At 40.5% G+C, this 120,704-nt stretch overlaps 3 protein-coding genes across 4 annotated transcripts; 2 read left to right on the top strand and 1 right to left on the bottom strand.

The window, feature by feature from the left end:
* Positions 1-4,399: 4,399 nt before the first annotated feature.
* On the top strand, positions 4,400-27,979 carry CRTAM (cytotoxic and regulatory T cell molecule). Its single transcript, XM_058544487.1, has 10 exons — positions 4,400-4,495; positions 10,067-10,213; positions 12,461-12,613; positions 14,259-14,402; positions 15,346-15,507; positions 19,711-19,794; positions 21,961-22,044; positions 23,851-23,997; positions 25,561-25,647; positions 27,340-27,979. The coding sequence occupies exons 1-10, from the start codon at positions 4,450-4,452 to the stop codon at positions 27,468-27,470; spliced, it is 1,185 nt and encodes a 394-aa protein (XP_058400470.1). The 5' UTR covers positions 4,400-4,449; the 3' UTR covers positions 27,471-27,979.
* Positions 27,980-44,050: 16,071 nt separating this feature from the next.
* Positions 44,051-99,815, top strand: JHY (junctional cadherin complex regulator). 2 transcript variants are annotated; one of them, XM_058544979.1, is made up of 9 exons: positions 44,051-44,103; positions 46,792-47,220; positions 59,680-60,199; positions 75,563-75,676; positions 84,423-85,084; positions 88,876-89,170; positions 96,644-96,724; positions 97,507-97,635; positions 99,286-99,815. In XM_058544979.1, exons 2-9 carry the CDS (start codon positions 46,880-46,882, stop codon positions 99,481-99,483), a joined length of 2,340 nt encoding a protein of 779 aa, XP_058400962.1. In that variant the 5' UTR covers positions 44,051-44,103; positions 46,792-46,879; the 3' UTR covers positions 99,484-99,815. The 2 variants fall into 2 exon arrangements, with proteins under 2 accessions (XP_058400962.1, XP_058400963.1); XM_058544980.1 differs by lacking the exon at positions 75,563-75,676.
* Positions 99,816-114,280: 14,465 nt separating this feature from the next.
* On the bottom strand, positions 114,281-117,990 carry BSX (brain specific homeobox). Its single transcript, XM_058544485.1, has 3 exons — positions 117,729-117,990; positions 115,565-115,761; positions 114,281-114,520 (listed from the first exon to the last, which is right to left on the bottom strand). Exons 1-3 carry the CDS (start codon positions 117,988-117,990, stop codon positions 114,281-114,283), a joined length of 699 nt encoding a protein of 232 aa, XP_058400468.1.
* Positions 117,991-120,704: the final 2,714 nt, after the last annotated feature.

Here is a 120,704-nt window from a genome sequence, read left to right as displayed (position 1 = left end):
GAAGCTGAACTGAGATGCAGTAGGCAGATCCTGATCCCGAGGGGAGCACTGGAGCTGGATCGTTTCCCTTCAGAGTTGCTCCACCTTGAGGCAAGGGGACAGGAACTTTAAACCTCCTCATGGCTGCCCCATGGAAGAGGCGTGACCTTGGGTAAAATGGTTCCCTCCCACTGGAGGCAATTCCCAGAGAAGGACCCAGCTGACATGTCACATCCTTCCAGCCACTTAGGGATCAAGGGAGAATCTGGGCAGCACGCCACAGCGTACACCCCAAGTGCCAACTAAGGACTAGCATTTAATTTAACTACTCCTACCAACCTTGAACTTTTTCTCTAAATTAGATTATCATGAAAAGTAAATATGGGAACATACCAGGTTCTCTTGATTTAAAGTTATCTCACAACTGATTCAATTTAATAAACAATTATTAAGAACTCTACTATGGTCAACAACCCAGAAATCCATCTACAGGTGAATGGGTAAACAAACTGTGGTATATTCATATAATGAATTGCTACTCAACAACAGAAAGGAATGAGCTCTCCATAGATGCCACCTCAGAGATGAACCTCAAAATAATTATGCCGAGTGAAAGAAGCTGGACAAAGAAAGCACATACTGTGTGATTCCAGTTATATAAAATTCCATAAAATTCAAACAAATCGATAGTGACAGAAAGCAGATCAGTGGTTGCTTCAAGAGGCAGGAGGAAACTTTTGGGAGTGATGGATATGTTCACTCTCTTGATTGTGATGATTTCATGGGTGTGTGCATATGTCAAAATTTATCAGATTGTACACTTCAAATATGTACAGTTCACTATGTCAATTATACCTCAATAAAGCTATTTTAAAAACTACTATGAAAGGGTCTGTGCCAAGCCCCAGGAACACTAATGTAAATGAGAACCAAACTCTGCTTTTAGTGAGCTCAAGAGTCTAGCAAGGGAGACAGGTGCATATTCAACTAAATATAATGCAACTCAGAATAAAAACTAGCATGGTAAAAAGAAAGAAACTATGGGCGCAAAGAAAAGTGGAAATTGACTTTTTTCTGGGCAAACGGAGGACAATAACAGCTAATGCATATAGTATTTACTATGTGCCAGGCACTAAGTACATTAACTTCTTTAACTCTCAAAACAACCATAGGAGTGGGTGCCATCATTATATCCATTTCACAGGTGAGGAAACTGAGGCTTTGGTTCCGGACTCCATGTTCTTAATCACTAGGTCCTTCTCCTCTCTGAGAAGTGCCACATTTGATTTGGGCCTTGGAAGATGAACAGAATCTCCCCAGGAAGAAAAGGCCATGTTTGGCAGAGAGGGCAGTGGGAACTAGGACACAGTAAAACTACAGCTATGAAAATGTGTGCTTGAAACATAACAAGAATTTTCTATGGGTATGTTTTGGGGAGTGGTGAAAAAGGGGGCTGAAAAGGTAGATTGGGGCGAGGGTGTGAATGGCCTTAAATGATTTGCTAAAGAGTCTGGACCATAACCTTCTGGCAAAAGGAAACCACTGAAAATTTTTGAGCAGAAGAATAACATCGAATTTGTGTTTTAGAAAGAGAATGGAAAGGAAAGAGAAAATCCACCTGTCTGCAGTTAAATGAACACCTGGCCAATGTTATGTGCATCCATTCTCAGGTATTGCACTAAACCCACATTCAATCAATAGATTTGAGATAGACTACACTGTAAATTTAGGTTTCAATCTCAGAATATTTTATTCTCTGGTCACCTGAGTCCTGTATTCATTCTGTTTTCACCTATGTTTCTGTACATTTTTCCCCAATAGGGAAAATGACAGAAAACCACAGCTGGAAAAGAGAGAAGCCAAGTGACCCTTCTCCAGGCCCCTACCTGAATCGAGTTCAGAACTGGTCCAAGTTTTTTTCCACTGGCTTAAAATGACAAGTCCCATGATGACACTTTTACTTTTGTTTCTTGTAAAAGTGATTTTTGACCTCCTCATACATTCAAGTTAGATGGTGAGCTCAAGATCTGGAAAATCAACCAATACCTAAGTCCAAACATGTTGCTGGCTCCATCAGGTGTGATGTCACATCCGATACTAATGGAAGTAAAGCTCTTTCCTCCTGTGCTTTGACAGGAAGTGTTAGAAAATCCTATAAGGAATAGCACTCTTCTAGGTGAAAATGTGAGAAATTATTAACTAGCCGTGGGCAATTCACACCTTCCGTGGGAGGCCCAAAGAGACACCTTAAATGTACTTTCCTTGGGTTTTTTTTTTTTTTTTTTTTTTTTGTGAGGAAGATCATCCCTGAGCTAACATCCATGCCAGTCCTCCTCTTTTTGCTGAGGAAGACTGGCCCTGGACTAACATCTGTTCCCATCTTCCTCCACTTTATATGGGACACCGCCACAGCATGGCCTGACAAGCAGTGCATCGGTGCGTGCCTGGGGTTCCGAACTCCGGCTGCCGGCAGTGGAGCGAGCGCACTTAACCACTACACCACAGGGCCTGCCCCCCTTCCTTGGGCTTTTTTAAGGGGTAGGAGACAGGGTACAAAAATAAAGCGACGTGGGTCAGCCCGGTGGCTTAGCGGTTAAGTGCTCACACTCCGCTACTGGCAGCCTGGGTTCGGATCTCAGGCGCGCACCAACACACCGCTTCTCTGGCCATGCTGAGGCTGCGTCCCACATACAGCAACTAGAAGGATGTGCAACTATGACATACAACTATATACTGGGGCTTTGGGGAAAAAAAGGAGGAGGATTGGCAATAGATGTTAGCTCAGAGCTGGTCTTCCTCAGTGAAAAGAGGAGGATTAGCATGGATGTTAGCTCAGGGCTGATCTTCACACACAAAAAAATAAATAAAATAAAATAAAATAAATAAATAAAAATAAAGCGTTGCCCTAAAGCAAAGACACAACATTAGCAGGAAAATCAACCATGGAATTTCCTGGAGGGACTCTTATGGGGGGCAAAAAAAAATCAGACCAAAGACTCAAGTCTTGGTTTGTGTTCTCAGTTCTGCCACTGACTCACTGTGTCACCTCAGGCAAACTCCTTAATTCTCTATTTTAAAAAATGGTACAATGCAAACTCCTCATTCGCTGCTTCCATAAGTAAGTCAATATATTTCAATATAGTCAACAGCATTTATGGAGAACCTTCTATGAACCCTAACCACACCAGCTGGTAGCAGAGTCAGGGCAAGCTCCCACATTTTTTGATTTCTATTCCAGAACATTCTCACTATCAGTGTTGCTCAAACTTGCCTTAGGATATCTGGAGAGCTTGTTAAACATGCAGGTAGCTCCTCATTCAAGTGAGATTCTGATTTAATCAATCTGGGGTTGACCCTAGCAATCTGCATTTTTTAGCTGGAGGCCCAAGACATTCGTATCTTCGTACAATTTGAGAAACATTACATTATATCCTGTTAAACTCTACAAGAAAGCTCTATTTTCTCTCCTCTTTTCATTCTCTTTCTACGTGTTAAAATAGGTAAAATATTTAAAAGACGTTTGATGGATAAAATTTTCCCTACCCAAACTTCAAAACATTTATAGAATATTAACTCATTTCAATTATAACCAGTAAATATTATTTCCTTTACAATGTTCCAAACACTGCAGACTAGCTTCTATTTTCTAAACATAAGTCTATTAGTATTTTGCTGTGTATCCCTAGAAAAAAAAAACGAAATAAAGTCTATCTATCTCAATTGTCCAATTAATGAGAATTAAATACCAAAATAGTTCGATTGCCTATTGTTACCCCCACTAGATTATATTCTCCAAAAAACAAGGAGTTTATCTTTCATATTTGATCATACCTTAGAGCAATGCAGACTAGATGGCTGGATAGGCAAAGAGACGGATGAATGGATGGATGGATGGACAGATGGGTGAATGGGTGGATGGGTGGATGGATGTGTGAATGGATGGGTAGGTAGATATACAGATCTTTTAAATGAGAAAATATACGAATGAATAAATTCTTCCCCTGATAACCATTATAAATTGTTGCCAGAGTTACAAATATAAAATATTCACAGGGGTTCAGCAAAAATTGTCTAATTATAATTGTCTAATAAACTAGAAAAGTAAAAATAAGGTGATATTACTACACAGGGACATTTTATCATTTCTCCCACCTCTCCTCCCCGTCCCCCAAAAAGCCTTGTAACTAGTTGACTTACCACTACTACCCACGGGTAATAGAATGATTTGTGCCACCAACACATCACTCACACCTCTCCACAATCGAGATGACACATGTGGTCCCCTAAATGTTCCACCAGGAAGTATTTTGGGGGCAGCCAACTAAGAGGGGGCTTCCAGAGCCGACGCAGGAGTTGAGACATGTGAGGTCACAAAGCTATTGCCTCTCCCCCTTCAAAAGAAACCACTCTGCTCCATTTATTTCAGAACCTAGAGGAAGTCGACAAAGTGTGACAGCAGCACAGCACAATATGTGGTGGAGAGTTTGCAGCTTGCTGGCTTGGTTCCCCTTACAAGGTAAGGACTAAGAGCTAATGTTTTTTGATGCTCAGTTGACCTAATGTTTCAGTCAGTCAACTGCGTTCCTGGAGGACTTACTACAGCAAACAACCAGGTAAATTTGCTAATACTTTCCAAGCCTCGCCAGAGTCACACCTCTGAGGGATGTTACTGCATTTATTTGATCTCTTGTTCAATTGCTAAAGAAAGGATCGTGGTAGCATGTGTCTCTATGGGATCGTTGTTATGGCAAAAGGTAAGAAGCTTATTACCCTCTGTCTTTTAAGGGTGTACCAGTTGAAAGAGCGTCAGTTTTGAATTTAAAAACTTTCTTGCTGTATAAGCCTTAGCCAAATAATTTAATTTCTCTGAAACTCAGTTTTGGCATCTTGAAATGAAGATGACAACAATGTTTAATCTACGAAACTCCCTGGATTATTATAAGGATCAAATTTCAAATGTGAAAGCACTTTGAAAATGGCAAAGTGCTATACAACTCTTAATTAGTTCAGAGACAATAATGAGCCCAAGGAAAACTTTGTGCTTATTTTTTGAGTCAATTATATTTGACATTTTATTATACTTTTCAAATGTGATTTTTAATGCTTAATTCTAATGTAGTATTATGAAAATTAAAGAAAGATACAGTGACCTCCTTAGCACAGGTCAAATTATTCCTACCCAAAGGTGGGGGCAGGGTGTAGGTGTCCCTGAATCTCTGATTGCAACTTGTATCAGATTCGTGCAAAAGAAACCACACATGAACATATTGCTTGCTCATTGTATGTGTGTTTGTTGTGTGTGTTTCTGTTTCCAAATATTGAATCCGTAGTTACGTTTCAGGTAATGCACCTATCCTTGTAAATCTGCATTCACCATAGAACTGCATCTGATTTACCTATATTGCAGATGATGAAAATCTACCAATTTGCACTCTCTATTCTGGTTATTTAGTGGAGGGTAGGCTGTAGGAAGCACAAAGAACAGTTGCAAAGTGAGTAGGGTCCTGTTGATACTTCTTTTGACCAGGAAAGAGTCACGTGTTTGTTGACACATTATTGAGAGTGCTTCTTTAAAGCTATGCTGGAAATAATTTGATTTTGACAAAGTCAGACTCATTTTCGTACGTGTGATTTTCTCTATTGATTTTATCTAAAAAATAATATAATCTTTTTTTGTAAGGATCTGAATTAAGGCACATTTTTGCCTACTGCCTCATAACAGTCACGTAAATAGGGCTCCGGTTTGAGACAACTCATTGTGTGTCTCTGGTTTTAACTTAGCTGTAGTTTTTCATATTCAGCATAATAAATACAGAGCAAAGTTAGCATCCTATTAAACTATTTATTACTGTATATATATATTTACTCATTTTTAGCCATTAATTCAACTAATACTTAAAATCCTACTTTGTGCTAGGGCCTGGGACTATAAAATGAATGAATGGCAAACAACTTTTCCATGAGGAGTCTGTAGTCTATCCACAGAGACATACTTGTAACCAAATAACTATAAAGTAATGTGCTAGGTGCTGTAATAGAAGTCCATTTAAAACCTTTGGGGATCTGGAGAACAGAGTGGATCCTTGTGGGGAGGTGGGAGGATAAAGAGTGGTTGGGCAGGTTTGACAAAAGTGGTTAATTTGAGTTGAGTCTTGAAGGAGATAAGAAAGGCATTCCAGGCCAACAGCACAGCATGGACAAAGGCAAAGTATCTACTTGAGCTTGGAACTTTCTGGAAACAGCAAGTGGCCACTTGCATGGAGCATCTGGAAGGGAGTATCAGCAGATGATATGGAAGGAGCAAATAGGAGTCAAGTCAGGTGGAATTTTGGCCTGATTCCTATAGGAAATGGAAGCCATAGCACATATTCTAATGAAGGAAGACACATAATCAATTTTACATTTTTAAATGTAATTCTAGAAGCAGATGAGCATGATAAATTAGAGGGAAGAGAGACTAGAAGGAAGTTATTGCAATGGTCCAGGAAAGAAACAACGGAGACCTCAACTAAGACAATGATAGTAATGATAAAAGAGGAATAAATTGATTAAAGAGATGTTTTGGAGAGACAGGAGGCTAGGATGCCTCTTAAAAAATCTGGTATGCAGTGGCTGGTGATGACATTAATTAATATAAGGAAACAGTGGAACGGAGCAGGTGTGTGAGGTGTGTTTGGAGCATAGGGGGCACTCCAATTGGACATGATGAGTTTGGGGTCCCTGCAGGACTGACTTGCTCTGTTCTGGAGTTTTTTAATTTATTGCATGTAGTAACTGGGCTATTAAGGTAAGAAAAAGAAAGATTATTTTATTCTTTCTTCAGTCTATCATGATGACCTATAGTAGAGGTGGATATGACACAATTTAACTCCCAAAATCTTGGGGAAAATGAAGGACTCTTAAGAACTGCACAGGTTTTATCTGTGGGTGCTTTTCGGCAGGTGGCTGTGACTGCTGCTTGCCCTTCTGCTCAAGGATTGGTCACATGTGCTTTGGCGTGAAGCCATTCCACTGCTAAGACAATTAGTTTATGGGGTTGGGGGTACAGCTGATGGTGAAGGTCACAGGTTCCAGTTCCATATATAAACCAATCACAATCTATAGCCCCAGAGTCAACTAGCAGCCTCATAACACAGGGCCATGCATGGATGGATGAATTTAGCCGTGGAGATAACGATCAAACCCAGAAGTCAATAATCCACTCAGTAAACATGACTTACTGGTAGTAAGTGGTGATCTCCCAGGAGAAACACTACAGTTATTCGTTGCCAAGCTCTGTACGCTCAGCATTTGTGGAGCCCTGTAGGGCTAATTTGCAGTCTGGAACTCTGAAGCCCAAATAGAAAGAACTAGGAAGTAGACACAGGCACTCAGGGTCAACCCAAGAAAGACTAAGGGTGAATAAGGATATACATGTCTTTAGAGCCTGCAGGGGAGGAAGTGGTGAGCAAAGACACCACACACTCTATCCCTCTGACAAAGAAGGTAAAAGTTTGACTCCAAACTTAGCTGAAAAAAAAATTTTAAAGACGAGTTCCTGTTTAGTCCTCAATGGCAATGAAAGGATCATGGGGAACTTTTCCTTAGAAGATGTGCCATCAAAACTTGGGTACAGCTATCCTCTTCCACCCTTTAACGTGACCTAGACACATTGAACAAGATTTTTAAGCACTGCAGCTGAAGCAGTGTGGGTCTGTGGCTTCTCACCTGGGGCCATTGTTCCTTTCTGCAATGATTTCCTGTCTCTAAATTAAATATGGGGTCTACATGATAACACTGCACGATACGCACGCCTGGAGAGCAGAAAGCAAGGCTTGGGGCAGAGTAGAGGAAACAACTAATGTTCAATGCCTCAAACATAGCCCTTTCCATCTGAAACTCAGGCATCTATGGTTGTGGTCAGTGCGGTCAGCGGCCTGAGACTGAATTCTCAACAGCAAGAGCAAACACTCATCTTAGGAGATACAATTCTTCAGCATATGTTAAAAGGCCATACTACATTTCATTATAAGTTTTAAGACACTGTAAGAATTAAATGATGCTATTTAATTCATAAGCAGAATCCCAAGAAAAAGACAATGATATATAGATCTTTAAAATGGGAGACATTTATTCATAAACAGGCTGCAGATAAATCTCACAACTCGCATTTCTCCAAATGCAAGCTTCCTGTCTAGACAATCATTAACTAAAGGTAAGAACATTGGTAAACTTCTAAGTGCCAACTTCTCGCCGAAGGATGATATCAGAGCATGTTGCTTAACACTAGTCTTTATTCTATCATTGATTCAATGTAGTAACTCCCCTCCTGTCTCTTAGTATTCTTATTAGCAACAGGAGAGCAAAGATATCTGTGCATTATAGTGCCACCATGAAAGCAGACATTAAACCACTACTTTTCAAGCTCACACTGTGATAGTTCTGTAAGGAATGAATTTTAGAAAAATATAAAATGTAGCCATTGCCCTCTAGAAATTTCAGGCTGTTGGTGGGGAGCAAGATAATGCACAAGAACTAGAGTATAGCAAAAATCATAATGGAATGATTATGGAAGCAATGGAAATTAGACAATTCTAGATTCAAATTCTTGGCTCAGAAGTTGCTTAATATGGGAAGAAATTCCATTGTCATCTCAAAGCATCTCTACTGATATTATCCTTATTACTCAATTATGAGTTGATTTTATAGATGAGAATATTTCCAAATGACCCCACCTAAGCAGAATTCTGGCCTTATGTCTCAATGCTTTTTTGAAAACACGATCATTTTTTATTGACTCCTCGTTGTTCATTACAGTATTGGCTCATGATATGGGTATTTTCCACTAGAACTCAAGCAAACTGTTTTCCCATGAAAGTCAATATGAACACAATACAATATTTCTGGGTTATTATTGCCGGAGGCTAGATTAAAATTAATGACCTAGGAATGGAACAGACTAAAAAGTTTGCACCAATTAATTCCCAGAGCTCTCCAAAGCACTTTTCCTCATGCTTGAAATTTATCACAAGGAAATAAAGTCTCCTCTTGTTTCTTTTCTTTTTTAAGGTTTAAGATGATGCAGTAAAACTCATTATATTTGCTATTCATAATTTATAACCCCATGGTATTCTTCTGTTTATGGAAGTGTTTGGTACTTTCATTGATAAGAATTGTCTTGTCCTAAGGAAAAAAGAATGTTTTTTAAATTTAAAACTTGAAGAAATAACGAACAGTAATAAATGTGTCAAATCAGCAGTAAAACCAATTTATTTTTCTATCAATTTCCTTTTTGGGAGGATAAATTCGCAGCTGCTTAGAATCAACTGTTTACCATTCTCTAGGGGTTGTGATTTGGGGAAATTAGACTCTCCCGTTTGCCTGGACAAAGCGCTGCTGTGGAATATTAAATCGGAAGAGATCTGAGAACATCCTCCCTCTGGTATAGAAGCTCTTGTGCAGGTGGGACTTAACTACTCCCAGTGAAGGGCAGCTCCCTAATTCACAAGAGCAGCACAGGTTATAACATTCTTTCTTAGAATCCTAGACACACAACTTGTACTTAAAGGTACAAGTCGCCAGTTTTATAAACTGAGGCCAGAAAGGCTGAGTTTTCTGGGGTCTCATCCCTTAGATAGTCCAACCTAGTTACATGAGATGGTCTGATCTAGTCTTTGAAGCCCACAGACCTGGGTATAGATCCCAGCTCCAGGACCTGTGTGACCTTAGGCCTCTATTCTCTCATCTGTAGAGTGAGCAAAATAATTCTTCCTTTATGGGGTTAGTTTGAAAGTTAAATTAAATATATGTAACATGGTCTGGCACAGTTGCTGGCGTACGACAGAGCAAGCGCCCAATAGATGTTGTTCCACTTCCCCCTTTTTTCCTATCAAAACCCCACCCCTTCATTCAGACCTCCTTCATGAGACATCTTTACTGCTCCCACATACAGTGCTCGCTCCTTTCCTTGCATTTTTTGGTACTGACTTATATTTTGTTTCTATAAGAAATGTGTAATAAATAATCGAATGAATGAACAAGTAGTCCCTGCCTCAGCTCAGGAGTGGCTGGTGCCAACCTGACTGTCCCCCATTCTCTTCCTCTGCAGAGGCCTTTCTGACCAACCACATGGAAACTGTCACCGTGGAGGAAGGCCAGACGCTCACTCTAAAGTGTGTCGTTTCTCAGGAGAAGACTGCCTCCCTGCAGTGGCTGGCCCCATCAGGGTTCACCATTTTCTTAAATGAGCATCCTGGTAAGTGAAGGAAAAGTAAATCACCACCAGACCTCAACCTGAGGGGTTTTCCAGAGCACCACGTTGGTGGGACAGAAAGTCTATGAGTCACCCACATGGTGGGCTTGGCTCCACCTACTATTGCACGTCAATCACACTCTGAAGCCTGTGATTTTACACACAGCTGCTTTTATTCACAGGAAGTCTGAAATGGAAACCCCACCAGAATGATTGGTAAAGGGGGCTTAAATTACAAAGCGCATTTCCATGCCCTCAACTCACCCCTACACCACATTTTGGCTCCCAGCGGCCATGAAACAACCAACAGCACAATGATAGGTAGCAGACCCATGTAGCGCCCTTTGTCCTCACGCAGCCAACACCATCGCCCCACATCTGGACCCAGCTGCTTCGTTTTCTGTCTGAGCAATCCAAAGTCATATCACAAAGCTCCCTTCCAGATGTCACCTCTTCTCCTGTTGATCTTAACATGAAATCAAGATGGCTAAACGGTAGGAATGGACAGGACATATTACCTTGGAAAGAAGGACAGTCTGTCCTCTCTACACAAACATACATTAAGGGAGTCCTAGAGGCCTGAGGTGGAAAGGGACTTTTCTTTTTTTCAGTGTTATTAAGATACAATTGACATATAACATTGTATTAGTTTAAGGTGTACAAAATAATGATTTGATATATGTCTATATTGCAAAATGATCACCACACTAAGATTGGTTAACATCCGTCACCTCACATAGTTACAAATTTTTTGTGTGTGGAAAGAGATTCTTAAAAATTTATTTAGTTCATCTCTTTGGGCAGGATTTTACTAAACCCTCCCCATTCATAATGAGACCATTTTGTATCTTCATTTAATATTCCTAACTGCCAAGTACTTGGAAAAGTCTCCAAAACAGCAAATTTCATTCTGCTTTGTAAAAGCAGAGCCTCTAAAATTTTTGATATATTTTGAAAACATTATTAAATATTGATATTTTAAATATAAAATAACTAATTTATTTCAAGTTAAATCAACTATTAACGCTAGATTCCAATGGAATAAGTAGATACTAACTGTTAAAACTTCTGAGAGAAAAACCTTTAAGTAGAGATAATTCTGTTAAATAAGGCTTTCTGTCGTTTTTGTTTTTGGTAAACCAGGGGAAGATAGACATTCTCAAATTTCTATAGCAGAATGCCTTGATCCAGCTGCATGGTTCTCAACCGAGGGTAACTTTTGCCCTCCAGAGGACATTTGGCAATGACTGGAGATAGTTTTGGAGGTGGTTATAACTGGGGAAAGGCAGGAGGGTCTGGCGTCCAGTCAGCAGAGAGGCCAGGGCTGCTGCTAAACAGCTTACAGTGCGCAGTTCAGCCCCCACAACAAAGAATTATGGACTCAAACGTCAACAGAGCTGAGGTTGAGAACTCCTGGATTCTATTTCACGTAACATCAGTGCCCCAGGACACACAACCATTGTTCCAGATGAGAAACAACCTTCCTTGATCAGCCATTCAAGGTTTAACTATTTTAGGCTCGTTCATATTATAAATCTTAACAGTAAAAAAAAAGAAAGAAAGAAAAACAAGCAAAACCACTCATTTCAGGAGCCTCTGATTTGCTGAGACCTCTGCCCTAAGATAGAAATCCCAGGTCAATATAGAATCAAGAGAACACTTGCTCTTGACTGGAACTTTCTGGAGCTTGCCTTCTTTTGTTGTTTTTTTTTTGGTGCTGGCGAAATACCTGGAAGAACTAAGTCATAATCTTTGGAAAATATCAAATAATAATGAACTTTTAAAAATTAAAAATAAAAAGCACTCAGCCGGAGCAACAAACATTAGCACGTTTATCTTCCATTCTCACATTCATCGTGACAAGACAACCCCAAATGAATAATATTTCAGAGGTAAAAAATAGTGGGGCATTTTTCTTAATGTGAAAAAAGAAAAAAAAATGTCTTTAAAATCCTCCCACAACCTGAACCCTTCACCAGCATACTGTTCTTAATTTCCTACAAGCACAAATAAAGCAAATTATTTCACAGATCCCAGTATCCAAACGTTTCATTTTCTAAACTAACTTTGAGCTATTGAGAGGCATCCACCTGGTAACACTAGAATTTGGAAGGCAGCTCAATCGAAGATGTGACATTTGTTCCTTTAAAGTGTGAAAATCAAAAGCTATTCCTGTGAATAATCAATCCACTGAGCGTCTGTATTCATCTGATACCTTTCACTATAACAGCTTTTTTCTCTCTTGTACAGCTTTTAAAAATTCCAAATACCAGCTTCTGCATCACTCCACCAATCAGCTCTCCATCATCGTGCCTAACATAACCCAGCAAGACGAAGGCGTGTACAAGTGTTTACATTACAGCAAGCCCGTGAGAACAAAGCAAGTGAAAGTGATTGTGCTAGGTAGGTGCCTGAAAGCCACTAAACCCAGGATGGGAGCGATGCACTTAGGAACATGATATATCATTTATAAACTTAACATTTCAGTTAAGAAATGTTGCCTACAGCGAGGCATTTCCTGGGGCACCTCTGCCATCTTTTGTTGAAAGGAAACAAAAAGGAGCATTTTGAGTGGCAAGCCCTAGATTAAAATGTGAATTTGTGAAATTCATCTTTTGCATCAACAAAATTTTCTCTCCAGGGAACTAAAAGAAAAGAGAATAAATATTTGATCAGCTGTGACTATGTGCCAGGCACTGTGCTAGGCTCTAGGGAACCAAAGATAGGTTAGGCACAATCTCTGCCCACAAGGAGTTTGCACACTAGTTTAGGCCAACAAAACATGTATGGAAATAAAGTGGAACCTTAAGACAGCATATCCTAAGAGAGAATGAATTCAGATGTAATTGCACTGACATACAGGCGTGGATAGGAAGTGACAGCCTCCAGATTGTCTGGGACTGGCTCAGTTCTGTAGATGGTCAAGTGTGTTCAGTGTCAGTCTTACTATCTTTGCTTTTTTGCTTTTTGGGGCAGAACAGATCAATTAAAAACATTGCTTTTTATTGATCTCTAAAGAACATAATCTTACATGTCACACAAATGAATTTCTTAGACTTCTCTTGTTGGAAAGGCGTGGTGGAAAAGTATCTGGGAAGGAATGGCTCCCTAAGGGTTTTAACCAACATGACTCAGCTCAGGGGTTGTCTTCTCCCCGCCTTTCTGGCCCCCAGCAGTACTCTGCCTCAGACTGCTTGTGTGCTCTTCTGGGCTCTCGAAACACCATCTACATATGTCTGTCACTGCACTTAACACATGATCTTTTCATGAACAGTTTAGGGCTGAGTCTATCAGCAGACGATTAGCTCCTTGCAGGGCCATATCTTCTCTGTCTTTGCACTGCCAGCAGCTGACACGTCTAGTGCACACCTGGAGCTGACGTTACAGTGTCTCGAAGGCAAGTGGACTAGTAAATAAACGTGGAAGAGTGCAGTTCTGGATCAAAGTGTGAAGTAGAATGGGAAAGAGGAAGAAGTAAGCCTGAAAAGTATTTGCAAAACAAGAGTAGGGAGAAAAAGGCCCTTTATAGGAGAAATGCATCTTTGATGTTAGGAGGGGCCAGAAGGAACTTGCCTTGAGGTGAGTCACGGGCTCATGGAAGCTTAGAGCTGAAACAGCCAACTCACAAACCAGCTCCTTCAGGCCACAGGCAAGGAAACCCATGCACCAAGAAGCTGGGGGCTTACCCAAGTTCTTACAACTAGTTGGCGGCAGAGGTGGGACTAGAATTCAGGCCTCCAGTCCTCACCTAGTGCTCTACCAGTCAAATACAGTTAGATATCAAATTTAAGAATTGCTGTTCTAACGCAGTTGGTTTGAGAATTTCTAGAGACTGATTACACACTGAGTAACAAACATTCTGACTATAGCCAAAGCAGCTTTACATGTACATAAAATCCCTTTAACTGTATTCTGGGAAAAGTCAAGTAAAAAAATATGCTCATCATTTAGACCATTCTACAATAATCCCTACAGATTATTAGGCTCTGTGCTTTGCTGAGATATGTAGACCAACTAATTAAGCACAGAAAAATCAATTTTCTTATAGCAACTCCTTTCACGCCAACTCTGGAAGCTTCAGTTATTAAAATGCAAAATGGAGAAAAACACGTTATACTTAAATGCTCCACTGTGAGAAGCAAGCTCCCTCCTCGGATAACCTGGCTTTTCAGCAATGACATAGAGCTGTATGGTAAGTGAAGAAATGGCTCTCTTTCCTCCTTTGTTTTCCTTCCTGCTGAAATTTCCAAGGGATTTTTCAATGTTCTGGCACCCTCTGGTGGCAGGAGGGGCCAGAAGACACCCTTCAATAATTTCATCAGTTCTTTTCCAAATTATCCTTATAACCAATCAAAATATCATGCCTTAATCTTGAAAGCCTAATCACAAATAACACGATTATGTGTTTTTTCTTAAAATATGGTAGAAACCTAAAATTGAATATTTATCATGGCTTCTTAAAATCCGACAAAATTTCATAAAATAAAAGGTACAATATAGCTATTACCTCTGAGCATAAACTTTTTAGCAGGCATAAAATTGAAAATATATTTAATATAATACATGTAATTGGAACAGATGTGACCTTCCTTATACAGGGTGGTCCTGTGTTATACCCCCAAAGACAGATAAGAATATTATGGTAACAGAAAATCTAAACTTGGAGACTTTTGAGTGAAGCAAGCTAACTACCTGTCATGCTTGGGAACTATTCATAGTTTGTTTACATTTTAAGAGACAATAATTCGATCTTATATAATCATAGATTCAGTCCAGTGCCAAATCTACTTCATTATGAGACCTATCCTTTAATTTGCCTTATTCATCCAACCTGAGTAAGGTCCTGGGTCTTTGTCTTTCACAGTATCAGGCTGTTCTTGCATAACCACTATAAGCTTTGATTTTTTTTTTTTTTTCAGTAGTGAAGGGTTTATAGACATCTATCCATTCTTATTTACCTGCTTCCCTTTGCGACTGGGCCAAGCATGTACAAGGCAGCTGGCTGAGGTTAGAAAGAGATTAGAAGTCAAACAGGTTTGCCAAGATGTCAAGGCCATTGGTCTCCCAGAGAACCAAACCCATCTAATAGCATTAAACTGCCACAACCTTATACACCTCTTTAAATTGCTCCATAGGTAAAACCCACCATGAATTTGAAACTGATGGGAAGAAATGTAATAGCACCAGCACACTCAGAGTTCGCACATATAGCAAAAACTCAACAGTGGACTGCATTATCCGACACAGAGGCCTGCAAGGAAGGAAACTGGTAGCAGCTTTCCGGTTTGAAAATTTGGGTAAGAAGAACTAATGATTGTCTTTATAATTTTAAATTTACCTTAATATTACACTATCAAATAAAATTAGATGGAGTGGCAAAAGTCCTTCAGAGTGAGATCATTGTCAACAAAGCTCTCCTTAATAGCAAATTCCTTTAATAATTGACATTTCTCCAGCCGGGCAACCGGGTTGCAACTGTACCAACATTCAGAAGAACACCAGTGGTGCAGAAAGTGGAATGCCATATGCAAATAGTGTCATGCTTGCTGTTTGATAATAACAGCTGGCATAACTTGACCTTAAATAGTTTTATTGCAGTCATGTTTTTGGAGAGATCATATGAAGCATACTGTGTCTTTGTACTTGACCCGAAAGGAGATAATACTAACTGAAATAAATCTAAACTTGTCAATATCACTTTACGTTAATACAAAACACTGACACAGTCACATTAAGTCATGATTCCTCTTTAGATTTATTTTGTTACAATTGTTTTGAAGATTTCACTTTAACCATGTTAATATGCTGAGCAGAACACCAAATAATAATAATAATAATAATAAATAAAACATCAAATATTAAATGTGAAGAGGAGCTGCCTCCATTGTCAGAATCTCTCTCGGATTCCTTCATCAAAAGTTAAAGAAATAACTTTAAAATATATAGAACTTTTTGAGCCAAGAAGTATCCCATAAGAAGTAGCATGAATCACATGTCTGTAATTAATAGGACTCTGACCTTCATTATTTTATAAGGTACTTAGTGTAGAGATTCCTGAAGCACAAGGATTCACTCACATTAGCGAAGGAGGAAGCTGTTGATGATGATGCCTTTCTTGAAAAAGCTCTTTATCAAATGAAATACCTGACAGTGAAAGGCGTTGGTTAATGAGAACCTCACTGTAGGAAAACCGACGTGCCGCCCTGCGGGGGCTGTGGCTGTGGCTAACAGGTCCCCCTCACTACCACATGCTTTCCACTGGTCACTTTCTCATCAATCCCAAGTCGTTCTTCAGGAAGCTGCATTTAGAAGACTCAAGGACCCAAAGACTGGGCTGTACTGTAATCTGACGCAAACATTCCTACCCCTTTATGATTCATTCCCCTCCGAAGCCTCCACCCCCATCAGTGGAACGGGAGCATGGGGCACGTGGGGGATGTGGGAAGATCACCAAAGAGAACATGAGACTTTATTTATCTAAATGCTTCCAAAAGACACTCAGAGTCTTAAATAAGAGAACCATTAATGTTGAGAAAATATATTTTTACTTTTCAGCAACTATTCAATCCAGATACAAAAAATTACTAGTGAGGGGAAAATTGCAGTTTCTCCTCCTTTATGGCCACATTTCTATATGACTCAAAATCATAGCCATAAAATGCTTCTAGTAATAATGATATGTTAAGACTTGACTTTTATTTATGATCTAACTACCAATTACCTAGCACCCACTGGCAGGTCTCCAATAAGTATTCAAAGAGGAACTCCAATATCAGCTGTGAGTGACTTCCCTTTGTTTACCACTTTTTCCCTTTGGCAACTACTACACTGACATACAGATATTACAGACATTTTGTTCATCCAATTAGTTTAAAGTTTGCTAGCTGAAGATGCTTTAAAACACATTTACAAGTAAGGATTCCGACCCCTTTCATCTCCACACACTACACGGTGGGACCTGGGGAAAATGAGGATCATACAAGCACCACATCTGAGAGGGTGCTGAAAAGGGAAGTGGCTTCCCTTGAAAAACCCACAGCGTGACGCTTGGAGAAAAACGGAACAGGCATACATTAGATTGTCTTCAAAATGATTTATTTCATCTTGTTAGTAATCCAAACAAGGAATCTTGATTTCCCATTACATATCTGGAGACAGGATAAGAACAAAAATTTGAGCAACAGTTCTCAAACTTTTTGATTTCAGGACCCCTCTATGCTCCTACAAATAATTGAGGACCCCAAAGAACTTTTACTTATGTGAATTATGTCTGTCAATATTTACCTACTAGAAATTAAAACTGAAGTTTTAAAAGTTTAAATATTTCTTTATTTTAAAAATAATCTACTACATATTAACAGAAATGGCATATTTTTTATGGAAAAATAACTATACTTTACAATGTCAAAAAATTAGTGAGAAAAATGGCATTGTTTTACATTTTGAAACTCTCCTTCATGCCTGGCTTAATAGAAAACAATTAGATTCTCATAACTTCTGCCTTCAATCTCTTGCAATATGTTGTTTTGCTTGAAATATATATAAAAAATATTCAGCCTCACACAAATATAGATGGAAAAGGGAAGAGTATTTTAATCGCCTTTTCAGATAATTGTGGATATTCCCCTTTGATGCTATACTAAAACTCAACAAAAGGTAGTTTCTTACAGGTTAGTTGCTATGTGGACTCTGAAACCATATCAATGAACTTTCCATACTCTTTTATATTAAAACCCATTGAATAATCTTGCACTTTGAATGGATCTTTTATCCTGGCATGATTTTGTCACATCATGCCTTGATAATTTGGAAAATATCAATGCACTGAGTTATATAGATCTGAAGAATGTTGGCAAATTTCAATATCAAAATGATATTTATTAATATTATCACTGATTTCATCAGAAGTCTTTTAACTATTTGGAAGCTGCCAAGCTCGTAGTGGTGGATACAGATTTTCCAAAATTCTAACTTGAAATGTGACCACTGCAACTAAGGAACCAAATTTTTAATATTATTTAATTTTTTATTAATTTAAATTTAAATAGTCAGTGTAGCTAGTGGATACTGTATTAGATAGCATAGGTCTACAATATTCTGACCAACCAGGGAGATAAATCATAATGCACCAGTAATCATAATGCACTAATCAAAACAACAGTCAGCCTAAATGAATCTATTCAGCGGCTTGTTGACTGAGAGGATAAATCAAAGTAAATACAAATTCTAGTTTATATATACATAAATATATATACACATTTATATATATAAGTATATATGTATATATAAACCTGTTTTATACATAAATACGTATGTACATAATAAATATATAATTATCTGAATTCACAGAATATACCTTTAGATCTTAATCATTATTGATAAATTTTATTCTGTGTCCCCAATATTTCTCATATTATGCTCTTCTTATAATTGGCTCTCAGTACCTCTATTTGACAAGCTTTGAAGCTATTCCCTCTTTTCATTGCCAGTAGCTCTCCTCTTTTCTTCAATGTTCTCTGGCATCTTTATGGTCACAGAGCTCATTTTAGCCGTATAGGATATATTACTATTTCTCTAATGTTTCCTTAGTGGTTCTTCTTCCTTTTCTCAGAGCTCTTGCATGCAATTCAGGCATTTTTAGTTTTCAAAAATTTTAAATATTTGAGAAAATAAATTTTCAAAACCAAGGAAAATTCATTGATTAAATAAAAAGCTGAGATGCACTCACAGATTTCATAAAGACATTACCTGCTTGTCACATTTCAGTATCAGTATTTGTAAATTAACAGGCACCGTTTTTATATGCTCCCAGGTTGCAGGCCTGTTCATTGACTGGTCAAATCTACACTAAGCTGAACCTCTAGAAACATTCCTAAACATTTTTTTTTGTATTATACAATAACATTTAGTAAGCATTGTGCTTAATAAATAGCCAGGCATTGTGCTAAACACATTATATGAATGAACTCATTAATCCTCACAAAAAAACTCCAAGAGGTAAAAGCTGTTAGTATCTCCATCTTACAGGTTAGAAAAAACTGAGCATTCAAGAGACTGGGCATCTTGTCCAAACCCCCTCAGCAGCAGGCAAGTAACAGCATTGGAATTCAAGGCAGTGTGAGCCTGACTCCAAAGTCACCTAACTAATAAATAAGTAGGTAGATATGTGAATGGGTAGACAGACAGACAGACGGATGGATTGACGGGTAGATGGATATAGACAGAGACAGTGAATACCCTTTGCCTACTACTGCCAAATGCACCGTCCACAGAGGTCCAGCAGGCTGTACCTCTAAGCTGGGCAGCTTAGCAGATGGGCAATCAGCGGGATGCAGATTTTAAAACCAGAGCAGAAGCTGCTGAACACGTAGTTCTGAGGTTTCTGCAAAACCTGCATAAGCAGGTAGCAGCCAAATACCTTCTCCAACGTATTGTATTGAGCACAATGTGGGTAAAATTGCTCTCCGTAGTAGCAGAATTTTGTTTTTCACCTTTCCTAGTTGCTGATCAAGAGACAGCTTCAAATGCCCTGAAGAACAGCTCTCTAACCTCTCAAGACCCTCAGCAGCCCACTAGTACCACTGGTAAGTGCTGAAATCATCCAAACTTTTATTAAAAATCATGCCTCCTTGGGAAGGTTACTTTTCCAATTCTAAGTTTTAAGAATATTTTTTATTTATTTTTTTATAATTTTATTTATTTATTTTTCCCCCAAAGCCCCAGTGGATAGTTGTATGTCATAGTTGCACATCCTTCTAGTTGCTGTATGTGGGACGCGGCCTCAGCATAGCTGGAGGAGGGGTGCGTCAGTGCGCGCCCAGGATCCGAACCCGGGCCTCCAGCAGCAGAGCGCGAGCACCCAACCGCCAAGCCACAGGGCTGGCCCTATTTTAATTTTTAATAAGACCACACAGGACCCCCTGCAGCTGGCTCCAGCTCTGTGGTGTCCTGGAGAAGCGCCACATCAGGAGTATTCACTTAGTGGGATGGGCTTCAGGGTAACTAACGCCCGTGAGTTCACACACACACACACACGCACACACACACACGGATCATAACATTTGAATTTTCTCTGTGGTAAAGGGCAAGGTTGAATCCATTTATGGGGAGACTTGTTTCTTTGTTTTTTTGTCTAGAACAGACTAAACATGAAATAAAGACTTAGTATCAACAATGAGCAAAGAAGAAGGATCTGGAGATTTGTTGTTCTTTTCACTGAAGAATAAAATCACCTTTGAAGGCTCATCAGTTACTTGGTTGTCAAGAACTTAGATAGTTTTTGATGACAGGATTGAACTATAAGTGCAGAAGAATTTAGAAGCCTGGATTATAATTCCAGTTTTTAGGACACACTAGATGGTTAACTCTGGGCAATGATCATATATTGAATTTGTCTTTGTCTTACTTAGCATAGAGTCTGGTAATAGCAGGTACTCGGAAAATGCAGTACAAATGAATGAATGGATGAATGCATGCAGTTTTATGGGGCTCTGAGCAAGATAGTTAGCCTCATCCAGAAAGCCATAACTTCCTACACATCTTCTTTCTGTTTCAAATAGTGTCTCTATAATAATTCCATTTGGTGAGATAAGTGCCTTCATATCATTATCATGTTCATAGTTTTCAGTATCATATAACATTTAAAAAATTTTTATCTTGAATAATATTTAAAAGTAAATGTTTGGGGTTTTTAAACACTGATAAATACAATATATACCATACAATTTTTTGAAGGGCAATGGAAATTGAAAATATTATGAAGTGGAACAGCCACACCACTTGCTTTAATAATCCAATATTTTTAAACGTGTTTAGAATCTAGTTGTCTTTAAATTGGCTTACACCACTACTAAACAACTCAATTTTCTGCTGTGCTTTTTCATAAATAAGATTTTAAAAAATGTGATTTCTAAAATTTCTTTCAGCTTTCAATTTCTACGATTTTATTACTGTTAATAATACCCATTTTTAGTAGAATGGGTGGTTTCATTCCCCTCACGGTCCACATAGTGGCGCTGCGCAATGGGCTAAAAAGCAAGAGACTGTAGAGGAAAAAAAAAAAAAAAACCGCCAAAACACGGAAAATAGGGAAGATAAACAACAAAATCAGAAAAAGATCTCTTATTTTTATAATTTCTCTTCTGTAGCAAAAACATCATAGCACATCCCACTTCTAAGAGGGAGGCAAGCATAGGTTTGAATGACAGCCAAGCCTATTTTTCAACATAAAAATCATCGCTTTGTGCATTTCAGGCTGCAGGTTTTCTCTCCATAAAGGCTGAGATGCCATTCTTCAGGGTTCGGTTGTTATCCTGAAGCATCCTCAAGACCTTCTCACTAATAGTCTGAATCAAGAAGGAAGTATAAAATAATGGTTTAAATTTTGACTTCTGAGATTCAGCATTGGCTCCGACACATTTGCTGCAGGACTTGAGACGATTTACTTCTCTAAACCGGTTTGCTCAGACCTGTTGTGAGAAGTTATAGATACCAAATGCTCAGCTTAAGGCCTTGCACAAAGTGTTCGATAAACGTCTACCTTAACAAAATAAGGAAAAGTGAGCCCGGCCATGTGCAACTATTTGGAAGACGTCAATAGTTCAAAAATGACCACATGGCTGTTTTTCAATAAGGATACTTCATTTGGTTTCCAAAGCTGTTTTGCTGCTTTGGGATGACTATGTGTATATATATACGCTATACGTATATAGTCGTATATATATATCGTATCTTACTTTCTTTCACCTTAGTTGCAGTAATGGAAGATTCTAGTACATCAGAGATTGACAAGGAAGGGGAAGAACAAACCACTCAAGACCCTGACTTGATCACTGGTAAGTGTCCCCCACAGCATTTAGAATAAACACTTGATATTTTAATCAATAAATCCAATGGTCTTTTTCAGTCCTCCTTTTTTTGACCTTTCTGCCCTATATGACGATTGGTTAATCACTCCCTGTTCCTTGACTTATTCGACTCCCTGGCTTCCTCGACATACGCTGTCTTGTCCTGTTACTTTTGCTAACCACTCCTTCTCTGTGTCCATTAACTAACTTCCCTTTTTCCTCTGACTTTTTACATGTGGATTTACTTCTGATTTTACTTCTCCATCCTTGGTTCTTTCTTTAATTCTTAAAGAGTTTACCCATTCCCAAGATGGTTTCTGTTGCCACCAGGCAGATTTCCTTACCTGTATTTCCAGAACATTCTCCTGAGCATTAGTCCCTGTTTCATCCCATTTCCTAGATATGTCTAGCTGTATTTTCTGCCATCTCCTCAAACTGAACATCGCTGAAAACTGAACAGCATCTTTTTCCACAAAATCAACTTGTCTAAAGCATCACACAGGCCCAAAATCTTGGCGTCATCCTTCACTCCTGTGTGTGTGCATATACGTGTGTGTGCATGCATGTGTGTGTGTGCACACACACATATAAAATCAGTCAGTTTCCAAGGATTTTTGAGTCTTCTCTTTCAGGTATTTTGTCCACTGGCACTGCCCCCTCCCTAATCTAGACCCTCATCATCTCCTGCATGAAGTATGGTAACTTCAGTTTCTCCTCTTGTGATCCATTTTTAGCTTTCTATTATCAAAACATCCCTTTGCACCCTTCATACTTGTGTTCAGAAAACCTCTATGGCTCCCCACAGTCTACAACACAGAACATGAGCCTTCAACCCTCCACAAGGTGCACACGACCACCTACCTCCGCAGTTCTGTCTCTATCAAGTCCTGACAAGAACACACATTTTTCTCTGAAAATGTCATCCCATTTTGATTGCCCTGCCCTCATTTATCTGAACTGCCCCCAATGAAAGGAAAGTCCTTGTCACTCCTCTCCTTACCCCTCCTTCAAGGCCAACATCTTCACTGAAACTTTCCTGCCAACTAAGGGACCACTCCAGCCTCTGAATCCCTGAACATATTATTATATTAACACATATGGATCTAGAATCTGGCATAGATATCTTACTTCTGTTTGTTTTTATTAATTTATTTGTTTACATATAGAAAGAACTACTCCCTAAAGCATAGGGATTTTCTCTTTTGCAGCTCCAAGACACATTGTTGGCACTCCTTAATGCTTGCTGGTTGAGATGAAGGGACCAGGACATCTAGAAAACCTAGAGCCCATAGAACCAGAATTCTAGGCTTAGAAAGACCTTTAAGAGCTCATCTAGTTTATTGCCAAATGCCTTCATGTAGGACCACATTTAACCTAGCCAAGATTAATGAATTTTCATTTTATCTGCATGTATTTCAAACTCCTTAACAACTTCTCTTCCTATTTAACTACACTTTGCTAGAATATCATTCCTTACAGCTAATTTGAATCCCCTGAATATAATTTAAGTCAATATTCTTGTATGTTTTCTCTAGAAATGAAAAACCAGTTTGATATCTATGTAACTTAAAAACATTTTTCAAATCATCCCACAAACTTGCTTTGTTTGTTTGTATGCCTGTATAGTTGTTTTCAGAGGATCAATAATATGAATCTCTTTATCTTCATGGTAAAGCTCTCCTTTGTCTCTCCATCTGAGCTATTGGCCTACACTACATTTTGGAAGTATTGTGTATAATCCTCAGTGACCCAAAACTCCTCAAACTGTCTAAAATCCTTTCATTTTCCTTATAGAAGCAAATCATCAGTATGTGGGAACGACAAGCAAGAAAAGTGGCATCCTGCTGCTCTCTCTCGTGTCCTTCCTCATTTTCATCCTCTTCATCATAGTCCAGCTCTTCATAATGAAGCTTCGGAAAGCACACGTCATATGGAAAAAAGGTGAGTGGGCAGAGAACCTGATAGAGGCTACAAGATGCTGAAATAATTGGCTAGCAAAAGGGAAAATTCTTCAATTAAAGCTTTTCTGTGAGATGCGGCACAATCTATTTGATAAGTGTTGTCACTCAAATAAGCAATTGTTTGTTTTGCAGTAAATATGGGATGTGACTCACCAGGGACTATAGTCAAAGAGTGCATCACCAAGAGAAACTAGGGTAGCTCCAAGAATTGGCATTAAATTATAGAAGCTTCTATTCACAAAAGGATACAAAATGGAGAGCTCATCCTTTCACTCAATAAGCATTCACTGAGCATCTGTTGTGTGCCAGGCACTGTTCCAGGCACTGGGGACACATCTGTCAATAAGACAGATCAGGTCTCTACTCGCAAGGAGTTCATATTCTAGAAGTGGTCAATCAAAGGTTGACATAATAGACTGTTTCAGTCCCATTCTTACTTTGAAAGAATGCACTCAGCCTCCCTCAACAATAATATGTTACTAATTTTTTCCTAAGAATTCTGATTAAAAAGTTATCATTGGAAACAAAAAATATTATGTAGCTATTATAGAAGATATCTATTACGATACATAAACTCAACATATATCAGAGCTGAAAAGGACCTTAGAAATCATCCAAAATAACCATCTACTCAATTCATCCCCTAAATGTGTGCCAGAATTAAATCCCCTCTTTGATTCTCAGTGATTATTTAGCCCTGTGCTGTCCAATACAGTAGCCACAATATGGCTATTGAGCACTCGAAATGTGGCTAGTCACTCTTGAGATGTGCTGTAAGGATAAAATATACACCCAATTTTGAAGACTCAGTATACACATACACACACATGCACACAAGAATATATCTAATAATAATATATTGGATTTACTAGTTAAACAAAATATATTATTAAATTAATTTCACCTGCTTCTTTTTACTTTTTGAGCGTGGCTACTAGAAAATTTAAGATTACATGTGTGACTCACATTATAGTGCTATTGCACATCACTGATTTAGCCACATATGGCTCAAACACCTCCAGTGACACAGAACTCATTAACTCTCAAGGCAAAATACCACATCTTTGAATGGCTCTGGCCCTCTTAAAAGTACCACTTCTCCTAGTTTGATATCAATCTCTGTAGACATTCAGATGGACTAACATTCTCATGATAAATAGACCTAGAGACAAGGTCTGATTTTCATCTGTATCTGCACAATAAGCAAATGCAATAGTAGTGTTTCAAAATCTCCTATTAATGCCCCATCCTCATTGTTCTTTAAGGGCTATTGGAATTGTTCCTTCCGAAAAGACAATACTTGATTCTAATCTGCTGTCATTTGACTTCTGCAACAGTTTTATACTGCCTAGCACAGTGCCCGCTGGAATCATAGAGAAGAATAAGAAATGATTTGTTGACTGAAGGAGGATAGGAGGTATGGGAGGGGGAGTGATAAGTCTACTATTTTGCAATAACAGAGGTACCATCTTATTCAAACATACATTTCTACATATAGATGATGTCTCTGGCACCAGAAATTAATAATTTTCTTTTCTCACAGAAAATGAAATTTCAGAATACAATCTAGAAAGTCACAAATCGAGGTCAAGTAATGAAGAAACATCGTCCCAAGAGAGACATAGCCAAAGTAAGTCAACTATGTGACCTGAGGTTTGAAAAATGAGCTTCATTAATTTGTTGCCTTTCAAGGGGAGGGTAAAAATCAAAGTTTGATCTTTAGCACTAAAAGTCAATCGCCTAAATCATCTTGTAGAACTTTAGGAAGTGCATCTTAAAAAACAAAAAGTAGCAGTTAAATTCATGTAGCTGAAGGTAAATATGCCCCTTTGAGATGCCATCTCTGAGTCCTCATTGTCACACACAGGCTGTCACACACATTGTCACTCCTGGACTATATGTCCCTCCTGTGCTCCAGAGTATTCTATACACACCTTTACCAATGAAGCATTTCCACACCATATTGTCAGTTTCGGTGTGCTGATTTAGCTACCACAATACTCCTTCAGGTGGTAGGTAAATGGATTTGCTCTCTGTTCCCCAAATCCTAGCACAGAGCTTGGCACAAATGGAGTGTCTGATACATTTCTACTGAATAAATGAATACAAGGTTAACTAAGTCAAGCAGAAATGTTTCAGATCTTTTGGCTGTCTTCATTGCAATTCCTCAAGCAAGATACTTAAAGAAAGTGTGTGCATTCTTGACAAAGATCCAGTAGACAGAAGCCAGGACTATAGTAAAGCAAGAATCTAATACCTTCCAACCATTTGTATTCTTCATGCAAATTAACTTATTCTACCTGCCAGGAGTTGCAAGAAATGCAGTGAGCTCTGCCGCTAGTTTCTGTTGGTTTTATTGAGGTTTTTGTAGGAAGCGTGTCTTTTACAACACCTCTGCCTTTTTTTGTTTTGACCTCGTAGCGTGTGAAATGGAAAGAAAGAATAGCTGTACTAGCAGGGAGAGAGGGGCACAAGTGAGCGGATGGATGGTGTGAGAACTGGGGGTGGGAGGGGAAAAAATGTGTGTATTGCAACATGTGTTTCTATAACATCAATCTCCTCATACTCGCCTGGCAAGTAGGAGAATGATGTTAATATAATGTGAAAGTTGGGTCACTTCCTCTGCCCATTTTCCTAGGCAAGGGAACCAAAACAGTGGGAGTAGAATGATAACCTCTAGCAGGAAAAGCCCTCAGCTCAGCCACTGAACAACCAGAAGCCCTCGCAGTTCAACTTTAAGAAAGTTTACAATAAGCACTTGCACTCCGGGCTCCCTCCCCAGAAGGGTGCATCCCCAGGGGCTTGCCACAGCTGCAGGAGGTTGCTGGTTCTCCCCGCTCAGACTCCACTTCCATCCTCCATCCCTCAGCGCCCTCAAACCCAGCATTTCAACTCGATTGTTTTTGCTCGCTTAAAAGAGATCTTCTGGACCTGTCTCTAGCCTCTGTATACAGAGTTATATAGGCTTTGAGGGGTTCGCCGCAACCATCTTTCTCCCATAAGCCAATACTTTTAGCATGAAATTTTGCTGAAGGCAATGTGTTTTTTCTTTTTCAGCAATACGTACGTTATTTCACAGCAGAAATGTCTACATATTTTATTTCAGGTTTATTAGTATACTGTTTATGTAACAAGATTTTTTAGAAATTAGACTAAAACAATGCATTCAGATCATTTATATGCGCATGTGAATTTCAGATTTGATTTTTTAAAACATTAACATATGGACCTAAAAATACCATGTGCAATCAAAATGTTTCAAATAAATGAGTGCAATGTTGTTCAAAATAAATATTCATCTTCACCACGTTTTTTCTTTCAGCTTCCCGCTCTAAGAGCTGCATAAATTACATCACACAGTTGTACTCAGAAGCAAAAACAAAGGAGAAGGAGAAGGCAGAACATTCAGAATTCAAAGGAGACCCCACGTGTGTACCAGAGAGCATTGTGTAGGGTGCTCCCTGCAATGGAAAATATTGCAGGGCAGCCGCATCATCACCTCAGTGGAGCAGCCTGTGGGAAGGAGCATAATGACTAACGAAAAACGTACTTTGAGTGCAATGCAAGATGGTGTCCTCCCATCTGCCCCGGATTCAGAGCAGCAAAATGAGGACCAAACCATGGACATAAAGCTTCATAGTTAAAAAAAACAAATAACCTATTATGCCTGACACTACTTCAGAGCAAGAGGATTCTATTAAGGCTTGGGGATCTGTCTATGCGACCAGCTAATATCTTACTGTGAAGGAAACAGGAGTTTTTAGATGCTGGGCTCTAATGGAACTACTTAAAAAAAAAATTTTTTTTTTTTAATCTTTCCTTCTGGTCTCCAAATAAAGAACTTTGGGATGAAAAGGACCTAAAAAAGGTCTCTAATCCTAAGAGCTTACTTTCAAGACAGACTTTAAGAAGATGTAACCAGCACATACACTCTCAGGGAGAAGTGGTGCACAGCAATGAATGCCCAACACGCGTGCCCTGAGACGCTGGTGTTAGTTCAAGATAGACCCAGAGATTTGATTTTCTTGATAAATCACAAAAGCTGACCTGGTGACAGAGTTTTTACCAGGACACTTCATTACAAAAACATGTACCAAAAAAATGAGTTTAATTTACTGATTATTGACTGAACGGATGCTTTTAAAAAAATTATTTAATAAAGAGCAGATATATGCTTGTTTTTCTAGTGGTTGTATTACAAGTTCTACTTCCTACTTTCACTTTCCCATATGAAAGCGACATGTGACAGGTCTTTTTTCTCCCATCAGTTTATTTAAGGTATAGCAAACTCTCACATATATTTATGACATTTCTCATTGTTTAGATCTGAATAAACTAATTCCAAAATAATACCCCTTACCCCCACCCTACCACACACACTCATATTATGAGTTTGTAATTTGTTACAGGGGCCAGATCCAGCTGAGCTGATTTTTTTCTCTTGATAAATTTTTTTCAAGAATCGTCAAAATTACTGAAAGGTATAAAGAAAAAAGCACTTTTCCCCCGAACCACTTGAGAGTAAGCTAATATGATGTCCCATCACCCCCCAAATACTTGAGTGTGTATTTCCTACAAACAAGGACACTCTCCTCTATAGCCACAATGCCACCATCAGAGTCAGGAAATTAACACTGACATGTCTATACCAGCAGGCCTCAGACTCCATCGACGGTGCTCCAGTTGTTCCAGAGGCTATAGTTCAGAATCACATGTTTCATTTTCGCCTCATTCAGTTTGGCACAGTTCCTCAATCTTTCCTTCACTCTCATGACCTGCATGTTTTGGAAGATCACAGGCGAGTTATTTTGTAGGCTGTCCCTCAGTTTGGCTTTGCCAGATGTTTCCTCATGGTTAGACTCAGGTTATGCCACTTCGAAGGGACTGTCACGGAAGTGATGTTGTGTTTATCACATTACATTTCTTTATCTCATTATTGATGACATTCACTTTGATCACTTGATTAAGGTGGTGTCTGCCAGACTTCTCCACTGTAAAGTTACTCTTTTCTCCTAAGTTAACATTTTGTGGGGAGATACTTTAAAACTATGTAGATATCCTGTTCCTCATCAGACTTTCAAGTTACTCATCTATTTATTTATATCTGTATGGACTCATGGTTTCCTCTGTTATTCAATGGGTTACAATCTGTGACTATCCTATGTTATTCACTGGGTTATAATCTACCACTATTAAATTAATCTCTTGCTAATTTGATGATCAAACTGTGGAAACAGGTTTTTGTGTCCTTCTTGTCCTCAATCGTTGAGCACTTTCTTGCTCTCTGGTACAAGATATTCCAGGCTTATCTTAAACCTTTCCTGCCCCAGCCCTGTAATCAGCCATTTCTGTAAGGATCCCTGGTCCCTTTTAGTGAAAGACGGTATTTAGAAGTCAAGACGCAGGGGCTAGATGTACTCACTGCTTTTGGGGTATCATTGTTCTCAAGTCATCTCGGTAGACAGAGCTAGGGAATATATGAGAATATATACATATATATGTACATATGGGTCTATGTGTGAATATATATTTAAATCTAGCTATTGAAAACCATGAGTTTATTCCAGTTTTCTTCCTTTCTGTATTTGTAACTATCTTTTCTGAGAAACCCAGCTCCTTAACATATTAACCTATTTGTTCAATCCCCTGTATGTAAATAGCTCCCATCTCTGCTACAATCCCATGCTGTCCTCCTCTTCTTGCACAAGTTCTGACTCCCCATGCTGTGTGCCCATCCTGCCATGGGCATGCTCTCCTCACCAAGCTTGGGCTCGGACACTCCACACCAGGTCACCGCACTGTATGGAAGCTCTCACCCATACAAACACACATACCGCTGCATGGTAACCCTCCTCACCCACTCAAGCTCAGACAGCGCATGCTGGGCAGCCCTCCTAGGGGCGCTGTCTCCTCACCAGGCTGGGGCTCAGACACCCCTCTCTGGACCTCACAGCTTTCCCACCAGCACCAGGACGCCTACTTTGCTATACCCCACCTAATGACGTTAGGACTGAATTGTTCAGGAAGAAAGGGAAGTGAAGAAGTTAAGAGAAAGGGAATAAGCCAGATGTCCTGATTTCTGAGAGATTTAATGTCTAAAGACATCAAGATGAGGCATGTCCCATATAGTTTTGTAGCAGCTCTGAGACAGAAATCATTCACCGAGCTATTTGTATTCTGAAAACAACGCAGAGGGAAGAACACTTCCACTTCAGAGATGGTGCTTGTCATGGTTGAGCACACTTTGCTACTGTTCCGTGCTATGCAGAGCCTACGTCTGCAGGCTAATCCTCCCAAAGGATGTTCCCTGGGACTGCTTCCATTGCTGCAGAGCCTTTTACTCAAGAGGCCAAACTAATGTGCCAACATTCCAGTACCACGTAAAACAGAGGTGAGCAAACTGTCAGATTCGCCTGAGAGGATTTCATAAAACACTGATTCCCAAGTTTGTCCTCCGAGATTGGTCTCAGCAGACCCAAGGCAGAGCTTTGGAATCTGCATTTATTTTATTTTATTTTATTTTTGTGAGGAAGATCAGCCCTGAGCTAACATCCGATGCCAATCCTCCTCTTTTTGCTGAGGAAGACTGGCCCTGGGCTAATATCCATGCCCATCTTCCTCTACTTTATACGGGACGCCGCCACAGCGTGGCTTGACAAGTGGTGCATTGGTGCACGCCCGGGATCCAAACCCGTGAACCCCAGGCAGCTGAAGCAGTGCATGCGCATGTAACTGCCATGCTACCAGGCTGGCCCCTGGAATCTGCATTTTTAAAAAGCTCCTTGAGTGATTCCAATAGGTTGGGATGCCCTGATGTAGCACAAACCAAAATTTTTTGAAGCATAGCTGAAGTAGAAATAATATTGCTAAAGCTGTCTTTGAAATAATATTTAGCAATACTATATTCTCCTGGAGGCAGAAGGACCTTAAGAGTCATCTAGTTCTCCCTGGTGTAGAACGATACCCCAATACACAGGCCAAACACATTCTGTGGACAGAGCACATCCAGCCTGCATAACGCCTAGCCCGTGGTAGTTTCTCAATTGATATTTGGCAAATAGCAGAGGGAAGACAGGGGAAAGAAAAACGACATTCATGGAGGACCTACTGTGACCCAGATACTTCTTATGGGTAAGCTAATTTAATCATCACAACAATCTTGCAAGGTAGGTATTAAAATGCACATTTGACACATAAGAGATGCTCTAAACTACAAAATGGCTTAGGAGACCACCAAGATTTCTTAACCAGTTAAGGAGAGAGCCCAGATGCTGCTCCGAGTCTGTCTGGTTTCGATGCTGTGCCCCTTCTACTGCTATATTAGGGTGACCCCAGGGGGACATTTAAGAGGAAATGAGATGCTGGGTAGCCGTGCTCAATACCTTTCAATGGCTCCTCCACACTGTTCACCCCTTTCTTCCTGCTGGGTGTCCTGGGACACTGACACTTTGGGCTCCATCAGGGGGCTTCCTTTTCCTCTCTCTGGCTTCCAGGTGGGGAATGTGGAGTACTGGCAGGTGAGCAGAAAATGTGTGAGTGAGGTTGCTAGGGACTAATTGTCCCCCAGCTGGAGGTCACAGCTCCCATCGAGCAGTTCTGCCTCTGGTTCTGGAATCTACTTGCCTCCTTCACCTCATCAAGCCTAGAGGGATCCTGCACTGTCTTTTGTGGTTCTCCCAAAGCTTTGCACTTAGTTCACTTATTAAATCTCCTCAAATTTCCCAATTTGAGTGTGTCACCTGCTTCCTGCAGAGACCCTAACCAATACAATAGCTATATTTATAGATTTCCGGCATTTGAACAAATCTGAATCTAGGTATATATATAATCATAGAATAATATTATAATTAGAAAGGATTTTAAAGTCCATCTCAAGCATTTCCTAAAATGTATTTTTGAGGAACGCAGGTGGCCTAGAAATGTTAATAGATGTTCTGCAAAAAATAAAACAAGTTTTCTGGGGTTAAGTTTGAAAAATGTTGAACACTATATATCCCTCACAGAAGTAATGCACATGAGTATAGAGAAGGCTCCGAAAAGTCTTCTCATAAGAAAATCAGTGTAGCTTTGTTTAACCCAACAAGGCTCAAACGTACTTAACCACACACAGCATTTCATGATGGATGCCCACCCAATGACTACTTGCCAATGTTTTCCTCCTTTCTAGTGGATTTGTGATTTTGTTCTAGTATCCACTGCCCACCATGTAGTCCTGTGTTTTAAGGGAGGTGGGTCTCCCTTAAAAAGGAGAAATCGTGAGTGGTTTGAACCAGTCGTAGTCCCATTCCTCTCGCCAAAGGTCAGTTTAGGCTTGGGCACATAGAACAACGCTGGCCATTGAGACAGGAGTGGAAGTTCCCAGCGGGCTTCTGGGAAAGATTTTTCTTAATGATAAAAAGAGACACTAGGAATGAAAGCATCCTACTTCCCCGTAATGTTGTCATAATTGCAAGTGATGCCTGGAACTGCCACAGCCGTTTTCTCCCATCAAAGACCCCAAGCTAACGTGGTGAGGATGCCATGGAAAAGAGAAAGAATGCAACTGAACCCTTGATGATTTTTTTTTTTGCTAAGCTGAGGAATATTTCAGAGCTTCTTGTTAAGATAAAGATCCCCATATTGTTATTTAAGCTGGGTGAACAAGATTTTAAATTATTTTTAGCTCCTAAATGGAGCATCTTTTAAACTACAAAACAATTGCTTTATGGAACATTAGTGTTCTAACAAAGGCAATTTGGGAAACATTGATCTAGAGCAATTCTTTTGTATTATAGATGAGGGAACTGAGGCCCAGAGAGGTTTCCTCGGCCATCAAAGACCACACGACTAATTAGTAAGACAGTCGAGATTAGAACCTTGGTCTCCTGGCTCCTAAAGAGACCAAGCAGGATTCAGCCTCTTCTCTTATCTATAACCTAAATCCCCAGGAGAGCATTTAATGCTCGTTTCTTCTTGCTCACTGGAAGATGGAGCTAAAGAACTAGGAAATCTCTATTTAATGATCCTTCTTAATCTTACCTTTCAGGGACTATGTCAGGAGGATGCTTATATTATTTTCTCTCAAATGACTCAAACACACCCAAACCAAAATTTTTTGGCTCCATGCATCAGCTGTAACATTTATCATTAGGTGCACATAACAGAGAGTAAAATTATACGATGCAACAGACTGAGTACACGTCAAGTAGTGAGGCTCCCTGCAGAAGAGGATGGTTTGAACTGCTGATCATTCACGAGTCCACTAATTTAACCCAACAACATAACCTCCTGTTACTTCCCCTGGCTGAAATCATGGTAATTTGCTATATTTATAATGGGTTTTGATCTACATGAAATGTAGTTCTATTTTTACAATGTCACACCTTCTAAGAGAGAAGCTTCTCCTTCCTGTAATGCATTCATGAGCAAATTTGTCCTCACTGATCATTACTTTAGACCTGTTGAAATACGTTAATTTTTTTCCTACCTTTTCTGCACTACATCTTATTTTCAGATAGAAGCAAACGAAAACTAAGGCAGCAAAAACTTTTTATCTTCTCCCCAAATGCCTCACAGTTTATTTTAAAAAAGATATCTTGTCTAATGCTAGAGAGGTCTAACTTGTGGAAATACCCTGTATTGACATTTAAAACAAGAAAATCATTCTGCCAGGTCTTTTGCAACCCCATGAAACAATGGGTCACAATTTTTAATTAAGCCAGCATGCCTCTTTTGAATTAGGTCCTAGTTTGTGAAACAAAAATTATGTCCCTTGAGAAAAATACTAAACTCTGTGACTTCCAGTGTGGTTTGAGGGAACTAAGCCACAGTTATCCAGACCAAATTTTCAAACTGAATTACCCCCTTTACTGGAGACAAACATAAAACAAATACATAAATATTAACCTTCAAAACGGGGGGATGCTCTCTCTTTTGCTTCCCCCTAATTTCTTATTCCCAAATTGTGGTTAGTTGGTTTGGGTCATGAATAACCTCCTGTATCTTCTGTTTCCTCATCTGTAAGATGGGGATAACAAGCCTCACCACCCAGGATTAGTGTGAGGATTAAATGAGAGAGCACAGCGTCTAGCCCAGTATTAGAGAAGCATGTAACAAATGTTAGTGTTTTTCTCCTCCTCCTTAGATTCATTGCTTTCTCCCTGTACTGGTTTTAGACAATGGCATGGAGACCACTGAGTCTGGGTTTATCTACTGAGAACAAACACCCTGATAACTGAATATGCAGAATTTTAACTGTAAAGCTAATAGGGCCCAAAGGGACTACTATTGAAGAAAGACTAACAGAAAGACTCAGTGGGACTGAAGACTTTTAATGAACTTGATCACCTCATCTCATAATAAAATCAGTAACAATTACAGGAATATATTGTAAATTGATGCTATAAAGTGAAAATTTTGTATATGATAAAGGTGGTATCTCCAATCAGCAGGAAAATATCTTTTTATTAACTGGGTAGCAATATAGAAAAAGGTGAAATTGGAGGTATTGCTCACATCATAAATGAGAAATAAAATCCAAATAGATGCAAGATTTAAATGTACAAAATGGAACCATAAAAATACTAGAAGAAAACATAGGTTGATTGCTCTATAACCTGGGAGTGGGATAAACTTCCTTAACAATGACCCAAAATTGAGAAGGAAGAGGGGAGGAAAGATTGATAAATTTGACTACATAAAAATTAATGGCTTTTTGTGACAAAAGAAAGTAAATAACAAATGACAAACTGGGAAAAAATATTTGCAACTAATATCACAAACAAAGGGTTAAATCTCTAAATATAAGGAGCTTCTAAAAACTAAAAAGAAAAAAAAAATCAATGCCATTCCACAAAAAAGGACAAGAAAAAAAGGCAAATTGTTCTTTTTTGTTTTTTTTTGTGAGGAAGATCAGCCCTGAGCTAACATCCGTGCTAATCCTCCTCTTTTAGCTGAGGAAGACTGGCTCTGAGCTAACATCCAGGCAAATTGTTCTTAAACGTATAAAAAAAGATACTCATCGAGGCCGGCCCTGTGGCACAAGCGGTTAAGTGCACGTGCTCTGCTGCAGCAGCCCGGGGTTCGCCAGTTTGGATCCCGGGTGCGCACTGATACATTGCTTGGCAAGCCATGCTGTGGCAGTGTCCCATATAAAGTAGAGGAAGATGAGCATGGATGTTAGCCCAGGGCCAGTCTTCCTCAGCAAAAAAAGAGGATTGGCAGATGTTAGCACAGGGCTGATCTCCTCACAAAAAAAAATTTTTTTAAATAAAAAAAGATACTCATAATAAGGGAAATGCAAAATTAAAACTATGCTGAAATATTATTTCTATCTGTCATATTGGCAAAGGTCCGAACATTTCCCACATGCTTTGCTGGCCAGGTTGTAAGGAAACAAGTGCTCTCACACGCTGCTGGTGGGAATGAAAAACAATAGAGCCTCTATGAAGGGGGATTTGTTCTCGCAAAATTACATTGGTTACTTACCTTTTAATCCAACAATACCACTTTTAGGAGTCTAACTCAAAGGTAAATGGCAAAATTATAATTTGACATATGCACAGGGCGACTATGAACTGTTTTTTACTCACAATGCTTTTGACAACTGATAAAGTTAATACACATATCAGGACCCACAAAATGCCGGCTGCCTTAGTGACCCAGCCCACGTCACAAATCTAAACCTAAGTCAGCCTGCAGCTAACGGAAAATACCTGTCAAGGAAACCTAACACACACCAGTCACAACCCTCCCACTCAGCTTTAGCTAGGTGATCTTACCCTAGAAAATAGGACCTGCTGGCCTTACAATGAAATCCCGACCTCCTGGCCAATCGTGCCATTTCCACACTGCCTCTTCTAATGCTCTAGAAAACTCACTTTTGCCCCAAGTCCCTCAGGCACAGCGCTCCACTCCTTGTGAGGCACTGCACTCCCCCAGTCCATGGATTGTTTTCCCTTGAATAAAGGATATTAAATTCATTACTAAATTGTTCTAGCTTTGTCATCTGATGCAACAAATGTGTGGAGTTTTTGCCCCCACATCAACCAGTTCTCCAACTCTCTAGGTACCAACTGGATGTCCTACAGTTCAACTCAATTTTGACACTGACTACTTGGAGTTAGGGCAGATTCCACAATTTAAAGGCTCGGTCCCATAAGACTGCCCCCAATTTGGATGCCAATCACAAGTCCCAGGGCCACCTGTATTTCTGAGAACTTGCTACAACAGCTCACAGAGCAGAGAGAAACACTTTACTTACTATTACTGGTTTATTATAAAGGATATTATAAATGGTACAAACGAACAGCCAGATGAAGAGGTCATAGGGAAAGGTCTAAAGAGTCCCTATAGCACAGAAGCTTCAGTCCCCATGGAGCTGGGTTGCACCACCCTCCTGGCATGTGGATGGGTTCACCAATCCAGAAGCTTCCCCAAACCCCATTGTTTAGGGGATTTTATGGAAGTTCCATCATGTAGGCGTGATTGATTAAATCATTGTTTGTTGGTGATTAACTCACTCTCCAGCCCCTCTCCCCTCTCCTGAGGTTGGGAGGTGGGGCTGAAACTTCCAACCCTCTAATCTCATGGTTGGTTCCTCTGGCAACCAGCCCTCATCCTGAAGCTATCTAAGGGCCCACCAAGAGTTGCCTCGTTAGCATAAATTTATGTATGGTTGAAAGGCGCTTATTATGAAAAACAAAAGACACTCCTCTCACCACTATCACTCAGGAAACTCCAAGGGTCTTAGAAGCTCTTGTGTCAGGAACCTAGGACAAAGACCAAATATTATAACAAAAGATGCTCCTATCATTCTTATCACTCCAGAAATTACAAGGGTTTTAGGAGTTCTGTGCCAGGTACCAGGATGAAGACCAAATATATATTTCTTATTATATCACAATATCACAGCTATTCATTGCAGCACCATCTATAACAACTCAAGTATCTACCAATAGGGGACTGGTTGAGCCCACAGTGGAGTCTTATACAACTATGAAAAGGATTGATGAGGAAGTTCGTTGTATATGTCTATAGAGTGATCTCCAGGATATATTATTGAATGAAAAAAAGAAGGTGCAAAAGAGAGTATATAGATTCCTTTAATCTGAGAAAGGGGGTAGGTTATAAACACACACATGTTAGATTATATTTTTTAAAAAGGAAGGCTGAACTAAAAACTAATAAAAATCATTGTCTATATGAGCTGAGAGGGAACTGGGTGGAGGGGATAGCATAGAAGTTAGACTTCTCTAAATGTACCTGGCTTTACAGTTTTGACTTTGGAACTATGTTTAAATGATTTACATAATCATTTAAAAATTAAATAAAAATTAAAAATTAATTTCTTTCAAAAAAACTGCAACACAAAGAAGAATTAGTTCAAGTTACTTTAAAACACAGACATTTGACTACGTACACCATCATATCCTAATCACAAAAAGAATTGCAAACAAATCTTAAATTGTTTTCAGTATTTCATATTGTGAGTTACAACCTTGGTATAGCCATTTTGAAAGTGTAATATATATTGTGTAGGGTAAAGTGTATAATTAATTATATTAATATCATTGGAACCAAGATTTTCAGCATAAAAGAGATATGACTATAAAATCAAATAAGTTAAGTAAAAATCTTGTATTCTTAAATTTGATTTGGAAACAAAAGTATGCATTCATAACATACGTTTCTCTTGAAAAAAGAAACAAAAAAGTATTTTCTAGCTTTTTCTACTGAAATGGCCCAGGGACAATAACCATTCCAGTAGCAATAAGCATCCTTAGTGCCTAGACTGTGGTCTCTAAATTCTCACTAAAACGGCTTAAGGCTCCTTGAAGAAATGGCTAACTCCAGGTTGGGGCAAAAAAATATATAAAATGAGCCTAAAATATTTTATACTAGAAAGCAAGGAAGATATCAAAGTCATATCAGTTTTAGAGATGGCTCAGACACCAAATCTTTAATCTGAAATTTGAAATACATCATTAAAGTCACTGTGCAATAAAAATGGCCATAAGCACATGAAAAGATGCTCAACATCATCAGTCATTAGCGAAATGTAAGTCAAAACTATAACAAGACAGAACTTCACACCCACAAGGATGGCTATAATCAAAAAGACAGACAAGAACATGTTTTGGAAAGTATGTAGAGAAACAGGAATCCTCATAGATTACTGGTGGGAAAGTAAAATGTTTCAACCACTTTGGAAAACAGCCTGGCAGTTCCTCAAAAAGTTAAACATAGAGTTGCCACATGCTCCAGCAATTCCACTCCTAGGTATACACTTAAGAGAACTGAAAACACATGTCCACACAAAAACTTGTACATGAATGTGCATAGCAGAATGTTCATAGCAGCGTTATTCATAATAGTGAAAAGGTGGAAACAACCCAAATGTCTATCAGCTGATGAATGGATGAACAAAATATGGTGAATTCACACAGAGGAATATTATAAGGCAATCAACAGACAAGAAGAACCGATACACGCTACAACGTGGATGAAGATTCTGCCAAGTGAAACAAGCCAGACACACACACAAAAACACGTTGTATGATTCCATTTATATGAAATGTTCAGAATAGGCAAATCCATAGAGACGGAAAGTAGATTAGTGGTTGCCAAGGATGAGAGAAGGGGAGAATGAGGAGTGACTGCTGATGGGTATGGGGTTTCTTTAGGGAGATGTTCTGGAATTAGATAGTTGTGATGGATGCACAGCTCCACAAATATACTGAAAACTACTGACTTGTGCACTTTAAAAAGGTGAATTGTGTGGTATGTGAATTGTATCTCAACACAGCTGTTTCTCTAAAACATCACTCTGTAGAACTTGTTTGGATCTTGATTTAAACCAACCAATTATAAAAAGACACGTAGAAGACACTTGGGAAGTCCGAACACTGACTCAGCATTAAACGATATTAAGGAGTCATTGTTAATTTTATTTTAGAAGTAATGCTATGGTAGTTTTTTAAAGATTCTCTGTTAGATGGCCGTTCCAGTGGCGTAGTGGTTAAGTTCATGCACTCCACTTCGGCAGCCTGGAGTTCATGGGTTCAGATCCCAGGCTCGGACCTACACACCATGCATCAAGCCATGCTGTGGCGGCTCCCATATACAAAATAGAGGAAGATTGGCACAGAGGTTAGCTCACGGCCAATCTTCCTCACCAAAAAAAAAAAATATATATATATATATATATATATATATATATCTTTCTCTTAGAGATACATCCTTAAGTACTTACAGACGAAACTATGACAGCTGGGATTTGCTCTTAAATAATTTAGTGGGAGTAGAGCACAGTATGTGTAGAAACTAGATTGTTCACAGGTTGATCTTCGTTGAAGCTGGGTGAGAGCTACATGTATGTTCATTATACTTTTCTCTCTACTGTTGTATATGTTCTTAAACTTCTGTAATAAAAATGTTTTTAAACTATTTTTAAGAAAGAAAACCAAGGAAACAACAACAACAAAAAAGAAATAAAAAAGGCAGTTGGTAATTTGTTAATCTGTATTCATAAGAACCACTCTATAGGATCATCTCGTTCCTAAAGCCTCTGATCTCAGCCAGGCAGAACTCCCTTCTTCTCCTCCAGCCTCCCTCTGCATTCCACTCGTTCTTCTAGAACAGTGTTAGGGTTACTTATACTTCTGTGTTGAATTGTGGTGTCTGTAGAAACATATATTTATTACAACTTAAGTCCTCTAAAATTCTCAACATTGGTCAGTCTAAATAAATTTTTTTTGAATGATTAAGAGTTTATCCCTTGAAATTTTAAACATTTTATTATTTTGGATAAAAATCCTTGTAAAATATATTGCATAATTTTTACCTTTCTAGTCGGTATTTATCAAACTGATCTATTCTACATGAGTTTTTATACATCAATCACTATGAAAATTAATCAACAATGCTTACTATAAAATACTGTGATTCTCACACACTGTTGTCAGCTATAGGGTTGCTCATTGCTACACCTGATGAGCCCAGGTTGCTCTGGGGCCTTTTGAAAATCTCTTATTTTTGTGATATTTCTGTCCCTTCGCTTGTTCGTAATGTTCCTTCTCTCTGTTCTCAGCGTGCCCTTCCCTCCCCATTCCTAATTTGCTGCTTCTAATTTAACATGTAAGTGAAGGAAGCAGACATTTAAGCTTGTTAGAGTTATATAGAGAGTGACCACTTTCTGGCTACCCAGGACAATTTCAGTTTATACCTATTGTCTTACTGTATTTACTAATAGCATCTTTTTTTATTCTTGAATGTATCCTGGGTTTTAATAATAAATTATCTAACCATCCTACTTATGTGCCAAATAAGAGCATATCTCTACTAAAAGGCCTGATGTGCTACACTTATCTGCCCTCCATTCAAGTGCTAAAGCATAAGGGTATGGTGGCTTTTGCTCAGCCTTTATTGAGCACCCATCAGGTGCCATACACAAAGCTAGTCCTTGCTGTCTTAGAGCTTATACTACAGTAAGGAGGTGACAGAACCATTGACAGGTAATTATAACACAATGCCATACTGTGTATCTATAAAGACAGAAGCATGCACTGGGGTACCTTGGGGCCACAGACCAAGGGCCACTATCCTTGCACAGGGTTTGTCAACCTCAGCACCACTGACATTTTGAACTGGATAATGTTTTGTTGTGGAGGCTGTCCTATGCATTGTGGGATGTTTAGCAGCATCCCTGGCTTTTCCCCACTAGATGCCAGTAGCACTCCCCTAAGTCATGACAATGGAAAAGGTCTCCAGACATTACCAAACGTCCCCAGGTGCACAGAACTGCCCTGGGTTGAGAAATACTCTAGTCCAAGAGCCACGAGGACAGCGTTGGGAGACTGTCCAAAAAATTCCTCCTGGAGGAGATGAAGCTGAGCCATGTCTTTTAGACTGAGTAGAAGTTAGCCCAGGAGGGGAAAAGAGATAGAGGAAAGGGCTTTGCAAGCAGAGCATGAGTAACGGTTCAGGAGAGGGAAATAAGAAGCAGGGAGTTGAAGGGATGGATGGAGTGGGGGTGGGGAAGGATTAAAATCAATTCCGTATTACTTAACCTATCTATTTAGATCATTTTTTTGTGTGTGAGGAAGATCAGCCCTGAGTTAACATCCACTGCCAATCCTCCTCTTTTCGCTGAGGAAGACTGGCCCTGGGCTAACATCCGTGCCCATCTTCCTCTACTTTATATGGGACACCGCCACAGCATGGCTTGACAAGCGGTGCGTCGGTGTGCGCCCAGGATCCGAACTTGCGGTGCGAGAGCACTTAACCGCTATGCCACCGGGCCAGCCCCTATTTTGATCATTTTTTGACTTGTTTTTCTCATTCTTTGTGTTTTGGTTAGCTCAAGATCAGATTGACAGCTTAATTCTGAACAGACAGTATATGGAAAAGCACTTTGTAAACCCTGGGAAGTGTTATTCATATGAAAATTATCATTATTATTACCATAACAGCAGATAAAAGCAATGCATTTTATGGCTTTATTTTGTTTGTATGCACTCTATAATCCTTAAGAATTCTGCAGAACAGAGTATTACTGTGCTGCTTATTACACCATTGTTTCTCAGCTTCAAACACTCATATACTCTGTTGTGGCACTGAGGTAACCTCTGCAAACCTCAGTTCTTCTTGGCCAACGGGCTTTGTTAAGCTCTGCCAGTAGGGGGTGCTAGAGGGGGACTCCAACGCTAGAAAAGGGAGAAGGGACTGCTCCTTCTCCTGTTCTTCCTAAACCTCTCAGCTGTCACCCTGACAACCTTTCTTCATCCCAGCAGCTCGATTTGCTTCCATGGCAGCAGTTGATTCCAGCGTTCCCAGTACTCGCAGAACCAGCTTCATCACACCTTTTCAAAGACAACAGCACCCCTGAGCTTGGGACTTCCTCCTCCTCAGAGGCCTGGAACCAGCTCTGGCAACCTTCCTCCAAGCTTCTAAATGTTAGTAATTCCAAATTCTTCCCTGTTTCCCCCAGAAATAGGGGTGGCAGTTGCTTCCTGTAGTGACTACTTCCATGATACCTATGTTCCCTTTTCAACTTTTCAGTTAATAAATCTTCATATTAACTTATTTCCATTAAAATAACTGGTGAGGCTTCTGTCTCCTGATTGGACCCTGACTGCCACCCGTGTTTATTATTCCAGTCTGTAGTTGCTCCACATAAGAATGATCAGGACAGTCATAACGGACGAGGAAGGAGGAAAATCAGGCTCAGGTTGTTCCCTGCCGCATGTGTGACTGGTCTCTGCAAGTAGCTGATGGGTTGACAGACTCCTGCATCACACAGGAACCGCTCATTTTCAGAAAACCAAAATAAAATCTTTCCTGGGTAATGCAGAAAGCACTTGAAGAGTCTGAAGAACCACAGCATCGATTTCCATGGACCAGTAGATGCGAAGGTGGACAAGTGTGAATAACTTAGTGCTGATTCCATGACATGTTCTGGAAGCTGCTATGAGGAATACGGCCTTCTGCTTGGGGTTTGTTTGCCGGCTTGCAGTTGCTTTGTGTTAATCTGTATAACATGCTGGGCAGAATAACACCAACGCTTTCGTCTACTGTGCTTTCATTTGCTCAAGTAACACTGAGGTCTGATTGAATACTCATAAGATAAGGTCCCTGCTGTCAAAAAAAGTTAAAAAAAAAATCTGACTCTAATAAAAACAGAATAAAAAGTAGTAAAATTGAGTAGTAAAGATACTTTCCAATTCTCTGTGTTTCCTATCATTGATGAGGCAACTGGTATTGAAGCATTCTTGCCTCATTGAAGGCTGTTATTCAAATGTATTTGTGGTTTTAATGTTAACGTGAATATAATTCCCAACACTTCCTTTCTTTTCTCTTCTTTGAAGCCTTTTTTTAGTGAAATGTTGTACACATACATAAATGTATAGCTCAATGAATTGTTATAAAATGAATATCTATGTAACCAGCATTGAAAGTCAGGAAACACGAGCTCAAAAGCACTGACCCCCAACCCTCACCCTGCCTGCCAGAGCTGACCGCCATCCTAACTTGATGAGAATCACTATTTTGCTTTTTTTCATAGTTTTCTCCACTAAGTATTCATCCATAAACATAATTCAGTTTAATTTTGCCTGTATTTAATTTTTATATTCAAAATCATACAATACACATTTTGGGCTTTTTTTCCACTCAATATTATATTTTTAAGATGCCTTGTCTTGTTGTATTTAGCTGTATTTCATTCATTATCACTATTGTATAGTGTGAGAGTACATGAACTATCACAATTTAATTAACTATTCTATTGTTGATGGACATTTCAGTTATTTCCAGTTGGGTGCACATAAGCACACACTTTTGGGGAGTAAACACGTAAAAGTGAAATTGCTGATTCATAGGGTATACACATCCCAACTAAGGTCCAACCATTTTTCAATGTGGTTGCACTTTACCCTCCCACTGCAGTACATGAGGGTTCTTCGCCCTGCATCCTCCCCAACCCTGGGCACCCTCAGATATTTTCCTTTATGCTCATCTGGTGAGTATGGAGTGATATCCGCTGTGGTTTTAATTTGTCCTCTTCCGATTATTAGTGAATTAAGCACCTTTTCAATCAACAACAAATATTTATTGGCCATTTGGATTTCTTTTGTGACATTCCTGTTCAAGCCATTGACCCATTCTTCAACTGGATTCGTTGCCTTCTTCACTGGTAGGGGTTCTCCATGTCTCCTAGCAGTACTGGTTACAAATAACTGCCTCCCACTCGGTGGCCTACCTCTCCTTGCTTTCCAACTTGGTAAAGTCAGAGTAGTCCACAGCAGCCTCCCCCAGAGGCCCGGGGTCATCACAGCTGCTCCCACCCTCTCCACCAGGGGAGGGGGCGTGACCAGGGCGCGGCCACGACCCGCACCCGCCCCGCCCTCCCGGTGCTGCGCGCCCGGCCCGGCCGAGTGGCGCGGGCCGGCTCTGTTGGCCTCGTCTCCAGGGCAGCGCTGGGCGACGCGGGCGGGGCCGGAGGCGGCCCTGCGGGAGCCGGGGCTGCGGCGGCGCGGAGGATGCGGGGCCGCCGGGTCGCGGCCGCCGAGGAGTGCCGGGCAGGTGACAGGCGGTTACTTTCAACGAGGTGGGCGGCGTGCGTGCGGGGGGCTGGGCCTGGGGGTGGGGACAGCAGGAAACCTGCAGAGGTTCGTGGATCAGGACCACGGAGAACTCAGAGGGGCCCGCGCCGGACAGCATTTGGGACGGGGGCGGGGAGGGCGGACCGTGGCCGGGATCTGGAAAGGCCTTGGCGCCCAAACTCCCAGAGCAGCCTTGACCTCGGCTGATTAAGACCAGTCCAGGGCACCAGACCCACCGGACCCTTCACTTCCTGGGCCTTAAAACGTCCCTTGCTGCCCAGTCCTATCCATCAGAGAAAAGGCAAAAGGGGACACAAACCGAAGGCCCCTACGGGCAGCTTCTGGCCTGTTCCAAAACAGGCCGCTTTTTCTCTGCCATTCATCTCGGCGAGCGCAATTCGTTTCTCCCAGTACTAGAGGACTAGACCCTAGGGACCTGGCCGTTTCTCAGTGTGTAGATACCATCGGATAGATCCCCGTCTGTCCAGTTTACTTAGATTTGTCAGCCTCTCTTGGTCAGGAATGTCAGTGAACAATTGTTGTGCCACTAGAGAGCCACATTCACTACATTTAAAGCCCCCTTTCTAATTTATTCAAGCTACCAGCTTTTCCTTCTTTAATCCCAGTTTTTATAGGATCAGGCCTCCACAGAAGACCCAGCTTTTGTGGTATTTGGCTTTGCTCTCTTCATACTCTCCCAAACTTCATTAATCTGTTAACAACAAAATTATCTTCTTCTATGGACATTGGGTTTTTTTTTTATTATTATTATTAACTCCAAGAAACCCTACTCTGTCTCATTTAAGAAAAGAAGAGAAATTGAAGAGACTGAATTATTTCATGAAGGAGCCATTCCAAACTGAAATATAATGATTATTTTAAGCTTTTTCTTTAAGATCCCAATTACAGTGACTTGAACTCTTATGGTAAAGCTAGTGTTTATACAAATTATTTCAGTTAAAATGTATTAGTACTTGATGGATTTGCTGCTTTCTAGAAATATCCTAAAAAGTAAGTTAATCTGTTTATTAAAATAATATGGTAGAATGAAATATATATTTTTAAAATAAGAGACTTAATACAGCAAACTAGTCTGTACAGACAATAATATTTAGTCTACCAACAGGGGGAACTTTGAATTAGAAAGAAAACCACTTCATATGTATTTAAATATGAATGTTACCTTTAGTCTGTTTTGTTTGTTAAGGTGCTTTCCTCCAAGGAGTTGATGTTGTTCCTTAGAAACGTTAGCAACAAGGTCAACATTATCAGAAATGCTAGGGATAGGAATAAGGTCATGTTATTTAAATTAAAGTTATGATTTGCCAAAAGAACAAGAGCAAGCCATTAAAACAAATTTTACAGTAATCTCTGATGGTAAAAGTTTCTATTATCTGACGTACAGAAAAAAATGGCATAAAGGCAATGAGATAGAAGATGGAACAAATAGAAATGCTAGGTAGAGATGAAAGGAAGCACAATCCAAAAACATCATTTCCTTTCCATCCCCCGTATGAACTCAAAGCACTCTTTCCATAAACCATCTCCTGGGTCTTTATAACAGCCCTTTGAGACAGGGAGGGTTCACTTGAAACCATATTCTTTTTTTTTTTTTTTTTTTTTTGTTTTTTTTTTTGTGAGGAGATCAGCCCTGAGCTAACATCCGCCAATCCTCCTCCTTTTTTTTTTTTTGCTGAGGAAGACGGCCCCGGGCTAACATCCGTGCCCATCTTCCTCCACTTTATATGGGACGCCGCCACAGCATGGCTTACCAAGCAGTGCGTCGGTGCGCGCCCGGGATCCGAACCAGCGAACCCCGGGCCGCCGCAGCGGAGCGCGCGCACTTAACCGCCTGCGCCACTGGGCCGGCCCCTTGAAACCATATTCTTAAGTGAGTTAGAAAGGACCCTAGCTGTTATTCAGGCCAATCTCCCACCCACCCCTCGTTCCCCAGGACAGCATCCCTTTCAGGTAGGTGGACATCCAGCTTTTGCTATGAATTGCTCAGTGGCAGAATTCACAAGGCCACCAAATCTTTTGTTTAACAGTTTTAATCATTATTATGGGTTTTTTATACTGAGCTGAGGTTGATCTCCATGTAATGTCTACCTAACTTACATGTTCCTACCTAGTCGCAACCTGGATATCAGAAAGTCTTCCAAATGATGAAGCCAGCCAATATAGGTCCAGGAACAAAACAGCTTCCCTCTTTACAGTTCCAACTGGGGAAACCACACTCTTCCCCTCTCTCCCTCCTTTACTTTCCAAAAGGTAGACCCTGAACCTGTTTTATTCTATCTATGAATATTATTGAACATGGCATATTTATATTGGTGCGCTGGGTATTTGAAATCAGGCCATCAAAGTACTGTCCATAATTAACCATTTGGCTTTGTCCAGGCTTGTCTGTAACAGGCCCTTGGAAGCCAGAAAAAGGAATCCAGCCATTTGATTTCCTCAACAAAGCTGCACTGGATTACTCAGGCTGTCTATGAGCTCTACATCAGATGTGTTTCTGTAGAGAAAAAAGCACAATAGTTTTCCCAATAGACCTTTCTCACACACACAAAAGGGTGCATACAAAAGCCTGCAGATAATGTAACAAGGTTCTCTTACTCTTTAAAATTTTTTATTAACATTGGAGTTAAAGAGATTTCAGTAGTCACAGACTAACATAAATATAATTTTTTTAGGTAATGCTTTTGTGAACTACAACTTTAAATATTCAGCCAACTGCTCGTGTCAACAAGAGTATCCTGTTAATTTTTATACGTTTTCAAGATGAGTCATAGTAAATTAATTCCCAAGCTCTCTATTCAACCTCCTGTCCATCATACCAACTTAAAGGTCCAGTCCACAGAGCCACCTTTTAAGAAAGAAGACTTACATCTGATTTCAAAAGACTCCTTGGAATCTGATTCAGAAAGCTTCCCTCAAGAGATTAAGTCCCAGTTGGAACTTGAAGACCGAATCCAGGGCAACGGTATGGATGCTGACAGCTTAGAGGAGGAGAGCCCTCTGCAGGAGAGCCTGAGCGAGACAGAAGAGGAAGCAAGCAGAGAAGCAGCTCAGGTGGCCAACAAGGAAATCCTCCAGACCCAGGACAGCAGCGCCAATGACAGGTAAGAAATCAGCTTGTGTGAGACAACAGTGGGTTCTGAAATGTACTGTTAAATAATTACTGGTACTCTCCCAAGTGAGAGTAATGGCGGGCTCTCGTAATGAGCACCTGGTAATGTATGTGAGACAGGTCTCCCAGCAGCTCAGGACAGCCTGGAGCCAGGGCTGTTTGTTACATTCATTTCTTTTTTTTTTTTTCCGGAGGAAGATTTGCCCTGAGCTGACATCCGTTGCCAATCTTCCTCTTTTTTTGCTTGAGGAAGATTAGCCCTGAGCTAACATCTGTGTCAATCCTCCTCTATTTTGTATGTGGGACGCTGCCACAGCATGGCTGACAAGTGGTATAGGTCCGCGTCCAGGATCCGAACCCGCAAACCTGGGCTGCCGAAGCGGAGCGTGCCGAACTGAACCACTATGCCATGGGGCCAGCCCCACATTCATTTGCTTTTTAACAACAACAACAAAAAAAAATGCAAAAGACTAGGATAGGTATTAATAAGGGCATATGCATTTCTTATGTTCCTTATTTCCTGTCCATATTGCTATGACCTTACCTCGGAGAAACCCCAGAAAGCCTGGTGTAGAAAACTGCCCTGACTTGGAGTCAGCTGAGCCTGATTTGGTCCAGGCTCTGCTGTTTAGTGTATAAGTTGAATAAGTCACGTCAGTCTTTTGCAGCTCACTTTTTCTCATCTGTCAAATGATCTGGCCTGCCTGTCTCACAGGATTGCTATGAACGTCAGTCAAGTGCATTCTGGGGGGCGAATCCTACCTGAGCTAGTTACCTCACAAAGTTATCACGCGACTAAAATAAATTAATATATAAGTATAAAGTGCTTAGAACAGTGACTGGCTCTTGATACGTTATGTGTGTTAGATTTTTTTTTTAATTAGAGGTAAAATATATTGAGGAAACTTATTGGAAGGCCTGCAACTTGGGCAGGCAGGGTTTTGGAGACAAGGGGAGATTTGGAAAAAAAAAAAAACAGAATTAGAGTGACACATGTGGCACATTAAGGAGCCCCGCTTGATGGCAGAGGATTTGTTCTGAGTGTAGGGAAAGTAGACTGAGTAGGGCCTGATTATAGGGGCCGTCGTGGAGCACAGCCGGCCCACACCACAGATATGACATTGAACACAGAACTCAGAGGACTCCACCCAGGAACAGAATCACAGCGAGGGCTCAGGTGGGAGCCAGAATTAGAGCCCAGTCCTGAGTCTTTTTATCCCTTTCTCCTTTCCCTCCTTTTCTTTCCCTGGGAATATGGAGTGGAATCAAGCTCATTTGTTTCTTAGGGATCTCAAAGTCCATACAAGGGCTAAGTGCTGTGACCGAAGTGCAGCCATGGTGCTGGGGGCGGGAAGAGGCCCAGGAAGCCTCCGCCAGCCTGCCACCCCTGCCTGGGCTGGGTTGGCTGCGCCAGGAGGAGAGAACAGGATTCCTGGGGAGGGCAGTGATAGGAAGCAGTGTTTAAGGAAGATTATTCTGCAAGCTGGTGCATTTTGAATTAGGGGGTAAACGCACAATGGACAAAGAGACTACCGGATGCTACCAGTGACGACGACGACGACAATAACAGTATCTATTTTTAAAGGCCTATCTGTAATTTCACTTAATTCTTCTCTGTAATCCTGCAAGAAAGTAATCCTATTCCCATTTTACAGATAAGGAAAGTGAGGCTAACAGAGATGAAGTAATTTATCTAACATCATAGTGCTATGAGAGGATGTTTGTTGTTTTGTTACTGATGTTGGTTTTTTTTAATTATGAAAAAATTCTAACCTACAGAAAAGTACAGAGAAAAATACCATGTAACCTTTATTGCCACGTTTGTTTTTCAGATATATTATTTAAAGACGTAAAATGTTACAGAAAAAAAGTTTCCTTGTTCCCCTTCTCAAACCTTACCCCCGTCTTCCTCTTTAGAGAGAAGTAATAGGTACGCTTATGTGGGTGGATATCCTTCCTAGCAATCTTTTATTCTTTTTCTTCACAGGTAATTTACAATTAGTGGATATAGATAGATGGAGAGAGAGAGAGAAAGAAAGAATTGACCGGGCTTGTTGACAGATTAGATATGGTGACTGAAGGAACAAGAGAAGCCAAAGATGCCTGTAAGGTGGTAATGGCAATAGCTAGCATTTATAGAATGCTTAGCATGAGCCCACACTGTGCTACTCACCTGACAGGTATTCTCATTTAATCCTACGGCAGCCCTGGCAGGGGGACACTAGCACGATCCCACTTTAAAGGCTGCAAATGAGGCTTAAAGAGGTTATATTAGACCCATTTATTAGGTCTAGTGAGTGGAGGAGCAGGAACCCGGGCAGTCTGACTCTGCTGTAAACCATGTTTTTATCATAGCTCTAATCTAAGAGAGTCATAGTCTCCTAGGTAATAAGTGTTAGTAGTTTTATTTACAGAACTGGGGGCATCGGAAAGGAAAGATCTTTTGCAATGGATAGGTATTCTTGTCTGTACTTTTAAGATGAAGAAGCCAAAGCAAGGATCCATTAAGTGACCTCGTTTCCCCAATGTTGAGTTTTTCCTCTTTGAGTCGGTGCTCAGGGACCTGACTTTAACCCTGCTCTTTACCCAAGGACAGGGTAAATACCACTCAATATATTTCAAAATAAAGAATCTTACAAAAATCAAAATTATAGCTAGGTTCTTGGTCTTCTGATTCAGAGATCCTTAAATAATGCTGTTTTCCTTAGACTCACTTGCTTTGGGAATCTTTATTGGTAGACTGTAATCTTCGGGTTAGAGTGGGTTTTAGTCCTAGTAATTGTTTGGCTGTGTAGTGCTTCATACATGGAACATACAAAGAAAAACAGAACTGAATCATTTAGCCAAATAATGCCTCAAAAATATTATTCAGGTGAGTGTTTAGTAATTGGCCCCTTTCTCTGCCTCACTTCGGTCTTGGAAACCTTTCCTCGGGGTAGTGTTGCTTGGATCTGAGTAGTTTATGAGCCGTGAAATAGACAAATTGATCTCAGACTCTATGAAATTCAAGTAGGCTTTCATATCTGTAAGGTGGATGGCATTCTGGGAATTGTAGTTCAGAAAAAATTAGTCAAAGCCTTGCCTTAAAACCAAGGAAAATCTCTTTCTTCTTGCTTTTATAAGCAACGATTTTAAAAGCTGCCTGACAAGTCACTTGAGCCCTACTCTTGTGTTTTGATGTCACCAGAACCTCCTCAAAGCAATTACTCCCTTGTATCTCACCAAAGTCAAGCCATAGTTCAATGTATATGGATTAGAGAAAACCTTTTACTTAGTGGAAATTGGAGCAGCATTGACTGCAGTGAATGAGTCAAGAGTGGAGAGAGGATCTTCATGTGATAATCCTTAAACCCCACTCCAGAACTAGCCTTATGACACTCGGCACTCATGAAGAAAGAGATCAATGTAATAGAGCATTAGAAATAAGCTCTTCAGTCCTGGGGCCCTCTGAAACCTTATATGTTAAAAAAAAAAAAAATCAGAGGGCAGCAGTACAGTACCGAGTATATGTGTTTAATAAGGTCTTATTTACAAGAATACTTCAATATCATTAGCTACCATTTGTAGCACGATTTGCTTGATATATACTATCTCATTTATCCTTAGAAGAGCCTCTTAGATAGGCATTATTATCCCCATTTGGCAGATAAGGAACCCAGGTGCTGAGGGTTGTGTAGGTGTATGTAGTTACAAAGTGGCAGAGCCAGAAATTGAACAGAATGAACTGTCTCCTAGTTCCAAAGTCTGAGCCTGTAATTATAAGTATTTAGATAGGTGATCAAGGACTGATCTGATTCACTTGTACTATCTAGCAAAAATTTAAGATATAACAATTTTAATATGGACTAAACTGAAGCCAGAGTAAATATGCATGTAAAATTATAAATTTTGCATGTAAAATAATAAAAAATTTTAAAGGATGTTGTATCTTTGGAATAAATAAACAAACATTAACTGTGTTTTACTTTGGGCAGCAGGGTCGTGGTAGCCTATATTCTTCAGCACCTCTCCTGAGAAATAGAATGTTTTCCTTCATCAAGGTCTGTAGATGTCTACCTCTCATCACCTGGGAACCATAGCCTCCACAAAAGATCCCATATTCTGACTAATAAGCCACCTTATGCCAGAAATTACTGCGTGGGAGATAGGCACAATGAGGAATTATTAAATTTAATATTCATAATTCTCTGAAAGTAAGAAAGGGACTCTAATAATAATCTGCATTTGTATTGTGTTGTGGTAGTATATAATTTTCTCTCTCAAATGCTTTCATATATATTGTTTCTGATTAATAATGTAAGAATTAGGGGAAGTATTGAAAGATGATTTCTAGGACTTAAATAGCAGTATTGGATATCCAAAACAGATATCGGGTGAAGAGAGACTTAGTCAAGACCAAAACTCAGCATCTTCATTTCCCGCCAAATTTCCCAGACTGTTTTGTAGAACACATTGGAAATATTTAAGCTGAGGATAGATTATTTTTTCTCACAGGTGGTGTAGAGATTTTTTTTGCACTGTTTGGGAGAGTAAAGACGACACTCGAGGCTAGTTCTAACATTCTAGTATTATTAAGAACATTCTGAGAGCTTCCAGGAATCAACTTTCATTGCTGTTAGTTTCTAGCAACATTCATCCATGTTGATTTCTATTGTCTTTATTAGATGGATTTTCAATTTAAAGGTCTTGGTTGGCCAACCTCTTCAAATACATTACACTACAGACCTTATTCCAGGGGTTTCACACAGTATTTGGGGGATAGCTACTCACATTCTAGTTACTTATTTCTGGTCACATAGGAATAGTTATATCAAAGAAGTGACTTTTTGTTGTAGGTATTAGTCATTTCTGTTTCATGTTCATTCATTTGCTCACAGACTCTGCTGTGGTTAAACCCTGGTGCACTCCTCAGAGCAGGCATGATGCCATCGTAACAGATGAGCAGTCAGAGAAGGAAGTAAGGAGTGTGCGTGGGCATGAATTGTGTCTATTAAAGGCCGAGTCCCCGCCAGAAATGCTAAAGCCACAGTGACTCCTGGGGTTTATCACCCTCGGAGACAACCACTAGTTCCTTTCTAGCTTCTTATTTCAAAACTGGGATGCATTACTGTGTTAAAATAAGTAAATAAATAGTGACTTTGAAACCTCACAAAGTGTCATTTAAATTTATATCACCTACAATCCTCTGACTTTATCAAGAGGATTAAGAGGATTGTAACCAAGATACTAAAGGGATAGATTAATTCATGACCTTTACTGCTTTCATTTCCACTCCCTGACAAGTTTGAAAATATAGAAAGTTTTGATTACTATAATTTTTTAATGTATTCAATTTAAAATAAATGGTTTTCCCAACACTTACATACATTGCTGAGTTTTGCATGATAGGCCCAATCCAGTGGATAAAATAATGGATTCCTAGAGCTGTTAGGGCTCTTAAAGGTCAGCCTATTCCTCTTATTCTACAGAGCAGGAACCTGAGGTCCAGAGTAGCAAAGAGGCTCGCCCAACTTCACACAGCTGGTCAGTGGCAAAATCTGGACTAGGACCCACGTGTTGAGACCTCTCCACTGCTTCTCCCATGACGTCACAGCTACCTTGCAATTCCAATGCTGTTACATCTGGCATTTAAAATACAAGAAACTCCGTCTAAAGAAAGTGTAAGCACCTGGAAATTTTATAAATCTGGGTCTCCGCCTCTTAGCCTTTGTTTCTGGTCAATGAAAAGAACATCCAGGCCCTCCATGGAAAATGTCTGCATGAGCATCGTAAACTCTCACTGAATGAGAGGAATTATGTTTCTAAGTACTGTGTCATACAGCATTTCCCTTGTGAAGATGCAGCGTTTGTTACATGTAAGATGATCTTAATAGAAGTGAGGTGCTAGAATTTTACAGTGCAATTACTAACATGCCCTCCTTAGATAATTTATTTTCGTTTGACTCACAGATTGTCCTTGAATCAAGACTGGTACTAATGAGAACTTGAGGCAAATATCTGGTTATTTTGCAGCCATAAATCTGTTGTCAAAGAAAAAAGGACTTTGCTTGGAATTATCCCAATTATACAATTGCTGTAAATAAAGTTCACTAGATAACAATCCAGCCCCTGCACTTTAGTGTGTTTCTGGAGACAGTCTTTGGCTTTCAGTTCATTAAACCACCACCTTTTTTCTATTAAAATGTTTAATTTTTTTAGCAGAATAAATGCCTGCTTTACATGAAATTTTCTGGGTTGTAAATAACCTCCCCAAAGCACTTCAGTATATTCGTGGAACCATTTTATTTCATACTTGCAAAAGTGATTTTTAATCCTTTGGATTTATTTCATTTTATTTACGTAAAAGCCATTAATAAAAAGATTAAGAAGGGCATAGAATTCAGAAATCCTTGGAAACGATGTCAGTTTTATAGTTCCATAAAGAAGCATTAAAAACTTTACACTTAAACAAAAATTGAATTTGCTGTTCATATGCATAAAAGATTTAATGGCATATAAATTGGGAATAATTGTTCTGTTTAAAAGGATTAAATTAAACCTAAATCAATAATAACATGTGCAGTTTCAATTTAACTGCCTACTTAAAATAAAGTGGCAAATAAATAACAGCTAAATGATTAATAGCAATGCTTTTATTCACCACTTCAACAAGCAAAATGGCCCGTTATTGAATATTTTATTATGAGTGCAAAGGATGTTAATTGTACTAGAAACATGCTCTAATTTTAGTAATTTTTTGATTGAATACTGTACTGAATATGAGGCTGTTCATTAAATGGAGATTTGATTTTTTTTTGTTTGAAGTTGTCACAGTAACTACTCAAATATTGTCCATTAAAGGCAGCAAATATCATGGCCTATGCATATGAGACCACCCTCCCCTTCCTCTCCCCATCCATTTCTTACCTAGGCATCTGAGAGGAGACCTGGCATCTGTTGTCTGAACAGTAACAAAAGAGTTGTGTACTCATTGTCTGTGTAACCTTTCTATCAAATGGGGAGGAAGAGAGGTGTGTGTTTTGTGTGCAGATGATTACTGACGAAGGAGCACTTCACACTCATTTTGTTCCAGTGTGTTGACCTGGACCACACTGCACAATTGAGCGTCTCGGCACACAAGCTCAGTACAATGGGGTTCTTTAGTATCATGTCCTATTTCAACCATTAGGTTTGTTTCCGTGAAGTATTACAGCTTGCCATGCTCATGATTTTGCAAAACATAACCTCCCATTTGTTTCAACATATGGTTTCCATCTACAAAGGGAAGAAAGGGAATATTTTAAGGTAATCATTGCAGGTGTAAATGATGCAGTGTAATTAAAGCTCTTAGCCACAATTCAGGTTCTAATTTTGTGTTTATACATTTTTAGAGTTTCTCTTCAAATGATTGGTTCAAAAACATTTTTCTCAGCCAAAGCAATTCATTTTTTCTGATTTGTCCCAAAATCCTCTATATTTTCTAGGTTCCACTTAAAATATCAGTCTTTCCTGTGGTGTGAGATATTGCTTCCATGGGCATTCAAGAATAGAAATTTGTTGAGGCTAGAAGTTACAGCTCTTTCTGAAGGGCTAACGTAATTTAATTCTCTCAGTTTTATCTTCCTCATCATCTTTCAGCAGTTCTTAAAATATTTCATCGTGTGGGAACTCGGACATTTCTTAATCCCATTTCCTAAGTTACTGTTCAAACAGATTCTCCACGCTGCTTCAGTCATGGAAAAAAATTGGATTTTTAAAGAGAAGTGTTAATTCTTTCAGGCCACTAAGGTGCCACTTAATGCATCACAAGACAACCTTGTGCCCTGGAAATAACTTACGTCCTGGGGAGAGAAGAATCCCTCGAGATCCATCAGCAGGAAGCACAATGCACAGGAGTGTTATGTCACAGTGACTGAATGCAACACACAGCAGGCAAAGACCTGAGACGGACCCATTGACATATGCTTTCACAGCTCACCCTCACTGGATCCTTACTCTGTGTCAAGGACATAGTTCTAAGTATTTATATATATTAATTCACTTAATCTTCTCAACAGCACTGTGAGGTGGGTACTGTTATTATCCCTATTTTATTGACGAGGAAGCTGAGGCAAAGAGAAGTTACCTTACCCACACTCACACAGTAACTGTGGCACCAGGAATGAGTACAGGCAGTCTGATTCTAGGACCCTTGTCCTTAGACGCTCTGCTGTATCATTTCTCAGCACCAGAATACTCCATATCATTGTCTGCATATCAGGGAAGTCAAGCCCCACAGCGAGTCCCCATGACTGAGGACGGTCTAGACGATGGCTGTAGGTGTTACGCCTCTATCCTGTGGTGCTGGTTGATACGATGACCAGCCTGAGTCAACTGAGTGCCAGTTTCCTTACAGAGATGGAAGTCAGGGAATCCATTTCTTTCAATCACTGAAGACTCCTATTTTTAAAAAATCATGGGCATTCCTCAGTTACTGATTCTTTTGTGAGCTCATCATTCAATCACAGAACAATAGAGTTGGAATGGACTTTGAGATATCATCTAGCAATTGAATCTAGAAATAAGAAGTTAACATATTTTCAGTGGTAAACAAGGTTATGTTGTCCTATTTTATTTTATTTTTTTAAAGATTTTTATTTATTTATTTTTTTCCCCCCAAAGCCCCAGTAGATAGTTGTATTTCATAGTTGCACATCCTTCTAGTTGTTGTATGTGGGACAGGGCCTCAGCATGGCCGGAGAAGCGGTGCGTCGGTGCGCACCTGGGATCCAAACCCGGGCCGCCAGCAGCGGAGCGCTCTCACTTAACCGCTAAGCCACGGAGCCGGCCCTGTTGCCCTATTTTAAATACCTATAACATTGTGTATTTCTTTATGCGTCATCTAATTCATTACTTGATTTTGGCAGTTGGTACATAAAGCTTGTCTTCCTCACTAGCAGGTAAGATCCATCAGCCTGCTTCTGTTTTGCTCACCACTCTGTCTTCAGTGCCTAGTACCTGGGGAGCTGCTCAGTACATGTTTGTTGACTGGCCAACTGACAGACTGACCAATTCACTAACTCACATAAGGCCGACCCTGCAACAGCACTTGCTTCACTACCACCTACGGGAATAGCTGCATGTTACAGGGCAACTCAGTGGATAGCAGCCAGGTCCCGGGCAGACTGCCAGGGTCTGTATCTTGGCTCCACCACTTGTTAGCTCTGTGACCTTGGGAAAGTTACATAAGCATGATAAGCCTCAGTTTCTTCATGGGAATAATAATAGACCCTCCCTCATAGGGTTGTTCTAAGGAAGAAACCGGAGCTTCACTGTAAGCATGCCCCAGTCAGCAGGCAGTAATAAGTGCTGTCTTCCCAAAGTCAGCCCTCCACGTCCTACCCGACTGAGGAGCAGAGCAGTCACCCCAGTGTGACATGACCTTGAAAGGTTGCTGACCCCTGCTTTAAACAGTGCCAATAAGAAGACTACCTCTTCTAGAACTTTCCAAAAAAGACCGTATAGCCTCTGTAGACAATCTTTTCCAAAAACTCATCACATTGGCTTTCCAAAAGTATCTATGTCTTTCTAAATAAAACTTTTATTCTCTAATTAAATTTTTTTGCTAAATTAAATCCAAGCTCTCAAGTTAATGTAGTTGTGCCAAACTCCTTCAGAGAGTTTACAAGGCCCCTCAAGATCTCACCTCTGCTTAACCCTGAGCTCTGCTCCTCACCCTTCCCTCCTCCACACTCCATCTTATCCACACAGAATTGGTTCTTTGAAAGCACCATGTTCTCTCTCCCTTCCATTCCTTTTTACTTGCTGTTCCCTCACCCTGGCATACACTTCCTGCCCTTCTTAGCCTTAGGTCCCAGGTAAGCCATCGCTCCCTTCCGGAGGCTTTCCCCAGCCTCCCAAGACAGGATTGGATGTCCCTTCTGAGTCCTGATGGCCCCATGCTCCTCATCACTCCGTTGTAAATTGCTGGTTTCCTTGTCTGTTTCTCCTACTAGGCTGTGAGTCCACCACTGTCCCCCCGTCGCTTACTAAGTGCTTAGTAAATCTCTGTAGATCAGTGAGTGAGCAAATGAATGAGGAAAGTTCAGTTCTGTTAAATCCAGTGAGCGAATGAACAAGGAGAGTTAAATTCACTTTTTCCTTTCAATATATCATGGATATGGGGAAACAGCACCTGTCTTCATTAAAAACAAAAATCTTTATTTACTGAAGATTTACTTTAATCTTTTCTTCCCCACATAAACAACCCCAGTTGAACTTGATGTTCAACTCAGTACATGATAAGCCCTGAAATCATGCAATGAAAGAGGCTTTTCTGCGTGTTTAGATTCTAACTTACTACTATTGGTTTTTTTGTTTTTTTTTAAAGATTTTATTTATTTATTTTTCCCCCCCAAAGCCCCAGTAGGTAGTTTTATGTCATAGCTGCACATCTTTCTAGTTGCTGTATGTGGGACGCGGCCTCAGCATGGCTGGAGAAGCGGTGCACGCCCGGGATCCGAACCCAGGCCGCCAGCATCGGAGGGCGCGCACTTAACCGCTAAGCCACAGGGCCGGCCCACTACTATTGGTTTTATACAATATATATCTAATGCTATATTTGTGTTGGCTAGAGTATTTTTAGAAGCTCAGTTGTTGATTCAAGAACACTAATTGACTGTTCTGTCCACAGCACAGGGCAGAGGTTAGGGAAAGAAGGATAACCCTCAGTCCCTGCTGCCCAGGACCTTAACTGGGTGAGGAGATACGATCACCAGAGTGAAAAGTAAAGAAGCACAGATACAGAACATTAATTAAAATATATTCTCACTCTGATCCTTCCGTGAGCCTGAGAAATAAACAGAACAGATATCATTCATCCCTAGTACAGATGAGAGAAGCTGGCTCAGAGATGACATGATGTGCCGGCGGATGCACAGATAGGTGCGACAGACGCAGAGCTTGAGCCCAGGTCTGTCCAGTCCCACGTCTAGATTGTGCCCTGCTGGACTACTCCCTGTCCCTAGTACATGCCCAGTGACCCTGAGAGCCGAGTGAAAGGCAGGGCCAAAAAATACCGTCAGTTCACAGGCGGGGACATCAGACGGGAGAACCTCTCCTTGAAGCCCCCAAGGCAGGTCACCCTGTGGTGTTTAGGGAGTGGTGACAAGCACAGCTTGATGTCCGATTTCCTGACAAATGGGGACCATCTCCATGCAGGCACTTTGCTGGAGAAGAATATCATTTCTCTCCCCCCAGGTGGAAAAGGAGGAGCAGGCTATTCCCAGAAGTTTCCATCTTAATATGTGAAGTCAAAAATTCACAATGACAATTTAGCAAGACACAGGAGTCTTGGCTTTTTGCTCCAGTTTTTGCTTTACCTCAAATCAAAGAAATCTAGGTCCACATTAAGAAGAGAAAATTAGCATTAGGGGCACCATTAGTTTGTTTACCCAGCACAAAATTACGTCCTCTGTAAACGGGAATATCAAATAGCATAAAAAGCCCAAGTGATTTACATTTCCTTTTTGATTAGAGGGTTGCATCTACTGTACTCAAGGAAGGAAAATCTCTCCCATTTAGCTTTCGAAGATCAAAGGGGCCATTAAATATGCCATATTACCAGCATTTTTTTTCTTCTTTTTTGGTTAAGACTAGGAGGTGCTTTACAAATTGAGATTGTCACAGGGAAAAGGGAAGACTTTGTTTGGGGTCATATGCACTGATTATGGACTAGTTCGCTTCCCTCAGGCACGACCGTATACCTAACCTTTTACTCCTGTAGGGCTGTCCTACAGCTTAAAGTGCACGCTGACCCGTCTGCTGAGTTTTGTGTGGACAGACCTGACAGCCAAGCAAGTATGAACTAAGAGCTTTTCAGTGAGCCACTATCTGATTCTAAACATTGGGGATCTTTCTGTGGTACATTTGACATAATCTACAAAGACAAAATGAAGTGACAAGTAAAACCACTGAAAAGGAGGATGAACCTATGTAGGTATTTAGTCAGGATAAATCTTGCTTTCCCCCAAAAGGAGCAGACTGAGGTCAATGTTGTCTAGGCGACAACTTGTATTTCCTTTCCTAGATAAATAACCAAATGTGTATATCATCAGCTAAAGTGTGAAGTCAGTTTTATTTTCACTAGCTGAAATACCTATGGTGTGCATAAGTAACAGCATTCCTTGAACCACAGTGATTCATTGGTTTAGCATTATGGACATTTGTTTTTTAGTTGTTTTCTGGCATTTAGAAATTAATTGTCTCCCATTTTTATTCCATATTTCAATGAATTTGGATAATTAAGACCTTTTTGCCCTAATGTGTAGTGTATAGGCCTAATTTGAGCCTGGAATATATCTTTAACCTATAGAAAGTAAAAGCAAGATTATAGGAGAAAGATTGACATTGACTTCAAATACTAAGATGATCGACTGATTATAATAAATTTATTTTGATTAAGGACTTGACATTGCTTTTCTGCTTTGGGCAGCCGACACCCAATAGAAGACAAATATTCAAACCTCCGATATGACCCAAACTGGAAGAATAAGAAAGAGGAGGGGAGGTTGCTGACTGTGGAAGCATTGCCGGAGTCGGTAGACAGCTCTACAGAAAATCTGACTTTGGGTCCACTCTACCCTTCCAAGGAGACATCAGTGGAACTCTCAGGGGGAGAAGGCGAACAGAAAAAGAGCCCACAGAGCGTAGCCTCCTTACTCGGTAGTGAATTTTTAAGCCCAAACTATGAGCACGGCGCCCATGGCAGCGAGCCTTTCTCAGAGCTGAGCGACAGTGATCTGGAGGAGAAGTGGAGCAACCTGTCTCCGTACTTGAAGAGTTCAAGTTCACATAATGAGGTTTTCCTGCCAGGATCACGTGGCCCTCGGCGAAGGAAGTCCAAACAATATTTTGTGGAAAAAAACAAGCTGACTTTGGGATTACCCACTCCTAAAATGGACTCTTATCTTCAACTTCACAATAAAAAAAGAGGGGAAACTCACCAGGAACAGGTATGTAGCACCTACTTAAAAATCTCTTCCGAAGCATTAAACTAAAATTTGCCTTTGCTTGAAATGGCTGGGGATCACTTCCTTTGGGATGATGATGTCATTGTAACCACCTGGTTGAGGGAAAAAACACCCTCTACCTTGCCGCTTTGAAGAATCAGGGGAATTCCATAAATTCTTAAGAGCAAAATAAAACCCATTGATGCTTTACAGTGCTGCAATTGCTGTAATTCAATTATTATATCCAAAATGTTTCCATTCAAGGAACCATAGAATTTTTTAAAACTGCATACTCCAGTAGATAAAATACAAGACTGAGAGTTGAGTCCCTGTGTTGCTTGCCTTTGTTTCCACTACAGCACTGGTTTTCCACCCTAATAAGTGCCCCCAACACACTGAAGATAACATGACACACTCATATCAATAACAGTGACTCACATACTGAAGTGATTCTCATCTCAGATTCTGTATAAATATAGGGTGGTCGTGGGAGGGGGCAGGGGTACAATGTTTTTTTTTTTTTCATTATCTAGGCAATTCTATGACCTTTCCAACTCCCATTGATAATCACTAGATATTCCTTTATTATCTTGTGCAAATGATGTGATATGATTAGTCTCTCCATCTATAAAATTGGAATAATAATAAATACCTTCCCTTTCTCATTTAATCATTTTGAGGGTAAATTCTATCCCAGCTGATGGATTCAAAACCATCATCTTGGAGCTAGTGAACTTGTTTCTATTTCATGGGCACCCACCTCCCATTGGGTATGGGGACACAAGAAAAGAGAGTGGCTGGTTCGGTCCATCCACCACCCTTACTGGGAAAACAGCTTGAAATTCATCACCTACTAATGAGGGGTCATTTTCAAATATGAAGGAGACGTTATTACATTAAATGGGGATGCTCTTAGACCTGTTCCAAATCCAAATTGGTATTATTAAAGAGCTCTAACTTGTTCTCACCTGTAAGTATTTTCTAGTAGAAGAAGAGAGATGAGGTGGATGAACACTTGTGATTTTTCTCTTGATTCAGAAACTCCCTTTATAGTCTTAAAGAATTATGTCACATCTTTGCCTTTGTAACTAATAATAAAACAAAGGAATGGGTGTAGTATATTTAGCTGAATTATCAAAATAAATACTTAGCTGAATTTAAAGTTTTCAACATTTTTGACCCAATTTTAGATGTTAATGTACTTTTTTGTTTCATAAAACTTATGTGAAATTTTGAATTTTGCTTGATTGCACATTTAAAAGTATAAATAAATTCAACAGTCCAATATCTGTGAAAAATGTTTACAGTTAATAATTTCTTCCAAATTAGGATGATATTTTTCATTATTTTTAAATGTGTTCTTAAACGAAGATGATCTAGAAGGAGAGGCAAATAGTGAGACCAAAAGAAATAGTTATATTTCTAATAATAAAGGGGCAAAAAAGATTATAATCTCTTTAATTGCCAATTTCTCAATTGCTAATTTTTCTTAGGGGTTATAACTTAACTGACTAAACAATATTGGGGTGAGCTGATTGTCAGTGATTGCATAGCATAATTTTCTTTTCGTTATGCCAAAGAGGAAACTGCAGAGCAGTTTAGGCTTGCTCCATCTTTAAGCTCATAAATTATTCTTTAAGTGACCATTAACCTTGTCCTCCACGTTTTCCAGGTTCAATTGTCTAAGGGCTGATTGCTAACTGTATTCAAAAGTTTCTTCACCATATCCTAACATATATTTCCTTTATTTTACTCCTGTTATTTTTAAAAGGATAGAAATTAATTTGACCTGACAGTGATACAGTAATACGTGTAACTTTATTGAATTATAGTCAGTAGTGCTGAATGATGTGTTCCTTTTGCATCACTATTTATATATGAAATGTGTGCATGTCTTTTCTGCCAGTACAGGTTACATGTTCCTTTATGGGGAGGAACTATGTTTTGTACTTACTTTTAATCTTTAGAGTAACTAGCCTAACATACTATAAGGGCTCAGTAAATATATGGGAAATGAAAAAGGTATCTCTTCCATCACCTCCAAACTTATTCTTTTCAGTATGACTTGAAGTTATGTGGGGGAAACAGTATTTCTAGAGCAGTGATTTGAAAGCCTAGCTGGATATTAGAATCACCTGAGAAACCAGTTTTTGGAAAGTGATTCTTGGCTCCACCCAGACCAATTTACATCTCTAGGTGAGATCCTGAGCATCAGTATTTTTTTTTAAAGATCCTCAGGTGATTCTAAGGTGCAGCCAAGTTGGAGAAGCATTGTTCCAGACTAGAGCAGAGGTTTTCACCCTTGGCTTCACAGTGGGATCACCTGGATAATTTTAAAAGTGCTTATTCATTGGCCTGAAGCCCTGAAATTCAGACTTAATTCGTCTGGGGTGCGCTCTAAGCATGGGGAGTTGTCAAAGCTCCCCAGGTGATTCTGATCTAGAGCAGTGGTTCTCAAACATGAGCATGCATCAGAATCATTTGGAGGGCTTGTTAAAACAAACTGCTGGATCTAGTTCAAGGATTTCTGATTCAATAGGTGTAGGGTGGGGCCCAAGAATTTGAATTTTCTACATGGTCCTGGTGATGCCACTTCACTATCAGGCCCACACTTTGAGAACCACTGATCTTTTGCTTTCAAACTTTAACGTACTTATGAGTCACCTCAGGGTCTTGTTAAAATCAAGATTTTGATCTAATAGGTCTGAGGTGAGACTCAAGAGTGCATTTCTTTTTTTAATTAATTATTTATTTATTTTTCCCCCAAAGCCCCAGTAGATAGTTGTATGTCATAGTTGCACATCCTTCTAGCTGTTGTATGCGGGACATGGCCTCAGCATGGCCTGAGAAGCGGTGCATCGGTGCGCGCCGGGGATCCGAACCCCGGCTGCCAGCATCGGAGCGCGCACACTTAACCGCTAAGCCACGGGGCTGGCCCAAGAGTGCATTTCTAACAAGCTCCCAGGAGATGCCAAGGCTGCTGGTCCATGGACCACACTTTGAGTAGGAAGGGCCAGAAAAGGGTTTATCAGAAACCCACAGTCAACATCGTGTAAGTCAGTACCATACAGCATTGATGTTTTCAATGGCTGATGAGATTATTTGTTTGATTTGGGGGTACGAGGTGTGAAGTTAGGGTGGCAGGTTTGGAGGCTATTGTTTTAGATCAAGCAGCATCCATCTGGAAGTTTTTCATATTTGAAAATCTGTTTTCCCCTTCTAATTTCTTTGAATCTCTTTGAAAGAGATGACAAATGTCTTAAAACTAGGAACACTGAAAGGATAAATGACATCTATTGTTAAATGAATGAATAAAGGTCAGATACCATTACACACAGCCAAGAAAACCCAGCTTTTTCATACATCACTTCGTTGCGAGCATCCAGGCCCAGTTGAATCAGACATGGTCTTAAGTAGTGTATTGTATCTAGGAAGATTTGAAAGTAAGTCTAAGAAGTTTACAACATTCCAATGAAAATGTCAAGAGTTTTTTTTTTTTTTAAGTAAAACTTGAAAAGCTGATTATTAAGTTCATATGAAAAATAGGCAAGAATAATAAAGAAAGCTCTGGAAATTAAGTCATGAGAGAATCTAGCCCTACTAGATGGTATAGTATATTTTAAAGCCTCAATAATTAAATAGTAGAGTAATATTTAGTGCATGTACAGACAGAAAAATGGAAGAACAGAATAAGAAGTGTGGAAACAGAACCAAATTATATATAAGAATATATGATCTGATACTATGATTTGATAAAGGCAGTATCTCAAATCAGTGAGGAAATGATGGGTTATTCAATAAAACAACTGGATAAGCCATATGGAAAAACATAAAGTTGGATCCATACCACATATATCATATAACTAGATAAATTCCAAATTGATCAAATATTTAATTTTTAAAAATTAAATTATAAAATACTAGAAAAACAGGAAAATTCTGCTATAACCTTGAAATTATTCAAAATCCAGGATCTATAAAAGATTGATAAATTGGACTACACAAATATAAAAAACTTCCACAGGAAAAAAGCATTAAAAAGTCAAAATATAAAGAACTAGGAAAATATTTCTAATTCATATCACAGACAAAACACTAATCTCTCTAATATATAAAGAGCTCCTAGAAATCAATAAGAAAAGACCAATATCCCAACGTAAAAATACACAAAAGATATGAATAATAACTCACAGAAAAGTTCATGCATATGGCTATTAAACATATGAAAAGATATTCAACCTCAGTCATTATAAGAGAAATGCAAATTAATACTACATTGGGATTCTATTTTTCATCTATAATTAAAGCAACAAAATTCCCAAAGTTTGATGAACCTATGCGCAAAAAAGCACAGTCAAGCTGGTGAGAGAATAAATTGGTATAACCAGTGTAGGGAATAATTTATTAATATATATTTAAAATAAAAATACATACACTCCTTAAGAACGTAAAGTATAATGGCTAACAGTATAGGCTTTGGAGCCAGGTTGGTTGGCACTGACACCTGCCAGCTGTCTGACCTTTGGCAGGTTGCTTACCTCTCTCTGCCTCAGTTTCCACATCTTTAAAATGGAGATGATAATAGTATTTTCCTCATTGGATTATTAAGAAGATTAAGTAAATGGGCTAATATGTAGAGTGCTTAGATCAATGCCTGGGTTATAGCAAGAACTATATAAGTGTTAGCAATTATTATTTTTATTTGACCTAACACATTCCATCCCTAGGAATTTATCCTAGTTATATGTGTGCAGTTTTGAAATAACTCCTGTACAAGAGCATTCATTTCAGCCTTATTTGTAGTAGCAAGAGACTGGAAACCACCCAGATATCTATCATTTGGGGAGTACTTAAATAAATTGTAGTACAACTATGCAATAGATACATTGTAGCTGTTTAAAGAAAGATGATGTTCTCCATGAACAGTTATAGACAACTTATCAGGATTTATTATCAGGAGAGAAATTAAAGAGTAGAACAGTGCATATAGAAGTAGGGAGGAATAAAAATATATATCATATTTGCTTGGTGTGCATAAAAAACCGTGGAAGGATCCATAGATGGTTAATTGTAGAGGGTGGAGGGGGAACAGGCTGGGAGCACAACTTTTCACTTCATTCGTTTTCATTTCTCTTGTCTTTGAACCATGCCTGTGTGTTTACAATACACAACATTCTGTAGTAACCCTTGTAACTTTACACCCCCTGAAGCTCAGGGTCACCTAAATTGCATTTTTTGCTTGTAAATAATGGCTCAGAGTACCATTGATTTGTAAATTCAATTGCTCCACAATCTTTTTGCCATTTTTCATAGATCTGTCGCTCATATATTAAAATGCACTAGAAAAATCACCTTTGAATACATGATAAGATCTTTATCACATGACGTGTGAAGCAAGGAATTGATGTAAAAACCAGCACACACTAGAGGGCACCTCAGTCTCGCAGTCAGCCAGGAACTTTGCTGGTAGATAGTCAGTGCTTATTTGGATTCATGATTTGTTCTAGAAGTCTTGTAGCTAGAAGTATTTGTCTGAGACTCAGAATGTGAGTCCATTTATGATCTACTGTTGAAGGAAATTGTGTTTTAAAAAATGAGCTACCTTCCTATCTTGATTCTAATGTGACGTTGAAGGCTGATGAAGGTGAAATTTAGTGTGAGCTCAGAGAAGAGTGGTAAGTGCTTTATACAAGTTATTCTTCTCTTTCCCTGTAATTTCTTGGAAATTTCTTTCTTGGAAAGAAATTACAGATACTTTGCAAATGTGGATATAGGAAGGGTATTCAATCACCTATAGTCTTCAAGACAATATAAAACCCTGTATAGAATCCACCCTCCATTCTGAGGATCAACACACCTTTGTGGCTGTGGCTGAGACAGCAGGTCAGTCAGCCAGCAAACATTTATTGAGCACCAACTGTGTACTCGGTACTCTCCCCAGGGCTAGGGACATAACAGAAGACAAGACATGCAGAGCCCCTGTCTTGAAGGAGCTTACATTCCAGTCATTTGACTCAGGCAAGAAACATGTGGCAAAATAATTTCAGGTATTGATAAATAGCTCGAAGGAGACTGAACAAATGTTATTGCTTACTATTATTAATAAACCATGAATTTAATTAAAATTTAATTAGGAATTATTAATAAACTTTATTGCCTAATAAAGCAATGAGGGGAGTGTGACTGGATGTTTAGCCAGGTGCTTCGGGAAGGGTCTCAGGAGATGTCATTCGAGTTGAGGTGTGACTGGATGAGAAAGAGAAAACTAGGCAAGCTCTGGGGAGAGCTTCTGTTTGCCTCAGCCTTGGTAGCAGCATTCTCTCAGAGGGGGCAACACAATGTTATGGGAGAAAAAATAAAACTGAAACAAAACACTGGTTTGGGAGTCAATCTTGGATTAAATCCTGGCTGTTCAGCGTACTAGGTGGTAGCACTCACTAGATATTTGAACAGGTGACTCTTTAAACCTTTCTTTTTCGTCTGTTATATGGGGTCAGTGTCTGCCTTGGAGAGCTATTGGAAAAATTTATACAGAGCTCCTGACACGGGGTAGACACTCAGTAAAGGGAAGCTATTATTACCACTGGGCATTCCTTAAGCCATGGAAAAGGAAAGGAGTCCACCCTGGGAAGAGGCCCTGCTAAAAAGATTTTTTTTTTCAGACTATAGTGCCTCAAAATGAGAGGGATATGACTTCAGGTAGAATAAGAACAAAGTGTAGCCAAAAGAATAGCATCTGTATGCTCTAGAGCCCATTCTAGGATGTGACTCCCAAAAGACTGTCCACAAAGGGGGTATTCCCAGGCACACCTCACGCTTGCCGTGCCGTCTCTCAAAGTGGTACACAGGCCCCTCGTGATCTGGCCCCTTCCTGCTGCTTTAGCCTCATCCCTTGTCACTCCCCCCTCGCATCCTCTGCTCCAGCCACACTCTGGGAACTCACAGCTCCCAGGGCCCAGCGTTTCCCCTGGGCCTCTGTTCATGCTGGTGGGCCACTCTTCCTTGTCTTGCTTGCTTGGGAAAACCTTACCCTACTTTGAGATGCAGCTCAAAGGCCTCTGCCTTTATGAAGACTCCCTGAATATCCCCCTCCCACTGCCTCCTTCACACCTGAACATCTGCCAGAGAACCACGACACCACACTGCACTATTTTGTTTACGTGTCTGTGTGTCTTTACATAGCTCTGAGCTCCGTAAGGGCATGGGCTGACTCATCTCTGATTCCCCCAGCCTGACATACAGGAAGCACTACCTAAATCTTTGATGAAGGAATATAATTTTTAAATACTTTTCCTTTGGGCCAGAATTTTATTATTTTCAAAGTGAAAAAATAGAAAAGACTAACTGGAGCTTGTGCTGTTGACTTAAGGATTGGAATTTGATGCCAAAAGACCTAATTTGAGCCCCATTATTATTGGAGCCATTTATTACCTTTGGTCAATCACTGAATCTTGCTGAGCCCATTTTTCCCCATTAGAGTGAGGTTACAAATGTTTGCCTTCTACCACAGACCCGGGATTATTGGGATGACCAAATGAGATACTGTAGGTGGAAGCTTTGTATAGTCTTATAGCCCTATATAAATATGTTATATTTATTATTGAACGTTTGAATTTAGTCTCCTACTGGATAAGATTAATATCTAAGTGATATATTGCTCTCCTTTTCTATAGTTTTGAATTTAGTGAAACTTTTGGTTGTCTATAAAATTAAGCTTTACTTTTATTTATGTTTTTCTAATTATATTGGTTAGAAACAAACAATTCTTTTTACAGAATTCTTCTATTTTGCTGGTGTTTTTGAGTCCCACCTCTCCTATTATACTTGCAGAAATTATTCTACAGAGTCAATGCTCTGTTTGTTCATTGATTCTTAGATTTTTTTTTTGCCCTGCACAGCCACAACAGGAGCACTTATGACAGCATAATTTAAATTGATCTTTATGGGTTTTTCAATACAAGACATTTCTTCAGGCTTCTTTCTCGTGAGCACTATTCAGCACTTAGTTGCTTAACTACCAATTTGTGTGATCTATAGAGTGACACTTCATCAATTCCACATTATTGAGGAGGCATCCATGGAAAGAAAACTCTCCCCATAACTAAAGCATGCCCTTTTGAAAACCAAGACTTTAACGTAACTAATCATTGCTAAGGACAGCTTTCAAACATGTGCCTAGTGTACCTGCAAGTTCTGTGCTGTCTTACACGGGCCATATTGCATGTTCTGTAGTGAAGGCGGGAGCTGTGGTGATGGGAACAATTCTCAGCTTTTTTATGAAATGCCCCAGACTGCTGTGACTCTGAGGTCATTTTTGCTGCTGTCCATGTATCTGCTCTTCAGGAGCTTCTGGCCAAGTGGGAAGCAGATGTGTAAACAGTCAGTACCAAGTCATAACTGCCAGACTGGAGGCATGTAGGGTCCCAAAGGAACGCAGAAGAAAAAGTGCCTGAGGCTGCTGGGGGAAGTCAGAGAGGGCGTCACAGAAGAGGCAATCATTGAACTGATCCTTTAAAAAGAAGTAAAGGTAACAGGTGGAGGTGGGTGGCAAAGGCATCGCAGGCAAAGGGAGCATGTGCAATGGGATAAAGGCGTGAAAGGACGCTGTTTGGACGCTGTGTAAGCAGAAGCCTGCTGCTACGGTGAGAACCTCTCTGGGACTAGTCAGGAACTGGTCGTTGATCAATTAATCACATAAATTGGTTAAAGCAGATATGAAAAATAACTATACCTTAAATATTTGATTTTCACTTAAAGTATATAATATTCGTGAATTCACCAGTCTTTTACTGAGGGGCCAAGGCCATTTCTGTCGGTGCATATTCTATTGATTGGAGCACTGCACTGTCTCACATCAGTGGAGAGCATCTATGATTCCCACTTTTGATTTCTTGAAAGGAAAGTGAAAACTTTAAAAGCCTTTAGAAATGATCTAAGAACATAATATTTCTAGATTTTTATGAATGTTTTCCCTAATCTTTTACAATTTTTCCTCTCACTTGCTATTTTGTCATTTGCTTTTATTGGGTCATTCTAAATTGTTTAACTTAGTTTTCATGAGAATAATAACTATGTTCACACTCAGGTTTTTCCAGATTATCCAATCTTCAAATAAATTTCATAATTTTTTCAAGTACCATAGGAATAAACGGGTTTGGGAACAAATGTAAAAGGCTCTCGGTAAAGATACAGCTCAGCTAGTGGAACGGGAAGTATGGAGGCAGACTGTCGGGTAGCCAACCAGCCATGAGCGTTCAGCTGTGGGCATCAGTTAGGGCATCTTCAAGAAGGCAGGGAAAGTATTGCCTAATGCAGTAAGTTAGTTAAGGAGAAGGTGGATACTGCTGTGTGGTAGATGACTCGATTGTGAGGATGGGAGTGTGAGTCTTTAGGCCAGAGAAACTGGCAGGGCCTTTCACTTAGGCCCTGTGTGTCATTTTAAAGCAGGCGCTCTCAGAATGTGGTCCCTGGACCAGCAGCAACAGCATCACCTGGGAACTCCTTAGACATGCACCTTCTTGGGCCCCATCCCAGGCCTCGTGATTGAGAAATTCTGGAGTGAGGCCTTTACATCTGTGTTGTCACAAGCCCTCCAAGTGATTCTGGTACCTGCTCAAGTTTTAGAACCACTGTGCTAAAGAGTTGGGCCTTTCCTCTACATGATATGGAATCACTGGGGGATTTTACAATCCAGCAGTTTGAATACTGTGACCATCCAGAGGTCACATTTACCTATTCTTAATTGTGTTAAGGAGTTCAGGTTGCTTGCTAATCGACCTTCATTTAGGTTACATGAGACACTCCTAAAAAATCTCTTTTGCATTTTTGAAAGTGGTTAATTGCTTCCTTCATTTGCATATATTTATTAAGAGCTTTGTGTCAGGCATTGTCCTAGGTACTTGGAATACATCATTGAACAAGACAAAAATCCCAGCCCTCGTGGGGCTAACTTTCTATTAGGAGGAGATGGACAATGGACAAAATAGATAAACCAGTGCACTAGTAGGTGATATAAGTGCTAAGGAGAGAAATGAAGCAGAGCAGAGGGATGGGGCATGCTGGGGTTGGGGAAAGTGCACTTTTATTTATTTATTTATTTATTTATTTATTTATTTTGTGAGGAAGATCAGCCCTGAGCTAACATCGATCCCAATCCTCCTCTTTTTTTTTTTGCTGAGGAAGACTGGCCCTGAGCTAACATCTATTGCCAATCCTCCTCCTTTTTTTCCCCAAAGCCCCAGCAGATAGTTGTATGTCCTAGTTTCACATTCTTCTAGTTGCTCTACGTGGGACGCGGCCTCATCATGGCCCAACAAGCGGTGCCTCAGTGTGCGCCGGGATAGGAACCCAGGCCGCCAGTAGCGGAGCAGGTGCACTTAACCGCTAAGCCATGGGGCAGGCCCCAGGAAATTGCAATTTTAAATAGGTCATGAAGGAGGTGAGAGAGCTCACTGTGCAAATATCTGAGGGAAGGGCATTCCTGGGAGGCATGGAAGGGGAAAGGCATGGAAGATAAGGTCCTAGTTTCCACCTTACTTTGTTGACAGTTGGCTACCTGGCTTAAATATAAAGGGCCAGATAAGCAAGCAGATGATATGTATTCGGATGTAAATGGAGAGCACAGTGAGCCACGCACATGGATCTTTTCACTCAGTGATATCATTGAGCACTAACTGCCAGGCACCTTCAGAGCCACCGCATAGCTTGTGTGAGTGGCCCCTGGAGCTGTGCAGCACGGCAGCCCTGCACAGAGCCCCTCTTATCCTGCCTTCCTGGGACTTACAGTCTAGAGGGGAAACAAACATAGTTACCAGGGTGGTACTTTGTTACAAAAGGGAAAGTACTCACTTGCATTGTAACCTCCTCTGGGGTGTCAGGGAAGGCTTCCCGGAGGAAGTTCTATTTCAGCCAAGGCTGGGACAGTGAATGGGATTGGTCACATGAGTGAGGTGGAGAGGAGCTGCCAGGCAAAGAACGGCCTATGCACAGACTCAGAGATAATGGTGCCTGTGGCCCACTAGCAGAGCTGAAAGGTGAAGAGAGTAAGGAGTCGAGGGTGAAGAAGTAGAGGACACAGGGCCTTCAGACCTTTAAAGATGAAGGGCAATGGGAAAGCACTGGAGGGTTTTAAAGTAGGTGACTGACAGTTTTGGGGTTTTAAAAGTTCGAGTATCTTATATGGAAAATTAATGTAAAAAATAATATATCCAAAGGTTTCAGTGTCATCAAATTCTTATTGAGCACGTACATGCTAAATACATTACAAAGTGTTCTGTAGGAATGGAGCAAGCGGCCAACAGCAGAGCCAGACTATTTCATGTTTTTGTCTCTAGCCGAATAACTAATACGGATCCCCCAAAGAATTCCAACAGCTGTGCTGAGTCTCCCTGTCGGAGCCTGACGATGGGAGGCTGTATGTACTGTTGGGCCACGGCCTCTCTTTCTGGCCATGTATACACACAGGCGGCCACAGTGCTGATGTCAGTGGGCGTAAACCGACACAGAGCGAAATGTATGAGATACGGGACAGAGAATTAATACTGCGATCACTCATTAGCCAAGTTAGCACAGAAATGCTCACTGAATCCAGTGATTGTGCCCCCAAGAGGGGGATTAAATAACAGGTATGTCGGAATGATAAGCAAATACCACATTAAAAAATCAGTCTCTTTGGCCTATTTTAATTTGGATATGTGCTAGGTGTTGATACCATCAAGAATGAGAATAACAAGAAACCTAATAAATTAACGTGAGGCTCCCCACAACATCTAAACATAAGGTCAGTAGTAAAAAAACAAGACAAAGGAGAAAAGGACCTACACCTGCAGCCATTGCCGAACTTAATGGTCATATGCTGTTTAAACACATCGCCGTGTGTGTCTGTGCAGATACACTGATTCACATACAGCTCTTGCTAAAGCGTCAACTTTTTTGTGTGGTGCTGATTCTCTAAGAACCTGATGAGTTTCTTTGAGAGAGAAGTCGCCGGCCAGTCTAGCTCAGCTGTACTCAATCTGAGTTGCTCTCCTACCTACAAACCCTCACTTCAAAGCAAGGAACATAATGTACAATTTTTTAATGGCTCTAGACCCAGGCACTCAGGCTCTCTGCTCTGCGCCTTACCTCAGTGTAAACACCTAATCAAGATTGCCTGCGCTTCAACAATAGCAGCCAAATGCAATTCGAGAACCACAAGCCTTTGAAGTCCTCCCAGCAAAGGCCGGTTTTCTAGTCTGGGATAATGACATACCGTGATTGCTGTCTTTGTTGTATCTTTTCAGTAGAGAAGCAATTATAGGCCCCAATTTAACAGAATAGACATTACACAGCTTATGATGCTCAAAATGCAATTTCATTTGATCATTTTCTCGATTTGATTGGTATTAATAGAATGGTTCACAAAAAAAAAAAAGGAATAGCTGGCAGAGGTTGTGTCCCATTCCACTTTCAAAGAGATAATGTAGAAGTATGCTTCACTTGCTCAGAGACTCTCACTGGGGTGATTCAGACGCTGTGTGATTCAAAACAGCCTGTGGATGGAAATATTGTACATCCTCCGTTCGCTAGGGAAGGAAGCGTAAGACAATGTAGTTTTAATTTGTAAACTTTTTACCAAAGCTATATAAGAGATCCCATCATTGTCAATCAAACAGTTAATATCGCCAGTGAAAACTGAATTAGCTAAACCAAGTCCCTTTTACAAAAGCTAGGGAGTCAGACCTCCTAGTGGCAGATCTAGGAATAAGCCCGGCTTCTCTTTCCCCCAGGCTCCAGATCACAGTTCATCTAAGACATTGCCTGTTTGAGGCTTGAAAAAGGATTATTTCCTCACTTGCTCAGGCAGCTTATTTTGATTGTTTTTACTCTCTTGGTCTTCATTTCTGCTCCAGGACAGAGTTGACTTTTCTTTTAAATGAGTTGTGTTTCTTTTTAACATCATGGCTATAAAGGATCGAACCCTTTGCAATAACAGTGACAAAAGTTGTAACACCTAATACTTTTCTAGTCACCTAGTGTTTCTGGCACCAGTACTGTGAGAGGGACCGAGGGGCAGAATCGTGAGAAACGGTTCCTGACCTTGAGCAGCAGCATTTCTAGTGCTGAACTTTCCATGTCAGCGCCAGTTCAACTGTTTCACGGTACTGTGAAGTTTTCCTTTGCAGAGTAGGTGACCGTTCAAAACCCGTTAATTACTTCCATTTGTCATCAGAAAAATTCCGTGATCAAATAGTACATTTTCCTCCTTGTATTAGCAGTGAAATTTCAAGCATGATAAAGCTTTATTTTCATTTTTTCCCATTTTCAGATCAACCTTTAAGTATCTAAATTTCCACACCATCTATTTGCCTAATCTATATATATATGAGTACAGTAATTGTGATAAGCATTCAATTAGAGATGTGGGTACACCCAAAATAAAGGAAATGTTGTCTTGCTTGTGCCAGAGAAGCCACATTGAGTGGTAAGGAATGAGGTTATCTTCACTGTCAAACGCTTACTTATTACCTAATATTTAACAAATACTTTTGCCTGTTTCTGTATTGAATACTCGTCTGCATAAACGGGAAGGAAAAGCACGCAGCAGCGGGAGAATTTGAACACAAACATGGCAGATTCTAAATCCCGTGTTCTTTCCCGTCGTACAGCTTGCTGCTTCTCCCACTACACAGCCCACTGGTGGAAATTTACTAAAACAAGTGCAAAATCTTGAATCTAAATGTAAAACTTAGTTATATCTGTTTAGAAAGTGGGAGACCAGCATTCACAGGTGATAAAGCAGAGGGGCCAAAGGAGGCCACCCTGAGTAACCGTCCCAGGAGGAATGCGCACAGGCCTTGCCACAGGTCCTGTAAGTAAGAGGCGGCTTCGGAAAGACATCTTAGCTTCTAAAAGTTCAGGACTGTTGTCTGAAAGAGAGATTGACTTATTCTATGTTATTTCAGAGGGCAGAGGGATAGAATTACAGAAAGACACATTTCTGCTGTCATAAGGAAGAGCTTTATAGCATTAGGTTGCTCAATGATGGAACAATATTTTCATCATCCATGAAACAGAGATTGAGAGAGCTAACATTTTACTCCATGGGATGGTTGAAAAAACCAGGTCTCCCACAGAAAGGGAATATTCACACCCTTTATTCCTTCTCTCCTCCTCAATCCATAGAAGGTCTTGAAGCCTGTACTAATACTGATGAACAGGTCGCTCCTGCCAGGAGGAGGTGCGTGTGTTTAGACAGCAAGTGGATGAACATCTACCAGGGATGGTGTAGAAGTACCAGAGGTTGTACTGGGTTACCTCCAGAGTCTTGCCCAACATGAAGATTGTATAACTTTAAGTTTGCTCTCTGAAATGCTACCTGATGGCCAGAATTCAGCATAGCACAGAGACAATCTAATTTCTTGATTTAAAACAGGTAGCTAATGGAGGCAATGAAAGGCCTCCATAATTTGGGGACCTAAATCCCATGAATAATTTGGGGACCTAAATCCCATTTAGCTGCCTTCATCAGCGGTTCCCAAACCTGGCTGCTGATTAGACCCACCTGGGGAGCTTTTAAAGCGTGAGCTTCTGATTTAATTGGTCTGGGATGACACCAGGGCATTGATATTTTTTGTTTCCTAGGTTATTCTAATATCTAACTAAAGTTGAGAATCTACATCATTCAAATTCACTGGATGCCAAAACTACAAATTCTGCAAGTCAAAGATGATATTTCTAATAAGTTAGTTAGTTTAACAAAATTGTTCAATATGCAGGCTCTGGAGTTAGACTGCTTGGCTCTCCACTTACCAGCTATTGATTCTGGGCAAGTTACTTAACCTCTCTGTCCCTCAGTTTTCTTATTTGCAAAAAGGGGATAATAATAGTACATACCTGATAAGGTTGTTGTGAGGATTAATGGATATATTATTTGCTAAGTGCTTAGGACAGCTACTGGCATGCCATGAGCATTCAGTGTATATTAAATATTGTTATTTCTGTTGTTGTTACCATCATCTTGGAGTATAGTGTTATTTCATTATACTCATTATTTCATTTGACATACTCAAACATTAGTTGCAGCATCCCGCTCAGATATCTGTTCTAAAATTGGGTCCCCTGAGTATGTGCTAAGCATTTTAAGTAATTAGTAGTTTGACCTCAAAGTGCTGATTCTTACATCATGCCTGCAAGAGAAAACATTATTTATTCCCATTTTCCTTGGGAACAATCCAGGTCCCTGAGGACTGAGATGAATCCTTGAAATGAACTGAAAATAAAATGCAGCCCTGCAGGACCTCTTTCTCAAGTACACAGACTTGAACCCCACGGCTCTAAGACTAACAAGAATCCAGTTAACATGCTATATATGTTTTATCCTCTTAGATCTCCTACCCTGTCAGAATAACAGACAAGACGTCTATTCAGAATGCCAAAGAGATTGAAAATGCAGCCATCGATCCTGAAGACAAATGGCATCAAAGAGCCCAACAGCTAAAGGTTACCTGCTAGAGTGAATTTTAAATGGGTTTCAAGGGTTACTGCTGAATATAAGTAATGTTCACGACTGACTTCTTATCACTTAAGGATTTGTTCTTATGCCTGAAAATAGTTACCCACCTTCCTATGGCTAAGACTGGCTTCTCCCCAGATAGGCCACTGCTTGCTCAGCCAGCCAACCCTACCCCATTTTTCCAAAGGTTCTATTTCCTAGAGGAAAATCATCATATTGCTCTTTAAACATTCCCAGTTAAAACTTCTCCCAGGGCCAGCCCCGTGGCTTAGCGGTTAAGTGCGTGCGCTCCGCTACTGGCGGCCCGGCTTCGGATCCCAGGCGCGCACCAACGCACCGCTTCTCCAGCCATGCTGAGGCCGCGTCCCACATGCAGCAACTAGAAGGATGTGCAGCTATGACATACAACTATCTACTGCGGCTTTGGGGGAAAAAAAAAGGAGGAGGATTGGCAATAGATGTTAGCTCAGAGCCGGTCTTCCTCAGCAAAAAGAGGAGGATTTAGCTCAGGGCTGATCTTCCTCACAAAAAAAAAAAAAAAAAACTTCTCTCAGAAGAAAGGCATGGTGAAAATGCAGAAAAATCACAGTTCCAAAATATCGTCCAATTCTGGGCCACTCCCAAGTCTGTCTCCCTTTGGAGTTGATGGTTATATAGTGTCCCTTGGTGATGAGGAACATGATCCCTAAAAATGGGTGGGAATCTCCAGACCCTCACTGAACCCTCCTTTGCAGGATGTGAAAGCCTATCAACCAGTAATTTAGCATGATGACATCCTTTTTTGGCCATGGGTTCACTACTCTGAAATCATAATGTAATTTTAGGGAAGATTTTTGTGAAACTGTCCCCACTGACTTTTTCTAGAAGAAAGAGGAAAAGCACTAACAGCTGAGTGTATGGAGTTATGTGGAGCAGTCACTCTTGGACCAGGTTTTATCCCTGCTTAACAAGGGATGAGCCCTTTGAAGTCACCTAGCCGATAGAGCCTGTTGACATCATCAGTGAAAACTATGGACCGTGGTAAAAGTAATCATCAAGTTCATTCCAGTTTCAGAGAAGTGAGAAAAGAAAGACAGCTCAAATCTTCTTTCCTCTGCAGTGGCCTCCAGGACACTCTTAGAGTTGCAAAAAAAGAAATAAAAATGGTTGTTCACCCAGAGCTTCCTGAAAGCTGATGCCAGGGAGGCTAGGCTACACCCAGAAACTGAGAGGATGGGGACTGAAATGTCTCATGGCAGTGGGATGTAGAGGACAGGATCTACTTCTAGACCTGATAGAGAGCCGAGGGAGCTTGGCCAACAGGATGGAGAGGACATAGGAAACACCTTAAAGCTTGTTATGCGCTACGGGTAATGGACTGGGTCAGAAGACATGAATTTCTGGGCCTTCACCTGCCATTTACTTGGTGCATGACTTCGGGCAAATCTCAACTTCCCCCAAGCCTTAAGTTTCTTCTTTATTAAATAAAGGTTTGGCCAAATGAACTACAAGGTCCATCCTGGCTGCAAAGTGCCATGATTCTATGAGCTTTATCTCTAGTTACTTAAATTATTATATAAAACACAACTGAAGCATGTAAGAGTCTTACAACCTATAGCTTTCATAATCGTCTCCACGGATAATTGTAGGATTCTCAGCCAATGATAAAATAATCAAGGTATGATTATTCATGGCATGGCCATAGACTGAGGCAGTAAAAAACTTCAGATGGGGGCCGGCCCCGTGGCTTAGCGGTTGAGTGCGCGCGCTCCGCTGCTGGCGGCCCGGGTTCGGATCCCGGGCGCGCACCAACGCACCGCTTCTCCGGCCATGCTGAGGCCGCGTCCCACATGCAGCAACTAGAAGGATGTGCAGCTATGACATACAGCTGTCTGCTGGGGCTTTGGGGGGAAAATAAATAAATAAATAAGGTTGTGAAGAAAAAAAAACTTCATATGGAAAAAAACCAGAAGAAAGCCAAAAGAATGCTGTTGATTCTCTGTGTGTACTAGAACTCATTTGTTTACAACCCACTCCTGCATGAAGACAAAGAGGAGCCAAACATCTAAAGATTGTTAGACCTAAAGTGACAGTAACACAGAGTGGCCCCAGGGATGTCTTTTTATTCAGAAAGGATTTGGTAACTGCCTAACTGCCCACTGCACTTGGCATGCAAACCCTCCAGGCTGCCTTTCTTGCTCCTCTTCAGCTACCCAAATCCTATGCCTTCTATGTGGTCCCCCTCATGCATGAAGATTTCCTAGCCCCTGCCCACCCCCAGCTCCTGTTGTCCCTGTGGTCTAGACCACTCCCTCAGGGCTTACTGTATGTGGCCATGTCTTATTAGCTGCTGCCATGTTTCTTTTGTATCAACTACACTATCAGCTCCTTGAAGGTCAACATTGTATTTTTCTCTCCATCTCCTAGTGTCACCAACTAGGTGCCTCGAGAAACTCAAGGGTGGATTTGGAAGCATTTAGCTGTTTTTCCAAGTTGTTTTTTTCCTTTTGTATGTTAAGGAGATGTAACTACCAACCATCCTGAAACTGACCAAGCCTCACCACAAGAGCTATGCCCATGACTTTTACCTTATTTTTTGTTGTTTTGAGGAAGATCAGCGCTGAGCTAACATCCATGCTAATCCTCCTCTTTTTGCTGAGGAAGACCGGCTCTGAGGTAACATCTATTGCCAATCCTCCTCCTTTTTTATCCCCAAACCCCCAGTAGATAGTTGTATGTCATAGTTGCACATCCTTCTAGTTGCTGTATGTGGGATGTGGCCTCAGCATGGCCAGAGAAGCGGTGTGTCGGTGCGCGCCTGGGATCTGAACCCCGGGCCGCCAATAGCAGAGTGCGCGCACTTAACCGCCAAGCCACAGGGCCGGCCCCGACCTTTGCCTTATTTTTAATGCTAAGATCTCTCCAGGAGGAGCTTAGGCCTCATTATGTAGAAGCACCTTTTCCAGCTGAGCCTGTGCAAACAAATACCGACCTCTCCCTTCTGAATATTCATTACCCATCTGAAATAAAAGTTCCTGCTTCCCTTGGTTCAAGGACACCATGACTTTGGAAATGATTCCCCATGGCCTCATATTTGCTGCAAATACACTTTACTTTGTGAGACAACTTCCGCTGGTGTAGAGTCTTATTAAACTCACCAGGAGGCGAGCCCACTTGGTTCCGTAAAACTAGAACAATGGTTTGCCCAAAGCCAATGCTCAATAAATATTTACTGGTTGATTAAAGAAACGTTCAAAGGTCATTTAGTAAATCTCCAAGTGAAAATGGGCTTCATTTGAATTTTTTCTTGAAAGATAACCTTCAAAGAATCTACATATCCCTCAGTAAACCTACTCTAACAGTGAATAACTCACTAATAAGAAATGTCTTTATGTGAAATCAAAATTCACACAACAGATATTTACTGAGTACCTACTTTACTCCATGGGGTTAGGTGCCTGGCCCAAAAGACATGGTTTAAAAAAACTCTTCACAAAAATAAATAAAATTTGATGAAAGATCTTTTTTTTAAAAAAGCGGTCCCTACAGTTGAAGAGCTCAGAACTTTAGTGGGAAGACAGTTATGTAATCATTATAATATTGAAAGTAGAAATAAAATGCAGTGGAACTGAAAGAGCACCTAATTCTGCCCTAAAAAGACAGGAAAAGCCTCCCCAAAAGAGACAGCATTTGATTGGACCCTAGAAGGATGAATCAAGTTATGCGAAGCAGACAAATGGGGTGAGGGTATGAAAGTGTGAGAGAAGGTGGTATGTCCTGAATGTTGCATATAGCTCTGTAACTCGAGGAGAAAGGATGAGGGAGGGGAGGGGTGTGACATGGGGCTGGACAAGTTAGCTGGGGGCCATGAAGGCTTTTTATGTCAATCAAAAGATTTCAGATTTTATCCTGTGGACGGCAGGAAGCCATTATAAATTTTGAAAAGGTTAATGGCATAATCAGGCTTGCATGTTAGAAAATTCATTCTGGCCATGGTCTGAAGAATAGATTGGAGGGGAATAAGATGCAGAGACAGTGAAACCAGTAAGGTGACTTTTGCTGTGGTTTCTGCAAGAGATGATGAGGGAAAAAGAAGGGTGGCAGCACTCACTCTGTTTGTCAGACACCACATGCCATCAGCTCACTTTTCAGTATGGTGGATGTATCTTATTCCACTGACTGGATTAAACATTTTGCAGGTCAGCACCTGACCCCACCTCAGCCGCTGCCTATGGTCAGGAAGTGAAATTAACAAACATAGCAATTGCTTAAATACAAGGTAAACGGGAGAGAGAAAGAGAATGGTTTCAGAAAGTGTCTGAAAGTGTTACCAGTACCACTGAGGCAAAAAAGAGGGCTTTGGTGCTGGGGCTCTAAGTGGGGAGGGCATGAGGACAGAGTGGGCCTGAGGTTAAGTCTGGAGGTGCCTGTGGGGAGGAAGACCTCTTATCTGGGCGTAGAACTCAGGAGGGACATCTGAGTTAGCCACGTACGTTTGCATCATAAGAATTCAGGGGTGGATTGAAGCTGCAGGAATTGCTGAGACACCTCAGGAACTATAGGTAGTGGGAGAAGAGTGGAGGTCAAGAACCGGGCCCCATAGAGAAGGGTAGAATTTTAAGGTTGGGCAGAGGTAGAAGTAGAGAGCAGAAGGCAAGAGACTAAGAAGGAATTGCCAGAGAGTTAACTGGATAAAATAGTGTTGTGGAACCTAAGACATGAAAATTTCAAGAAAGAGCAATCAGTGAACAGGGTCCAACTCTGCGGAGAAGACAGGTAAGAAGGTGCCATGGAAGGGGCATGATATATACAACTCACATATGCAAGTCTCTAAGGGTTCAGAAAAAACTAAAAACAATAATATAGATGATATATATATGTATCTTTGTGTGTGTAACTTCTGTATATGAAGAAACAGAGAGAGAATGATGAAATGTGACAAAATGTTAAAAATTGGTGAATCTTAGTAAGGATATTTGAGAGTTCTCTGTGCTATTCTTATCAATTGTTTTGTAAGTTTGAAATAATTTTGTAAGTTTGAAAAAACAGAAAGTTACAAAAAAGGTACCACAGGATTTAACAACTAAGAGGTCACTGGTGGCCCGAGCAGAGCCATTTCCATGGAGTGGGGAGAATAAGCGCTCTACTGTGGGTGTCGAGGTCAGAATGAGAGGTGGGGAAGTGAAGACCAGTGTAGCCTACACTTTCAAGATGCTTGTGGATTAAGAGTTGAGGTTTAACCAGAGAATGAGATCAAGAGAGGGATTCTTTCATTTTTTTTTAATAGAAGAGACCTAAACACATTTGCATGCTAGAAAGAATGAGAAACTAGAGAGAGAGAGGGAAGGAAAGAAAGAAGATATGCTGCAAACAAGGTGCTTGAGACAATTTAAGCCTATGTGTTTTCACTTCAAAAATACTGAGACTTGATGGTCATCATTGTCATTTTCTATGTCAGTGTCTTACATATGCCTAAGATCTTTACTTCACGCCAAGTAATCCCTCTTAATAGGTATTGTTGTCCTGAATCATTGTGAATCGTCTGTGGATCTTCACAGGTTTTCCAAATCCCACTTCCGTTGTGTACCCAGAACTGGACACAGTACCCTTGCTGGCCAGTGTGAGGGAGCACACTCCCACTAGCAGGAGATCCTTCCCAGGCAAGGAGCATATTGTCAATAGACAAAATAGAAAGTTCCTCAATTAAGTAAGGCTTAATTTAAAAAAGGAAAAGGAGGTTTTATTTCATGCTGCTCTAAAATAAGTCTTGACTTTCCAGGGAAGGAAAAGGAATAGTATCAATCATTCTATCTTTGACTAATTAATGTCAAAGTCCTTGTAATCACATCCTAAATAATCTTCCCACTTTTGCAAAGAGCTATTAATTTGGTTTTGCCTCCAGCCCTCTCAATAGAGCTATGCTTCTTTTATTCATCTGAACAGAGAATCCTTCCTTATTGATGCTGAACATTAGAGCCAGTTAATGTGTGTGCTCTAAATTTTCTTAATATTATCGGATGGAATTTATAACCCAAGCTCAAAGTATTCGTGTTTTCTTGTTAATAAACATAACAGAAACTTCTCTGCGTCAGAGCTGATCTTGGAGCCAGGCACAACCCTCAGGACTCCAGGGTTGGTCAGGGTCACTAAGAGCAAGAATGGCTTTTGTTTTAAAGCAGATGAACTTTTTGGTTGAGATCAGAGCACGCATTCTCCCCTCTGCTTATGCCATGTAAACAGGAAGGCCGTAAGAGAGAAACAGCCGGATGCTGCCTTTCACAGGGTTGCGGGCAAACTTCCCTTGGATGGCACAGTATGAACGAACATTAATAACTAAGGATGGGCCTTACTAAGAAATTATCATCCCAGCATTAGGCATCAGGATTCCCCGATGCTAACGCTCCAGCCAAAGGACCCTGCTCTATTTGTGCAGGGAAGACCTACTGCCATTAAGCAGTTATTCTGAGTGCATGTAGTATGGACGGATCGTGAGTGTTGGTAACAAAAGAACCCCAGTGAGAGCGCGATGAAATAGAGGATTTCGGTGCTGATGGACATTAAATAGCCTGAGAATGGCTTTGTATATTAACTTCAGGGAACTCAGGTCTTGCCACCTAAAGAGTGACACCTGATGCCTCAATTGTAGGGTAATAAATCTTCAGTAAACCACAGATCTCAAGTAGGCTGCTTGGAAGGTGAGAGAAAGCACATCAAGCCCATAAATGTCTTCCTTTCTGGGGACTGAAATGCCATCCCTGGGCACTTACATTTTGTGAATAGCGGATTTAACACTTGAGACAATTGAAGTTTCATAAAATGATGATCCTTGGCCTTGTTGACAAAGCACCCTGTGAAGAGTCCTGTTGTGATCTGAATTGTCAGCAGCAAAGGTGTAATGTGATTAAACCAAGTGGTAACACAAGATATCGGGTCTGGTACCCTAGGAGAAAATTTCCTGATACGTTTTTTTCTTTTTTGATGGAAATAAGGAGAGAGAACGGGGACAATTACAGTCAGATGGTAGTAGAAAAATACTTTCTGGTCACTTATTCTTCTAGCAATTAAAAGGCTGAACAAATATTGAAAAGAATGACATTATCAGCAACAGTAAACATTTATAGATCATAACAAAGGAGGTCTTTGACTTTCATGAACAGTGATGACAGTCATGAAAAGAGCTGCTGTGTTTCATGAACACACTTATAAGATTGTAAAATAACAATTTTCTTCTGGCTCCACTACAAGGAAGGATGCTCTTGGGCTCTCTATTTGCAGAGCCTTCTTGCCCACAATTCCTCCACGCAGCTCAGTGTACTGCATGGAAAGGAAGAACCTTTCTTATTTGAAACACAGAAAAAGAAGTTTTTCTTTTTTGGAGCACTGCAGGTAAAAATTCCAAGTTTAGCAGAGTTCATCAGAACCTGGCCAATCCTCCAGAAAGCTCAAATTCTAAGAAGAATATACTCTAAATTTCAAAGTATAAGCCATTCTTACTTAAAAATCTGATATAAGAATGTTGTATATTACTGTTTTAAATTTAACAGTCTCAACTTGATCATTATAATAAGATTTCATTAGAAATAGAATACCATTTATTGTTATACAGAAATAGGATGCATCTTAGTGATCATATCAGAAAAGTGAAATAAAAGTTGAACTCGTTGCAATAGTTTGATCATTCTTCATAGCAAGCTAAAACAAACCAGTTAAGCAAAACAGGATTTATTCACTTCAAGTTTTTTTCTCGAATGATCCAGGTAACTTGCATTTTTTGATTAACGTTGCATGGATATAGGCCATAGAGATATTTTATGTGTGTTCAGAAAGGAAGAAATATGTTGCAGTTATATAACACACTGATACATATGGTCATCTTACTGCTTTCGGTAAGCATTTAATCATTCTTTCCAAAGGCCTCTCATCTCAGCTAGTTTTTCACAAAGTAATGAGTGCTTTATTCCTTGGAAAATATTTCTAAATGGCTTAGCACAATATAGTTACATAGTGTATCTATTATACCAGGAGTACATTTTGTTGTTACAAGACTTTGAAAAGCATAAAGACTGTTCTGAAATTGAAATATTTCCCCCAGATGTTTGATTGCCTGAGTACAGGCTATATTAAGGAACAGAAGCCGAACAACACGTGTGGTTTCACTGAAGTCCTATCCCAGTGCAGACTCTTTTATAATCCTCTGAATAAAATGTAATTTGTTTCATCTGGTGAAGAGGTCATTTATGGCTTCTGATCTGTGTGAGTAAGGAGATCTGATAATCTGAATTGTATTTCATACTAAACTTGTACTTGGTTGGTGAAGCAAATCATTGATGCTCTTTCTGGTTAAGTTTTTTTTTTTAATATTCATCTTAGTTAAAATAAACTTGCATATTTTGATGTAGATTTGCACTTCTTTGTATGTAGCTCTTTAGAGGAGATACAGCTTCTTTTTTCCCATCTGGTAATACGTCATTTTACAACATTTTAACTCAAAGACTTGTCCTTCATATAAAGCTCATTCTAAGCTCTCTATTTCTTACTAGAAAATTCATAATCTGAAATTGCCAGGAGGAATCACTCAGCTAGTCACCCTCTCATTGCCTGAAATTAGGAAGGGACCCTCCGTACTTTTTATCTCCTTTCAATTCCGTGGTCACCTTCCTAGAAGTCTCAACTCCCAGTTTGAAAAACACTAATTTAAAATGTGTGAAGAGTGCCCATCTTTTAATTTTACATTAACCAAAAATGTCTTTTTAGAATTATCAGGAACACTGGTCTCAACATGAAAGTGCAAAATCAAGCAATGTACCAAGAGGTCAATCTTCTGAAACAACCAATGGCCAGCAACCTTCCAGAAGACCAGCCAAGCCCAAGATCCCAAAACAGCGTAGACATCAGCATGGCCTGAAGTCTTTGGTGACTGAAGAGCTGGTTGTCAGTCAAGGAAACCAGAATAACACTCCCAGACAGCAACGAAACCAAAACAAGCCTATTGAGACTTCAATAAAGCATGAAACAATTGTGATTATGAATGCCCCTAACAACGATTTACACCACTCAGATGCACTTAGGAGCCAGGATCCCAAAGTAACCTCCAATAAATTTGCTCTGCCACAGCGGACTTTTGACAAGGTATTATATAAAAACTCTCCTGAATATCACTTGGTGATGAATGTTAATAAAGAAAGAGGATGCAAAGACCAAGAAGAGAAAAAATTTTCATATCACCAGCTACACATCAACACTCTTTCCAATACGGACTTGAACTACCTTAATGAACTCACTAAGAGACAAGTGCCCCTAAGCCAGAAAGGTGCTCAGTCTGTTTCCAACCTAAATGTTAATGGATCAACTGAAAATAAGAAGCAACCCAAACGGACTTTCACAGAGACAAAATATAAGAACTTAGAAATATTATGGTAAGAATTCTCTTTTCTAAAGTGGTTTTCTAGAAATGAGAGACTGCTGGAGAAGGACGAGAGAGGGAGAATGGAGGGGGGTTTCCTGGGGATGGTCAGGTGAAAGGGAAAATTCACCTAATAACGTTTTTTGCTCTGATTTCTGCCTAAAATAGTCCACTTGTGATGTTTTTCTTTTCTTCTTCCCTGTCTCCTCTACTTTTTCCACTGTAGTTAAACCAGAGGTTGGAGCGAGAGGAGAAGGACAGAGGGACCCAGTCAAAAAAGATCAGTACATTTTGAGGGTTACAAGTAATGTTTGGAGGAAACAAATTATCTCCAACACTGTAAGGGCCTATCCTAGGAAAATAATTAAAATATAGAAAAATATGTATGCACAAAAATATGATTTACAGAAATGACAATAACCCAACAATAAGGAAATGTTTAGGAAAATTATATATTTAATATCATGTAACCATTAAAAATTATAGTTACGAGGAAATGCTTCTATTAAAAGAAAATAGTAAGGTGCAAAATTACGCCTAAGCAGTATGAGCTCTACTATGCTAAAATGTGCACAGAAGAAGAAAACTGCACCAAAATGTCAATAGTGGCTATCTCTGGCAAGAGAGATTGGGGTTATTTTTAATTTCTTCTTTATACTTTCTCAGTTGTTCGAGTTCCCTACAATGTAGTTGTATTACTTCTATAATCAGAAAAAGATCACTCAGGGGACATATCTTGATGTCATTCCATCATATGTGTTTATTACACACCTGAGATATGCTGAATATAGTGCTGAAATGCTATAGAAGATACAAAAGTAGTATGATGCATGGGTACCTTCAAGGAGCTTTCTTTCAAAGTAAGGAGACAATTGTACACATATGAATTAATCAAAAGACTTGTAAGTGCTACACTTGGCGGCATGGAATGTACATTTAATAAGATTCAGAGTTAGCTTCCTAGAAGAGATAGTGAGAGATAGCAGGCATCTTTGTCTTTTTTCCTGACTTTAGAGGGAGTGCTTCTAACATTTTTATCATTAAGAATAAGATTTAATTTTTGGTAGATATGGAGATAGTAAATTTCCCCCTATTCCTATTCCTTTTGCAAAGCACCTTTATCATAAATGGGTATTTAATGTTAATCGAATACATTTTCTGCATCAATTGAAAACTTTTCTCCTTTCATCGTTTAATGTGGCTAAATATATTAACAGATTTTCTAATGTTACACTATCCTTTTATTCCTAGGATTAACCCAACTTATACTATATTTTTAATAAATTGCTTGATTTGATTTGTTAACACTGTTTAGAATTTAACATACACATGCATGAAGTGCGATTGGCTTAAAATTTTCCTATCTGCCCCTGGCCCTGTCTGGAAGTGTTCTCAAGATTATACCAGCCTTATAACATGAGGTGGGCAATAGTCCCCTATTTTATGTCCTCTGGGACACTTCATGTACAATTGGAACTATCTGTTACTTGAAAGTTTCATAGAATTTTCCTGTAAAACTATTTAGGTCGTGTGTATTTTTTGTTTGGGTTTTTTTTTTTTTTTTTTGTGGGCAGATTTTTAACTTTATTTACATTTTTTTGTGATACTCATATATTTGGATTTATTTCTACCATCTTAATTTATCCTTTCTAACCACTCTACTTTTTCTGTTTATTTTTTTTGTATCTTCTACTGAACTGATAGAATTTTCTTTGTTACTTTTTCTCTCTTCTGATTTGGAAATATATATTCTTTTTTTTTTTTAACTTACATACTTAACTAGTGTAGTGTTAAATTAATATTTCCGTTCTCCTCTAGAACATATTCAAAATTATTGAATTGTTTCAATCCAATCATCCTGTTACACTTTTTATTTTTGTCCAGTATTTTGTCCAGGACCTTATAGCTCCAAAATTAATCATTGCTTTTATTATTGTTTTATAGAGTCAATGCTGTTTTAGATTTAACTAATTGATCATTAGTGTCTTTGCCTCACATTCTTTCTTCCACTTTACTCTTTCTTCCTGAAGTAGATCGTTGAGAAGTTCTTTCAGCCAGTGTGTGTCACTGGTAAACTTACCCGAAATTCTTTTCCTTTACTCTCTATCTTGAATTATAGTTTAACCTGGTAAAGAGTCAAACTCTTTGAAAACATTATTTTTCTATCTACTGGTTTCTGTGTTTCTTTGAAAACTCTTTTGTCATATAATTATAATTTCTTTTGTTTTTGTCTTTTTTTTTCCTCTTGTTGGTTTTACTCTCCTTTGTTTTTGGTGTTTTGAAGTTTCACTGTGATATGTCTAGGTATGAAATTTTTAATCCTGCTTGTGATTCTTCTGTGATTCCTAAATCTGAGAATTCATCTCTTTCCTAAATTCTGGAAAGTTATCACCCATTTTCCCTTTGGATATTATGTCTCCCAAATTTGCTCTATTTTCCCTCCAGGAATAACAAATAGATGTATATTAGATTCTTTTCTTCTAGACTCTGTGTCTTTTTAACTGTTTCTTATTTTCCATCTTTTATCTCTCTATGCTTCTTTCTGAGAAATTTCCTCTGATACATTCTCCAGTGTAATAACTCTCTTCAGCTGTGTCCAATATGCTCTTTAATATATCCATTGAGTTGTAAATTTCAATGATGGTATTTTTCATGTTTAGAACTTCTGTATGGCTGATTAAAACCTTTTTGTTCTTTTTTCAAAATATGTTTCTCTGGGTTTTGATTTCTTTATTCATGTCTTAATCATTTTAAACATGCTTACTTTATGAATCCTATATAATATTCTGTTATCTGAAGTTCTTAGAAATCTACTGCTGCTTTTTGTGTGTGTGTGTGATGGGTGTCTGTTGATTCCCTTACTTGGTAGGTTATTTCTTCATATATTCTAGGATTTTGGATTGGGAACTTATGTTTAGCCATGTTGTCTGTAGACACCAGCAGGCTTGGGTAGGAGAGTATCCCTCCAGAGAACTTTTTTATTTGCTCTGCCAGATGTACAGAGGTCTCCCTCCTCCAGGATCATTTTTATGTTAATTTCTTGGTGTTGGCCTTCCAGGATTATGTGGAAAGTAGGTATGTGGTATGTGAAGGTAAATTTGAACCCCAAATACTGTCCCATAGAAATTCACAGGGAATTTTTTTCCAGTTCAGAGCCTAGACTAAGATGGGCTTGCTTTGTTGTTTCTCAAGGCTGGTGAATGAGTTTTTCACTAATCCACCTTTTTATTGAGGATGTAGCTCTTCAAAGGCTACAGCCTTCATGCTGGCATCTCAATTCTGATTCCCTGCTCCACGCGGGGCCCAGATCTCACATATCTTGTACCAGTGTTAAATGTCAAAACCCAAGCCCTTAGGTCCAAAACTCCCTCAAAGAAAGCCATAGCTTCAGCTTATCCAAAATCTGCTTTAGTTTTAGTTCCTTTTTAGTTTTTACTCTTTGAAGATTCCCTGTCTCTCTTACAAATTCAATAATATATTTAAAAGGATATTTGTTTAATTTAATTCAACATTTCCAGATATTTTGTAGTGAGAAGTTCTCTGATTTTTCAAAATGGTGTTTTTTCTATTCTGAATACAATAAATGAAAGTTCTAAATAAGAGATAGAATATCCTAAAGAAAAAATAGGAGAATTTTAAGATAGGAAATTAATGTATTTATCAAAAGATTAAGCTAAAGTTCATTAATTTGATTTGGGCTATGATAAATACATCAAATTAATGGTTCATAAAGACTTTCATGCTAGAAGTCTTACGTATTCAGGTTTTATTAACAGATTTGTGCTTTTCTTTTTTTCTGCTAAGGAAATTCCATTCTTCCTCTGACAGCCAACCTGTTAGAGCTTCTCCAGATTCCCGGCTGGCTCAGATAATGGAGCAGCATCAGCAAGCCTTAATGCAGCTGACTGAGGTGCAGCCCAGTGAAGGGGCCTTATCCAGCGTCACATTTCCACCCATATTGTCAAGGGTGGAAAGTGAATCTCAACTCAGTTCAGAGAGAAGCCAAAGAAACCAAATGAAAATTAGTCGTAGCAATTCTGAAGGCTATCTGTTTCAACTGGAGAAAGGAAAAAAGCACAGAAAAAGCAGCAGCATTAAGGTAATAAAAGCATTTTACCAAGTACCTTTTAAATTTGAGAACGCAGATGGGCCTTGATTTCCATTCCCCTTATTGCAGCGCTGGAACAGGGTGGTCATTACTGAGCTGCTGCCACTACTGCGTGGCCCGAGTCCCGAGGAGCTTCTCTACTGGAGCCCCTCCCACGGCCTGGAATTGCCCTCCTCTTCTTCCTGGAAGCTGTTGCTGCCAGGAACACCCATCTCCATCTCCTTTTTGATTCCTCTCAGGGAAGGGTCTACATTTGCTGAGAGGCAATAGTCTTCCTTTTGGCCCCAACATAAATATCACTCCCTCAGAAAAGCTCCCCACACCCCACCTCAACCCCAGTCTAGGCTGAGTCTCCCCGGTATGTTCTCATATCCGAGAAGAAGAGAAAGTAGGGTTGAGTGGGTGAAAGCCCCTGTTGCCCCTGCATTTCCCCACCGTCCACTGCTCCTCCACCCCCAACTCTTCTTGGCCTTAATCTCACCTCGGCTCCTGAAGGAAAGTACTCAGGAGAGCCAGTGACTGAGCCTTCTTCTGAAATGTTTGCTAATCTTTCCTGAGTTCTTTGTTTACAATAAGGTTGACCATTACTAGCACATTTGTGCCCTTAAATCTTTCCCATCTGGTCTATATGGTTAAATAAGGAAAATTGGGGGGCGGGGAAGTGTGGCAAAGTGGAATCTTTCCAGGAAGAAGTGAGGGAGCCTTGAACGAGCCTTTTTATGTCCTTCGTATTTCTCTACACTTACAAGCAATAAAAACACCTCAGGAAAGATCACTTGCTTCTAGCATCAAATAGTAAGGAAAAAGCTGGAAATGCATTCCGTTTTACAGGGCATTAGGGAAGACGTGGTTGGAAGCAACAGGCCTGTGGTGAGTTGGGTTCCAGCAGCAGACTCTGATATGGAGACTGGCACGCAGGAGGGTTATTGAGGAGGGCCTCGGAACCACCCTGTAAGGGAGTGAGGGGGCAGGGCTGGGCCAAGGGAGAGGGTGCCCACGATGCAGAAGCAGCAGATGCATCAACCAAGCCCACCAGGGTTCTGAAGTTGGGATGGCCCTTCACAGTCAAGGGACCCAGGCTTTGTCCCCAACACTGCCAGCCATTGGCTATTGACTGTCCCTGGGGACGGCTTATAAAACTTTGGGCATAGCAGCTCCATTTGGCTGAGGGCAGTTCTCAGGGAGGGACTTGACTGTGAGCCGTAGCATACAGCACTGCCAGCAGCTGGGGGAGTGACTGCCTCAGGCCAGAGGGGCATCCGCGACAAGGCAGCTTTAGGAAATCTTCCTTAGTTCAATTCAACACATGTTTGGTGAATTCCTGCTAGGAACTGGGGTGGGTGCTGGGATGTAAAGAGAATGAGCCATGAGCCTTCCCCAGCAGGAGCTTACAGTGACAGGGAACCGGGGAAGGCACACATGCAAATGGCTTCAGGATAATAAAGAAGAGAGAAAGATGCATGGGGAATACAGAGGAGCACAAAAGAGGACATATCCCGACCTAGGGTCAAGCAGAGCTTCAGGAGGTGATTGTGAGCTGAGTCTTAGAGGATGATCCAGAGTTAACAAAGACTGAAAGAGCATTTCATACAGAGGGACCGGCGTGAAATGTTCTTAAGCTTCAGACAGCATGACGCACGTTGGGAACTGACAGCTGTTCAGTGTTGCTGTGACTGGAACTGGGAGGCACCGAGTGTTGAGAGATGTAGGTGGAGAAGCAGGTAGGAGCCAGGTCTTAGAGGACCATGTTGATTATTCGAAGAAGAAGGGCTTTATTCTCTAGGCTGGGGGGTGGGGACCACTGAAGAATTTTAACCATGGTTAGATTTGTATTTTAGAAAGACTGCTCTGGCTTTGGTGTGCAGGGCAGATGCAAAGTGTTCCAGGAAGTTAGGGGATTGTGAAGTCAGTGGACCCTCACGTGGGACCCTCAGAGAAAAAAGAAAAGGCTGCCTTGAAAAGAAGGGAAAGCTCGCCTCAAATAGATGGTGGGTCATATTAAAGAGAAGAAGAGATGTACTGGCTTGGGATGATGTGACCTCAGAAGTCAATGGATCTGAAGCACCTCAGCCCACAGCTGCAGCTCCTACCTTGGAGCCACGTGCAGCCCAGGTCTTCAGTCACTCACAACCCTGGAGTCCTTACCTCAGCTCCTTCACATACCCCCACCTGAGGGCTCCTTGAACTCCACTCCCTTATATCCCGCTTTCTAATGGGGGCCCTAATCCTTGCCCAGGCCGTGGAAACCACTACTAGTGTCCTGGAGCTGGGATAATCCCTGCTTTCACTATAAATAAGAAGAAATGTGTTTCTGGGATCACAAGTAACTTCTTTTTCCACAGAAACATCATTACATGGTAGTTAGGTTCTGAGGTACAATTAGTGCTGTTTTCAAGTACTTCATAAATAAAATAGGTTTTGTAGACTAGACTAGGAAGCCAAACACCATGCATATTATTATTTCTACAGGGAAATGTATTCAGAGCTTTGGAACCAACACATTCTCAACATGAGGACAGCCCATTTGCTCCAGAACTTATGGGTTACCAGGGCCTAAAAAATAGCTCAAACACATTACCTCAGAAAAGAACCTTCTGAATTAGGGTTCTCGCCAACTATGGATTGTTGTTGAAAATGCAAGCTTTTATACTCAATTCTTAGTGAACAGAGTTTAGTGGAAGTCATGGACTCAGCCATTCCTCAATTCTGATCTCTGCTCCATCACCTCATATCTCTGTGACTTGGCCAAGTTATTAATTCACCTGAGCCCCTATTTCCTCATATGCACCATCAGAATTGTTCTTTCTTTTTGTAGATTTGGTGTGATAAGTAAATGAAATAATGGATTACAACCTTAGTCTCTAGCAAAGAATAGACATCAACTAAATGTTAGTTTCCTTTTCCTTTCTCCTTTTCTTAGTAATTTGAATGCATGTTTTACTGAGGAAAGTACCCCACTGACATTTGTATCACCAGAAATCTAAGAGCATGGAAGGGTAGGGAAAAGGAAGAAAGAGAACTTCCAGTTCTCTTCCCAAACGCTCTTTCCAACTTGGAAAATCCCTCCCTTCCTGCTTTCTTTTAGGAACGTTGCAATCCACACGTATCCATTTTCTTGGTCCAACACCTTCAGCCTACATCTGACAAATACACAGAAGTACCCTTTGTCCTTTAAGCTATTCCAGAAGCTAAAATGATTTAGAACTGAGCTATTTGTATAGGACAGCAGGTAGCCGGGGCACCAAACAGAGGGGATCGTTATCCAGGTCATGCCCATTTGCTAGTCACAGCAAATCTTATGGTTCAAGGGAATCGGCTTGAATCACATTAAAAAGTTGAGGATTTGTGAAGATAATAGGACCAAGCACCATTCTTCTTCTCCCGGCCGTTGTGCTGTGGCTGGTTTATGAATGCTGAGCATTGTCTGTGCCATTAAATCCCGACGTCAGGCAGTAAGAGATTAACACAGTGCAAGGAATGACAACAGTATAAAAATATCTATCGCAGCCTTCCAAGAGTAACTGCTTAAGGAGTTCCCTGACAGCCAACTGTGTGGAGCTGAGCTGCCGTAATTAACTCACGTGTTTGTTGTCACAGACAATCTGGGCGTTGCTGCCTGACTGCTTCTAAGACGAGGTTTATTTGGATTAAGTTTAGCAACCGCAGAGCAAATTTCCTTCGCTTGTTGCTCCCCAGTATTTGAGGCATTGTTTTTTTGTCCTGTTTTTGAGTAACTTTCTCACACTGACACAGCTGAAGAATGTTCTGGAGAAAAGCCCTGCAGTGTCCCCAACAGCGGGGTGCAACATTTCAGAGTTGAAACAAGTCCTCACGGGACAACGTCATTTTCAGTTCAGGCTCACTTGGCCCCAAGTTTACAATGAAAACCACTCTTCTGGCTTGAGAAGAAGGGTCATTAATTACCAGAAGAAACCTTCCGTCAGGAAAGTCCTGTGCCATCCTCTGCTAAAGAGATCAACGATGAGCACAAGCTCAGAGGGGCAGGTCTGTTCTTAGCAATCCTCAGCTGGTGCTGGGGTTGGTGGATGTCAGTTCATTTAAATTTTTTTTTTTTTCTTTTTTAGCTTCATGCTATTGTGACCTTTTAGTCTTGTAACAGCCAAGGAGAGGCAAATCAAAGTAAATTCTAGGGATTATTTTACTATGAAAGCCTTTTGAAGAGACAAAAAGTAGATTAGGGGTTGCCTAGGGCTGGAGGTGGAGGGGGGACGGTTAGTGACTGCTAATAGGTCTGGCGTTTCTTTTTAGGGGGATGAAAATGTTCTAAAATTGGATTGTGGTGATGTTTGCACAACCCAATGAATACACTAAAAACCACTGAATTGTACAACCTGGGTAAATTTTGTGGCATGTGAAAGATCTCAATAAAGCTGTTAGAAAGACTTTTGATGGAAAGACATAAACAAAATTGCAGCGCTGTAGACCAGTCAAGGTTACCTGAGCCAAACTTAAGTAAATCCAGGATTTTTCACGCCAGTCACCCAGAACACAGTTAGGAGCCATCGCTCGCCCTTGAGAAACATCTCTGCCAGAAGCAGCTCATCCTGTCAAGGGGTCAGTGGCATTTGGAGATAGCCCCTTGGGGCCACACTCCTTCCTTCGTGTCAGTATGTGATGCTGCACCCTCAGCTCTGTTTTCCTACGACAGCCGCGGTGTGTGTTCCAGGTGATGGTAAGAACCGTGGCTGGGGAGCGAGGAGCAATTATTCATGCTTCACAGTGTACCTTCCTGTGAGTCAGTGGAACAATTCAAGTTAAGCTGCTTCAGACTAAGGAGGTGATTTCTGGGCACTGATCATTTCTTTCTCATCAGTTTTGAACAAAGTGGATTTATGACTTGGATATGACTGGGGTTCGCTTTCTTTTTCGTTATTGGTTTACTTTGGCAAATAGATAGTAACTTAGAGATTGCAAAACAATGGTACAGATGGCATATGCCAGATAAAGAACAAATTTGCAATTGCAAAGCATAAGATTTCTGAGTGCATCCACCTATTAAAAATTAGCAAAGGTTTTAAAATGTGATGATACCCAGTATAAATCAAGGTTTGGATAAGAAGAGCATTCTTACACATTGTTAATGAAAGTGTTCATTAATGGCCTTAAATATGTTCATGATTTTGTCTCAATAATCTCACTTCTCTTAATTTATCTCAAAGAAATAATCAGAGTAGCCCACAAACACTGCTCATCCCCCAAACATCCTAAATGTTCAACATTTAGAGGAATAGCTAAATAATTCAACTATAACTAGACAATAGAATGTTATTCATAAAAATCACATTTTCAAAAAACATTTAGTGACAGGGAAATACAGTGAAATGCTAAATTGCTTAGTGAAAAAAAATAACATAAAATAATTTGTAGCATAGGGACAATTTTATAAAAGTACGAACAGATAGATCTAAAGGGCAGGAAGCAGCTAGAGTGGTTTTGCTGGGTGATGGCTCTGTTTTCTTAAAGGAGATTTATGATTTTGAAATGCCTTCAATGAATATTTCTTCTATATACTTTAATGTTATTAATTTTTAAATTATTTTAGTCCAAAAGCTTCTGTAAGAAAGGATCTTCTCTCACCTTTTAGAATTAGATGCACTGAAAGAGTTTTGACTATGTATGTTTAACGTTCTAATCGAGCAAATTCTATTTACAGAACTTTTAATCCTTGCAGTGTAGAAGTGTTGCCTAAATGACACATGATTTGGGCCCTTTGGAGCACTGAAATGTACCACAGAAATTTTGTCATACCATAGAAATATTGCCCTCAGCTACAAGTCACAGAATTACTGTTTACAGCAACTTCAAAAATATAGGTTCATGCTTCTTACATACAATTAATCCACAAGTAGGTAGTTGCTAGCACTAGTGGTTCTACAGCTCAAAACATCAGAACCAGTATTTGTATGATTCTCTTATTCTTTTTTGCTTTCCTGGCTGCAAGACTCCTGCTGCAGCTCCAGCTCCAGGAATCATGTTCACATTTGAGGCAAGAAAAAGGGAAGAGGGAGAGGCCATGCCAGCCCGAATAAGAGCTTTCCAAGATGCACCCTTTCTCTACCCCAGCAGACTTGCACTCATACCTCATGGGCCAGAGCTCACTGCTGGGGGTCTGGGGGAAAAGGGTATTTGGCTCTGAGCCCCTACAATGGGAAATGGCAATGGAGGCACTAATTGGCATGACCTCTGGGTAGTCACTCAATAGGCCACTGTAGGTAGAACACATTCTTGTAATGGTTGATAGAGTGTGTATACATATATAAGTTCATTGTTAAGATTTGGGAGTTATATGCAGTAACTAATATGATGGAATTTATTTTTTTTTAAGTCTCTGGACTATCTCTGCCAAATTCTCTCCTAGGAAAGGGCACATTAGATATATTGTATATCTGAGGATTTAATAATTAACAGGAGCTTTCAAAATTTAGGACAAAACCATGCCTTGTCATTAGCACACAGACAGGTGGTACCGTGCACAGTTAGCACAGAACCGCCCTCTCTTCAGGATGGCTGTTCTTTCTCCATTCTAAGCACCAACTTAGCTGTGCCCTAAGATAATGACTGTCATCCGAACCATCTCTTTGTTTCTGTCCTTCCTACCCTTCCCAAGGAAGGAAACCAAATGAACTCACAACTCAAAGAAAAAAGATTTGGTTTCCCCACAAGTGCATTTTCTGCAAGTAACAAGTCAGTTTAATGTCAAAAGCAGCAGTTTGGGGACTATCTTCATCTATCCTACAGTCAGGAGAGCATTAGTGTTTTTCTTGCCTATTATTGTGCTCAAATGTCATAATCTAATAATTAAATTGCCTCATTATGTTACTCTGTCCCTTTAAATATGAAATACTAATAAGAGTTATATAAAATTATTTGTACCCTTCAAAATATCTAAAATTACACTGAATAAAAGGAGTGTCTCAGTGGGTCTTGTCTAGGCTCTTAACCCTTAAATGTTTCCTTTCTTTTGAACATGATGACATCATTAGACAGGGTGCTCTCTTTTTGAAGCAGTATGCTTACCTGATTCATTTAGATAGCCTCTTCCAGGGAAATCATTTGGTTTAGTGAACTGCACAAGAGTAGACATAGTACCAATAGCAGCAGCAGCAAAGTGGTAACGTATATGTTATGTTAAAAATGTTAATAATAAAACAGCACTTTACTCACTTGAAATTTTTTATTTATAATTTTCAGAATTTCAGTCTTTTTTTATTGCAGAAGTGGAAAAGTCAAAACATGTTAGCTAACCAGCTACAAATTACCAAAGAAACTATTATCAATAACTACCATTAAAATGGAAGCGTTGTCAGGAAGTGCACCCACTCTCCAACAGTCCACATAGGCTTCCAGTCTTCATTTTCCTTCTTCCCTTTCTTATGTGGCTCTGACAACCTGGGGAGACGGACAAGTCCTGGAAAGAAACTGTCTCTGTGTTTGTATTTTTAGAGTTCCAAGCTGAAAGGTTATCAGAAAAGAGACGTGAAGCTTGGAGGCCTTGGACCTGACCTTGTGTCCGCCAGAGACAAAGTGAGTGTGATGTAGATAGAACGTTTTCAGGCTTGGCTTAGACCATCACTCTTGTAGCAAAACTGTATCACGATGCTCCCCAGAACCAAGTCCTAATCCAAATGCCTCACTCTGAATAGAGACCCTTCTGAAATAGCGTTGGTGATAGAGACCCAGACACTCCTTTTACTGTAAAATAAAATTACTTAGCCGATGTTGTTTTGTGTATCCACATTTTAGTTAGTTTTGAGGGCCCAAACAGAAAAGTGGGACACGTGCACATGAAAAGAGCTGTGTGTGTTATATGGTTGTCAGTCTTTCACAATAGAGTTATCGTGGTAATTCTGAAGAGTGGCTACAGAGAAGACACTTAGGGGAAGAGATTCCCAGCCCATGGAAAGTGCATCCACTTGATTCTCTTTCCTCCAGTGAAAGGAGATCTTCATTTAATGTGTTTTAACTGCAGTTGCACTCAAGGCATAAAAAGAGAGGATAGTTCAAAGTTGGAAGGGAAAATGAAAATAAATTGGGTAAATGCAACCAAGAAGGGGTCGAATGTGATTTAGCCACTGTTAAGGGAACACTGGGTGTTCTATTGCAGTGATGTCCCCCCTAGAGAGACTATTTCCATGAGAAACATTAACTTAACCATTTCACTGCTGTCACCTGACACGTGGTCATCCCACTTCCCCTGAGCTGCTGACACAATGTGCCCAGCTCATTGAAATTAGTGTCACTGTAAACAGAGAACAGAGAGATCCAGCAGGACCTGTGAGTCACTGGAACTTTGCTTCTCTGAACAGATGCAGAAATTAATACAGCAAAAGGAATATGCAAAACAAGTTAAGGAGTACAACATGAAGACACTCTCCATTCTGTCAAAACCCCAAACAGCAAAAACTGAAAATAAGTCTGCCATCCCTCGGCAGAAGGTAAGAAATTCTCGCCAAGGCAATTAGCTCTTCAATTCGAATTAAAGGGAAACCTTTGTTACCTCATAACTTAAGTTCCCCATGTTTTTTGAACATGGGATGTTTTAACTACTACCATTTCTACAGCTACCCGTCATTCACAGATACTGATGTAAATACGGCGTACAACATAGGATGCTATAACGTTAGCCTCTTCTTCCCTGAAGTTTGTCATTGCCTTTAGCCCTAGTATTCTTGTTCTCTTCCTAGTATTTCAAGTTGGTGACACATAGAAATTGAATAGTAAGGTGATTTCTTAGAAGAAACTAGCAATCTTGATTAACTGTTAATTTCCTTATCTACCATTAAATAAGTTTTAAGAAATTAGTGTCTTCTTGCTGTTTATGGGTGCCCATGTCAAAGAAGGGTCCTTCATTGTTTCTCTCAAGTTCATTCCTCTACATTTTTCCTAAGAGATTGTAATATGTAGGTTCCTCTATCAAAGGAAAATAATTTCATAAAATACAGAATGTTCTCCGTCTCAGATGTCATCCAGCTATAAGTCGTGATGTGAATGAAATACGTTCTGTTGAGACACTGAGCTTTGCAGTGCAAGTCTCTGCCTCCGTCCCATTAAGACGTGGGACCCTCTGCATGAGGGACAAGTGACCCTTTGGTGCTTTTAGGAATTTGTACTTCATGTTCTCTTTCACAGACCATCATATTTTCTATTTATGGCCTTTCTGCCTCAGACCTTGAAGACCTCAATCCACTTGATTGAGTTTCCATGGTGCCACTTTTTCTTTTTTCTCCAATCCATTACTTTTACATGAAGAGATTCAAGGCAACAAGTCTATAATTAGAAATTCCTACAGAAGTCACCTACACACACTGGAAAGTCTGGAGTTTTTCTGTTTTGAAGTTTTTTCCCCTTCCAGGACCTAAATATACTATCCATTCCCATTTTAGCTATCAAGAAATTATTATTAAAATATAAAACTAATATAAACGCAGATTTAGAAGTCATATTTAGTGATCTCATTTTTATTGTAATGCCTTTCAGAAATGACATCACTAAAAAAAAAAGACTGCTTTTTTTCAGTAACCAGATGTCTATAGATATATTAAAGAAAAAATAATTTTCAACCTCTAATAAATACTTGCTAGAGTTCTAAAAGCCTAGGAACAAGAATAGTTAGTGTAATAATGGAGGCTCAATTTTATATCAACTACACTGATGTCTTTGGTCTCAAGCTGTAACAAGGCCTCTTTGGATGGAAAGGTCTGTTAATACCTCCTTAATAGAAGTTTAGTTTTACTAAGACTGCCAGAAGCTAAAATACATCAAACACAGGAGAAATCTATTTTCAAACACTTGAATAAAACTCAGTTTTATAAGGAAAACATCCAAAGGCACAACTGTATGTATCATTTTTCAACTCTTTGTTGCACAGCATATTGTGATGTGGCTTATTTATTCTGTTTAAATGGTGCGCTACATTGCATTATTTGCATTTTCCTTTTGGTCTCTATTTCCATCCACATCTTAGTACATTATTGTAGCAAGTCTCCATTTATATTATCCATAAGCATTTCCTAACACTAGATTTAATTTAAGGAATCTAGGGCTCACTTCCCATTTCAAATGAAATTTTATCTTTATGCTTTTAGGCTTTGGAATATGCTAAGACCATCCCCAAACCCAGACCTTCAAATCTGACTGATCAAGCATCAAAGGAAAAGAAAAATCCAACCCATGCGGGAAAAGAAGACACTGTACCTGAAATCTCACTGCTGGAAATACTGCAGAGCAGACACGAAAGGGAAAAACAGGCTGTGGCTGCTTTCAAAGTCCTTCACATTGTATAGACGACGTATGTGTAGGAGACCAAAATCGCCCGGGGAATGGACATGGAGAAAAGAAACTCCAGCCGACCTCTCTGCATTGAGAGTGCTGACCCAGGATCGTCATCTGACTGCAGTCCATGTTCGCTTTGTACAGGATTTAAAATAGGGGGCCCTGTTACATTATGGTGCCAGATTTTACTTTCTAGGAAGAACATTTTTTTAATTATTTATTTTCAAATCAATTAGAATTTGGGTTGAATAAGAACTAGGGAATAAAGCCTTTAGTTTCATATTGGATCTTTTGATTTCTTACATGATCTCTACCCTTCCTTACCATAAACTTTGAAGTTACTGTTTCTCTCTTACCTTCCTGATAAGAAAAAAAAAGTATAAATACTTCGGTTTCTACTAAAATGAACTCAAATTGGACTAATCACCAGTATATTTTGAGATGTCAATTCCAAAATATTTCCAAAATGTCTAAATTTAGCAAAGAGTTTATACATAAAATTGAAAAAAAATGAAAGTATGTCTGGATGTGCCTACTCAGGTAGAACAAATCCCAGTGTTCTAACGGAGCCTCGAGACATTAATGAGAAATCCGCCCACAAGTGCAGAAACACCCAACTCAGGCAACCCTGACAGCCACACTTTCTCAACGGTACTTACTCCAAGGATATAAATTTGCTGGGCATCTTGCCATCACAAATATCTTAAAACATTATCAAATGTGTGCTTTCACACAAAAAAATCATATTAGGTAAGACAAAAGCATTCCATGGTTTGCTACTAAATGTCAATATTAATAAATACTTTTTACTTTTTTAAAATCTTTTAAAACTTAATAAACATTGTTAAATTCCGAAGTCTGAAAATAATTACTGGAGGATTTAATTTTTTCCTACTTGCTTGTATTAGATGGGCATTGCATTCTTAGATGCCCATATCCAGAAATGGACAATTTTAACAATAATTTAGGGCAAATGTGTTTATCTATACAGGTGGCATAAGAACTAGCTTTGGAGATTTAGTCCTATCTTGCATACATTTTACATATACCATGATGTGATATAAAAGCTGCCTGGTACATAACTTTCTCTTAAAACTGGAAGCAATTAGGATTGAAAGTCTGGAAAGATAACAAGTATCTGAAGATTAATAGTAAACTGGCAAATCATGTTTCAGTGGTATTTGGAAAATCATATCATATATGAGGAGTTAGTTCAGGAAAAGCACAGCCCAAGCTGCTCCTAAAATGTATTTGTAAAAGAAGAGGATCCTTCAGGGTACATAGTAAAGACTTTTCTAGAAACATGAAATAGAATGAATTTTTTTCCCTAAATGGCCTTAAATTTAAACTTACTCTAGAAGATTAAAAAAACGCATATAGAGACATTTCCATATTTTTGTATTTAAAGGGACAGGGTAAAATTTTTTAAAATATTCCATTTCTATTAGAGTATCTTAAAAGAATTTAGAGCTTGAAACAGGTTTATCTTGTTCAACTGCCAATTTTTCAGTAGAGGAAATGGAGGTCCAGAAAGGATAGACGACTCTGAAGTCTGTCAGCCCTAATGATAGGAATGGGAGAGTAGCCAGGTCTCAACTCGGATCGTCTCAACTCGGATCTTTCAACACCAAGGATGGCAGTGTTTGATTGATTGTTTACGGGAAGAGGTTGTTGTTCTGTGTGGGCAAGGAGCATGTGTTGTTATGAATTTCAGTTTGGGACCTGAACTTCCACCAAGTTCCATTTTTAGAAATATGCATTACTATGTACCTTATCATATCTTTTTAAAGAAGTTTTTTTTTTTATTATTTTTTTATTTTCCCCCCAAAGCCCCAGTAGATAGTTGTATGTCATAGCTGCACATCCTTCTAGTTGCTGTATGTGGGATGTGGCCTCAGCATGGCTGGAGAAGCGGTGCATCGGTGCGCGCCTGGGGTTCCGAACCCGGGCCGCCAGCAATGGAGCGCGCGCACTTAACCGCTAAGCCACGGGGCCAGACCCCTTATCATATTTTTACTATGTACAATCTGGCAACTTCATTACTATATTGATAAAGTTGTAAGAGACTTATATAAAGTAACTCAGATGTTGCCCAATAAAAGAGATACTATTTCAATTTTTTTTTAGAATATTTAAAAATTTGCCCATAACCCTTTCTCTGTTAGCCTAGGCATTGTTAGAATCCGTCAGGCACTTTCACACATACTGTCAAGAACCCACACTTAGCTGAAGCAGGTTAAACGATTCAGTTGATGTCAACATTTCACAGGATCTTTACTCCCAAGGCAAGTCTTTACCATCCAGCATATAAGACTCTAGAACATCAAAATTCTTTGTATACAAATATTGAAAGTGACAAGTGGCATCTAAAATGACTTTAGCTAAAGAAATAGAACATATTTGCTGAAAGCTTAGGGTTGAAATCAAAGAATGGATCAAAATAGGCCTTCATCTGGCCCCAAGTCATCTCACAATAGTAAGATCCAGCAGAATGTCACTAAGCTACCATGATACTAAAAAGGGGTAGAGATTCTGCAAAAATAGTAAATGACAAACACTTTTTTGCTCCTCCTTTAAAGTAAGTTGTACTAAGGACAATAACATTGATCTTTTATAGACCCAAGTGGATCAGTGGTCAATTTTTATAGTATTTCTATTTCAGATATTTAAGAAGTAAAAACAATCTGCCTATTAGAAACCAAGGAAATTTAAACTTGATATAATGATGGAGGGACTCTATTTGACCAGATTTTATATATGCCATTGAAAGACACAGTGCCTGATTTGCCTAATCTCTATGAACTGGTGTAAATAAAGGATCTTTAAACCATGTATTCTCTCTTATTACAGCCTCCTTTTTATGGTGTTTTTCCATCTTGCGCTTCCAACAAAAATATCCTCCTAGAGGGAGTTTTTTTACAAGTAGCTGAATTTAATTCCATGATATTGTTTTGTATAGTAAGGAGTCTCTTGGGAGTTATCTAGAAACCAACTCAAGAAAAGACGATATTGAGGAACAAAATAAAAGGTAAGCCTAGCAAAGGCACTGATGCCTAATAGTTCCAATTGAGGCCTTATTGGTTAATGAATCATTGTCGAAACATCACAGCAAGCATGAGCGTGCACAGTCTAGTCTATAATGAGAAAATGACTCTTCATCCCAACAGTTATTAGCTGGGAGTTGTTTGAAAACACATCCAGTAATTATAACAACACTGGAGCTAATTGAGAACTTTGAGTTGATAGCAAAGGGTCTACAATAGCAGACTAGATAAACTCAGGGGAGAATCTTTTTTAATTACTTATTGAAAAACAACAGAAAATGAATTGAATTTGGGTTATAGTCTGCAGATATCAGGACAAGTTTAGCTCATTCTCTCCAAGATGTGCTTCAAAACATACATTACCATTGTATTAGAAATAGCATTTGAAAAGACAAAGTTCTTACGGAAAAATAAAGGTTGATCTCCCAAATATGCCTTTGTTAAGATTTCCTTTTCCTATTAGAGTAAGAATAAATCTTGAATAATACATATTTCATCCAACTTTCGCATATTCTATAGGATGACTGTAGGACTCCTCCCTAATGCTAAGTATGCTTTCATAAGTTCTACTACTAATGGGTAAAAACAGAAACAAAAATATAGGTCAATATTCCATTTGCCTCTCTGGTTGTTTTCTCAGTGAGAAAAGGATTTAAAATAGTAACATAAAGTGAATTTTTTTAGTTATTGTGGATTTTGTTTACAGAGTTTGACTCCCCCTATATCCCTGATTATAAGGAGTCATTATATTGTCAAACAAAATTTGTATATTATGAAGGCAAAATAAAGGAGAAATACATATCTAATAAAAGTTGTTTAGATATTTATCCTACTTTTTTACAATATACTGAAGTAGGATCTCAGAGTAGCTAAAAATCTGATATTCAGAATTGTCCCCTCACCCCCACCTCCAGACTCAGGATTTGTTTCTACTCCCCCTCTGGCTTCTTTAAATAAAACTGCACATCTTTCTCACAAAGGTACAGCGACATCATAAAACCTCTCAATTTCCTAAGCAAATATCTGGTCAATGGAAAGCAAAAGGTTTTGGATGGCAGATTTTTCATTCATTCATTCATTCAATTCCACAGTTTTAAAGATTCCCATTCTTCATGTTTGGTTATTTAATTTTGGCTCAGTGAAATAAATGGCAAGTTGGGGCTTTCCCAAAATGTTATGAAAATATCACATTGCAAGATGCAATAAGATGCAAAGTGAATGGATTTTTCAGCTCTCTCTACCCCTCAATATAAGGGATCTTTGGGTAATCTGAAGAGAGGAAATAAGAATTTGGTGGGCAGGGTTTATCTCCCTTGCTGCATCTCCATTGCCTTTTCATTTTCCCCTTGCAAACCTGTGCAATGTAAGTAATTAATTTTCAATAAGCTGAACAAATGGTATTCTACTATTAAATAGCTCTAACAGGTTGAGAGGATTACAATGATATGAGCATTTCAGGCAAATATATTTAGTGAAGCCTTGGAAATATCTGATAAGATTTCATAAATGTCATTTACTGAGTTGACAGCTCATAGAGACTAGACCTGATGCAGGGCTGCTAGACTGGCTTCTTAGGGTACCCTCTGTCACTAGGGTCCCAAGCTTTTGCAGGAGATATTTAAATAGTAGATATCCTTATGGTGCAAATTTGACAGTGGAGGAAATAACTTTCAGAAATTTAGAATCCAAAAAATATAATCAGTTATCCTTTGGGAAGCTGTCTACACAGGAGAAGGAAGTAGAGAACAGAATGAATATTCAGTGAATAAAACCAATGGAGATCTCTATGCTAAATAATTTGGGCCCCAAATGTACTCTTTCCTCTGTGGCCAATTTGTCTCCCAAATTAATCCTTATGCTTTTTTTTCTGCCATCCAGACAACTATCAAAATCACTATCATGAAGCCTGGTTGGCCTTGCCTCGTATCTCCAACCCATCACCTGGCAGTGATTTCTTTGCCCATTTCCTCTGTTTCCACACAATCGTGACACTTTGAAGCAGTGCTGATGAGGTCCCTAAATTTGTTGTCTCTACTTAAAATTGATAATCTCCTGTCATACAAACTTTAAGCACATATTTTTAATGAAACCTTTAGATGAATATCAAAGAACTATTTAGCCATGTTTAATAATTTAATTAGATTATAGTCTCAATTTAACCCATTAAACCTCCTTTGATGGTCCCCATATTTAGTGTTTAGCCTCAGATGCACGAGGTAATGAATACTGGACCTTTTGATTTAATGAGAATTTTGGCTCTTCCAGCCTGCGCCTCTTTGTATATCTTTTATTTTGCTGGCTATAGAATTCAGTTAATTGAAGGAGTCTCTTACCATCCCACATTAAGGAGTATAAATTAGCATCCCCATTCTGATTGGCAAATGCAAGCTGACAGTTTTGCTTTGATCTGAGGATTGAGCTAAAGAAGGCAGCAGCCCTCTGAAAATGAGCTGATGGCCTTGTTATCAGGACAAAATGCAGATGCGTCCATGGGTCACAAAACACTTAATGTCTTAATTGATCACCTTCCAATTCTCCCTGTCCTGTTTGCTTCATTCTCTTTAGGAGCGTGTGTGCGCGCGCGCGTGCGCGTCTGTAGCTCTGTCTTGCTCTCTGTTTATTCTTTCTGTTTCTCGGCTCAGAGAATTAGGGACCTAGGTTTTAAATTAACCTGAGACCAAGGAAAATGAAATGACATAAATTTCCTCACCTTGAAATTTCTAAGAATATCCTGTAAAACTATTCAGGACCTTCCACAAAGATTCTTAAGGACTAACTCTAACTTCCAATGCTCTCAAACGGGCACTTCCCAAGCCATTGGCAGGGCATCACCTAATAGCAGGTAGGAAGGGCTACTCTGTGCTTTGGCAATGAAGCTAGCCTTTTAATCTGTTCTAATGATAATGCGATGCTCTTGAACCTCAACAAATTCAAGGTAAAGAAACATCAAGGTAAAGATCAACACCTCCATCATTCACTGTAAAAGTCAGAATAAAATAACATTAAATTCAAATTATGAGGTTTCTGGAGAAATGTGATAGACTGAACACACACTTAGGTCTATTTCACTCCCTTGGCAAGCCCCCACTAAAATCACAGTAAAGGGTTTTTTAAAGGCATGAGCACATAAGAACATGGAGAAAAGGAAGAGGGACAATAGAAACAAAATTTTGGAAACTGGAAAGCAGTTGAATCAGCTGTAAAAAAAAAAAAAAAAAAAAGCAGACTCCAAAAATGCTAAATTCTAACCTAGCAAAGAGGACATCCAAGAATCAATCTTATTTATACTATAGAATACCCAAAATGCTCAGGAATTGATGGTGTCAATTACTTCCAGAAGTAGGGGTGGAAAGAGGTGACGGGGGGCTAAATGAAGGATGACTGCCCCTCCATCATTCCAGTAAAAGACTGCTACACCCTCTGCAGAGGGCAGAACAGTGTCTCTGGAGTGAGGAACAACTGACTCTGTTAGGAGGCTAAGTACTGAAAACAGTCAATAGTGAACATATGTGTTCACTACACATACACTACACACAATACAGAGACCTCTGGTCCTCTTCTGCCACTTGGCTCTCAGAATGCTGGGAGTTTCACCCTATAAGCAGGAGTTTGGAAAATTCTTCTCTGGGGAATCTGATAAGCCTAAAATAAAAGACCTAAAACTTCTGACTTCAGAGGTTCTCCAACTAAAGAACTCAACCATGTCATCCTACAATAGAGCTCACAGTCAACAAGTCCCGCCCATGTATTCATAGCGTCCTATTAGCTGTCTCATTTCTCATACTTAAATATGAGCAGACAACCATGGATTCCCATACATCGGAGGATATTATATAGGACACTATTAGAAATAAGTAGGAGGATAAGGAAATTAAAAGACTTCTTCAGAATTAGAAATGGTAGTAGAAATTTAAAAAAAAAAAAAACCAAAGGTTAGAAGATACCATTGAAGAATTTTCCCAGAAAGCAGAGCAAAAAGGCAAAAAGATAAACTTAAAGGATAAACCCAGGAGGTAAAAAATCCAAGTAACAGGAGTTTCATACAGAACAAACATAGATAAAGAGGAATAGAAATTACCAAAGAATTAATTCAAGAAATTTTTCCATAACTGAAAGAAATTAGTTTTCTGAATGAAAGAGCCCATTGAGTATCCAGAACAGTGGGTGAAAACAGACCTCCAACCAAGGCACATAATTGTAAAATTTCAGTACACTAGCTACAAAGAGAGTATCCCACAAGCTTCCAAAAAGGAAAACAAATGAATAAAACAGGATACACAAAGAATCAAGAATCAAAGTGGCTTTAAACTGCACAACAGCAATTGGAAACTAATCATCAATTGAGTGATGGCTACAAAATGATTCACAAGTATTCAATAATGATTTCCAACTTAGAAATCTATACTTAGCCGAAATACTGATTGAAACTAGAAAAAAGATATGTTTTAAACAAGGATGATCTCAAAACATTTACCATTCACACACCAATCAGGAAACTACAGGAGACTGTGCTCCACCAAAATGAGCCGAGTAAACCAAGAAAGAAGATAAAGGAAACAAGAGTAAAATGAAAGGAATCCTTGGGATGAAGGGAAGGGAGATGCACTGACACAGAATCCAGAATGGAGCAGACCAGAGGTTCTGGGAGAGATTTATTCAGGAAAATGGAACATTAAGAACATGTGAATATCTTAGGAGGGTGATATAGACAAAACAGTGAAGAGTCTGGAGTTACATTAGTCACGAGTACATTAAAAATTAAGAACAATAAAATAAGACAAATATTACTTACAAGAAAAACAAAAAGTCTTGCAGAAAAAGAAAAATCATAGTTGATTACTTGGCTTAGCTCAGAAGTGCACACACATTTCATAATAATGATCTAATTAAAGTTACAATAATAAGGAGAGATGGAGACGGTGCACATATGGGGTGGGAGAAAGAGAACTACATCTTTGTCTTTTATAGCATGAAGTACTAGATAATTCCTAAAATAGAGATACCAAAAAGCAGCAATTCAGTGAAATCATTTAGAAACATGAAGGTAGATACCAAAATAATCAGCCCAAAATGGAAACTGGTTGCCTCTGTAGTGAAGAAAATAGGGAAGAGGGCAGGGGACTGCTCTCTTTTTAAATAATGCTTGTGGAACTATTTGACTCTTTAAACAATGTGCATGGGTAAATGATAAAACTCAAATCTCTAAAAATTAAAATGAGAGAACTTAGGAATTGAAGGAGAAAAAAAAAATAGATGGGAAAAGAGCAGAGCAAGCATGAAGTATTTGTTCTTTGCTTTTAGCTTGTAAATTATTCCCACTTGAAACTCAGGATAGAGCCACGCTTCTACCCCTATTCCCATTGCTATCTACAGTTTGTTGCCCTTCCCAAGTCAAGCACTGAGGAGGAATAAAGACTATTTGGCCATTCTTTAACTTCTGGCTAGGATATTGGCAAGTACATTTAATTACTCCATTATCTATAGCCATGGAGGCTAGGGAGAGAATGGATGTTAGAAATGATCAGATAATACAAAGGATTACATTAGTCAACATTTCTAAACAACTATTTCATTTATTCTTGTCTCAGAGATATATTCATAAGGTGTGCCTTTTTTTTTTTTTGAGGAAGATCTGCCCTGAGCTAACATTTGCCAATCCTCCTCTTTTTTTGCTGAGGAAGACCGTGCCCATCTTCCTCTACTTTATATGGGACACTGCCACAGCATGGCCCGACATACAGTGCGTTGGTGCCACCAGGGATCCGAACCCGCGAACCCCCGGCCGCCACAGTGGAGCGCGCGCACCCAACTGCTTGCGCCGCTGGGCCGGCCCCCAAGGTGTGCCTTTTTCAAACTAAAAACTTTTCTTAAAAGCTTCAGAAGGAAGCTTAATCCTGGATTTCCCCGGTAGATTCTGAACTGGAATCACAGGCAATTCTTTGTCTCTTAAAAGGGTATGCATGAATTTGAATCCTAACTTCTCTCCATATAGCATTCTGTCTGTCACCAAGTAGCATAACAGAAACCCTGGGGCATGATCAGGGTGGGACAGGTAAGGGGGAGAAAAAAGAACATTCTAATTGAAGCATCCTTAATAACTTTCTGACTCCTATTTCATCCAGGGCTCATGCGTCCTCTCTTAGTCCATGCAGGACAATGACAAAGAGATAATAAGATGAAGTTATAAAAAAAATAAAATTCCTTAGAAAGAGACAAAATAAGCCCTTCGTAATGATGGTGATGGGGCACGAGACTAACGCTCACCTTTTAGTTAAACACATTACAGGGTAGTCCTGCGCAGTCTGGTGTCAAGGACCAAGCTGATATTTCGGATCTATATTGTAATGCATCATCTTCCTCTTGCACTTTCCATTCAAGATCTCACAGTAGGTACTTTTATATCTTTTCTCTCACACCCCCTCACCATTCTTAACTGATTTATAGGGCACTCTCCTCATTTTGCAAATGCCAAGTAAGAGAAGTAACATAACCATTAGCAAAAGTAAGATTAGAATTTAAGTCTCTAAGCCAAGACATCTAGCCAGCGGCTGTGATGCCAAATCCCATTGTGGCTCCACAATATCATAAGGAAAGTAATAATAGAAGGCTCACAGCATTATTATAAACAAAATCATGGAGGAAAGGTTCTCTGGCGTACACACTGGAAATTCTAAGAAGGAAGAAGTAAATAAAATTGAAAAGAAATGTGTCTTTGGGGGATTAAAACCAGAAAATACAATGGTGAAAATCTGACCAGAGAGAAAAGATGAGAATTGTTTCAAATTTTCATCTCACTCCTAAATTTTTATGGAAACTATCTCTGACTTCTACATGTACTAATTCTGTAACTCATCAAATTAATAGGCCATATGACCTTGGGCAAGTCAATCTCTCTATCAGTTGCCTCATCTGTAATCAAAGGAGATTAGGCCAAAATTTTTAGAATAGAAAAATTAGAGATTTGAAGTAGTTTAGAGGTCATCTAGCTCATCCTATTGGATATATGAACCTCTTCTAAAACATCCCAGCAAGTGGTTATTCAACCTTGGCTTGAACGAAAACAGGACAAAGGGACTCAGTACATCCTAGGAAAGCCAATTTGAGTTTTAGATTGCTCTTAATCAGTTTTTCCATAAGTTGATGTAAGCTTTTACTAGATAATTTCCAGCTAAATTTTTTAATTTTACATCCAAAATTGCTATGCAAAATCCTCTCGTCCACATAATATAATGACTTTTATCACAACATGAATTAATGGTAAGGTGTGATAATTAAAATTGGCTTCTAGTCTTAATTCTGCCACTGTCTATCCGACATTGGCAAGGCATTCATTATATCTGGATCTTAATTTCTTCACTTTAATAAAATGAAGGGCTTAGATTTTGTCTCTTCTAACACTGACAACTCCTTCATTACTATATATTGGTCCTTAATGCAGTGGAACATCCCTTTGTTTTCACTTACTTTCTAGAATGAGGTGTTTGGGATTTCTTTAATGAATAAAAGAATATCCTTTTCTTTTTATTGTTTCTCTTAACTCTGTTATGGATACATTTACTTAAATTAGAGTGTATGAACTGAAATCTTCTTAGTGAGATGACAAATAATTTTAATAAGTTGGAACTGATAGTTCCTTTCCTACAAAAAGAAGATAGAATGCTAGGATCTTAAGGGTTACAAAGAACCAAACAGGATATCTAACTCAACATCCCACTAATGGAGAAATCCATAATAGAGCATCCCTAATGTTTTGCCTTCCAGCTTCTGCTCAAACTTTTCTAGTAGGTCATTAGATTTTGTGGACTTAGCCTGTTCTATTGATGGATGACACCGCACCTGGCTGATAGAAGGTTTTCAAAATGTTCTTCCAAAATCTGCTTCCCTGGAACCACCCATTGGTTCTGGTTCTGCCCTCTTTGGCATGGCAGACTAGATACACCCCTTGATACATAATAGCTCTGCAACCATTCAAATACAACTACCATAGCTAATCTCCTCTTCCTCCCCTCCCCAAGGTTTTGCTTCTCCAAGCTAAAAAGCTCACACTCCTTTGTTGTTTTCCAAACATTTTACTATCCAGGTTCCTGTATACTGGATGACTTATAGCTTAACATCCTCTCTAAAATGTGATGCCAAGAAGATAACATAAATATAATATAAAATATTTCAATTAACTCATTATTTTTGCACATATATTGAGCCCAATTCAAGAAGACCAGGGAGTCACTGCTTCAACTAAATATGTTTATTGCACAATTCTCTTAGCACCAGAAAGCATTCCGTTTGCTCTGTGCCTTCACATCTCTATATGTCTAGTTATCAAACACATTGACAAGAACCAGTTCTCTGTCTTCTGAAGTGGTGTCATGGATTCCAATTAATCACTTCTTAGTGCCACTATCAGCTGATACTGAGCTAAATGGCATGTTGTCCATTTCTTATGTTCTTATGTCACGTGAGCAGCAATATTATCAAGAGCCCCTCTCCCAGAATCTAAGAAACGAGGTCCATCAGAAACGGCATTAAGAACACATACGGAACAAATTATTTACTACACCTGGGATTACAGGTAGATAACTTGCCCACTGCGGCTATTTTAAGATGTTTTTGCCCCTTCAGAATCAGACCTCTGTATGTCTTTCTTTAATATATCATAATGAACGTGGTTTTGTTAGATCTTCACCACCAAGTGAAACTGAGTTGAGGCAAAAGCCTGGGTAATTCAGACAAAATATGTTTTCAGCCTATGGAGGCTTTGATCAGTATTGAAGGCCAAAAACAAAAAGCGCTATCATGTTACATTAAATTGAGACTAAATTGTGTCTATCCTCTACTATCATCACTAACCCCCTGTGTATAAAAAAAGGAAAAAGAAAACTTAGGAGAACTTTACTATTGAATTGTTTGCCATCAATTTCAGGGAATACTGTCTGATGAGAAAACAGTGTCACAGTCAGTGTGGCTGATGCGGCAGGTCTGAGCTCTTCCCTTCCCACCGAATTTAGCCAGGAACAGCCACAAAGGGAGGACCACGATGAGGCAGAATGAGCATCTTCCCATGTTTAATGCTCATGAAGCAAAGACACAGCCAGCCATTCCCTGGACTCCAGGATTCATTCTGCCAATCAGGCAGAGCTGTGCCTATGCTAACAATGTTTCCTGTTTACCTGCCTTTTCAAAAGTTCATGAAACGTACCTAATCTGCTCCTTTTAGACCCAAAATAAGCCCTGGCATCTTCTTGTGAAGACAGAAGAAGAAAGAGATAAATGCCTAGTGCTTTTGGGTTTTTGTTAAGCATCTAATTTAAATTTAAAAAAAAATTTTTCCAAAACACAATATTTCTACTCACTTTAAAGATTCTCCCCAAATTCCTTTTAGTAGCTGTTCTTCCTAGGATTAGAAGAATTTGAGATTTCCCCCTTGTATAATAGTATCTACCTTCCCTTCCTGGTTACCAGGAACATTCTTATTCACAAGTCACTTTTTTTCTATAAACAAGTCTTTTGTCTTATTGTAAAGCATTTGCCAAAAACTCTTGCCTTAAAATGGTACTGTCATTATCTGAACAAGGAGAGAGAGAAGAAATCTGGGCCTAGATTTACTTTTAAGAGCACATCTACTCAATCTAAATAAATGAGAGGCATTCACATAAAGTGAGAGAGGCAAGATGCCAACCAATGCACTGTTCCCAGAAGAAAACAAAGTGGATTGGGCAAAGAAATGAACAAGGAGTCAGAAGAGAGATTTTTTTGTCCTGCTTTGGCTGTTAGCTAGTCCTGATTTCATGGGTAAACCCTTCAATCTTGCCAAACCTCAATTTCCTTATCTATGAAAGGGAAAAATAATCCTTGTTGTCTGTGACTACAAGATCGATGATTGATCAACAGCACTTCGGAAAATCCAAACAGCTATACAATCACTATGTTTGCAAAGCAGTAGCTTTGCCTCCTACATGATGCAGAATGGATAAAGGTCTCACTCTGACACTTATCTTTGCTTAAGTTAATGCTTCCCCAAACAAGCCTATTGTGGAAAAAAAAATTGCCTACTGCTACATTCATAGAATCATAGAACTTAGACCTAGAAGGATCTTTAGGATTCATCCTCTTATTAGAGAAATAAGGAACCAAAAAGATTAAATGTAACCCAAGCTCACACCACTGTGGTCTACATAATTATTATTAATCATTGGAACCCAAGGGTCAGAACTCCACCTCGCCACACTCACTCTTTTCCAGCCTTCCTGGACTCACTTACCTACATACACAACCAGAGCAAAAGGAAGATCGCAAGCTGAGGTCGCCTCTGACACGGCTGCTGTATCTGATAAGTGTACTGGGTATGTAGTGTCGTCACACAATTCGTTAGCATAATTTCAAACTCCAAATATTAAGAGATCTCTGTCCCAGCATTTCAGACTCAAAAAATGCCATTTGCGGTGACCTTTTCCACGTAGGTGGAAGTCAAGACTATTAAACGATTAAAAATAGAAAAATCGAGATAGGGAGAAACTGGATCTGTTAACGAAAGGTCGTTAGCCCCGTTCATTCCTACCGAGAACAGGAAACTGCCCGGGGTGGAGGGGAGGGGGCGTGTGCGTAGGAGGACGCGGTAACAAACGATTCCCGGAAACTCGTGTTTGTCCCCAGTTTTGCCCGGCGAGCCCTTTATTATCTAAAGAGATTGCAAACCTGGGGAGAGGGGAAGAGAGCGAGAGAGAGAGGAGCAACGCGCTGGGCCAATCAGACTCCTGCCCCACCTCAGTAGTCACCAAACAGGTGCACGCCCGTAAGGGGATGCGTATTCCTCTTCAGCCTTAATCTTACTAAAACTCCGCATTCCCTAAAATGCACTAAAAATGAGCATTTCCACACACAACCCGAGGAACACTCACTTTTAAAATATCGGTAGCCCGTGGGACGCGGAAGAGGTGCGGGACAGGCGCGCAAGCAGGGCGGGAAGCAGAAATTGCTGGGCGGGTTTTCTCTGCCCAAGTTTCTCGCTGCGCACGGGCGCCGCTCAGTGTCGGGGCGGGGCGGGGGGCGTAAAGAGCGCCGGGGCCTGGGGGCCACAAGCTCAGGAGGGCGCCAGGGTGCAGAGGGGAGCTCTTGACGGGAACAGCGACGGGAGTGGATGGAAGCGCCGCCCTGAGAGGAAGGGAGTCACCTTAGTATTTGAGTTAGAGACGGGGGTGGAGGGACTCAAGTGGGAAGTTAGCGGCGAGCAGCGCAGGAGTCCGTCCCGACGTGGACGTGTTAAGGATCAGATTGTGGCTCTGCCTGGATCCCAGCAGAGCGGAAAGCCCGGACACCCGGTCTCTTACCTGCAGCCCATCTGCCTGCCCAATGAAGGGCAAAGGGTTCGGGTGGAGAGGCCGCGGAACCTGGACAACGAAGCTGGGGGCAGGTGGCTGAGAAGTGAGGGCCGAGGGGGTCTGCGATCGCGGCAGAGAACACCTCCCTCACCGAATTAGAGAGCCAAGAGCTCAAGTTGCAGTTTGCGCCGCTGAAGACGCGGGGCGCGGGAAGGAGCTCACCCGGGCGCACTCGCCTGCAGCAGGGACGCGGCGGGCAGGAGCCGGAGGAGCGCGTGAGGCGGAGGCGCGGGCCGCGCTGGCTCCGCACGGGTTGGAGGGTTGACAGGTGTGTTGTGTTTGTCTTCCAGGAGCTGATCCCGCCCCGGGACCGGAGTCCGAGTCTTCCGGTCCGGGAGGGACCCGCGCCCCGCCCCACGGTGTCCTCCCCGCCTCCCCAGCCAAGCAGCTCAGAGCACGTGCGGCCCTGAGCCGAGCTCCCCCTCGTCCCCAATGTCCACCTCGTCCTCCGGTTCGGTCAGCACAAAGGGGCCTGCGGGCCGGCCTGGCCGAGCCTCAGCGGGCGCGGGCTCGGGGCCGCGGGGACTGCCCTCAGCGCTCTCGGGCCCATCCGGCGCTTTGGGCTCGTCTTGACTTTTCCTCAGCTGCTTTTTATGCTTCATCCGCCGGTTCTGGAACCACGTTTTCACCTGATTTCGGGGAGAAAAAGATTAAACCACGTCATTCCTTCAGACTCATAGTTACTGAGCTAAGATCTGAGCTATTGCTGGGGTTTAGGAAAATGAACCGCAAGCCATTGACCAATTATCCAATAGCTGTGACAAGTCTCACCCTCGTTAAGTCACACCTGAATTGCTCACAAGTTATCGTCTTAGGTTGAATGAGAAGCAAACATCCTAAGGCTCCCAGAATTGTACCGAAATAACAAGGATCAAAATGCGGTTAGTAAATACTAATAACGTTATTAATTAGAATTACTAATGGTAAGTGCTGCATGAATGAGTCTCCTTTACGTTCAACTTACATTCCTCTGTGACATCTAAATGCCTGGTCCAGCAAGACTCCTGGACAGGAGGATAAGAATCAAACTTGCTGGTTCTCATCAGAGAGAAAACCACTGGGGCCTGGGAGGGCTAATGATTGCACAGCACACTAGGCTTCCAGGTACAGAGAATATAGAGAGGGAGTGAAGGAAGGAGTTTTGAGGCTGCAGGCGAATAGCATGTGGAAGAAAAAAAGTTCTTCCATTCAGGGCAGGGCAGTAGAGAGAGAGCTTAAATTGTGTGTGTGTTGGGGGTTGGGGAGGATATGAAGACTTGTGGCTATGCGAGAGATTAAAATAAAAAATCTCCTTGTGTGGGCTTCTCTCAGGACAAGAACCCATCTTATCTCTTATTTTACATCTGACACGGGTTAGCGGGTTACTGCCCTTATCGGAGAGGAGCCAGGGACGCACAGAGTTGTTAGCTCTCAGACAGGGAGTAATCATCAGAATCACCCAAGGAGGTTTTCCTCCACGTCCAGAGCCTGCTCGAGAGATTTTGCTTCGGTAAGTCTGACGTGAGGTTGGAGGTGTCGCTACTTTTGCTAAGGATCTTTGGAGACGCCTGGAATAAAGGGAAGGGGGTCATTCCCACTCAAGCACTCCGCAGTGGGTCCAGAATGTGTCAGGAGTTGAGGGGAGGGGAGAAGAGAGGGAAGCAGAGATCAGGGCCTCCTCCCCTGCGGCCCACCTGGGTCTCGGACAGGCTGAGGGCGGTGGCCAGCTCCACCCGCTCTGGCGTGGACAGGTAGCGCTGGATCTCGAATCTCTTCTCCAGGCCAGAAAGCTGCGAGTCTGAGAAAACCGTGCGAGCTTTGCGGCGGCGGCAGTGCTTCCCCGGCAGCTCGGTGTGCTGGGGGTGCGGGAAGAGCGCGGGGACCGGCATGCCTGCAGAGAGAAGAGCAACCAGATGGGCAGAGCCCAGTCACCCCGGAGCAACCCCGCTCCACTCCCCACCCTGGTCCCCAGCGCCTCCCTCTGCCTCTTTCCTCCACCAGTCCCCTCCTCGCTCCAAAGCTCCTCGAGCCCTTCTCCAAAGGCAGGAAAAAAAAAATCGCAAGAATAGCACTTGGAGATCTTTATCAGAAAGGCCATCTAGAAATATAAACAATAAAAAGTAAGTAAAACGGAAAAGAAAATTATAAAAATAGATCCGAAGGCCTTAAAAAATATCTTCTTGGAGAGACTTCCGTAGCGTCTGCCAGCGCCCTGTCCTCTGTTGCGTCTCCCGAAGTTTTCTTGCAAATGTCGGGTGGTCCAGAACTGTCTCTCCCTTCACCCTGCATCCTTCCAGACCCCTAATGACACTCTGTTGTTCTGGGGCTAGTAGGGGAGTGAATGTGATCTTGCCTCCTAACCTCACTAAAAAGCACCTTTCTCATTCCCGAGCCGCCCCTATTTTCCCTGCCTGCCACCTAAGGGAACAGATCAAAACTCTTATCCAGAGAGGCTAAGAGGTGAGAACGGAGTGGCAATTCCCGCCTCACACGTTTCCTTATCAGTTTCCGGGGGGCACTGAGGACCCGGCTTTCTAATCTGATCCTCATTCTTTTGCTCATTCTTTCCCTCCGACCCCAAGCAGAAGGACTGAAGTGCTTTGCCACAGCAGTGGCAGTGTCGGGGAAGACGTCTGTCCTTCCTGACTCTTGCAGGCTTTACTGTGTCTGAAACGAATCAAGCAGACAAACTGCCACAGACATCAATATCCGCCAATCCCAGGGGAAAAGAGAAAATAAGCAGTTTCGGTATCGTGGGCTTTGGCCACTGCTATTTGGGGGAACGGGGGTGCAGGCCAGTAGAGACTGTCGCTGGCAGGGTGATGAAGCCAATGCCGAGATGCAGACTTCGGCTTTCCAACCCAGTGCCTGAGAGTCTGGATTTTACCGTTTCACAAACTCTTGTAGCTTTTGTCGTGGATTCCAGAGCCCACATTTCACAAAATCTCCTATCTTTCCACAGCCCCCGCCCCGACCGGGTTGTTTTTCCAGCTGCGCTCTGCATCTGGACTCAACAGATTATTCTATTCTGGCTGGAATGAAAATGCCGGAGAGGAAAGCATGAATGTGGCCTTCCAGAGAAAGGCAGAAAAAGCCTCGGTATTACCCCACGTCTCCCTGTCCCAACCAGACTTTGCTGGCCCCAGCTCCTCGCCACGCCTGGGAAATCAAAATACTTTGGCTCTGGGCTCCAGGGACACAAGCAACCGGGGCAGAGGAGGGCAGCGGAGCCCAAGATTGTGAGTTAAATCCTAGATGTTAGGAATGAAGAGGGTTAAAGAGGAGCTGCATCTTTCCCTCTCTTTTTTTCTTACCCTTTCTCCCTTATTTGGGCCAGCCCCCACCTTCAGTCCTAAGAATATCCCAAACTCTTGTTCACTTCTAAGCCCCTGCAGTATCAGCGAATGCTCAGCACCTGGGAGAAGCGAGTTCGACCCACTGGAGCCTTTTGCACTTCTGAGCTGGAAAGTTGAGTTCCAATCCATAGGATGGTGCGGTCAGAGGTCTCTCTCAGAGCAGGGAGAGGAAGAGAATCTGGATTGAGAACTGGACCAAAGTGGTCGGGAAGACTACAAAAGACACTGAGCACTGCCCACCAAGAACATCATCAAAACTTCCAGCCACCTCTTGGCTAGGAACATTTCCTCCATTATAAAGAGTGTGGAGTGACCACGAGTTATCCCCATGAGTTGGCATGCCTCAAGAGAGCTCCCCATGTTCTCAGCCATATCCCCAACCTTCCACTGTCACTTAGGGAAGGAGAACGCCAAGCCAGACTTGGCTTCCTAGGCTCCATCACAGGCTTATGGTCTGCGCTGGAAGACCTGCCCCCCATACCTTTAGGCCCCTGTTACTTACCCGAGGTGGTGAGGAAATAAGGGTGGTGGTGATCTCCCTTATGCAGAGGGTGATGGGGGTGAGGAGCCAGGAGGGTGGGTGTGGGCATAAGGGGATAGCCATAGTCTAGCAGAGGCACCCGGGACGCCAGAGAGCTGGCGAAATGGTCAGGGGCCACCTCCCTTAGCGGCTTGGGCTTGTGCAGCAGGATGTCCTCGATGAAGAAGGATGTGGGCCTCTGAGAAGACGCCGGGTGTAGAGGGGAGGTGAAGTTGAGATTCATCTTGAGCCCGAGCACCTGCCACAGGGCGAGGGCCGGGGATGAAGTGTAAGAAGCAGGCAGCGTCTCAGCAAGCCTGGTCGAGAACCGACAACCACCCTCCGAGGCTCGGATCCCCGCGGATCTCTCCTCGGCCTGGGCTACGCTGGGCGCTGGAGAGGCGAGAAGACAAGCTCCTGAGTAGGTTGGGTCTATGTGTAGGAGAATTGGCAGCGTGGAGAGGGGAGCAGGGAGAGCCAATGGCAAGGCTGCCAGCGGCGGAGGGGAGGGTGCGGCGGGCTGGGGCGGGGCGGGGAGCTGTCCGCGGTGCTGAATACCACCGGCCAGGCCCGGGGAAAACCGAGCGGGCCAGGTTCTTGCCCCTCCCAGGTTTCTCGACCTCAATTTCTGCCCCACCACTGCAGGAGCTGCTTTGCTCCCAGCCGTTTTAAAAGAAAGCTAAAAAGGAAAAGTCTCTCTAATGAGGAGTCCACTCCTCATTAGCAGAAGGCATTTAAAGGCCCCAAAGCAATAAGGATAAGGCACTTATTTTGGCATTTGGGCCTGGGTTTTAAAACTTGAGAGAAATAATAGCAAAAGGAGAAGAGGAGAAGTGAGGAGAAGGAGAGTCCATATCTGCTAGACTCAATTTAAGTTGATGGCTGAGAGATGACTGGATTGTTGAGGTAAATAAATAAAACGATGATAAGCATAACATTCTTTACCTTAGTTATGGAGGGTGGTGGGAGGAAAGTTATATCTACATTAGTCAAGTAATTTGCTCTGTGTGAATATGTCCAGAGCTACCTCTTAATGCCAGCCTCCGCCTCCTCACAGATTTCCATTACACCCTCCTCATTCCATTCACAAGGCTCTCTGTTTCTGCTATACTACCCCTTTCAACCCTAGCCCTCTGAAATAATTGTACCAGGTTTGTCTCCCATTCCCTTTCCCAGATTTGCTTTTCATTTCCCTCTCTCTCAATCTTTTGTTTTTTTTTTTTTTCTGTTTGTCTTTTTCTAATCTGTCACATTTATTTCCCTGGAGTCAATTTGCTAAAATTAAGGTGATCATCTACAGCACAGCAGGGGTAATTTTGGCTCGCATCTCTGAAAATTGCTCTAATTATTGATGTTAAACTCAGGGAAATTAAAAGAAGCCACTTCTCTTCCATCTCACCATTTTTAAGCTCTAATTTGTTGAAATCTAGTCGTCATCACAATTCCAATCACTACTGCTAATAGTAAAAGTGTTTTAATAGAGACTGAGTCCTCACAACCCATGCTATTAGATAATTAGAGGAGGTGTTAGAAAGCCAAGTGCTAATCCTTGGGCGCAGGGGTAGGATTTCCATCTGATCTAGCAGGTAGAACAAATTAATTACCAGAATCAATTAGGCCCCAAACTACAGTGCTCCTGGAAGTGGGAGCGTCATATTCCATACGGATGAATTGGTAAATGGTAAATAAACGAGGAGAATGTGAGGAAGGAGGCAGAAGGGGAAAAATAACTTTAAAATAAGATGTTGGCAAGTGGGTATCTAAATGAAGTCAGAACTCTTTGTCCTGGAGTCTAAAATGCGATTTTTTGAAAAGTTTATAATGGTAAGTAAGACCTGGAGACCTGATAGTAGGCAGCCATGGACAGGGAAAATGGTAGACTTCCAGGAGTCTTCCTTAGTCCTTAGCCCTGGTCCAGTCATCTCCGGCAGGGCTAGAGGGAGATGCAGGAGACTCATGAAGAGGCGCTGGGGCCGACCATCCACACTTTACCGACGTCCACCCCACTCTCAGTGAGAGCTTACGGTATCCGGCGAGTGGAAGGCAAGCTGTCCTGTCTCCTAAGATCCTACAGGCTGAGCGGCTATTGAGGGCTTGGCGGGTTTACAACTGAACATTGACCTCAGTAAAGAGCCTTCCTGTGCCTGCGCGCGCGCGCGCTACGCTCTACACAGATTTGCAGCCGGTCTTGGGGGTGGGATTTCAGCTTCACTCCGGGGCAGGGACTAACTTCTGCCTCAGAAACGGAAATGAAGAGGTTACTCAATGTCCCTTTGGGAGCCGGGGCAGTAAAAAATGTCTTTGGCTCACAGTTACCTTTGAGCAAGGCACTGCAAAACCTTTCTCAGAATTTAGCCTTACACATCTCTCAGTTTGAGAGGTTTGAGGAGGGAAGGAAAGGGGCGGGGTAGACCGCCTGCTGGGTCCTTACCCTCCGCCTAATTTCATATGCCCTGGGCCCAGCTCCCTGCTTTCCCCCAAAGCTAAGACTGTCTCCCCAGGCCCTGCTCCCCGGCCGAGACGCCGCGGAGGTGGGGCCGACCTCTCATGCTCTCCGTTTTCTAGTTCTGCTCGCGCCGGGACTTGCCTTGCCGAGAGCCCAGCAGCCGAGGGAGACTTGAAGGCGTTTCCCTCCGTAATCCAGCTATCCCGCCTTTGCTTCGGCCCACTAGGAACCTAAGAAGTGAGAGACGGAGAAAGGATAGCTGTGGGAAACGGCAAGACCTCGAGGACAGCAGGAGTCTTCCTCTTCTCCTCTCCCTTTCAGCGATGCTGGGAAACAAAGCTCGGCGGCTGAGAGAGGACCGCCAGCACCAAAGCAGGCCCCGGGGGGCGCGGAGGAGGGAACTGGGGATCCGAAGTGGAGGTGGAGGCAGGGATTCCTCAGTCACCACACTTTTCCAGGAGGGAGATCCTCTTCTCCCAGGGCGCTCAGATAATCACGGCTGGGGCTTGTCA

The sequence above is a fragment of the Diceros bicornis genome, chromosome 7 (genome assembly GCF_020826845.1).
Source record: "Diceros bicornis minor isolate mBicDic1 chromosome 7, mDicBic1.mat.cur, whole genome shotgun sequence".
NCBI classification, from domain to species: Eukaryota; Metazoa; Chordata; class Mammalia; order Perissodactyla; family Rhinocerotidae; genus Diceros; species Diceros bicornis.
This window is presented reverse-complemented; position numbering and strand designations above follow the sequence as displayed.

Excerpts from the sequence above, each read along its gene's own strand:
- JHY (XM_058544979.1), top strand. The coding sequence starts at position 46,880 with ATGAGTCATAGTAAATTAATTCCCAAGCTCTCTATTCAACCTCCTGTC. Across the intron at positions 60,200-75,562 it reads GGGAAACTCACCAGGAACAG|ATCTCCTACCCTGTCAGAAT; the intron begins GTATGTAGCACC and ends TTATCCTCTTAG. Across the intron at positions 96,725-97,506 it reads TTGTGTCCGCCAGAGACAAA|ATGCAGAAATTAATACAGCA; the intron begins GTGAGTGTGATG and ends TTCTCTGAACAG.
- CRTAM (XM_058544487.1), top strand. The coding sequence starts at position 4,450 with ATGTGGTGGAGAGTTTGCAGCTTGCTGGCTTGGTTCCCCTTACAAG. Across the intron at positions 4,496-10,066 it reads GGCTTGGTTCCCCTTACAAG|AGGCCTTTCTGACCAACCAC; the intron begins GTAAGGACTAAG and ends CTTCCTCTGCAG. Across the intron at positions 23,998-25,560 it reads ACACGTCATATGGAAAAAAG|AAAATGAAATTTCAGAATAC; the intron begins GTGAGTGGGCAG and ends CTTTTCTCACAG.
- BSX (XM_058544485.1), bottom strand. The coding sequence starts at position 117,990 with ATGAATCTCAACTTCACCTCCCCTCTACACCCGGCGTCTTCTCAGAGG. Across the intron at positions 115,762-117,728 it reads TTATTTCCTCACCACCTCGG|GCATGCCGGTCCCCGCGCTC; the intron begins GTAAGTAACAGG and ends TTCTCTCTGCAG. Across the intron at positions 114,521-115,564 it reads TCAGCCTGTCCGAGACCCAG|GTGAAAACGTGGTTCCAGAA; the intron begins GTGGGCCGCAGG and ends CCCCGAAATCAG.